The sequence below is a fragment of the Bidens hawaiensis genome, unplaced genomic scaffold, assembly GCF_021521415.1.
Source record: "Bidens hawaiensis isolate Kalapana, Puna unplaced genomic scaffold, B.hawaiensis_p1.1 tig00026617_1, whole genome shotgun sequence".
Classification (NCBI taxonomy): Eukaryota; Viridiplantae; Streptophyta; class Magnoliopsida; order Asterales; family Asteraceae; genus Bidens; species Bidens hawaiensis.
The window spans coordinates 102,736-246,914 of record NW_027494281.1 but is presented as its reverse complement, the minus strand read 5'-3'; the positions used below and the strand labels follow the sequence as shown (position 1 = coordinate 246,914).

Genomic DNA, 144,179 nt, shown 5'->3' with positions numbered 1-144,179 from the left:
TCGGGCGCGTGGCCGCGAAATTACTGGCATACGTCCTTTCAACAGCTGTTGCCAGCTTGGTTTTTGCCACGTGTCATAGTTTCATTGCACATTAGATTTCTCTCTCCTCCACATTAATTTCACCGCATTAATTGCGATTACTATATAAAGGGGGAGAGGGTTACTTTGCAATTCACACTTTTCACTCTTCTCTTCATCTTTAAGGCGATTTCCGGCGAATACTCCTTTATTCAATCGAGCATTCTCTCGAAATCGTTCTCTTCTTTCTCTGCAAGATGTCTTCTCGTGATGCTGAAGCTATAGCTGACGACAGGGGTACTGCTGGCGAGTGCCAGTGTGCTCTGCCCGGCGATCAGTACCGGTATGTTGTCAGGAAGTTCATGCTCGATCATCTCGAGCCTGAGTTTCCTGAATCCCACCAGACCGTGTATGATGCCCCCAGAGGCAAGATCGGGGTTTATGCTGCATTTTTTGTCTATGGGAATCTTAGATTCCCGTTGACAAAATTTGTTTACCGTGTCCTTGAGAGGCACGGTGTTCATTTGACCGAGCTGCACCCCATGGCGATCGCCAAGATTCGCCATTTTGAGTGGGTGTGCCGGATTTTGGGCATCGAGCCCCATGTGGACCGCCTGATGACCTTCTATACCTGGAGGTGCATCCAGGGGTGGTACACCTTGACGACCCGTATTAAGGGTCTGAAGATTTGCGACACCGGGCGCAGTCTTCGCGCGTGGAAGCAGGAATTCTTCTACATTTCTGCCCGCGCCATCCCCCTTGCCATGAAGTTTAAAAATGGCCAAGCGATACCGAGCCTTCACGCCCCCAACTACCAGGAGGCGGAATGGTTTTCGAAGATATCCCGGGTCCAATCTCCGGTTTACCGGTTTGCGGAGTCCGGGATGGTCATGTTAGGGATGAGCCGGGTGTGGAAGGATGCGTCTCAGGTTCCCATCCTTCTCGAATACGGTTTGAACTCTATTCCCTATGGTATGTCTTGTCTTTCTTTTTGATACAAGTTTGTCTTCTAACTGTTTCTTTTCTTTCAGAGGGAAATAATTTGGAGTCGCTTCTGTTCACGCGGGAAACCGACGGTCCCGCGCGGATGGGTACTCGTGCTCTGGACGAGGGCGAGTTGCCCATCCTGGAGCAAACGGCGGATCGTTTTGTGGAGGTCTATCCGCTGGGCCACGAGATCCTGAGCCACCGGCGGCCAGGTAAGGCGATATTCTTTCCTCAATCTCTCAATGCTGTACCCGCTGTTGGAATTCTTGACCTGTCTTCTTCTGAGGAATCCTCAGATGCTCCTCCATTGGTGCGGAAGAAGAAAGCTGCTGCCGGCGGGAAAGGGAAGGAGAAGGCCTCCACGGCTGGTCCGGTGGTTCTATCTGACTCGGAGTCAGATAGTGAAGAGGTGGCGGGGAAGCCCGGTGGTGAGAAGACCACTGTTCCGGAGGCTACGACCGTTACCTCCGGAGAACCAACGAAGACGACGGTGACCGGTACCAAGAGGCCGGCTCCATCGGGTTCCTCCCCGCCCGTCCGTACGTTCAGGGTCAAGAAAACCCGTAAGTACAATCATAATGTCTTTGCAGATTTATTACTTCATAAATTTATCTAACACTTTCTTCTTTGTGCAGGCGTGGATGTTGACGCATTCCGGGGTGAAGCGCAGCGGAGTACCTCCCCGCCAATGACGGTAGGCTCGGTCAGCCTTCCTGAGGCGTCGACCCAGGCGCCTGCGCCTGCATCCGCTGGTCCAGTTGCTCGTTCCTTTGAGCCAACTGTTCCGGCCGAGATGACGTCACCGCCGGCCGTGAGTGCGATTTTTACAGCATCCTTCACGGAGCCGGCGGTTACTGCTGCTGCTGAGGAGGCGGCGACCGCGGCGGCGACCACAACGGCGACCACGGCGGCTGCCACCATGCCCGCGCCACCGGCACCTACGGCCGGACCATCAGGTACGCGCAGGGCTTCCCGCCGATCTTTGCCCCCTTCCCGTCTGCCTGACCTGTTGGATGGATTTCCTTTAGGTTCAGGTGATGGGTTTGGTGGCTATCGGCCTGTCATTGACCCTACAGGTGCGTAGGGTTCCTTTCTTTTTCCCTTATGTTTTTTATCATCTTTTCCTTACTGCCTTTGTTTCTTTTGCAGTGTCGGATTCCAATGAAGTGTATGTTCCGCGATGGAACATACGCCGAGGAACAACCCTTCGTACCCCTGTGGAGTGCGTGGACTGGGCTCGCCACGCTGCTCCTCATGGTGCGTTGGGGGAAGCCATGGCTAGCTACCAGGAGGGTAGGCTAACCAATGAGCTTCGGGTTCTCCAAGCCCGGATGCAGCCGCGCGTCGAGCTGCTTTGTCGTGAAAACGACAAGTTGAAAGCAGCTCGCGCCAAGGACGTATCTGAGGCGCGTGCTCTCCGGGAGGAGAACCAACAGCTGGCGGCAGCTGCCGCCGACAAGGAGAAGGCCTTCAAGGCCCTCGAGGTTGAAGTTCAGGCGCGACTCGAGGCCCGCTCCAAGGCTGCCCAAGCTGTGAATGAACAGCTTCGGCTGGCCAGGGAGACTGCGCGAAACGCAACCGAGAGGGCTGCCAAGGCTGAAGCCGTTGCTGAGCCTTTGCGTGTGGAGAATGAGGAGCTCAAGGCCAAATTAGAGGCTCTCCAACGCGCTCATGATGCCTTGGCAATGGAAGATGCCAAGAAACTCCAGGAAATCCTGGACCAGAGGGGGGTGCTTGACCACACCGAGAGGAAACTTAAGGGCGTCGAAGAGGCTGCCGCAAAGGAAGTTTTACTTGCCAACCTTAACAAGAGCGAAGCCGAAAGCGCCCATAACGAAGCTCAAGCTGCCCTCCAATGGCTTCTTCGAGAAGCGTTGCCTCAGGTATGTTTAGTTTTATCTTCACGCTTTTCTTTTGTAAGAAAAGGTTCTAATTCTTGTGTTTTCTTTGTAGGTTGTGCGTCGGGTCTTTTCAGAGACCTCTTACGATGATGCTATGACCGCAGCCCTCAACGCTTCTCATGAGGATGGGGAAAAGGCCGGCTTCCTGCTTGGTCTAGGGTTTGTTGAGAAAGGCGTCCCGCCTTCCAACTTCCCTTTGTTCGATGTGGATACCGAAGCCATTTATGACCAAGCATTGAACCAATACGCCGCCTTCCCGCATCCAGTGGTGGAAAAGGTGGACGAAGTAGCTGCTGCTGATGATGGGTTAGCTGTCCTCAAAGCGTTCCTCGAACCACCCCGTTCTTCTGACGGAGCGGGTCCAAGTGGAAGCGGCCCTGAAGCTTGATCCTGAAGATCCCTTCCCTTTGCTAAGATAGACTTGTATAGTTTTTTTCTTTTAGGCGGGTAGTTACCCGGCCATTCTTGTAATATATTCTTGAAATATTAATCTTTTTGCGTATAAGATTGTTATTTCCTTCTTTGGGTTCCTTGCTTTATAAACTTATGACTTGCATACTTAGTTTAAATTAGCAATTTTCCAAGTGTTTAGAATAAGAACCTTTGAACGTGGTTGATAATGGGTTAAAGTTTCGCTTCCTCCTTCGTGATTGTGCGGGTAGAACCGTCACTTGCACTTGGTAGGATGGCTAAACTTTAACTTTTATCTGACCTGCGTGTAGGTTTTCCTTTTCGAAATTTCTAAGGCATTAAGATAAGTTAACCTTTGAACGTGGTTGATAACAGGAAGACTTGCTTCCTCTTTCGTGATTGTGCGGGTAGAACCGTCACTTGCACTTGGTAGGATGGCAAAACTTTACCCTTATCTGACCTGCGTGTAGGTTTTTCTCACCTTTTGAGGATAAGTTAACCTTTGAACGTGGTTGATAACAGGAAGTCTTGCTTCCTCTTTCGTGATTGTGCGGGTAGAACCGTCACTTGCACTTAGTAGGATGGCAAAACTTTACCCTTATCTGACCTGCGTGTAGGTTTTTCTCACCTTTTGAGGATAAGTTAACCTTTGAACGTGGTTGATAACAGGAAGTCTTGCTTCCTCTTTCGTGATTGTGCGGGTAGAACCGTCACTTGCACTTAGTAGGATGGCAAAACTTTACCCTTATCTGACCTGCGTGTAGGTTTTTCTCACCTTTTGAGGATAAGTTAACCTTTGAACGTGGTTGATAACAGGAAGTCTTGCTTCCTCTTTCGTGATTGTGCGGGTAGAACCGTCACTTGCACTTAGTAGGATGGCAAAACTTTACCCTTATCTGACCTGCGTGTAGGTTTTCCTTATCCTTTTTAAGAATTTTGTTTTGAACCGTTCGACGCGCGGTTGTCGATAGGTTAGTGTTCGGTTTCCTTTCATGATTCATGCGGATAGACTGGCACTTTCATTTAATAGGATAATTGAACTCTTCCCCTTCAACTGACCTGCGTGAAGGTTTGTCAAGTTATTGGGTTCGTGCGGGTAGGACCGCCTTCCCACGCAACGACTTCACGTAATGTGAACGCCGTCACCAGTGTTGCATAGTTTAACCGTTCGACGCGCGGTTGTTGATAGGTTATTATTCAGTTTCCTTTAATGATTCATGCGGATAGACCGGCACTTTCATTTTTGGGTGCTGAACTTTTTCCCAAACTGACCTGCGTGAAGGTTTGTCACGTTATTGGGTTCGTGCGGGTAGGACCGCCTTCCCATGCAATGACTTCACGTAATTATGCGGTGAAAACCGGCATATTAGTGTTCAGAAAAGTATGAATGTAAAATCATCAGCTTCGATGTTCTTAAAGAGAATCATTTCCATTAGAAGTGGCTCTTGGCCTTTTCTTTACAAATTGGAATTGATTTACATGCAGACTGTGTAAATGAGCTCCCTTCCATGTTGGGATGGGAGTGCCATCGAGCCGATACGCACCTGGTTCGGGATCTCGTTCTTTACGCAGCATGTAGTCTCAATTTTGAAGCTGGAATTGATTCGTGTCTTCCCCAGCTGAGGTTCTATACGCACCCGCCTGCTCAGCCTTTATTGTGCCACGAGGTGCGCGAGCGTCCCATCTCTGACAAATGCTTCGACCATGTCCTTTACGTCTATGCATTCTTCAGTGTTGTGGCCTTTTGTCTTGTGGAAGTCACAGTATTTGCTCCGATCAGCATCGTGACGATGTCGGATTATTGGAGGCTTTGGCCACGGGAGCTCTTCAGTAGCGAATATCTCAGTGACGCTCTTGGTGAGTGGCGTCCATCTGGAGTTCCGGTGCGGATGTACATTATCCCTTCCGCCCAATCGATGTTGCAAGCCGGATGAGGTGTCAAAGTTTACCCTTGACTGCCAAATGCCTAGCTTCCGCTTTTTATTTAATCGGGCGGTGAGGACGTTGTCTTCTCTCGTTTTCTGAGTGTAGAGGTTTGTGCTCTGGGGGAGATCTCTACCCAGTTGCTTCTCTGTTTCCGCATAGCGTTTTGCTGCTGTCATGATGCCATCCCATGTGGATGACATGCCATCTTTACCCGTTAGGGTGCGGATGAGCTCTGGGTCATGTGCGCCCTGGATGAAGGCAGCGCGAACAAGATCTTCGCTGATATTGCCCAAACTTAGCTTCTTTGAGTTGAAGCGAGTGATGAAGTTTGGCAGAGATTCATCTTCCTCTCGTATGCATTTGAGGATTGTCCATTGCTCCTCGGTATACTTCCGTTGCTGGCTGAAGTGTTGGCTAAACTTCTGCTGGAAGTCTGCCCAGTCGTAGATGTGGTTGACCGGTAGGCGATCAAACCAAGCTCTAGCAGCCCCCACCAGCGTCATTTGGATCATGTAACACCACGTGGGTTCCGTCCAATTGCTGACGGTTGCCCCCGCTATGAACCTGTTCAAATGATCGTCTGGATCAGATATACCGTCATATGTGCCTATGTTGGGCATTTGTTTGGCACTCTTTGGGGCGATTGCTTCAGCAATGTCCCTTGCAAATTTGGACGTTCCTGCATTTGCAACGTTTGGTCTGAACGTTTTAGAGAAGTCTCGTGGACTTCCACCTGTGCTTTTTGGTTTGAAGGCTTGTCCAAAATGCCTTTTCGGTTGGGATTCCGTTTCCTTACGCTTCCCTTTTGCCCTACGGCGAGGGTTCGCGTCGGAGTCGGATTCCTCCGAGTCATCCTCCCAGTATTCGAATTCGTCGGCCTGTTGCACGGAACGCAAGCGTTCGTTCAACTCAGCCTGGAATTCCTTTTGTCGTGCCTCCGCCCATGCCTTAACTTCATCGAGAGTCTGGCGGGGGAGTCTTCGTTTCTCAAACTGGATATCGGTGGATCCCAGTAGGTGATCATTTACTGCACTTGCCCCAGCTTTGGTAAGTGGGGTAGTGTTCGTAAAATTTACTTCACTTGCCCCGGCTTCGGTAGCCGGGGTAGTGTTTGTAAAAACTGTGTTGCCGGTATTCCCTCCAGTAGCTGGGGTTGTGGTTACCGGAATTTCTCTAACCATCTTTGTAAAAGTTTGAAAAAACTGGAGAAAATTGTAGTTCTAGCTTTATCCCACGGATGGCGCCAATGAAGAAACACTAACCGGACCCCGGACAGATTACTGGTAACCTGGGGGTTAGATAGATGTTTCCCACGAGGGGTTAGACCCTTGGAAGATGGTTCTTCTGATAACCTGCAAAACAGACACCGTGAGCTCGTCACTGAGAAGGGGGGGGTTCCTCCTTGTGACCACCCTCCGGCGTGAGAATCAGACTAGATTGCTCTTTAAATATAAAAGTATATTAAGAGATTGCTAGAGCAGATATCAGGTATATTATGATGATAATGTGATATGATATGATGTTGAGATGATCATACCATTTGGGGTATTTATAGCCGAAGGTAGGTTTCCAAGGAGGTATGGCCGGCTGCTACAGTGTTCCTGTTCATCAACAGTTGCCTACGCACGTGCCCCGTTGGTAGTTGGTGGGTAGGCAGCGGCTGATAGTGACCAGGCCTGCTGTGTACTATTCCCTTTCCACCAACTGCCGGCTACGCACGTGGTATGACAGTAGTTGGTGAGTAGGCAGCGGCTAATAGTGATACAGTACAGGAGCATGCTGCTCGCCATACTGTATCAGTGAGCTGTCGTATCTCTGATCAGATCTTTCGCCCATACCTCGTCAGGTACAGTAAAAGATCCTTCAGTATACGGACTGGCTTATTTGGGCGGGAGTATTCCCCCTCCCGCCTCTGTGCGGGATTGCTCCCGGCTTGGCTCATTCCTTCAGGTGACACTGAATGATCGAGAGCTAAGTGCCTTGTGCGTGTAGCCATGCTGCGCGGGTGGCCTTCCCTAATGGCTTGTATCCGAGGCTGCGGGGACAGGCGGAGTCCTTCACCATTGGGAGGCATTTCCTGCGGGACCAGCTTGCGTACTGCGCGTAAGGACGTCACGTCTCTGAGCATGGTTGGTCCTGCGGATCCAGTTGGTCTCTGCGCAGACGTCCCTGTTTAAGGTGAGTCTTGCGGGTCCAACTGGGCTCTGCTGGGACCTACCTCTTCAGTTCCTGGAACGATCAGTCGATAACCGATACAAAAATAAACATTTATTTTTCAAATAAACAAAGTAATTATATAAAAGAATAATATATTTAACTTGTGAATGACCAAAAAGCATGGAAAAAAAACCAACAAAATACAAAAAAATATGTTAAGACTTCTTTACTATTTATTTTAGTTTTTAATAACTTTGTCCTCAAGTTATTTTTGCTCGTTTGTTGGTTTTAGATTTTTCATTCATATAAATTTGTATCATGATATAGGCATGTTCAAAACGGTTTGGGACTAGGAACCGGAACCGGTTCCTAACCGGTTCATATATTCAAAACCCCCTTTTAAACCGGTTCCAGGCTCGAACCGGTTAGGGAACCAAACCGGTTCTCCCACCCTCGGACCCCTAACCTATCTAACCGGTTCTTACCGGTTCCTAACCCGGTTCCTGTACCGTAACCGGTTCCAACCGGTTACAGTGTAAAATTTTTTTTTTTTTTTCGTTTTTCGTTTGCGATTTGGATTCTAAACTACGATTCGTATTTGTATAACATGAAAAATAAAAAAAACAATTAACATAAAAATAAACAATTAACTGATGAAGAAAAGACAACTACTGAAGATGTTTGCCACTGAAGACAACTACTGAAGGTTGCCACTGAAGACAACTACTGAAGGTTGCCACCGATGAGGAATACTCATCAGTGGGAACATTCATCAGTTGCAGAGTTTGTTGTCACTGATGCAAAATATTAATCAGTGACACATCAGTTGCAGAGTTTCATCAGTTGGAACATCATCAGTTAAATATGTAACCATTGTACAATGTAAACTTGTTCATTGAATTTGCAATACAAGTGCATTTAGTTTTTTTTTTTCGTTTTTCGTTTGCGATTTGGATTCTAAACTACGATTCGTATTTGTATAGCATGAAAAATAAACAAAACAATTAACATAAAATGCTAGAACCGGTTAGGAACCGGTTCCGGATGGTTCGGTTCCAGAACCGGTTCCGGTTCGGTTCCGGTTCCTACCCGCCCCCACTCAGAAATGCAAGAACCGGTCACGGATCATCGGGTTGAATCAGATAGGGTCCGGTTCCTACAAAAAACGGGTAGGAACCGGTTCGGGTCCACCGGTTCGGTTCCAGGAACCGGTTTCGTTGAACATCTCTATCATGATATGTGTATGTATTGGGACTTTGGTGTTTAGATAACAATCAACTATTAAATGTTAGTTATTAGTTGCAAGTCAAAATCACGAATCAAAAATTAAATAAATAACGACAATATTTTGAGAAATGATTTACACATATTTATTGTATACAATTTAAATAAAAAATATTAGACATTGAGTTGTTGAGTTGGAGGGTCAATCAAGGCACCATTTAAATCTTCCAGTATCGAATTGTATTTAAGGCAAATAATTGTACCGTTCTTGTTTCTGTATCATACAGCCACAGTCTAGTTAAAGAGGGGAGAGAAGGTGCACATGCAGCATAACTGTATAAGAAACAAATCATTGTCTGACAATGTAACAAACTAACCAAAACCCATTTATGAAAAGTCAGTGAGGGTGTAAATTGTTAAAAACTGAATTACTAAATTACAAATTTTGTTTTAATCCTAAGTCATTTTATGGATCGGATTATTTAAAAAGTCCACTTTCTGCTTGTGGTGCGCGCATATAATGTATATATGTGTGGCCCTCGGGTGGGCAAATATGAAATTGCACTAATTTTAACGTTACTTTACTAACCTCGTGAAAATAACGCTAAAAGTGGCGGAAGGTTAATCAGGCATCACGTGGTGGCATTGATAGCCGAAAGACAAGGGTACATGCACCAATCGACGATGTCCCGATGGTTAAGTGTTATGTGCCTTATGTTCAATGCTTGATGCAAAACTACTATCGAGCCGGGGGTCTCACTGAAAACAATATCTCTATTCCTAAAGGGTAGAGGTAAGGCTGTACATTTCTCAGACCCTACCATAACTTTGCTATTGGTGAGATATACTGAGTACGATGATGATGATGATGATGACGACGACGACTTTTATATATTTTGAATGACAGTGTGTCATATTGTGTTTCCCTTTAAACTAACGGATATTAAGTTTTTCAGTTAAGTCATCACATATACAAAGCATTTTAGTCTTTCTTTTTGCCTATTGAAGGGGCTATTTGTGTAACAAAGTTAAAGATTGTGTTCCAACTCAAAAACTTATAAGGGCTATCTTTGTCAAAAAATAAATAAATAAATAAATAAATAAAAGCCCTCTTCCACCAAGCTAAAATCCATTTTCAACCTCCATCTAACTCACCGGCAACCCATCACCCATACCACCACCGCCTACCACCATCTACCACCACTCCACCAGACGATAAACAAATCATGTCCTCAAACGGAGCCCATGATTGACGGTCAACATTGACCCATCTATAGCAACCCTAATTGTGTACTCCGAACCTGTAACAAATATATCATCGTTTGTCAGAGATCCATCGTCGCATCGTTCATAATCCTTACGACCGATTAGGTCATTCAATCTCCATGTCGTAGCATCCTAGTACACTTAACAAACACACCTATAACGTGTAACATTATGCTCATAATGAGACTTTAACACTAATCATTAAAAAAAAAGAATTACTTGACTCTTCACTGATTAACCCAAGTCTTCCTACTGCTAAACCATAACCAATTGATACGAAGAGTACTTAATATTTTTGTTTTTCTTGTTCAGATGTGATATTTAAATTTGTTATTAAAAATATAGGAAATAATTAGGTGGAAGTTTTTTTGATTAAAATGATAATTTGCTTTAAAAAAACAATTATTGGACAATAGTTTCCCATATAAAAGGAATGCATTTCTAGGCCATACCTAATTCTTACATATTTATGTTCCACGATTGTATGACGGGGAGAGGGTCGTGGACCATGTAGTTATCACATATTGTCATGTGACACATGTTTAACCCTCCGTCTCGTTAAAAAGTCGAATTTAAAGAAGCTGTCACAAATCATTTAGCGTATTACACTTTTATATTTTCCATCAACCTTCCCTAATACTTAATACAATATAGCTATATATATGCATCCTTTTTTTTACATATGTTTAAAATGCATTAGGGTTACAAAACATGTAATTGATATCATAATAAATTACATTATTGGATATATATCTGGATGGATCATCCATTATAATCAAAATGACATTAAATTTTCATATTAAATGGAGCTAATTATCATGAATCTCTTAAGTTCATGGATGTCATAATCTTGTTGACGTGACTCGTCGATGTTGGTTTTCTCAATAAATTCTAAATCAGAACAACGTTTTCTAATAATTTTTTCAACTTTGCAGATGGATACATTAATCGTATGATACAGACTTGTGTAGTTTAAATGACTGGCGGGATTTATTCGTGAAATCTATGCCAACATATGTGTTACCACTTCAACAAGTATCTTGTTACACTATGAGGGAATACATGTAATTTTGAATTTATTGTTACAAGTTGGCCATTCAATTAAAAAAAGGTAATTATTGCATAAACAACAATAGCTCGACTAAATTGACATTTACAACTTACAAGTAGTTAAGGACTCATGACTAGGATCTAGTTGTACGATTTTTATTCCTCACAAAATCTGTGTGAGTTCAAAAGTTTGCAAATACAAAGTTCGGTGGCATTTAGAATTATCGTTAAAAAACTAGTTAAGGGGTATTTTCTTTATCAATAGATATACACATACATGAACTAGTATACCAGGTATAGTATTTACTTTTAAACAAACAAATATTGTGGGATTAAAACACTCAAGTTTGACCTTGAAGAGGTTGAACTAGCACTGGCACACACACAAAAGACGAGGATGATGAGCGTAATGTGGTGTTTGGATGACATAACATCATTGGTTAAAAAGAAAAAAAGTGTAAAAGTCAAACTTTAGTGTGTAGATGATCGTTTTACATGGAGCAAAATTGTAATTTAGAAAATGTCATGCTTATTAGTGTTGTACATCATGCTTGCAAAATACTAAAAAGTGAATCGTAATTTTCTCTCACAAAGGAAGTTTGTTAATTAGGTTTATAAATGACTGGTCAGCATTTATCCTAACACATTTACCAACGAAGCTGATACATAGTTGATTCTAGTATTAACATACTTTTACTTGAAACAACTAGATAACGCAAATGTGACAGAAAGGGACCAATTTCAAAAGATCACGCTCTTTGCCTACTTTATCCCGGCGTTTTTAAAATTAAAAAGTTCTTGATTTGTTTCTTATTTTATGTAAAACATGTGAATCATTGATTTGAATAATCCATGCGACTATAGGAAGACATATTTGTTTTTAACAAATACTTCTATAGTTCCATCGTGATTCAACTTGTCATATTTAGACTCGTCCTATAAAATAAGCTTTGATATATCAATTTAAGCATTACATTATCATTAATATTGAAATATATTTTCTTCCTTGAGTTTATTATCTGCTTCTTTACTTTAGCTCTATGTCAATTGATATCAGAGCTCGTTAGCATCATGATGACAAATGATGAAAACGTGCAACAAAGTCTCCCCAATGGATATAGGTGCGAGGTTGACAAAGTGTAATTAATAATATCACCACGATATTCGAAAAATACACCATAAAAATTGAAGAATTATGTGCCTCAATTGCACGTGGTCGTAATGGTTGTGAAAATGAGGCATAACTATGGCTTCACTCATCGCCGACCAAACAATGGCTACTTTGGTTGTAACAAAAACGACCAACCCCTTTTCAACCAATGAGTGGTCGTTCTTGACATACTTTTCATATGATGATCTGGATAAGACGACCAATATTAAAGATAGTTTGCAAAGGGACAAGAGCTTTAAGTCCCGTTGTTCCATCAGCGTTAAGGTACCTTTGTGATAAAATGGATCTAGCCAATCTTAAGTGTATGATCAAGAATCACATGTGCAAAGATGATGATGATGGTTGGAGTTGGAATAAGGAAACCTATGGATTTTTCACAATAAAATCTTTAAGAAAGGTATTACATGTTTAAGCTTTGTGTGATTCTTAGTTCAAGGATTTTGATTGGTTTAGTTGGTTCCAACTAAACAAAGATACCTTTTGTAACTAAACCAATCAAAATTTGTTTAAGCTATGTAAGATCATCTTGAATTTCTCTTACTCAATTACATTTAACTCTATAATTCTCTTCTCATCATCGGTTATTGCAAGTTAAATTTGTTATTGATGTTAAGATGAGACCTTTCTTATAGCTTGGACATAACAGAATTATGTGAAAATTGTTGGCATTACAATTTACAACACACAATTGGCTGAATTCTTTAATAAGATAAAACGTTAAATTGCTTTCAACTTATTAGCAAGATTACCCAAATAAATAATGACACTTTGACAAATTATATAACCATAGGGGGTAAAAGGAGATATTAGGATCCAAGACCTTTATATGCTTTTCCTATTTGCTTTCTTCGGTTGGATCTAATGATGTTTTTAACCTCGTAGCAATCATTTGTTGTATAACCAACTGGCATATATAAACCTAACAGTTATTCGAACATATAATAAAAAAAAGAAGTTATTAACTACCTTTAAAATTATAAATTTATATACTTACAATTACCCAAAAAAAAAAAATACTCAACTTTTCATTGACGGAATTTGAATGTTTCAGACTGAGACGTTCGATTCCCTATCTACTATTATATATAGTTAAAGCGTCTAACTTTCGTCCATCTCAAACTCTCAATTTCCGCAAGAGTTTTTGTGGGTTGAATAAACTTATCCATGCTATCATCCGATCCAGATATGTGATGACATTGATATTTTGTGATTAGGAGAAGCATTATTGTTTTTTCTTTGTAACATAATTTGATTTTGAATTCTATATAAAGTAGTTATATTATTTTTAAATGAAATTAAGAAAACAACAAAAGAATAAAATTGTGCGCCCATCCATTGAAACATCTTTTGTCAATTCCTAAAATGCCCAATGATTTAAATTAACTTATCTTAACTTTATTTATTTATTTATTTATTTTTGTATTTAGTAGTATCAATTTCAATTAATTTTAAAGGCCCAACAAAGTTGACATTTTGATATAACTCAAAATTAGATTGTTTGGTTTGGATAATGTGTTCACATCGCATCCTCTACCTTTAACTCTAAATTAACAATCATTTTTTTAAAATTTATATCTTATTTTCTAAAAAAAACTTTCATATTTCATTCTCTATTTTTATCTTACTTACAAAAATTTATTTTATTATTTTTCTATTCTTTTTACACTCACAATAATTTTACAAATGATGAATAACAGTTTTTTATATGTAAAAAGTTGTTGTAATATTTTTTTAAAAAAAATTTACGGTTGATATAGAGAAATGATGGATATAATGGTAAAAATTATTTTTATATTTTAAAGATGTGAGAGGATGATGAATAGGTTATGAATGCTTTACACAAATCCTTTTAGATTAGAGGGATATCCGACGATTTCATAATCTAAACCATTATAAAACTAGTTTATTAGTTGAATCGACTTTTAAACCTAAATTATATAATAATTTAAGTATGTATCCATGTATTTACATTATTAAACTACATTTTTTTGTTTGAAATTTCATTGTTATCAAAATATGGAGCACGTAATAAGAAAATTATGAAACCTAAACTGTACAAATGAGATGAAGCATGTAAATCAATCTGTAAATAAGATTTTAGAAAAAATAAATAAAAATCTATTCGAACTACTATACGGTTCATATATTCAACCAGTCTAATCCATAACCGTGCAAAACAAATGAAGGCAGTTCAATGGCACTACAAGATCGGTGTTGTAAATGGTAATCGGTTATAATCGTACATCGATAATTTAACTGTATTATTTGAGTTGTGTATAATTTTAGATTCACCATAACTTTTTGTTTAAGGCATGTATAAAATATAATCTATGATATCTTTATATTTGAATACAAACTTAGCTCCTAGCTTGCATCAAACGTTACAAATTAAATTAGCTAATGTCTAAGTTGATTTTTGTCTACTAAAACATAAATACACCTTCTAAATATCTGTCTCTATAATATGTTTATTATATTATACCAAAGCGAATTGGATTTTAATAATCTCAATTTAATGTCGTTGGCTGAAAATAATCTCAACTTAAAAAATAGTTGTCACCGGTCCCAACTTTCACACTGTTTGTTTTCATTGGACCTATGTTAAAAATAAACCTAACGATGTTAAGTTTTGTCCAAATTTCAAATTGATGTTGTAGGGTTTTCGATCGGAATGAGGATACAAATAGATTGATGTAAAACTTAACTCGAAACAGTGCTCCAAACAACTTGATTTTTGTTAATTAAAAGTTTACACACCCGGAATTGAAGCATCCTTTAGTCGTTTGGATCACTGTTTTGAGGTAAGTTTTACATCAATCGACTCGTGTCCTAATTCCTAACGAAAACCCTAAAACATCAATTTGAAATTTGAAAAAAACTTAACGCTGTTAAGTTTTTTTATTAATGGGGGGTCTAATAAAAACAAACAGTGTGAAAGTTGGGACCGGTGACAACTATTTTCTAAGTTGAGATTATTATCGGCCAACTTATTAAGTTGGGATTATTAAAATCTAATTCACCTTATACCAAACCAACTGGTTCAATGACAGCCTCATGGTTTTTCTTATGCGAAGTCGTGAGTTAGAGTCTCGTTTATAATAATGTTATGCGTGAGCCAGAGTTTTATCACAATAGGTCTTCGAGTGGTAGGTTTTCTTCGGAATTTGGGTGGGCTAGATCATCAGCACTGCCTACTATCACGGGAGTGGGTGGCGTTTTACCAACATGTGTACCTGATGACCGGGCTTTGTATTAAAATTAAAAAATAATATGTATATTATAATTGAATGCAATGGTGAGTGTGAGTGCCAGCAAGGGATTGAATTATATAAAGGAGGAGGAATGATCAAAGCTTGTTCCCCTGCTCTGATAAAAGGTAACTTTGATTTTAGGAGGGTGTGGGTTCCATCAATCTGACCCCAATACCTGGACTGATAAGGTTTGGGTCCCACTCCCATTCAAATATCTTTAATATAATATATAAAATAATTCTTAATTTGACCCATACAACAGGACATTGACGATTGTCACAAATCACCTATTTTATTTATTATTTATTCACATGCTCAATAATCATTTTATATCTTCACAATATACGTATGTATATTTAAAACTATGTGTATTTAATTTAAGAGTGTAAATAATGTGAGAAAATGACGTCATTGTAGATTTTCACCATTGGAAAATTAAGTAATATCACTTTCAAGCTTCATGGGATTGACTATAAATTAACGGAATTGTTTTCTTACACCCTTTCAAGATATTATTGAATCCATAACTTAGAATAATGTCAAAATAATAATTTAAATTGTTAAACACATAAAAGAATACCAAATGGGACCTTCTCTTTTTTCCTTCTAATGATTAAAACCAACAATACACCCTATTAAAAATTGTCTCTCCAAAACTTATAAATAATCACACAATTTAAAAAAAATCAGCATAATTATGGCGAAAATGATATATAATTTTTTCCAAAAAATTGGACTAAATCAAACCTTGTGTAGGTTTATACATCGGGTTTAACTGAAACCGGTTAAACCCCTTACGACTGGTGGCTCGTTGTATCATCCCCGCCTCCGTGATGCGACTGAGATCCACTTGCTTGCTGCTCAGAACCCCCGGGACCGAATATCGACCTATTATAAGGATTTAACCCAGCAAGCATGCTAAGTTGTCCCTCTGTAAACCCTCCAGACGCGCCGTTGCCACCAAGTCCAGCTGACAGTTGCTGACTGGGCAACAACGCGACTGGTGTTGGGAAATTCATGAAATGTAACCCAGTGGAAACAGTACTGCGATACAACGCGGTATTGTTGACTGTTGGGAAAGTCCAAATTGGGTCACCACTCATTCCTTGGTGTTGACTAGAATTCGCAACCATCCAAAAGTTCGGTGGTATTGATGCGTGATTTGCTGCTATTGAAGCTGAGCTTGATTGTAGCATATAGTTCCCTAGTGGTTGTTGATGTGGTGATGGTAATTCGGACTCCGAATCGCCTTGAACCCTTCGTTTTCTTCCGTTGTTCTCTTCCGGATCTGATAACTCGACCGAATTGTCCCGGTTTTCTTGTTTCGTTTGTAATAACTGATGAAGACTTGTTGATGACCCAAAATTTAATAGGTTTGATGAGTTGTTTTCTGTCGAAGATAACCCGATTCCTGGGAAAAGATTCCGGTTTTGTGGGATAGCGAAATTCGAGTTGTAGTAACTGGATCGGAGTTGTGAAGGGATCGACATGCTGGACCCGGAGCTCCGGAGTGAGATGTTAAGTGAAGTGAAGTTAGCCGGGATAGTCCCGGTGCCTGTGGCTGCTATCACGGCCGGTTCGGCCTGTTGTAGCAGCCACTCGATGGTTTCACCATCAGTTTTGTGTCCCAGCTCACGAGTGAGCTGGAACACGCGGGCGGCGCATAAAGCTGGCATGCGTATGCGACGCCCACGTCCGTCCACTTTCGTGTGACGGTCTTTTGTGGAGGTTCTCTTGGGGGCTAGTATTTTCGAGGGGTCCCCTGAAGAAGTAGTGGCCGCCATGGCCGTGGCGGCCACGGTAGTTATTTGGAGATTTGAACTGTTGGATCGAAACGGAGGGGTGGTGGTTGTGTCGGCGGATATTGGGTGGGATGGGTACCCAGACACGGAGCCTGTTCCTCCTGTTGTTCCAGAGGAGGAACAGGCTTCGTCGTCTTTTTTTTCGAGTAATTGGAAAGGGAAGTTGGGACGATGGTGGAAATGATCATCACCGGCATCCATGATCATATATAAGAGAATATAACTTGATTTAAACCTATATATATATAGATATAAAGAATTGAATCTATATCTATATAACTATATATTTGTTTCTCTTTCAAGACCATAAAAATTTAATAGTCACACTCTCTATCTTCAACTGCAAATTCTTGTAGCTTCAAGAGAGAGAGAAAGAGAGGATAATGAAGGAAGCTAAACTTTAAGCAACAAAGATAATGAGTGGGAATTATACGGGTGACCTTTAAAAAGCAAAATAATATTAAAAATATTATATAAAATCAATCTTCATATAATTCAAAATAAAGAAAAGGAAAAGGAATTATCATGTCCGTTCACCATCATCCAGTTCATAATATTTTCTATTAACAAATGCATATAATTTGGTATATAATCACTAGTTTCTTATAGTGATCATTGCTAATTAAGCGCTTTAGTTTAGTTTGTAAACAATTGTAAGGGCTTAATTAACCGTGTGCATATTATAATTCTTATGTCATGTTGTTAATTACCTTTTCATTATTCATAGTAAAAACTTTCATAGCTTTCATGTATAGTGATACCATAATTTTTTTAAAAAAAAATCTCATTCATGATGATTTATTTTTGAGGTGATAAATGGTCGGTAGGCTGATTAATTAGTGATTACTATCATTTACCTTATGTTTTGTAGAAATCAATATGTATAATTAACACGTGACCTTGTGGTCTAATGGTATATATAATATATGAGGTTTGCCTCTCAAAAAGTGAAATGACGAGTTCAACTTTGTAAGTATAACGTTATGGGATTTTAGGTGGAATAAAGTTTGTTCTTCAAGAAAAAAAATTAATGCATGGACGAGCTAGATAGCGCGCACACACACACATGTTTACTATATTACATTTGTCGCTAATTTTTCTTTTATTTCTTTTAACAGATGTAGTATGTTTTGCTTTGTTCTATCGTCTTGTTTTCTCAAATGTAATTTCATATTGTGCTATTGAACAGTTAAAAAGTAATTATTGCAAGTTTACTAATTACTGGAAAGTTAATTCTCAACTTTAATGAGTTACTATTGTTGAAAATTATTATATACCAATAATTCATAAGGCTGAGGGGTGTGGAGCGCGAGAAAGGGCGCGTGAGGCCATCCGCTCGCGCCCCGGGGCGCGAGCACCACACCACCGAGGCGCGAGAGGGGCGCGAGAGGGGCGCAAGCGCGGATTTCCAGGCGAGCGCAAGGGTGATCGCGGGAGAAGAGAGAGGAAAAGCTGGTGGGCCCACCCAAAAGAGCCGTTGAGCTCGGGTATTTTTTTAAAAAAACCTTTACAAAATCCTATATAATACCCCTAAATCAACCCATTTTAACCATATCAAACACAACTTCAATCTCCAAACTCATATATAATATCCCAAACTCCTTTATAAAACCCAAAATTTTTTTCCTATATATAACCCATTTCATATAAATCAATTACCACAACTTCAAAAAAAAATCCAAAAACAACCCATCGTCCCAATTTTTTTTTTAAAAATAATGTCGTCGTACTCGTCTGATTCCGACTCCTCCGAAGAGGATGATTTGCTTCTTCATGTAGGAGGAGTTTTGACCGCAACCGTGGTCAATCTCTTGCAAAATCAAGCCCATCAACCCCGACTCCCGAGGGTTAGAGCACCACCTCGTGATCGTGATCGATCGGGTGCTAACGAAACTTTGATGAGGCATTATTTTAGCCCTCAACCGGTATACACGGAGTCGGATTTTCGAACTCGTTTTCGAATGAGCAGGCAATTGTTCACGCGTATAGCGAGTGATTTAGAGGCACGGTATCCCTTTTTTCAACAAAGGGAGGATGCTAGGGGTCTTCCCGATTTTACCCCTCTTCAAAAATGCACGGCTGCTATCCGTCAATTAGCGTACGGCATCTCGTCGGACGCTTTGGATGAGTATTTACAGATGTCGAAAAGGGTTGCACGTGAATCCCTTCATTTTTTCTGCCAAGGTAAAAAACATTAATTTTACTTTTTATTAAATATTTATTACATTTTGTAATATATATTGTACGTAGGAGTCATATCGACTTACGCTCGGAGATATCTGCGTAAACCTACAACGTATGACATCCAACGCATATATGAGGTGCACGCAGAAAAACATGGTTTTCCTGGGATGCTAGGTAGCATCGATTGTACGCATGTTGGATGGGCTATGTGTCCAACGGCCTGGCGAGGTCAGTTCCACCGTGGTGATCATGAAGGGCCGACCCTCATACTTGAGGCGGCGGTGTCACAGGATCTTTGGTTTTGGCATGCTTTTTTTGGTGTTGCTGGGTCAAATAACGACCTTAATGTTATCGATCAGTCACATTTGATCAACGACCTTATCGACGGGGTTGAACCACCTCAATCTTTTCTTGCAAATGGAGAACTCTTCAAGTACGGGTACTATCTGGTCGATGGTATTTACAACGAATGGGCTATGTTAGTTCAAGCTTTTACAGATCCAATCGCCGACAAACGGAAGTATTTTACGAAGAAGCAAGAGTCTGCTAGAAAAGATATTGAAAGAGCTTTTGGAGCTATAAAAAACAATATTATGTTCTGGCGAACCCGATACGTTATTGGACTCGGGAGAGGATAATGGACGTCGTCTACACGTGTCTTATCCTACACAACATGACGTTAGAAGACGAGGGCAAAGCTATATGCCAAAACTACCAAGGTGACATTCCGCCACAACCGTCCACAATCAGTGATCAACAAAAACTTCATAACATAGCAAATATCAAGAGCCGTGAGATACACGGGGATCTTCGACATGAGTTGGTTGAACATTTGTGGGCGAGGCGACCAGATGATCTTGTATTAGATTAGTTTTATTATTAAATATTATTGTTTGTTTAATTTTTAGTATGTTTTTTTTTATTATGAATTTTCAAAAAAATGTGTGTTTTTTTAAATAATTTCTTGTTTTTTTAATAATACGTTTTTTTAATACATTTATAAAAAAATAAAAAAAAAACCGCTCGCGCCCCCTCTCGCGCCCCTCCACACCAGGGCCCGGGGCGCGAGCACCACAACCAACACCCATCTTATCAAGTTTCTCTCTCTGCCACACGTCACAATATTATTGGCTGGAGCCCCCACTCGCGCCCCCTCTCGCGCCCCCCACACCCCTCAGCCTAAGTACACTAATTATATGTGTTAATAGTCCAATATAAATTCTTTTACTAAAACTGGATTAAATAAAGTTGTTAAAAGGGTTCTTCTTAGGCTGGGTGGTGTGGAGCGCGAGAGGGGGGCGCGTGAGCCCATCCGGGGCGCGAGCACCACACCACCGAGGCGCGAGAGGGGCGCGAGCATGCAGACCAAGGCAGGCGCAAGAGGGCTAGCGGGTGAAAATGGGCGTAAAGTTGGCCTGGGAATGCGTGAAGAGCCGTTGGGGCTTAGAAATAGAGCCGTTGGCTCTTTATTTTTATTAAAAAAAAATTTTTTTTTTCTCTATAAAACCAATATCACATACCACCCAAAACCAATATCACATACCAATATCACATACCAATATCACATACCACACCCAAAACCCAAAATCACCCCATCTTCCAAACCTTTTTTTAAAAACATGGCTGGAAATTGGTACCCAAACCTAGATTCAGATTACAGTTACGACGATTTATGGTCGGCACCGGACCAACCGATGTTTTATTCGGGGACGCAACAATCATCCGGCTTTCAACCATCCAACATACAACCGTCTCCTAACTTTGTTGTTCCGGAGACACAAGAACCAGAAGGTGAAGCTGCGGGACAAAGAAGACGCGTCCACCGGAAAAAACAAGTTGCAACGGACGGGTCGGGTTCGGCTTCGACTGGAAGGACGAAACGGAAAACCACTCCGTGGTCATCGGATGAGAAGGAAGCCCTGTGTCGGGCTTGGATAGTCATTTGTGAGGATCGGCGTTGCGGTAATTGTTTTAACGTTTTTAAAAATGATTTTTAATAAAAAAGTTAAATAAAAAAGTTAAATGACTTACAAATTTATTTATGCATTTTGCAGCGGACTACCAAAAGAGCAAGGTCTTTTGGACAAAGGTTAGGGAGACGTTCTATTCGCTCGTTGGGAGTACAGAGCGGAACGCCGATATGATTTCGGGTCGGTGGACCGAAATCAGAAAATTTGTCGGCTTGTTTACTAATCTGTTCAACAGGAACGCCGGTCGTATGAGACCAAGTGGCAGTGACGATTTGGCGGTTTATAATTTCACTGTCGAAGAGTGGAAGCAGGAGTGCCTGCGGAGGTATGGGACGGTGAAGACGTGGGACGATGTAAAGGTGTGGGAGAGGTTGAGAAGGTGTTCTAAGTGGGTTGAGCTGGTGGCGCCGGACCTTGATGCGGAAGTAGGGCCGAAACGGACTAAAACTAGTTCGTCTGGAGCGTATAGCACTTCCGCCGGGTCGGATTGCCGAAAGGTGTACTTGGTCTATCATTAGTAACAACTTTTGGTTATTACAAATCAAAATCTAACTGTTCAAAATTTAAGTGAAGCAAACTAAAGTGTTACCAACACTCGTCTTTGTTAAGGTTAAAAAGTTTTAAGGCAGCCGTCTAAAACCTTTTTAAAAGTCGTCTGCAAAACTAAACCATTGGCCAGTTTGAATGGTTTCTTCCATTTTAACTACACGAAATTATAAAAACCCTAATGTGAACTGTGAAATATGGTTGTTCAAACAAGGACTAAACTAAAGTCTAGAAATTTAAAATATTAGGGACCATAAAAGTCATATCTTAAAAATATAGGGACTAAGGTCCAACATTTTTCAATAATGCAGGCTATTATTATAGACTAGTCGATAGTTAATGGACCAGAGTGTACTATCTCCGACACGAAGAAAATAAGTAGCAAATAGGCAAAAAGAAAAAGAAAAAGAAAAAGAAAATGACTGTTGGTTTTTTCTGTTGTCTTTAAAAGAAAAGGAATTTGTTTTCACTTTCTTTTTACATTTTCTAAATTTCAATATAGGTTATTAAATATTGTATCAATTACCAGGATAAAATTGACACTGAAAATATTTAAAGTAGGGTTTTATATTGATGATCCTTGTACCAAAAGATAGACACACAAGTCAGAAATATGAAACACGCCACAGTATTAATAAGTACATAAACTCCAAACCGCTAATTTGAAATTGATTGAATGGGTTTGTGAAGAAGACAACCTGGGATTCGTTAGACCGTTTACTTTTTAAAATTGTTTTCTGCAAGAATTTAAATATCATTGTCGAGACAAAATAAAAATGTCTGTGTGCCCTAACGAGAAACGGAATATATAAACAAAAATTTTAAACGACATTAATGTTATAATAATAAACATATAAATATAGTAATAAAATTAAATACCGTAATAGTTAACGGCTAACATGTGATTCGTGAAACTTTCCTAACATTCTTGATATTAAACTGGTTGATCACCTCTACACAATTTATATTATCTAAGATTTCGTTTTTAATAGCTATCAACGCCAATTCATTAACTCTTTTTTGGGACATTGTGAATTGCAAGTAAATTTCAATAACTTTAACTTTGAAAAACTTCTTTTTGTATATGCCACAGTGACCGGAATAGTCAATAATATTTTATATGCAATCCTTACATTGGGAAATTTTCTTAGGTCTAATTCAAATGTTTCAAAACTTCTATAGGGTTGCTAAATTCCATGCTATATAATGTTTCTAATGAGCTCAAATTCATATAAAGTTTCTCACCATCAATATCCGATCTTCCTTCATACAATCAGCCACACTATGTTTTTGTTTTTTTGTTTTAAATTTAGTTTGTGCCCAATAGCTTAAATGGATTATGGATAAAAAAAAGTATTGGCTCAATATATAATAAGATGATTAAGATCCATATCTATTTATATATATAAAAAATTCTATATATATAAATTTTGGATCCCAAAAATTACGTGTCTGCCCAACTTTTTAATGTTTAAAGTTTCTTTAGGGTAAACATTTATCCATTGGTGTAAAAGAGCTTAGTCAAGCTCGGGCTCGATTAGGTTCGAACTTGGCTTGTGAGTTGTTTTTCGAGCTAGGGCCCGACTTGTGTATTATCATGTTATTTAAGTTTTATACGTTTTTAATACATTTTTATTTTGAGAAAAACTTAAACGAGCCAAAGCTTGGCTTGAGCTCGTGTGGTGTCTTAAATGAGCCAAAGCTCGGTTCAAGATCATATGTGCAGTGTAAATTAATACATAGAAGTCCAAAAATGGTTAAACTTGAAAATACGTAAGGCTCGTTTAGGCTTGACGAGCCTAAACGAGCTTCCCACACAAGGCTCGGGCTCGATAACTAAACGAACTTTATTTGAGATTGGGCTAGGTTCAAACTCGGAAAACTCATCTCATTTCGAGCTTTCTATTGACCTGAAATCGAGTAGCTCGCCAGCAACTCGGTTCATCTGCACCTCTACAAAAAAAAATATCCAATTGATTATAGGCAAACATAATTATAATAATAATTTGAGTTTCAGATTTTGATAATACCAAAGATTTTTCTTTTATAAGAAAGATGATTTGGTTAATTTGTTAAACTATGTTAAAACTATGATTCTGACCTGAAAAATTCAAGCTCATTCTAGTTAAATAAATATGTGGATTTTTACTAGATGCTCCAACCAGATTGTTGAATTAAAAATCATGTCCCAAAGACAACTTATAAACAGATTTTTACAAGATGCTATCCGAGGGTATAAATACCTGGTAGCTTTATGAGACGAAGAAGGGTTCAAACTAGAGGTGGCAAATGGGTTGGGTTGGGTCGAACGAGTCATGGATTGAAATGAGTCATGGGTTGAAACGAGTATGGGTCATAATGAGTTTGTGTCAAAACGGGTCAATTAAAAAAAGGGTTGTTTTGGTCGAAATAGGTTAGGGTCGAACCGGGTTTTGAGGTTTTTTCTTTTTTTTTTTGTGAATGAGAATAACGGCGGAAACATTTTAGTTTTTTTAGATTTTTCGTTTTTTATTTATATTTTAAGTTATGATTTTTTTTATTAATTTTTTTGAAATTTTTTTGAGGGGTTTTCTATTAAGATCAAAAACTCTCAAAAAAATATTCAAAAATGATAATAAAAAAATTATAACTCAAAATATAAATCATAAACAAAAAAAATAAAAACACTAAAATGTTTCCTACGTTGTCCTCGTTCCATGAAAAAAAACCCCACCTAGAACGAACCGAAACCGAAAGAATCGACGAAAATGAAACAAAGAAACAAAAAGCCAAAACCGGACCACATCAATCGAAATCAAAAAAATCAATCAAAACGAAACTATAAAAATTCAAACCGAACAAAAACGAGGCCGGAATCGACCAGAAAGAAACAAAAGAAATCAAAACCCAACATGTCACGGGTGAAAACTCGTGTTGGCTTGAAATCTGAACCGAACCCGTTACAATCTGAAACCCGTTTTGTGCCGAAACCTGTCTTGTACGAAAACCCGTTCCGATCCGAAACCTATCACATTTCCTTATGACACTAACCCACATCGACCCATTTCTTTGAACTTGTCGACCCATTTTGACTAAAAAAAATAAAAGAATATAATTTCAAATGACTCATTTTGACCCATTTAGTTAAAACCTTTTACCCAAACCAACTCATTTAACTTTTAAAATAACTCAAATTAACTCATTTAAAATGGTTTGAGTCAATATTGCCACCCCTAGTTCAAACGAATCCCACTTATTAAACATAAGTTTCATGCATATTACAAAAATCATTGCATGTTATTTTATATCAATGATTATAAGCGGCCCGATTACCAAGTGTGCGATGTATATCATTATAAGACAAATGACAATGTCCCTACAATTTTTAAACTAAATGTCAAAAAATATGTCCAAATATATGACTTAGACATTATGATCAACAGAAAGACGTCCAAATTAACATTTTATGATCACTAGACCAAAACTTAGGGATGGCAAATGAATCTGAACACGACGGGTAAGCCTAAAGCCTGAAACACGAGATATGTGATATGGTATATATTAGCTTTGAAAAATTTCATGTGTACGGTGGGGTGTGGTATTAGGCGATACCTAATCTAATTATCCAAAATACACATATCCATAAGCATCTTTTTTTAATAATATTATTTACCTTTGTCCTTGGATAATATAATTAATAACATATTAATTCACCAAATTTTAGTTTTCGTATTTTAATTTCCTAGGATAATTAACTTATATAATATCTAAATAGTCAGAAATGTATTTGAAAATCCTAACAAATAATTATTAACAAATAACGAGCATATACATATATAACGTGACATAATGCATAACTTTATAGCATGACATGTAATTACCATATAGGCACTGGCCCAAGAATGGGGCATGACTTTATAACCGAGCATGGGACTATGATTACCGATATCCATTTAATTGTAAGAAGATTCTTCTCAATTCATCAACTTATGAAGGCATTCCATATCAATAAAGTTTAAAAGGGATTTAGGGTTCAAAATAACTCAAATTTGGGTCAAGAGAAGCGTCTTCTGGGCGGTCCAATACTAAAAGATCAACGTTCTTAATCCGTCACAATCTCAATTTCATGCGTATCGAGAAGAGAATGTATTTTTAGAGTCTTTTTATAATGTCGAGATAGGAAAAAGTAATTCTCAAGACCGAATTATATATATGCATTGCTACACGATTAATAACATACTATTGAGAGAACAACATATGAAAGATTTGTCTACGAATGGTTAAGGATGCTAAGATTTCCAAATGTGTATGCTTCAAATAATGGGAGTATTATTGAAGATAACAGCTTTAAGACTCATTGTCATGCGTTGAGCAATAACTGATCTCAGTTTCCTTATGGAAATGATTCTACCTTCGCGTATGATAGCGAGCTCAGGTTGTTCTCCTTTCATGTCATGTCTAAATCAGTTACACACAAAAGACTTGGAGACAATACACTAAAGTCTTGTTGAAACAGTTTGTAAGGAAATATGTAGGTTTATCATAGTGGAACACCTAGTGATACTTGTGATATGTGAAGCCATTTTTGATGTTCGATCAGGTCCAATATCGATGGATCTAACTCTACAAGAGGTAAAACCTTAGTTTCTTAAAAGTAATAGATCACATAGAACAATTGTTTAATAACTAACATGTACAAATGACAACAAATTGATTAGTAGGAAGTTTAATTTGGTTATTAAAAATAATGACTAGAAACGAAGCAATGGTTGGGTCTTATATGGTAAATTAACTGTCCATCGTATCGTAGGGAAATTATCTTCTGATATTGGTACATGTTTGAGCATTGACGATCTTTAAAGCATATTCGATGTATCGTCTCATTGGATTATAATTAAGGTAGTGTCTTGTAAGTTAAATATATGGTGAGTTAAATATCCAACCATTAGTCGACGTATTTTGATCCACATACAAAACAAAAAATATAATCATATGCTAGGGTATTTTGTTCTCAATATACCTATTTGTCCAGATAACAACGACTCGCTAAGCATATATAAGGTACCGTCTAGTAGATTATTTAACAAAAGCGAGAAATAAATGCTCACATAAATGAGGTGCTAAAGATCAAACATGAGATGTATATTGGTTCGATCAATCTTTCCTTTGTGTCTGTGTCAATTTAGAGGGGTCATGGAAAGAACAGGTTCAAAATCACGATCAATTCCTTTTTCAAATCCCGGGAAATGTTACACTAAGCAAATCCACAAACTAGTAGTGCTTAGGTGGGATACAAACAAAGAGGAAATGTTTAATGAATGGCTTGAGAAACACGTAAGTATGCCAATTAATACCCTAATCCATACATGTTTGTTTATTAAGCATCTTTTCTTTAATTCTATCTCAACAACTGGCCAGTAAACTTAAGTAAATAGCAGGAAAACTCGATCATTCTGTTTGGTCTCACAAAGGATATTATATAAATGGATACACATATCATACTTAAACACATGTTAATGTGTGGTTCACACATGATAGTGACATATGTGATATGTGTGAAGGGACTTCTTAAAGTAAGTTGAAGTATGAATACTATGGATTTCATAACGTCGTTCATTGGGTTTTTGTACTCTTAAAGCGTAGATGGTTTGATATTAGCAATCGAAACAAATCATGGTATTGTTGACGTAAAATTCAAATCAAGGCTAACATGTAACAAGATATTTGTTCTAGCATGTATCACAACTTGGAACAAGTGTATTACACATTATATCCTTCAACAACAAAGGATTTGAAACACTTAACGGATTTTTATCAAGAGGAATCCAAGGATAATGCATGAGCAACCACAATATGTAAATGAAGTCATTAACAAAATACTTTAGCTTTTTTTTGTAAAAGTTAATTTAATAAATGAAACAGACTACCATTCAACATCTGCGGTAGTGAATGAGGACATCCGATATATTTGTCTTATCACATGCGTGATCATCAAAATCGGTACTGATATGGTGAGGATGCTAGTAGAAAGGAATAAAAACTTATAGACACATATGATAACATCATAAGAGAAAATAAACATGTTTTGTCTAATCATTATTCTAAGGAGAAGAAATAATAATTATTCGTTTTTAGGTTTCTCTTTCGCTTACTATAGCAAAGTTCCTTCTCGCTACAATACGGGTTAACCGCCCCTAGTTACCGTAAAAGAAAAAAATAATTTTACAGAAAGTAGCCTTTTTACCAGGTTTATTCGAAGATAACCGTGGCTTAAAGTTTTTGTTAACCGAGTGTAGTTAGTAAAAAATAATGTGAAAGATGAGAATAATTAAATTCAAAAATATGCACGGAAAGAGAGGAGTATGTTCCTTAGGCAATTGGTTCAGAGTCCACGTGGGTGTATTTTATATCATTGAATTTCTAAAGACAAAGGTGGGTCACCTGCTTACAAGTCAAGAGATTTAGACAGCCAAGAGGATCATCAAAACTGTGGGTCCCATTTCTCATTCAGGTAATCATTTTTCTGATTTTTTTTCTTTAGTGAAAAATCATGTTTTAAAATGATTATTAACCATCACTCAAGGAGTCAAGGGTGGTGGTGTTGTTTATAATATTCTAAAGAGTTAGGTTATCGAATAATAATCTTTAACCTATAAAATCGTATACGAACTACGTTTAAGGTAAAAACAAAACGCTTAAGGTCAAAAAACAAAAACGCTCAAAGACCAAAATATAGAAAACGCTCAAGAATCCGTAATACGCTCAAAACGGGCTTTGTGAAGGAAAAGTAAAAAATTGATCGATTAACGATCCAAATCTATTTTTTTCGATGAATTGATGATTAATTGGGTATGTATTGAGATTTTGAGATCTTGTGACGTGATTTCATGGATCAATTTCGTAAATATAGGTATTTTTGTACATTAAGGATGATTGTATTATATCCTCCATCTATCCCTAAAATACCTGGCATTTCTATTGTTTTATAGCAACACCTATTTTTCTCTAATAGATTGTTGTGCGTTTAGCCGTTTACAAATGGGACGATAATTCATTAACAAATGTAAAACCTTTAAATTTTTTGAATTGGGAGAATTTGAGTTCAAGTTCTACAAGGATTATAGAAATTTACTGTTAAAAAATTGTTGTGCGTTTCAAGGTTACGCATTTACCGTTCAATAGCTACATTTGTGCGTCACTAATTTCTTCTAAGTCAATGGATGATTGAATATCATTTTCATTAATTATACTCATAGATAATATGATCTTCAACTTTGAATCCCCAATTTCAAAGAACGCATGCCAAAACATACATGTATATAGATATGACATGAAATTCAGCATATAGGATTACACTTTAATTCATTTAATTCATCTTTCTTTACAAATGAAATCAAACATATATTTTTGTCCGTGTATAATGATGATCCCTTTACAAAATTTGTGGACATGTTTAATTAAAGTCATCCATTGAGTCGAGTGTGGTACCATATGCTAGTTGATGAGGCAAGTTGGTAATTTAGTGTTCTACCTTAGGTAAAAAAAAAAGGCATCTCAAGTTCCATATCATTAGTTATATATCTATAGGAATATAATCATTTGTGGAATGCGTGTTTGAGATTAAAATTGAAACTATGTTTTTGTGTGTATTTATCTTTACATATATAAGTTTTGGTTTTGTGTGTGTATTTATCTTCATGTATATAAGTATGTTTATGTGTTTTCTTATTAATGTTTATATTGCAAATTAAAAATTATTTTAACTCATATGTGTGTATGTCTGTATGTATGGTACATGTATATATGGTATATTTATGTATGTGTGTGTATTTGATATGTTTATGCTAAATTGCTACTTAATTTTAATTTGTGTATGTTTATGTATGATACGTACGTGTATATGTATTTATATATATATATATGCATATGAATGTATAATAAATTAATAATTGTGTTTATTGGTTCTAATTAATATGACATGTGAGTCATGGCCTTTAATTCTCCTATAAAATTTGAATCACAAAACTTATGACATTTTTCTCTGTTTTATAACTGCCATGAACTACAGACATTTTTAGTTGGGTTATATATGATCATCTTTTCACAACACAAGAAGAAGATAGTAGGTGTATTATATTTCTTGAACGTTAACAACTTAACATTTTATCTAAGACCAAAAAGAATGGATGTGATCACCCGAGTTCATATACAATAATATAGTTGGCGGTAATTACAACAAAGTGATTCCAAATTATATATATGTCTTTTTGAAGAATTTAGTTTCTTGAGTCTGATTTGTGGGTAGTAATTCTAATCTGATAGGTTTAGTGTATTTTTATATGCAACATACACTCGCTATGCATTATGAGACATACATCCTCGATGGTTATTGCTATATTTAGATAATCAGAACCATGCTTTTACAAAACTAAGCAGATGCATAAACACTTCTCATGTCATTATGCCTATGCATAAGTGTGTGTGTGTGTGGTGGGGTGGGGGGGGGGGGTGGTGGGTTGTCCCGAAAAGTGTTTACGCTTAAATGTAAGGGCTCGAGTGAACATAACAACAACCATTGAATATACATATTGCCGATTACTTAAGCCCGTAAACCTCTTTTTTGATTAAATTAAAGTCAAAACGGATGAAATCGTGTTCGAAATAGAGGTAATTAGCATATAATTAGCATAATATGGTATGAGAATAGTGTTTGACTATTATGTATTAATTTATGTATCTTCATCTTTCCTATGAGTGTCACATGTTATGTTAGATACAGGTTTCCTAAAATGTCTATATTACCAACTTAAGTTAAGATTTTATCCATTTGATCAAAAACTTTTCAAAATATTCATTGTATATACGATTGGCTCCTTTCTTAAATCAAGTTAGACGCCAGTTTTCTGTTTTAAAATGATGGCCGACGGTATAAAAGTATGGCTGGCGGTATAAAAGTGTTGTCGAAGGTACAAAAGTACGGCCGACGGTATAAAAAGGTGAACCAGTTCCAATAAAATTAATTGAATTAAATTAAGTTTTATAATAAAATCTTATTAAATTTTCTTTTATAACTTTTAATACATAAGGTTCTAATTTTCGAATTTACCGTTGTGAATCACTTATTTTTATCTATGCGTGGGCATAAAATTTACTCAAAATCGAGCCGTGTCAAATTTAAATCGAACGTTTAGACATAATTTTGACCCGATTCAACTTTAATTAAAGTTTATGTGGTGATGGTCGGGTGGTAGTATGCCTCGACGGTTGTTCTTTTACCATCTCTCTTCTTTTACTCTTCTCTCTCATCTTTTATCAACTCCGACGTCTACAATATTGTATATATATGGTCGAACGATCTCCTTCTTCCTCCTTTTGTTGACAAACGACACCTGTCTTTGGTAATTGTTTCGAACTCTAAAAAAAAAGATTATATTGCCCAGGGGAAACGTTATTTTTTATATATCCTCAATTACATGATGTTGAGTGTTGTCTTCATCTTTTGATATTAGTTTCTTATGTGTTATGTTTTAAGTGGTTAAGAAAAAAGTATTCTCACAACATAGATAAATTAGTATCCGAACTTATTAATTTACAATGAACATTTAGAGAATTATAAAAGCTTATGGACAAAGCTTCGAACTTGAAGATGAAAATAAACATATTGATAATTTTCCCCTAGCTTAATCAAAAATAAATAAATAAATAAGGTAGTTTCGTAATTTTTTGAATTTATTTACTAAATTTTGTAAGCTGGGCTTTTGATTAGGTGAGGGAGAATAGAGTGAATCTTATCAGAAATCGTGTCTATTGGCATATAGCATGCTTACGTGGCCAATTTCTGTTAATTATTTGTGGATAATGTGGACTACAGGTCAGAAGTGGATGGTCGTTTTCGTCCTACTCACATTTATTATTTCATTTCTTTGTTGCATAAAAATGTATAAACAATGTGTTTTACACCCAAACTACCGACATCAAATACCTTATTATAGATCAAACTTATTTTCAAGTTTTCTTTAATTAAAGAGATTTAATAATCCCTTCAATTAAAATAAGGATTTTAGTACATTTTTAATAGACAGAATTACAAATTTTGTCCCTTAAAATAAGACGAATTACGGTTCGTGTCCTTTTCTAAGTTTCCTTGCAGGCGGTGTACTTTAAACTTTTTTTTCCTACAAGTTATGTCCTTTACGCTAACTGGGTTAGAAAAACTCTGTTAAATCCCATCACGTGAGAAGCATGTGAGGGTAGTTTTGTCTTTTTGCCTACCCTGCAACAACTTCTTCTTCTTCTGTTTCTGTACCTTCACTGACACCATCACCTGCCATCACCCTTCCTCAACCATCACCCAACCTTAACCACCTGCCACCATCGAATCTAGCACCACCATCCCTAACCGTTCGCCACCGTCGCATCAAGCACCACCTCTCCGATTTGCTTCTAAACTAAGAACATCAGAAGTTCCATTGAACCTCCGATTCACTTATTTCCCCGATTCACTGTTCACTCCGGAATTTATGGTGGCTGGAGTTAGGTTAAGTGGGCTAATATAACCAGATCTGTTAGGTTAACCCGGATCTCAGATTTGTTAGGTTAAGTGGGCTCGCCGGAAAATCGGGTTAGGTGACTGTAATAGGCGATGGTAGGGGTCGGGTGGAGACGGTAACAGGCGATGGTGGTCAGTGGAGGGTGATGGTGTGTTGAAGACGGGGTTCGGTGTCGTGGCGTTGTTAGGAAACGACCGGAAAAGGGTGAGCGAGGTTGTTGCCCAACTGTTGCCGGGTTTCTGTTTGGAAACCCTAGGTGACGGTGGTTGGTAGCGGCGGTGTTCTGGTGGCCGTGAAAACCCCAATAAGCTTAACTTGGCGGAGAGGTGGTGCTTGATGCGACAGTGGCGAACGGTTAGGGATGGTGGTGCTAGATTCGATGGTGGCAGGTGGTTAAGGTTGGGTGATGGTTGAGGAAGGGTGATGGCAGGTGATGGTGTTAGTGAAGGTACAGAAACAGAAGAAGAAGAAGTTGTTGTTGCAGGGTAGGCAAAAAGACAAAACTACCCTCACATGTTTCTCACGTGATGGGATTTAACAGAGTTTTTCTAACCCAGTTAGCGTAAAGGACATAACTTGTAGGAAAAAAAAGTTTAAAGTACACCGCCTGCAAGGAAACTTAGAAAAGGACACGAACCGTAATTCGTCTTATTTTAAAGGACAAAATTTGTAATTCTGTCTTTTTAATAACTACCTAATCAACATGTTAAGATGCACATTATAATGTGTTAGTTACAAACAGATTAAACTTATATGCAATTTATATTTGAGGACTTATTTTAATAACCGGAAATTATACATATATAAAAAGATTAAACTTTAATTAAATTTAAAATATATCAATTATATAAATTATATCATGATTATGAAAACCAATTTAGATTATAAAAGTCGCATCAATATAAGTCCTACTATGATTTTCAAATACGCTGGTATAATTACAGTACGTTGGTATAATTAATGCACTTGCAGTAGCAGTAGTTTGTAATATGGGTCTCAAGTAAAGCTAGCAAAACATGTTTGATCATGTTAACGGGTCAAACACGGCATGCTCAACACTAGTACGAAACACGAACATGGCATTTCATTTACTCAAACAAGAAAGCGGACCTGTTTATTTAACAGGTAACATGAACATGACATGTTTAGACACGAACTTGGGATTTGGCTAGTGTTAGACTGTTAGAGGATGTTTAAAGATATATATTATTTTTAAAAGGTTTAAACGGGTTAGGCATGTTTTAACAAGCTTAGACACTATTTGTATCATGTCATAAACGTATCGGCCTGTTTATATAACACGAAACCTATTTAGGTCAAACTCAAACTTGTTTAACTCCAAGTCATATGCTAATGTGTCGTGTTAGTAAATTTTAGCCTTTCAAACTTCTACCTCACATTTCTAGTTTTTTAAATTCAGTTCAACGATAAACAATCTCTTATAGAGCATTCTCATCCCATTCCCCATCCCCATCTCTATAATTATACAAAAAAAACACTACATTTCTCTCTATTGTTCAATTAAATAATATTTTTTATACATTTATCATTACAGTTTTATGTCTCCTCTACTCGCAACCAATCCAACAAATATTAAAAAATAAATAGGGGCAAACAATATTCCCCAAATGTTTCCACAAATTTACAAAAAAACAGTACATTTCTCTCTCCACCCTATAATTTACACTCACAATCACTCACAAACCCACCCCATAATTTACAAACTCCCTACACATAATTATATGGGATGGGATGTGAATGCTCCACATTACTTAAAAGTAAAGAGCTTTCATCCAGTTTCCTCGTCATAAATGGCCCAACCCACAAAACAAGTTTCGACCCGGTTCAACCGTAAAGTAAAAATCTTGAACCGGTTAACTTAATGGCGGTCCAATTCACGCAAATCGAACTAGAGGTGGGGAAATAAACCAGTTAACCGAACCGATCTGATAATCGAAGCGAAACCGAACCGGTTTGAAACCGATTATGTAGAAACTGATTTGGAACCAATTGAAACAGTATGTTCGGACTTGGTTTGTAATTTTCTTCATCAAAACCGGTTAATCGAATGGAAACCGGCAAAAACCGAACCGAGACCGATCAAAACCCAAATCGAATCCGATCGTATCCTGGTCAGGAAACCTGTTTCAACCCGAACCGAAAATAATCATAAACCAGTTTTGACTTTTGTTGCTCAAACCGAACCGGTTTCAACCCAAAACCAAACTGATAATTCATAGTATTTATTTGAACACATCAAAGCAATGAATCTTTTCCAAAACAAGAAACAAAACCATTAATTATAAATCAACAGTTTGTATCTTATACACCAATCACCATATATGGGAAGTAAAACATGACTTATATAGATATGATAAACATACATCAAGACTAAAAAAGCATATTATACCCCCACCTTATTATCCCAATATTAATCCCAAACAAGAAAACAACTAAAAAGAGCATATGATGATGCTTCCAACACTAACTTCATCAAAGACCAACTTTACCATCTTAACAACCCATCACAGCACAATTATAAACGAACCCGCCCGGCGACTTTCTCCCAATCAAGTTCCACTGAGTCGGGTTCTCATCGGGCGCCCAAGCATTCAACTCAACCATCCCACCACACGAAACAAGAGGCCCACCAAAAACCACAAGCTGATCACCACAAGCCCGAAACGCAAGCCCCCACCCGTTCATAGAACCTGCCCTTTCGGGCAGCCCACACACTCTGACCCAAACGTTTCGACCCTTATCATACTTTCTCACTTCCTGTATTTCATAACGAGCCGCATACAACTCGTTCTTCACAACTGCTAACAAAGGCGGTGCTTTGGCGCCTGCGAGTGATACACTAGCGTCTTGACCACCCGGACCGGTCAACACCGGAAACATATCTGGAATCTCGGTCCACTTCCCAGTTTCCATATCGTAAAACTCCGCGCTAGTCAGCTCGTTACTATTCCCTTCACCGATTCCACCAATAACGTAAAACTTAGATTCCATAAACACCCCCGAACACATCTTTCTCGGCTTGTTCATGTCGGGGAGAGTCATCCAAATCCCAGTTTCTGAATTGTAAAGCTCAGCTGACTTTAAAATTTTGCCAGACAGACCGCACCCACCGGCTACAATGGCGAGCTCGTTAAGACTCGCCGACCCAAACAGACATCTAGGTGCATTGGTGTTTGGCCCGGGTGACCATGAGTTAGTTAAGAGGCTATACTTAAACACCACATGTTTGTTTATTTCTTTACCGAACACCAGCAGCTCGGTCCCGACAGCTAACGATTCTTTGTCCGAACACAAGAAGCACCCGTTGGAGTCCAGAGTAGGCAGACGCATCCACCTACGACGGATCAGGTCAAACGCCTCCCATTCAAAAAGGTTACATGAGAAGTAAACCCAATGCTCAACAATACCCATAAGCCTTCTTAGCTTGTAAACCTCACCATTGCGGATTAGCGCGCGAAACGCGCGGTTTAGTGATGCGATCGCGCCGTAATCGGACCGCGAGCCGTGCGCCAGGCAGTTGATCGAGAGGTCTCGACCTAAAGGGCTGATTAGTGAGGTGGGGTCCGGTCGGTGTTCTTTATTCGGGTTATCTGATTGGTCGGTTTCAGAAAGTGAAATGACCGAATTGCCCTCATCAAGAGATTGCTTTCCTTTTGAAGCTTCAGTTACACGGGAGGCGTTATAAGCCCATTTGCTTTCTTCTTCACAAGCACTTGGTAGTTCCCTTGAGACGAGAAATTCAGGACCCTCGATCATGATTCCTGTTTGAAACAATGAAATATATTTTTATTAAACGAATCGGATTTATTAAGGATAAAAAGATGGTTAATGAGCGTTCATGCGTGCAAAGTAAACGAATCTAAACATGCATAATAAAGATCAAAACAGATAAACGTATACGACAAATTAATCAACGGTTTATTCGGAGTGTTATAAATAGATGGTTAATGACTGTTCACGTGTGCAGAATAAACGAATCTAAACGCGCAGAATAAAGAACAAAACAGATAAACGTATACGACAGAATAATCAATGGTATATTCGGAGTGTCATAAATAGATGGTTAATGACTGTTCATGTGTGCAAAATAAACGAATCTAAACGTGCAGAATAAAGAACAAACACAGATAAACGTATACAACAAATTAATCAACGGTATATTCGGAGTGTCATAAATAGATGGTTAATGACTGTTCATGTGTGCAAAATAAACGAATCTAAGTGTGCAGAATAAAGAACAAAACAGATAAACGTATACGACAAAATAATCAACGGTATATTCGGAGTGTTATAAATAGATAGTTAATGACTGTTCATGTGTGCAAAATAAACGAATCTAAACGAGCAGAATAAAGAACAAAACAGATAAACGTATACGACAAATTAATCAACGGTATATTCGGAGTGTCATAAAACATTATCACATCTTCTAATGTGCCCTAAAACATTAATAGGTTAAAATGCCGGTTTTGGATATATCATTATTAAGATCCACAACATGAATTACTCTAAAACATAATTAAATCCAATTCGAATGAATTAACACTTCTAAATGAGTAAATTCTAACCGAACGAGGCATATGAAAATATGAAAGATCAATTAGTGAATATATCTTTGATCACAATCCAATTTCCAAAAACATGAAAAAATGAAATCAAATTGACTTAAGATATCATAAAAACATAACAAAAATGATAACACATTTGCATAAAGCCGAAACTGTAAATCCCAATCTGAAATTCTTTTAATTTTCTTGAACAAGTAATGATCTTTCTACCATTGATACATTCATTCATATTCAATCATGCCTGAATAATTAAAATTAACATAATTTACATAAAAAAGATTAACATATATCCTTCAATTAAAAAAAAAAAAGCCCACATTGGGCATAACCTTAATTTCACCAAAAAAAACATAATCTTGCAACAATTTACCTTACAGCAAATTCAAGAAACAGCAAAAAAATCAAATTTTTATCATTTATATTTCAGGGTTATACTATACCCAATCAATTAAACAAAACCTAAGATTACAAATAAAAAATATAAAAAAGATATAAAAAGAAAACTTACAGATAGTTAAGGTATGTTGATTGTATGTGCAGAGATAGATGCATAGCATAGGTATATATATACAGAAGATATAACATGAAATTCAGCATAAGATTACACTTTAATTCAACATAATAAAATTACAAACTTTAAGTCATTCATCTTTTCTCTATCCTCTTTTCCGGAACTTAGGCCTCTTCAGCCCTTGTTCACTTCAGTTTTCATTCCACTTTTCTGTATATATAATTCTATTTTTGCAAATAATATTATGTTTTTTAATTAATTTTCTGTCATTTTACTGTGGAAAGTGGGGAGTATTTAATGTTTATAACTTATTAATATAATATTAATAATAATGATAATTAATAATAATAATTATAATAATATTTAGAACACGGTATTTTTTGGACAGTTTGTTAAAACTTAAAACCACCGGTTTTTAAGAAAAGACCGGTTTAAAACGGCAAATCGGTTTTTAAGAAAATATCAGTTTTCTCTCTCCTCTACTCACCCTCAATTCAACAAATATTAAAAAATAAATATGGGCAAACAAAGTTTCTCTAAATTTACAAAAAATCATTATTTTTCTCTCTGCACTCTATAATTTACACTTACAATCACTTTAGTTGAACCAATGTTTAAAACTCGGTACGTACCGACCGGTTGAACCAGTTATACTGGATTTTTGTAAGTCAACCTATATTTAAAACCCGATATTTTTGAACGGTTTGCTAAAAAATCGTACCACCGATTTTTCAAAAAAAATATACCGGTTTTAAATCCGAAAGATTTTTGATATTTTTTGCGGCTCATATTTTTTTAAAATGACTTTTAGCATATCGGATAAAAATTGAAACGAGTAAACATGATGAACGACGATTCGTCAATCAAACAATTTCGTATCATGCAAATCCAATGTTGATTTTTTTACATCTTTTGGTAATTGACTAATCTCGTATACGAAGTAGAAACTTTCTATCATACTTGAACATTGTTCATGTGTTATTTGGTTCAAATGTGATGTTTATTAATGTAGTTTTTGGTTATTTTTTAGTTGAAATTTTATTATATGAAATTACAAGGTAAATTATTCAACCGGGTTGAACCTCTCGGTACATTCCGGTTCACCGATTATACCATTTTTTGAATTAAATCCGTTACGAGTAAATTGCCGTTTTTTAAAACATTGAGCTGAACTATTTGGGCCGTAGATTGTAAGGTTACAAGTTTGAATTCAATCCTAACGGGGTTTTATCGTTTTATCACAAGAGGTCTACGGGTGACGGGTTTTTCTCAAAAACAGGAGTTGGGCTACCCAACGTCGTCTGCGATCACTGGCGTATAGGATCGCTGCTTGTTATTGGTTTATTAGAAATAACCTTGCTTTATTCGTTGGTAGTCAGAAAAAAAAAACAAGAAATTAAATAAAGGTAAAGATGAATAAATTAAAAAAGGACAAATAGGAGACGTGGCTTTAGACAACATGTGTATTGTGTAACGTTTGTTTATAATATTCATGTAATTTGCACGATACGAATTTTATTGTTATTATTATTATTATTTTAATAATTTGCATTTGGAATTTGGATGCAAACGGTTGTTAAAAAGTATAAAAAGATATTATACTTTGTAAGAATGAGTGCTTTGAACTTTATGTAAAAGTATAAATGTGGAGAAGTATTTGTATTTTAAATTATAGATTTTAATTTTAAATAAAAGAATTAAACATTTGGTCTTACAAACTTGACATGATAATGTGAAAAGTATGAATGTGAAAAAGTTAGCCTTTTGTAATTAGCAATCGATTACTTTATAAAAACATGTGTTTTTTTTTGAACGACCAACTAAGTAACGTCGGGTACTTCGTACGCGGCCCCCATTGGCTAAAGGTAGCCCGAGCCGGCGACTAGTTCAGACGTACAGAGCCCCTAGCGGTCCACCTATTGAGGGATTCACCGGATAAAACCCGACCCCACGCCCGCCAAATGGCACGACGGAGAGGAGCCGGTAAAACCGGGTAAGATCAGGACTCGAACCTCCTACCTCTCACTTGTAAAATAAGTGCTCTACCGTTGAACCACAACCAATTTATATTTATAAAAACATGTGTAACTTCAAGAATGTAAACGTCATGATAAAGAAAAAAAGGTACTAAACAGAATATATCAAGAAGGAAGGGATATACATCATCTGCAAAACACAATGATACATGACCCTTACTGTATTTCTTGTCCAAGACTCAAAAACTTTATAAAGTGTTTTATTTATTACGAGGTTAGGTACACGTGTATAACACGAGATAAAATATATAAATTATTTAAATAATAATACAATATGAAATATAAAAAATATGTTTAAGATATAAAAAATATAATATATGGGAGAATAAATTTCACAATACTTAATATGAAAATAAAAAATTGAAATTTCGTAAATATCTCTTTGTATAAAATATTTGTAATTTAATTTGTAACTTAATCTTTCATACTAAATATTAAAATTAATAGTTTCACTTTGATTTTGGCTTCAACTCTAGATAATGAGATACAGAACTGACCATGTGTTAAAACGGGTTGTCTAAAAAACAAACAAACTATCTAAAGCAATTGGCCTTAGCTTTTATACATCTTAATTGCTAAACAAACATAAAGTGAAAATTTATTTCTTTGATATTTGAAATTAGTTATTTTATCTAAATCAACGTGAAAACTCGTTACTTATAAAAGCTTAATACTAATAACTAATACAATATATTATATAAAACTAAATAAAATAATTATGTTGTTATTAATTTTTTTAAACCATGATATAATTATTAAAAATTGAAAATAATAGATTAAAAAGAAAAAAGAATAAAATATAAAACTATTAATAAGAAAAAGAAATGTATATTTCATATGAGAGAGAGGTATGATAATTTTGTAAGGATCACTCACGTGTAATGACATATGACATTAAGACCCGTGTAAAACACGGGTTATGAAAATAAATTTATTTTAAATAATAACACAACGTGAAATACAAAAAATATGTTCAAAAGATATAATATATGGTAAAATACATTACACATTAAACAATATGAAAATAAAAAGTTGCTGAAAATTCATAAATCTCTAAATATGTTTTTGTATATAATATTTGTAATTTAATTTGTAATTTTAACCTCCATTTTAAAATTAGTAGTTTCATTTTGGTTTTGGTTTTGTTTTCAAGTTAAGATAATGAAACACATGACTTATCATGTTTTAAAATATGTTATCTAAAAAACAAGACAACCATCTATAGTGATTGGCTTTAAATTTAATTAATTTCCATTGCAAAACAATTATAAAGTGAAATTTTTTTTCTTTGAATTTAAAATTAATTATTTTATATAAATGAATTTGAAAACTCGTTACTTATAAAAGCTTAATATTAATAACTAATACAATATATTATATAAAACTAAATAATATAATTATGTTGGTATTAATTTTTTTAAACCATGATATAATTATTAAAAACTGAAAATAATAGATTAAAAAGAAAAAAGAATAAAATATAAAACTTAAAGGTAATTAATTATATTGACTTGATCGTCGTTTCATCCTCATCAATAACCCTGACGTTAATTGAATCAACATTTAACGGATTAATCAATTTGATATTCTAGAGTTTATGTTCTTAATTGGTTGCTTTGTCTATATGTTTAAACATTATCGGACTTGCTATATAAACAACCAACACACCAGCGCGCATGGCTGATGTGTGTTTGTTTAAGACGTTGTGTGGCTGGGAGCGCGGGTTCGAGCCACCCCAGCCCTTTTGGGTTTTTATTTTTGTAAAGCATCATGTTTGTTAAATATTGTTAATCTAATTCATTAAAAACTCATTTTTAATATAATACATATAATTATTTGATATTTTATTAAAACCGACACATTAACTAGTTGTTTTCCGAACCTTAGTTAAACACCATATAACACCATATGTATGTATGTATGTATGTATGTATGTATGTGTGTGTGTATGTTGTAGATTATTAAAAATTAATATTTAAAAAGAATTATTAATCTAATATATATACTTAAAATTTACCATGCTAATTAACATATTAAAATATAGTATTTTATAAAAAGATCATAATTTATAAAATACTATTATTTATTATCTATTATTTATTATTTATAATATTTGTAAGGCCCCGTGACCGGTGACTCGCATTTGGGCGTTGGATTTACTCATAAACGCAGTTCTAAATATCAGAGTTAATTAAAACCTTACGCGGAACATAAAACTTTCATAAACGTTACATATCGAGTCATAAACATGTCTTAAAACATTCTTCTTGTCTTTCAAAATTTAAAACATAACTTATAAAACATAAAAGGTCTCCAGATGCCAGGCTTTTATTCTTCTGCCATGTGTCCCACTCACGCCAGTTGTCGCATCCTTCTCACCTGCGTGCATACTAAAGTCGCTACGCTGAGTGAGTTCTAGTTAATCATACATCATACAATACGTTCACTTACCTTCAATCATGCATCCGAAGATACATAATAATTACTTTACTAATTTACTTTTATTTCATACTTTCATACATTACATACTTTATTAAGTTCATACTTTATATTTACTGTCCATTTTATCTCAGATATTATTGGGGTCTGATCCCTTCCTTTTATATCTCAGATATTATTAGGGTCTGATCCCTCTTTCCTTTGTCTATCTTAGATATTATTAGGGTCTGATCCCTTTCTTGTCCATCTTAGATATTATTAGGGTCTGATCCCTTTTTACTTCTTTATCTCAGATATTATAAGGGTCTGATCCCGTCTTCTCTATCTAAGATATTATTAGGGTCTGATCCCTCTTTCTTCATCTTCGTTCGTACTATCTTTATATACTCATACATATACTTTCTTTATTCGTCATTACATACTCGTATATCGTACATATATTTGTATCATACACACTCAGCTTTCATATACATACCTCCCTTGTCAACACGTGCAATATCCGAATATCGTTCACGTATCAACAAGCTTTCATTCCCAATCTTAATCATACATGGCATACACTTACCATTTAAGGTAAGTGTATTAACTATCACATCGAGTATGCACACAGCCCCGAAAACATAACAAGGAAATGGGGCTAGAAACTCACCTGAATGCGGTTACGTTCACCGTTAATCGTAATCTCTTTCTTGAGCTGTGCACGACTAACTGTATAACAATTACACGTATCAATCATCTATCAATATCTGTCTTGTCTTCCTAGTTCAATTATTACCCACAACGAACGGGGGTCCGGGGGCAGCGCCCCTGGCAGCGGGGTTCTAGGGGCGGCAGTCCCTAGCGGGGTCCAAGGGACAGAGCCCCTGGCTAGGGTTAAGCTGTCAGGTCAGCTTGGAAAAATTTTATTTCCATTAACTGTCTTAACACATTTTCCACTAGGATTTTAATTTATTTCCTAATTCGTTAACTCATTCCTCATAACGATTTAAGTCTGATTCGTAATCCGATTCGTTACCGAGCTTAACTTAAGCGAGCTTAGGGTTCAGCGAACTTAAGGTTCAGCGCACTTAGGGTTCAGCGAACTTAAGGTTCAGCGCACTTAAGGTTCAGCGAACTTATGGCTCGGCGAACTTAGAGTCCAGCGAACATAGGGTTCAGCGAACTTAGAGTCCAGCGAACATAGGGTTCAGCGAACTTAGAGTCCAGCGAACATAGGGTTCAAGCGAACATAGGGTTCAGCGAACTTATGACTCGGCGAACTTGTCTAGCGAAGTTATCCGCAGCATCGACGGGATTTCATTTTCGACCCGCAATCATATCTGTTTCAATCATGCGAACCTTGAGGGGTCGTTAATCAATCCCGTAAACACTCCTAAGGTCATTTTCGGATAAGACTCGGCTCGAAAACATATAAAGTTTGGACCTTTATGATTAAAAACGTTTAATACTAGGTCTAAGGTTTATCTTTAAACGAGTCGCACCTATTTCAGGTCCTATAAGTTCGTTTTAGCCTCAAGTTTACAACTTTACGTTTCATTTACACCCGATCCATTCTCGTTCTAAGTTTCAAGGTTAAACGTTAATAAAAACTTAATATTTCAGGTAAAAGACGTACCTTTAGTGCTCGTTTGGATTTCTTTAAACTTGGTTATGAACTCTAGATCTTGTATGTAGCTCGTGTGATAAATATCTACCTGAACTAGCGTCCACTCGATCTCTAACTTCGCTCAAATCTCTCGGCCGTGTATAGTGGTGTAGGATGTGTGTGTTTTTTGAGTGTGTAGAGAAATGTGGAAAGATGGAATTGAGGATTAGGGTTTTAGGGTGGTTTAAGGGGATATTTATATCCCTTAAAGCCCATGAACCTAAGGCCCATTCCTTTTAATCCATCTTAATTAGTCCAAGTCCATGATCTTTTCCATATTAGATGCTAGTTAATATTATTTAACACACGACAATTTAACGCAACTTTCTTTATTTATTATTAGAATATTTTAGGATGTTACAATATAACTTTAAAAGAGATCTTTATTAATTATAATAATAAAATGTAGTTTCACAAAACCCGATTAACTTGAATAGTTTATTATATATATATATAATTATTACAACTTTAATATTTTTTTGCTAAAGGATTTATTTTACTTTATTTATAAAACTATCTTTTTAGATTTAAACTTTAAATAAATTATTTTAAATACAATACCCGTTTATTAATTCATATTAAATCTATAGAATCCATTTGTTAACCTTTAGTATCTCTCCTATCACTTTAGTACATTCTGTTGATTTATCTCGACGAGCGTGACACTTGTTGTCTTCTTACCACGCTTCACTCATTCGCTTATTGTTAAGGTGAGTATCTCACTCTCCTATTTTACTCATTTTAATCTTTTGGAGACATATGCGTATTTACAGTACTTTCATATTATTATTATCCACATTAGCAACTGTTATCCTTGTGTGTATATCAGTTTATGTCTAACTTGTTATTTGCTTACTTACTTTATTTGAACGTATTCGAAGAGGTTCAACATATTTTAGTATGATCATACGACCGCCGTAGTGGCCGGAGACCAGTCACATGACAATGGTTTCACCGACAACTCATTTTTGGTAACCAATGTCCGATTCGCATGGCAACGGTTTAACCCTTTCCTTTATATTTGTTTGAATTGTGTACATGCTATGGCTTAATTGTTATCTCACAGGAACAACTTGCGTTTTTTTCTATATTATATTGTATTCAAATTAACTGGTGTTTTACTCACTCAACATGTGTTGTTGACAATATTATTTCTATTTTATACGCATATGCAAGTTATTGTGTAACATTCGTTACTTTTCAAACCCGGATAATCCGACCCGTTTTAAATTTTCGGTTTTTCTTTATAAATATATGTATAAAAACATATTATAATATCAAACTCCATAATAAAATATGCATTCAACATTTCTAATCCCAGATGTGGCACCCGACATTTTCAGTTAAATCCTGTTGACTGTGTCAGTAAACCCAGTTAATTCTGTTAACTAATTTAATGAACTCCCTTACATATAGCGTCATGTATGCATACATTGAGTCAGTGGTGTCGTTGGTGACCTAAGTGAGAGTAACTAGTTATTGATAACTAGAATAATAAACTTGTCACACATGTTATATATATGATAGGTTATAATAAATTTGTCACACATGATATGTTACATGTATTATATGTGGTGGGTGAAATTGTGTTACATGCTACATGATTAGTTATTGTATACTTATATGCTGTAGGAGAAATGAATAATTAATAACATAACCTATGATATATTACATGACAAGTAACAAAAAGACTAGTACACAACATATGGTTACTAGAAAATGTTTATAACAGAATGTAGCATGTCACATGTAATAAAAAAAACTGGCATAACCTTAAGTTTAATAAAATTAATTATGTCTTAATGATTATGTTAATGATGAGTAAATAACAATTACGGTTATATCTTTTCTTTTTCTTCCTTTTGGCCGTCCATACCACATCACACACACATACATTTTATTTTTCTAAAACACTCTCAAAATATCATAATCAAGTTGAGTGATTCTTGGAACAAATAGTGATATAACATTGATTAAGCAAGTAAGTAAACATGGTTAATATATATTTTGTTTATGTTTTTTGATTTGGGATTGTGGGATTGAGTATCCAAACACATGTAATCATAAGAAATAAAAAGATGATCAAGTTGATGGTTTTAAAAGAAATTGTGTGTCTTGTCATAAAAGAAAATATGGAAACCTTTTGTACATAATATTATTTTATAAATCAGTAAAATAATGAAATACATGAGATTTTGTTATAGAAAATGATTCCTTGATGATTAAAGATCATAAGGATATAGGAATCATGATTTTTGTGACTTTTGGTTTAAATCTTCTTGTTGACAAATTCTGTGTTTTAGATTGTAGATTGTATAACTTGAAAATACGTTGGTGTTTCTGATTTATTTGTGATACTATGATTAAGTACTTTGAATCTAGTTTTCAAAAAGTCAAGAATCATAATTTTTAGACTTTGTTTGACTAGTTTTTATTAATTTACAAAATCGGATTGCAATCCTGATTGAAAGAGAAATTCTCTGAGCTGTGTTGTAAATTGTATAACTTGAGATTGAAAATAGATATGGGTGTTATTACACTTCTAGAATGTTATACATTGAAGTAGGAATCTAATACAATTGGTCTTGCATCAATTGGACAAATATATAATTTTTGGCAAATATTTGTGTACTGCTGTGTTAAAATAGAGACTGAAATCAGGTTGTTGTAGAGTGTGAATATTTTGTATATTTGTGTGAATTGAAAAATTATAAGAAAAATATGCTATACATAATACTTGAAAGAATATGTTTGAATTATTTGGTAATTTAATCACAAGTTTTAGTTGGTTGGAAAAATCAGTTTTGATGATTGAAAACTTGTTAAGGATGATCAACATATTGGTTAGTGAAAATAATTGTAATTTGTAATAGATTGATTGTGGTAAATTGAATTTTAAATTTATGGATCAACTTAGAACTATTTGACTAAGTGGTTAGTCTTACTTATGAGAAATGAAATTGGTTAAAGTGTGACTTAGTCATAGGGTTGCATGAAAAAAATGATTAACTGCAAATTACATGATCGATTATTAGGTTGCGACTATGAATATCTTATGACTATTTTAAGTCTAGATAACTGGTCAAAAGTCACCAACGGGTCGTCAGTCAATATTTTTAGTCAACGGTCAACAACTTGGACCTTTTGGTCAAAGTCAACGGGAAGTCAAACTTTGGTCAAACTTTTAATAATTCGTGGGATTGTTTGGATACTAAGGATTCTAGGAATCGCTTAGTAAATACTTATAGTTCTTGTATGAATATCTACTTTTTATGAGTCGTCAGTTAATATTAATTTTTATGCTTTTAATTCTAGTTCGTGACGTTCAATTGTTTCGATTTCATTTACGTACTTTCGGTTTTATTTCAAGTTTGTCTTCAACATCAAGGTGAGTTTCTCACACCCCCTTTTTACCCTTTTAACTATTTTGGGGGTAGCATATATATCATATCAACAATTCAATTTCGTTTATTTATTATCTACAAACTACAATTCGTTACATGGACTTGTGTGTTTACTTGCTCAAAGATTATGTGCTCATGGTTTCCTCATTAAGTATGATCATACGCCCCCCTATGCACTCAGGACCTCGATGTTATGAGTGGAATAGGGACCCCCGATCCGAGTATGTTGGTTTTTACCAACAGAAAAGACACTTACTTGCGCTATTATCCGAGTACGTTGGTGCACAATCCCAACTGGAAAGGACTTTATTTGCTTTTTATGAGTTTTCATGAAATTGTAGATTTTTATATAGTTATGTCCAAACTTGTGTGAACTCACCAACTATTCAATTAGTTGACTTTATTTTATATATATGCTATAGGTACTTTCACTAGAGGATGAAGTGACGAAGATACTAGAAGTTATGCTATTTAAATAATAAACAAGAAGATGTTTGTTTTGTTCATTCTTCTTTGTGTTTGTTCATTTGATAAACTTGTGTACTTGATGCTTTTGAATGAATTAATGATAATATTGTCACTTAATTGTGTCACATGTGTTTTGAGCAATCTGTACGTCACACTCCGGCGTTTTCGCTTTAGCTGGGGTGTTACATATTGTATGAATTGAATGCAAGTTAGTGAAGACTTAGTGATGAACTTATGTTAGAAGAATTTAAATCAAGATCATTAGAAATATAAATTTGTTTTTGTTGTATTTTTGGATTATGTACTTGTTTGTATTTGATTTATTTGAATATATAATTAAATTTAATAGATATTGTCACCTTTAATATTGCATGATAGTGCCTTAATAGTTGTGAGCAATTAGCTCACGCCCCGACATTTCCGCCTTAGGTTGGGGTGTGACCCAAGTTTCCGTTTTTACAATTTCCCATTCTTGAATGATAAAGTGAAACATATGTTGTTGGTGGGACTTGAACTCACTACTTTGCTTTTTAAAATGCCTGTGGCTTACCAACTTAACTATGATGAATTGATGTTGACCTTCTCTTTTCTTAATCGGTATGGATTCACAACATTTCGTTTTGATTTCTTTTAAAATACAAATTATTCTTTTTAATCTTTGTATTTTAGTAAATTATTTATATCTTATGAATCTATAAGATATGTTATTATGTATATTATTAAATTTAACTTATTTACTTTATTTATTTAACCACTCGTGTATCACACGAGCTCTATTTTATTTAACTAAATATAACATTTTACTTTTCTATAGATTTTGTTTATTCTATAACATCTCAATCTCCATCATTATGTCTATCTCACTCACAAACACATATTATATATATTTTTTTTCTTAATTAGACAGTCAGAGTATTTAAAAGAAATGATGAAAGCGGATCTCAATATTTAAAAAACCAGTATTCATAAAATTTTAATTTTTAGAGATAGAGATGTATATCCTAATAAAGATACACAATAAATGAATCTTGAAATTTTAAGATACAGATTATATTGTATATGTTTTAAGGCCTAACCACATACTTTTATCTTTATCTTTGTGCAACCATAAAAAGTAGTGGTTGATGTGAAAAGTATTACCTCCATCTTTTTATAAACATAGAAGGAAACAAGATTTAACGAAAAGAAGGCGCTTGATCTGGTAGCAAGCGCGATGCGTCTAAATATATGTGGTGCATGTTCGAATATCTAAAAGCCACTCCCCGATCGGTTCAAAACAAAATTTTCAAATGCTTGCCGCGCACCGCCCTAATGCTTACCGGTTACCACACACTCTATCTCATGTTTTATTTATTTATTTTTTCTTTAGTACCTTTCTAAGTATTATACATGTGTTTTGTTTTGTTTTTTTTCCCATTTTTGGCAGCTTAAGTGGTTTTGTTTTTGTTTTTATTTTAAGATTATTTTTTTATTTGTTGCCTGATTTTCTTTATTTGAATTTCTTTATATATGTCACCTTTTATTATTATTATTATTTTTTCTTTCTTCTTGATTTTTATTTTTATTTGAATTTGTTTAAAACATAGTCTTTTAAACATATGTTATATATGTGTATATGGAAATGAAATTTAACCAAGAATGCGTTGTATACGAACATATGTAGCGCGACTTTGATTATTTATAACTCTTCCTTCGGATAACTCAAAACATAATTATTTTAAATAAAGCCCTTGTCACACTTTTCCATTATTTTTTAAACTAATGATTGGCTTTTTCTTTATGTTTTTGTATGATTTACTTTTCTTTCTTTCTTTTTTCCCTTTTATATTTTGCAAAGTGTTTATAAAACCACGATGAACGGGTTATCATATTACATTCACATGTTTGAGCAAAATGATAATCACATTTTATGCACCACTAAATCGTGTAAAATATTCAAATTTGATATTTGTTAAAACTTATATGAATTCAAATTTGAATTAAACTTATCCATATGGTATAAAATTATTTCTTTCTATTTAATCAAAACTTTCATATATATATATTTTACTAATGTGGCTATGTACATACTGATAACATTTATTACACTAACAAAAACAACCATTTAATAGTAAGTTAGTCGTAATAAAATTATAATATTTCCGAAGTTAGTTGGCCATTTAATTCATCTTGTCATAATTAGAAAAGTAACCGAACATGATTATCAACTTGATGAAATTGCATGAAATCATCCAGCTTATAAATAGTAAATACTAAATACAATATGGTATACACCGACCGGGTTGACACCTGTACTTCATCAACACCATCTTTACCGTCAAAACCGAAAAGAGTGAGATAATGTTATTTCATCTCATTCACAATATAAACTCTCATTTTCTTCATATCATCATAACAATAGAGTTGAAGAAGAAGAAACCAAGTGCTTCAGGATCCATCTCTGATATTATTTGTTTGCATTTTGCTTAAATTGATCTCTTCAACTTTTTTTATTCAATGGGCAACTCATGTTTGAGAATTAAAAGATTTGATGCCAGTCATTGTCGCTATGCCCCACCTCAAAACCATGGTATAATTTCTCTTCCATATATATAAATGTACAATAACTTGAATCCTTACTATTTTTTTAATTATAATTTTTAAATCTGGTATTGATAATTTCGCTACGATTTTATGTGAGATCTTTCTTTGTATTTTCGGGCTTCTTACATTCTGTTGTCCCCTTTATTTCTTTTTAATATATTTGGCCTTAAAAATTAACAATAAAAACAAATAAATAAATAAATAAATAATAAAAATTAAAATAGTAAAGTGTTTAAAGAATATTAATACTTACTTTTTGTTTGATGGCTGTGATTAACGTCTTGGTGGTGGATCTTAGGTTAAAATAATTTATTTTAAATAATCCCTAAATTAAAACACCATTAGGGTTTGAAGTTTTGGGGATTGAACTTATTAAAATTATAAATTAAGTCTATAAATTTCATACATTATGTGAACAATTCAGTAGTCAAATGTGTAATCAAGCTGAATCAATAATTTTATTTTTTCTCGATCAAGGAATTTAGTGACAACATATCTGAGAAAGTTAAGGGCATTTTAATTAGGGTTTTAATGTTTTCATAAAAATATCAACACATTATGTTATTATTGGAATTCAAACAAACAATATACTTATCATTTCTGTTATAATGGAAACTGAGAAGTATTTTTTATTCAAAAGAATAAAGCAAGAAAAGGATAAATCGACTCGCACGATTGAATATGAATAAACGAAGAAATTAACAATCGAAATATCGGTTAAAATAATCGATTAAATTGGTGACGCATTCCTATATACCACCATTACGTGGTATATATACATGCATGTTTGACAATTATACAACCGAAAAACGGTTGTGATAAACCGCCAAACGTTAACAATAACTAATATATCGTAACGGTAATATTCTACCAACCTAACTTAATTACATAATCGTGCAAATTTGAATGAACTTAACGATAATAAGTAAACATACTAAATTAAAGTTAAGTTATTTTAAATAATCCCTAAATTAAAACACCATTAGGGTTTGAAGTTTTGGGGATTGAACTTATTAAAATTATAAATTAAGTCTATAAATTTCATACATTATGTGAACAATTCAGTAGTCAAATGTGTAATCAAGCTGAATCAATAATTTTATTTTTTCTCGATCAAGGAATTTAGTGACAACATATCTGAGAAAGTTAAGGGCATTTTAATTAGGGTTTTAATGTTTTCATAAAAATATCAACACATTATGTTATTATTGGAATTCAAACAAACAATATACTTATCATTTCTGTTATAATGGAAACTGAGAAGTATTTTTTATTCAAAAGAATAAAGCAAGAAAAGGATAAATCGACTCGCACGATTGAATATGAATAAACGAAGAAATTAACAATCGAAATATCGGTTAAAATAATCGATTAAATTGGTGACGCATTCCTATATACCACCATTACGTGGTATATATACATGCATGTTTGACAATTATACAACCGAAAAACGGTTGTGATAAACCGCCAAACGTTAACAATAACTAATATATCGTAACGGTAATATTCTACCAACCTAACTTAATTACATAATCGTGCAAATTTGAATGAACTTAACGATAATAAGTAAACATACTAAATTAAAGTTAAGTTATATAAACATGTCTAATAGACTTCCCTAAACTTAATGTTAGGGGTAGTCTTTGGCGGTGAAACAGTCGTCATTCAATTGAAGGAATCTCCACTAAAGAACCGTACATGAGATTTTATGTAGAGAAAGATACATAGAAATTAGATATGTATCGTGGTGACATAAATTCCTTCCTACAACTCATTAGCAGCCGCCTCAACAACTTTTCTATCATTCTTAACTCATTAGTTGCCTCCTCAACAGTTTCTGTATCATTCTCCAAATCAAAACGTCTTCTTTTTCCAAACTTGTTTTCTTCTAGCTGATCATTCCCCTTTTAAAGCGCAAAGCCATTAATTTTCAGTTTGTTTGTATAATTTCTTCATGCTCTTGGATCCACTAGGAGTTGGTGTGCCTTTAATGGCACCAACTTCATCAACCTCCTTATCGTTATTTGCTACTCGTTAAACCAGCTTGTAGTTCCAGATTAGAACATCCAAGTATTGGATGTACAAGATACGAATCATGATCCCGTCGTCAATTTCTAAACCATTGTTGATGTCGTATTCACACCCATAAGATAAACTAACTAACATGCTTATAATTAAGTTATAATTACCCCTTAAACCTTTACCGTGAGATACAAATCAAATAAATCAATGATCTTATCGTTTACCAAAGTTTAAGGGAATGGTCTAGAATCAGAAAGTTTCAAGTAAAAATACAAAAACCATTCTACCATTTTCATAAATTTTGTTTTCAACACAGTTCCTAAATGAAAGACATAGGCTGGATCTTCAAATGTTTTAATGAAATTAGCGCAGTCATTGAAGGTTTCGAAGGTGATAGAAGTCACCATGTTGTTAACAGATCAGCCCATATCTTCAGAAATACTAAAATCATGGGTATTGAAGTTATCCGCAAAATGTTTGTCTTTCTTATGCTCGGGTGTAGGAGAAGAAATTAACTAGATGTTCATTCGCAGATTGTTGTGCCCATCGCTCATAGTCATCAACTTCTATTATTCCCTTGTTTGATTTATCAAATTATACAACCAAAAAGCAGTAGTTGTGATAAACCACCAAACGTTAACAGTAACTTATCGTAACGATAATATCTAATTACTGACCTAACTTAATTAGATAATCGTACAAGTTTTAACGAATATAAAGCTAATACATAAACATACTAAATCAAAGTTAAGTTTATGAGTTCTCATTCATTAACAATAATCTTTTTTTATTAACAAAGGCCATTTGATTTCATTGAACTATAGAAAAGGAGGAATTTGTAATTATGGTTGTGAGATTATTGTGGTTGACAGCGATTTTGCGCATTCATAGACGTTTGTGTTTTAGTGTACATCCAAGATAGGTTCTAATTAATTGATCTGTTATATTATTGATTACAGATTAACACACACACACACTAGACCTATCGGAACCCTAAGGGGCCGATTGCAGTTATGCTAAGTCTGTTAGTATTAACCGACATATCCTAGTTAAATAAGTGATTAACAAAGAACTAGTTTATGTATGTGTCGTCTAATATACAAATGCATCGTGATGGATTGGATTAATTGAACTATAGAAAATATGCTTTCCCTATGACAACTTCAACTTATTTTAACGTTTTCGGGATTTATAATAATTTTAGGAGGGCCGAACGAGTCATACAGAAGCAGTGGCAAGACACTAGTTGCGTATCCTTTACCGCTTCCACCACAACATAGCTCTGCGTGCGCTCAACATATGCCAAGTCCGAGTCCAAGGAATGGGAATATGACATTGTCCGCACATTTGAAGGTGTTCACATTTTATGAGCTTTATATTGCTACAAGATATTTTTGTTCAGATGCTGTTCTAGGAGAAAGTGGTTTTGGCTATATATACAAAGGGTGGATCAACGAAGAAACCCTATCACCAGCAGAACCTGGTGAATCAAGAATGCCTGTTGCAATCAAGGCTCTTAATCCCATAGGTTTGCAGGGTGATAAAGAGTGGTTGGTAAGTGTTTGTTTTCATACTATATAATTATTCTTTTAGTTGTTATAGTTGTTCTAAGTTAAAGATGTATTTAATTTGCAGACAGAAGTTAATTATCTTGCTCAACTTGACCATCCAAATCTAGTAAACATCATCGGTTTCTGCTGTGAAGGGGAAAACAGTTTGTTGGTATCTGAATTCATGTCTCAAGGCAGCTTGGAGAATCGTCTTTTCAGTCATGCGTGTAAGTTTTCTTCTTGATGTATATGTTCCTAGTCATATGCGTTTTTTATTATTCGTATAATAATTACATGTTTACTTACATGTGTCCATGTATGCATAAATATATGTCCGATTTTAGGGAGTGAACAGCCTCTTTCATGGGAACTTAGGATGAAGTTGGCCGTGGAAGCTGCTCGAGGGCTCTCTTTCTTGCATGATTCAGCGTCAAGAGTTATATATCGCGGATTTAAATCTTCTAAAATCCTGCTAGACATGGTATGTATAGTTGTACACCCCATGATTAAATTGCCATTCACCAATATTGCTATTATGGTCTTGTTTCATATATACTCAGTTCACCTTTTGCCTTTTGGGTTTTTAGGACTACAATGTGAAGCTATCAGATTTTGGATTTGCAAAAGCTGGTCCAATAGGTGATGAGACTCAGTTGTATTTTACAACTCAAGTAATGGAAACAGAAGGTTATACCGCCCCGGAATATATAGCCTCAGGTTCATTTCAATTCATTTCCTCTTGATTTGTCCATTTTTTACATAAAAGGGTTCAAAAAAATAGTAACATAACACTTGTATGAAGTAATATCACCTATGTGTACAGGGAGACTTGCAAAACCATGTGATGTGTATAGCTTTGGAATAGTATTGTTGGAACTCATTACAGGGCGACGTGCCATTGATAATAAACGGTGCAGCGTAGAGCGTAACTTGCTAAATTGGGTAACGTCTCAACTGATAGAACCAAAGAAAATACACAGGATCATGGATGTTAAGTTAGAAGGCCGATACTCACGAAAGCAGGCCTTCATAGTTGCAAGTCTCGCCTGTGATTGTTGTCGTCTGGATGCCATGCGTCGCCCCTTTATGTCCGATGTACTATTCATTCTTGAAAAGTTACTCTTATCTACTAATGCAAAGCACCAATCAGAAATGTCAAGAATCAATGGAGATGGTCCCAGCAGGTGTTGATTAGTGAAGATATATATGATAATGCATATAGTTTAAAAAGGGTTTGTTGAGAGCTAGCAAAGTGAGCTGGAGAGAGTACTTTGACATGTTTGTTTTTTATGGCTTTTAAAATAGTGTTCTTGTGTTCTTCTTCCTTTTGCATCAGCTAGATCAAGTTTTGTGTATAAACAAGCCTCTCGAAGGTAAACAAGCTAGGATCACTGTGTCGAGGCTCCTTACATTTACGTACTTGTGAGATGAACTACGGACATAATTACAATCACAATCTTTTGAAAAACTATTGCACCGCAGGTAACATAAGGTACTTGAGTTAAAAAGGAGCATGAACACGCTATAATTGTTGGCCCTGCAGGCAATCCACTGCTCTTTTGGCGATCACATTTTTTTAGAACACAACTCAGACATGAAGCAAGCCGCAAAACGACCACATAATCTACAAGAGCATCATATGGAATCATAAGTTAATAGTAGATTACGAAACAAATTATATTCACACAGAACCAAATAATAACATTAACAGACCGTACATGCTTTTCATAAAATCTGAGAGAAGTATAAGGTGTGTTAATACTAGAAATTTGTATGAAGAGTAACTGAAAGAGAAGAAGTGAAAACCAATACTGAAGCAAATAAATCGGATCTCTATATTTAAAGAATCAGTATTCATAAAATTTTAATTTTTAGAGATAAAGATGGATATCCTAATAGAGATACATAATAAAAGAAATCTTGAAATTTTAACGATACAAATTCTATTACATATGCTAAAAGGTCTAAGCATATACTTTTATCTTTATACAACCATAAAAAGTGATGGTTTGTGTGAACAGTATTACCACCATCTTTTTATAAACATAGTAGGAAACAAGACGTAACGAAAAGAAGGCGTTTGATCTGATAGCAAGCGCGATGTGTCTATATATGTGACGCACGTTCGAATCTCTAGAAGCCACTCCCCGATCGGTTCAAAACAAAATTTTTAAATGCTTGCTACGCACCCACATAATGCTTGCCACACACTCGATCACATGTTTTATGTATTTAATTATTTATGTATTCTTTAGTATTTTTCTAAGTTTTATGCATGTTTTTTTTTCTTTTTTGGCTAGAATTTTTAGCTTAAGTGTTTTTGTTTTTGTTTTTTTTAAGATTGTTGTTTTTCTTTTATTTGTTGCCTGATTTTCTTTATTTGAATTTGTTTTTATGTGACACCTTTTTCTTTTTTCTTGATTTTTATTTGAATTGGAATTTGTTTAAAACATTGTCTTATATATTATTTTTATGATTTGCGAAGTGTTTACTGCCAACATCTATTATATATATGTGTTTGTATATATGGCAATGAAATTTAACCAAGAATGCATTGTATTTGAACATATATAGAGCGACTTTGTTTATCTATAACTCTTCCCTCGAACAACTCAAAACCTAATTATTTTAAACGTTTTGTCACACATTCACATTTTTTTTGGTTTTTATTATTAATTTCAATATTTTATATTTTTATATTTACAAATAAATTTTATACCTTTGTTTTGTTTTTCCTTTTTTTTACATTGAATTTTTAAATCTTTTTACATTGTTTTTTTTAATTAATGATTGGTTTCTTCTTTATGTTTTTGTATGATTTACTTTTCTTTCTTTCTTTTTTTCTTATATTTTGCAAAGTGTATCAAACCACGGCAAACAGTTTATCATATTACATTCACATGTTTGAGCAAATTGATAATCACATTTTATTCACCATTAAATCGTGTAAAATATTCAAATTTGATATTTGATAAAACTTTATATGAATTCAAATTTGAATTAAACTTATACATATGGTATTAAAATCAAAACTTTCATATAAGTATTTTACTTATGTGGCTATGTACATAGTGATACATTTATTACACAACAAAAACAATCATCATTTAATAGTAAGTAAGTCATAATAAAATTATAATATTTCCGAAGTTAGTTGGCCATTTAATTCATCTTCTCATAATTAGAAAAGTAACCGATTATGATTATCAATTTGATGAAATTGCATGAAATCATCCAGCTTATAAATAGTAAATACTAAATACATATATGGTTTACACCGACCGGGTTGACACATGTACTTCATCAACACCACCTTTATTGTCAAAACCGAAAAGAGTGGGATAATATTATTTCATCTCGTTCACAATATAAACTCTCATTTTCTTCATATCATCATAACAATAGAGTTGAAGAAGAAACCAAGTGCTTCAGGATCCATTTCTGATATTATTTGTTTGCATTTTGCTTAAGTTGATATCTTCAATTTTTTTTATTCAATGGGGAACTTATGTTTCAGAAGTAAAAGATTTGATGCCAGTCAATGTCGCTATGCCCCACCTCAAAACCATGGTATAATTTCTCTTCTTTATATATAAATGCACAATAACTTGAATCCTTCATATTTTTTTAATTATAATTTTTATATCTGGTATTGATAATTTCGCTACGATTTTATGTGAGATCTTTCTTTGTATTTTCGGGCTTCTTGCATTCTGTTGTCCCCTTTATTTCTTTTTAATATATTTGGCCTTAAAAATTAACAATAAAAACAAATAAATAAATAAATAAAAAGTAAAATAGTAAAGTGTTTAAAGAATAATAATACTTACTTTTTGTTTGATGGCTGTGATTAACATCTTGGTAGTGGATCTTTGGTTCTATTTAAAATAATTTATTTTTAAATAATCCCTAAAACACCATTAGGGTTTGAAGTTTTGGGGATTGAACTTATTAAAATTACAAATTAAGTCTATAATTTCATACATTTTGTGAACAATTCAGTAGTTAAATGTGTAATCAAGCTGAATCAATAATCATTTTTTTTTCTCGATCAAGGAATTTAGTGACTACATATCTGAGAAAGTTAAGGGCATTTTTATTAGGGTTTTAATGTTTTAATAAAGATATTAACACAGTAGGTTATTATTGGAAATCAAACAAATAATATACTTATAATAATTTTTGTTATAATTGATACTGAGAAGGATTTTTGATTCAAAAGAATAAATCAAGAAAAGGATAAATCGACTCGCACAATTGAATATGAATAAAACGAAGAAATTAACAATCGAAATATCGGTTAAAACAGTCGATTAAATTGGTGACGCATTCCTACCACCATTACGTGGTATATATACGTGCATGTTTGAGAACTATACAACCGAAAAACGGTTGTGATAAACCGCCAAACGTTAACAATAGCTAACATATCGTAACGGTAATATTTTACCAACCTAACTTAATTACATCAAATTTGAATGAACTTAACGATAATAAATAAACATACTAAATTAAAGTTAAGTTTATAAACATGTCTAATAGACTTCCCTAAACTTAATGTTACGGGTAGCCTTTGGCGGTGAAATTACAGTCGTCATTCAATTGAAGGAATCTCTATTACAGAACCGTACATGAGATTTTCTGTAGAGAAAGATACGTAGAAATTAGATATGTATTGTGGTGACATAAATTCCTTCCTACAACTCATTAGCAGCCGTCTCAACTGCTTTTCTATCATTCTTAATCATTAGTTGCCTCCTCAACAGTTTCTGTATCATTCTCCAAATCAAAACTTCTTCTTTTTCCAAACTTATTTTTTTCTAGCTGATCATTCCCCTTGTAAAGCGCAAAGCCATTTTCAGTTCGTTTGTATAATTTCTCCATGCTCTTGATCATCAACCTCCTTATCGTTATTTGCTACTCGTGAAACCTTGTAATTCCAGATTAGAACATCCAAGTATTGGATGTACAAGATACGAATCATGATCCCATCATCAATTTCTAAACCATTGTTGATGTCTCATTCACACCCATAAGATAAACTCGCTAACATGCTTATAAGTTATAAGTTTATAACCCTTAAACCTTTACCTTGAGATACAAATCAAATAACTCAATGATCTTCATGTTCATAAATTTTGTTTTCAACACAATTTGAATATATGTTGGATCTTCAAATGTTTTAAGGAAATCAGGGTAGTCATTGAAGGATTCAAAGGTGATAGGAGTCACCATGCTGTTAACCGATCAGCCCATATCTTCAGAAATACTAAAATCAAGGGTATTGAAGTAATCCACCAAATATTTGTCTTTCTTATGATCGGGTGTAGGAGAAGAAACTAGATGTTCATTCGCCGAATGTTGTACCCGTCCCTCATAGTCATCAAGTTTTATTATTCCCTTGTTTGATTTATATTTAGAATCATCAAATTATACAACCAAAAAAGTTGCTGTGATAAACCACCAAACGTTAACAGTAACTTATCGTAACGATAATATCTAATTACTGACCTAACTTAATTAGATAATCGTACAAGTTTTACGAATATAAAGCTAATACATAAACATACTAAATCAAAGTTAAGTTTATGAGTTCTCATTCATTAACAATAATCTTTTTTTATTAACAATGGCCATTTGATTTCATTGAACTATAGAAAAGTAGGAGTTTGTAATTATGGTTGTGAGATTATTGTGGTTGACAGAGATTTTGCGCATTCATAGACATCTGTGTTTAAGTGAACATCCAAGATAATTGCTAATTAATTGATCGGTTATAAATAATTGATTACAGATAGACACACACACACACTAGACCTAACGGAACCCTAAGGGGCCGATTGCAGTTATGCTAAGTCTGTTAGTATTAACCGACATATCCTAGTTAAATAAGTGATTAAGAAAGAAGATCTAGTTTATGTATGTGTCGTCTAATATACAAATGCATCGTGATGGTTCGGATTAATTGAACTATAGAAAACATGCTTTCCCTATGACAACTTCAACTTATTTTAACGTTTTCGGGATTTATAATAATTTTAGGAGGGCCGAACGAGTCATACAGAAGCAGTGGCAAGACACTAGTTGCGTATCCTTTACCACTTCCACCACAACATAGCTCTACGTGCGCTCAAAATACGCCAAGTCCGAGTCCAAGGAATGGGAATATGACATTGTCCGCACATATGAAGGTGTTCACATTTTATGAGCTTTATATTGCTACTACATATTTTTGTTCAGATGCTGTTCTAGGAGAAAGTGGTTTTGGCTATATATACAAAGGGTGGATCAACGAAGAAACCCTATCACCAGCAGAACCTGGTGAATCAAGAATGCCTGTTGCAATAAAGGCTCTTAATCCCATAGATTTTCAGGGTGATAAAGAATGGTTGGTAAGTGTTTGTTTTCATACTATATAATTATTCTTTTATTTGTTATAGTTGTTTTAAGTTAAAGATGTATTTAATTTGCAGACAGAAGTGAATTATCTTGGTCAACTTGACCATCCAAATCTGGTGAACCTAATTGGTTTTTGCTGCGAAGGCGAAAACAGGTTGTTGGTATATGAGTTCATGTCTCAAGGCAGCTTGGAGAATCGTCTTTTCAGTCGTGCGTGTAAGTTTTCTTCTTGATGTATATGTTCCTAGTCATATGCGTTTTTTATTATTCGTATAATTATTACATGTTTACTTACATGTGTCCATGTATGCATAAATATATGTCCGATTTTAGGGAGTGAACAGCCTCTTTCATGGGAACTTAGGATGAATTTGGCCGTGGAAGCTGCTCGAGGGCTCTCTTTCTTGCATGATTCAGCGTCAAGAGTTATATATCGCGGATTTAAATCTTCTAAAATCCTGCTAGACATGGTATGTATAGTTGTACACCCCATGATTAAATTGCCATTCACCAATATTGCTATTATGGTCTTGTTTCATATATACTCAGTTCACCTTTTGGGTTTTTAGGACTATAATGTAAAGCTATCAGATTTTGGTTTTGCAAAAGCTGGTCCAATAGGTGATGAGACTCAGTTGTATTTTACAACTCAAGTAATGGAAACAGAAGGTTATACCGCCCCGGAATATATAGCCTCAGGTTCATTTCAATTCATTTCCTCTTGATTTGTCCATTTTTAACATAAAAGGGTTCAAAAAAATAGTAACATAACACTTGTATGAAGTAATATCACCTATGTGTGTACAGGGAGACTTGCAAAACCATGTGATGTGTATAGCTTTGGAATAGTATTGTTGGAACTCATTACAGGGCGTTGTGCCATTGATAATAAACGGTGCAGCGTAGAGCGTAACTTGCTAAATTGGGTAACGTCTCAACTGATAGAACCAAAGAAAATACACAGGATCATGGATGTTAAGTTAGAAGGCCGATACTCACGAAAGCAGGCCTTCATAGTTGCAAGTCTCGCCTGTGATTGTTGTCGTCTGGATGCCATGCGTCGCCCCTTGATGTCCGATGTACTATTCATTCTTGAAAAGTTACTCTTATCTACTAATGCAAAGCACCAATCAGAAATGTCAAGAATCAATGGAGATGGTCCCAGCAGGTGTTGATTAGTGAAGATATATATGATAATGCATATAGTTTAAAAAGGGTTTGTTGAGAGTTAGCAAACTGAGCTGAAGAGAGTACTTTGACATGTTTGTTTGTTTTTATGTCTTTTAAAATAGTGTTCTTGTGTTCTTCTTCCTTTTGCATCAGCCAGATCAAGTTTTGTGTGTAGACGCTCTTGTTTGGCCAAGCTTCTCGTAGGTAAACAAGCTAGGATCATTGTGTCGAGGCTCCTTGTTTACGTACTTGTGAGATGAGCTACGGACAGAATTGCAAACGCTATCTTTTGAAAAACATAACGACATTAAAGACACTCATATTAGCTGCTTGAGTTGCCATAACATAAAACAGCAAAGCTAATTGACTAGTACACCGCAGGTAACATAAGGTACCCGAGTTATAAAGAAGCATGAACACGCTACAACACAGACATGAAGCAAGCCGCAAAACAACCACATAATCTACAAGAGCATCATTTGGAATCATAAGTTAATATATAGTAGATTACGAAACAAATTATATTCACACAAAATCTAGATAATAACATTAACAGATCGTACATGCTTTTCATAAAATCTGAGAGGGCGTGTTAATGCTAGAAATTTGTACGAAGAGTAACTGAAAGAGAAGAAGTGAAAACCAAAATTGAAGCAAATAAATCGAAGCTTAAAAATACTTATAAAACTATGACTGGTATCATAAAAGCAATGCAACATTTATTCAAATTAATATTGATGGTAAGAAAATAAAAACTTACAGATCACACATGAATTATAATCAATGCACAACCCCCATAAAACTTATTGGATATGGTGACATCATTGTGACCACCAAGATACTTAGTGGCAATTGGCAAAGTGCCAATAGTGTCATAGTGTTAACATCAACTGCACAGGCCTTTTTGGTTCAATGTGTGGCAAATGTTCCATTAATGCAAACCAAGGCTTCTTTATCATGACACAACTTTGAAGCTAACTCAATGTCAACACATCTTTGAAACGGGTTTTTTGGCGACTACGTAAAAAAGGACTAACCTATATATAATACCAGTTAAGAAATCGGTATCGGTACTGTTTTGCTCATCCCTTGTTACTCAACGCCTTGTTTTGATTAGGCCTAACGTGTCACTTTTATATAAATCAGAAATCAAATGTCATTCTATTAATGTTTAAAACCTATATTAGGTTCAAAGAATTTCAAGATAAAAATGTAAGCACATTTTTTTCAAAATAAGTCCAAATAAGTTCTACAATGCCTCGCTTTAATTCTTCAGCACTCTTATGTATCTTCGCAAAAGCCCTGATAATCTAGCGTGCAAAAACTACAAGTACGTCTAAGAAAATTTTACCTAAAGAATAGATAAAGTGTAATAACGTAGAAATATTTTCAAAAAGATTTTCAAGTGTATTGAGCAAAATAGAAAAAAAGCCATAATGTGTCATCATATGGAAGTCCATGAGGTTCAATTATGATGTAAGGTAGCTAGCCCATATACGTCTATGTGGAATTAAGCATGTGGGAAAATCGCACAAACTCGTTCCCCACGGTAACATGTTCATTTACGTTTGAGATGACGTTGTGAACTTAACTCACCGTCACAGATGATGCCACATTTTTATATGCCCCGCAATAAAGGGCGTGTGGTTATCCTCATAGGACATGCAAAGTTGTAATGTACATGTAAGTAGCTACACAAATTCCTATGTTACACATGCTTACAAAGTTTATAACTCATTTCTGGTTCCTTCATAAATAATCTATGACTTCATTATATTGATGTTTGTAAATAATTTTGAAGATACTTTAGCTTTAACCATATGTCCTATAGTTTTCAATACTATATGAACGAGCTTTAATACCAAAAGATCTTTCACCTAGCTAGCGGTATCAAAGACGATAAGACTTATTTTTTCAAGGGGTGTAGGTGATCAAGTTCCATTGTTGACTTGTTGTCAATAAAGATGTAATTTAGGATTATATTAAAGAGTGTGTCTATAAAGGAACGAGCTTTAATATCATAATAAAACCTCAAATAAATCACACCAAACACATCTCCCACAAAAGGAATCAAAACAACACCAAAAAGCATAATCAATCCATCCTGAACCAAATTATGGTTTCAATCTTGTAATCTCTGCAACCAGTCACCGCAACATCACCGGCGCCACTCAGCCCGGTTCACCTTCACTGGAAAACAAAAACACAATATCAGAATATGAACATACCAAATATCAAACACAATAGACGAATTACGCACCATTTCCATTGCCATCTCTTGACAATTGGAGAGATCTATCATTCTTAAGTTTCCCATTTGTTTTAGCCATTGGTGAAACTGGACAACTAATATCTGTCATCAAAGGCAGAGAATATCTTCTAGTTAAAGTATTAAAGCTTTCATACCCATCTTGGCCTTTCAGTTTAGCTTTAGCAGATACAGTTGCAGCCATGTAACCTGGAACCAACCGCTTTACCGGTAATGATTCATCATTCTCGATTAACTCCTGTTTTGCCGGAGCACAAACTACTCTTCTTGGTTTCCTTCTTTCTTTAGCATTCTCATCTTTTTCTTCGGTTTTCTTTATTATAACTGTTTCCGCTTCATTCGCCTTGAGTTTTTCTGGCTCTGATATCATGTTTTGGACAGTACTATCATTTGTGTTATGTAAAATAGAGCTGCTGACTTTTCTTAGATTGCGTTTGATCCTCTCGAGAATGAGTTCAGGATTCTCTTCGATGCAATTTATAGATTCGAGTGAAGAAACTTTCCTTACACTTCGTATGGATTTATCGAATTCAGAAGCAATCATTTCCACATTTGTTACTGAAGATCTACGGCCGTGTGGCTTCATGGGTTTAGATAGGTGATTGGATTTTGGTTTTGGAAGAAGCTGCCAACACCGGGATGTAGACCATCGCTCCAGCCAGCTTGTAATTGAATTTGCTTCCGTTGAATTGTAGTGGAAGTGAAGAGGCATTGGTGTAGGAGATGAAGCAAGAATCTGAAGCAACAAATGTGAGTTTATTACTATTACAGTAGATTAGTAGAAACAGTCGTACAGTATGAATCTAACGGACGTCTTGTGTGTCTAGAGACGGTTGTACCCTTTTTGACCATGTAAAAGTGACTGTCCGGTCTTATCATCCAACGGACATCTTATTTATGTTCAGTACATGACGCTAGCCCTAGTCTTTTGGGACGACCGTTTGTGTTTATTGGATGGTCGTTCACTCGTTTGTAGGTGGTGTGGAATTGGATTGCAGACGGTGTGAGTATAGTTGGTCCCATTATTATTTTTTATAAGTCTCTTTAAAGTTTATATATTGGTAATAGTTGTATCTCTAGTTTGAATATTAAGACGGTAATTGTCGTTTTATCATTATCCTTAACTGGTTAGAATTATCATTATCCTTTTCATCGTAATCTCTCGGTATAAAGAGATCTAGTTTTCAATTAGTTAACTTAGATAAACTATTATTCATCAATATCTACTACATCGATTACCTTTCGAGCAAAACCATTTGACGATAGCTTTAGTATTTGCATAGGTGTGCTTACTCCAACAGAACACATGACCTTCAAATCACACGTATTTCGAATATTTCTACCACGAACAAGTGCTTGGAACCTCACAATTCGGAACATACAGTAAAGAGTTGAAATAGCTTGTCGTCTAACCAAATGACCACGAATAAGCGCTTGCAGTCTTATAATGCCTTTTAGTGTCCGAAATGAGCGACGAGCCTAAAACAAAGAATATGTATCTTCAAGCAATTGCCACAAAAATGTAAAACCGGTTATTTAAGCGTGACCCGTTAATATAATTTAAGTTTATGCATGCTACAAATAGGGTCAAGATTACAGTTTAAGCTTAAGGAAATTACCAAACAACCCCTGAAAGCAGCCTGCAAGTGTATAGCAGCTTGTTCTTCTTTGATTCTATCAGATTCAGATTCACTTTGTGCATTTAGTTCTGTTGTTGCTGATATGCATATGTTGTCTTGTGAATTATCAGTCTGTAGTTTCTGTTCTATCTTTAACTCAGTTCTTTGATCTTGGGACACTGGTACTTGATTAACATATATTTTCTTCAATCACAACAAGAATATGAAGTTAAAACTCACCTAATTGTTAATATTCGGTAGTGTGTATTATGTGGCTTTTTAGTGGAGTATAGTAATATATTATTACCTGTTGTTTTGATCTTCTTGATTTCTTACCAAATATTATAGATTTGATCCATCTTCCTGCTGATTTGCCCATTGTTACAAGGTTTGGATTGACAACCAAAAACCAAGCTTAAGCTTCACCCCTATATATTTATTTCCTTCAATTAAAGCTGGTCAGCAATATATATATTAGCATTCCATTAATGGATGTTTATATGATCAAGAATCAAGAACTGAATGTTTGAGAAAACAAAATAAATTAAATTTCAAAATGAAATAGTGGTACAGGAAATTTGGTTGTTATCATTTCGGTTCGTGCAGTATAGTATGATAACCGGAAATATAAAAAAGTCGTAATATGCTCAAAAGGATATCTAAACATGTCTAAAAATTATTATTTAAAAACTTAACTAATTAAAATATTAATAAAACAACAAAAATATGCACTGTTCATACAGTATAATATAATTAATCTACCAACAAGAAGTTGAAAAATATATGGCTTACCTAATCCACTTGAAAACCCTGTGAATCCAGAACATGTTTTTTTCTTTTATCTTTTCTAGGGATATGAACTTACCATATGTGGAAAAAAGCATGGATATGAAGACAATGTTCCTGACACAATAAGAATGTGTTTTACTGAACAACACAAGAACTTAAGTTGGGAAACCGAATAATGAAGAGAGAGAGAGAGAGAGATAGTGGTGGGTGTTTTGTTAATAGCCGTTGATTTAAATAGATGGTGAAGATGGGAGATTGAGTGGAGTTGTGGGTAACCGTAGGGAATAGAGATAGAGAGTAGCTTAGCTTGGGAGTGAGTGAGAGTAAAGAGATAACAACTTTGAGTTGGTTGAAAATTGATATGAAACGCATGATCCTGCATCGTGGGAAGATGCAGAGAGCGTGATCTCTAATGTGGGCCTGCACCACTCTCAAGTGTACCTGACCCGCATGTACAAACCAGGTTTCAATTTCTTAGAGAAATCGTATCTAAACCAGACTCATCAAAACCGGTTCCATCTCTACCACGATCAAGCAAAACCAGATAAAAACCTAGCAAAACCGACCAAAAACACAACCATATCTAGAACCGGTTCCTATTATTTTAAGTTTAATTAATTTGATAATTGATGTATCATATTATACGATTTTTAAGGTTGTTAGACGTATTATTGGTTTTGAAATAAACTTGTATATATATTTGTGTTAGCAATTTGACACATGTCCCATACACAAAGATCTCACAAATCTTGACCCTCTCTAATCTACGTCATGCTGTTGTTGAAATGTATTGGAAAAGCTCAAAGCAGAGTTTGTCGGAGATATATAGCGAGTGCACCGGAAAAGAACACCATCATATCGCTACCATTGTTTAAGCACCCCATATGTGATAGGTTAGTGAAAATGACATTTGCAAAGTGCTTTCCCATGCACGAGGTCCCAAAGAATAACTATAATGGTTTAGTCTTTTCAAATAAATGATGTAAAATTCTAAAATGAACTTATGATGTTAAAATAAAAATATATATATTAATACATTATTATATATGATTAAGAACCTATGTAGCATAACTAAGCATTTCGTTTAATATATATATGAAAGGGATGCATTTGTTTAGAACAAAAAAAGGTTAGAAAGCTATAAAACTGCATAATGCACTATAACATATTGGGAGGCTCTTTACTTCAATTATTGAAGATAATTCAAGTAATTGAAGAGATAAAGTGTGGTGCTAAGTAGCCGTACTATATACTACATTCAAATATAATATACACGTGTATTATGTGGTTGTGAGATAATACTATAAAATGAGAGATAAATTTAGTAAATAAGGTGTTTAAGTTAAACTATAGAGATGAAGTTTAGAATGTTAATAAAATCAATATTGTGTATCTGAATCAATAATTTAATTAATGATATGTTGCAATGACATGGGATGGCACATGTGATAAGGAAAAACAAAAATTGGTTATGGTGGTGTTGAAGAGTGTAGAGAGTAGGACCTTTGTTGTCTTGTACATTAATAAAAGTTAGTAATGCGACACATTCAAAATTCAAAACCAAAATTAATAACCTTGTAGTATTTTTGAAAAGAGTCACGAGACGTGTGTGATATTTGTGTAATGACTAAAAGTTATTCAAAAGAAAGGAATGTACATAGTGTGTATTCAACATTTATAGTTCTATTAAATACGATCATTTACTTTTGAGATTGACGTTTATGATTCTTAGCTATTATGATGTTATAGTAGTTTAAATTTTGATTTAGTTAAAAAAAATTGAGCTAGACATCGAAGATGATGAATAATAGTTTGAGACAAGGCCGACCCCAAGCATGGGTAAGTCATACATCTAGCTGGCGTACGGTCTTTTAGCGGGCAAATATATATCTACATATCTATATATATTAATGTTTATTTAATTATAAATCGAGAAATTATTAAACAAAATTTTTATTGGACCATCTTTTATAAAAAAATAAAACCTCATATTTATTGATTGTGGCCCAATTTGTTTCATTAGCCTTAAATAAATAACAACAACAACAACAATAATAATAATCAAACATATTTAAAAAAACGTTGCATTGATCGGGTTACCACAGTGACACAACCTTCAATCCTCCACCAAGATACGCAGACCAACAACCACTGATCACAATGTCGATCACCAGGCATCGCCACACTCACCACCACCACGGTATGCTTCCTTTATTTATTTTATTCTTGCACTTCCGTGAATTCTACAATTTAGCTCTAATTGATAATTGGTAATAGTTAGAATTGGATGTTTTTTTTAGTCATAATTTAGTGTTTTGTTTAATATTGAGCCCAAGTTGATTGATACTTCTTTGTTATAAATGATTACTTGTTAGTGGTTGTTGTTTAGATGTCAAGTCGAATAGGTGGAAAATGTTGTCGGTGTAATCTTTGGTGGTTGTTTTTTGCCTGCCTTCTTGTTAGTTAAGGTTTTTGGTTTTTGTTAAATGGAAAGTGGCAATTCAAAAAAATAACAAATAAAAAAAATGTTAACGGTTTGACTTTCGAGTTAAATAATTTTCATTTCAAATAAAATGATCCAATCACAATAAAGAGGCAGGTAAACGGGTAACAAGCTGCGCTGGCACCTCCTTTCGAGTTTGGACTTGATTTTCATAAATTATGTTTCCTAAACATTTATACGATGCTTAAAAAACGTAAAAGACTAAACAAGATGAAGAAATAAAAAGCCTCAAGCTATAGCTTAACATAACTACACGCATAAACCACATGTTGAAGAGCAATAGCACGTAGAAGTAGAACTAGAAGAAACAAAAAAGCAAGAACATGTTGAAAAGCAAAATCACGTGGAAGTAGAACCAAAAAAGGCGGATGAGCTAGGTGAGCTTTACGAACCATAAGTTAGCTATTACGGTAGATCATTTGAATACTTTGAATTTCCTATATATATTACTATAACATTTAGGCCTAATTTTCGACTCGTATGGGGTACTTGAATTAACTCCAAACTAACCATAGTACTTAAGGGTATCTCCAATGGTATTAGGTGGCAAGTGTTTGTATTCCAAACAAAACCCAAAAAGTGACTTCACCATTGGAGGTTGTCGGCTTAGAAGAGAGAGATAACAAAGAGTATGTGAATCCAAAGTGGTTTGTAGGAGTATGACTCACATGGTACATCTTAACAAGATATAAAATTTCAAGCAAGGAAAAAACAAACCAAATACACATTCACACACCTCTAAATTAATTTCCATCTTTTTAAGTCATCCTACTTAATTCATAATGGTATATATTATCATTGTTTTCAAATTTATATCTAAATAATCAAAGACAAAGAAATGGAATATTTAAAAATTATCAATAGTAAAATAATCACTTTTTAAAATAATAACTAGAAGATGATAAAATTAATTTAATAGAGTAATTAAATTTATGTGTTTTTTTTTATCTATTTAATATATACGAAATATAAAACTCTTAGTAATCAAATATATAAATTATAGATTAAATAAAAAAAAAATAGGTGATGAGATACATAGTGAGCTGACAGTGTGAAACAAGGACGAACAAATATACAAACAATCCGAGGACTAAATATGTAACTTCCACTCCCTTTCAAAAGATTCAAACCGACGAGCGTCTAATTCTAATTTAAGTTTCAAAACCCAACATTTCCCGCCCATTTCACCCACTCCCTTATATAATAATAATTACAAACCCTAATATTCGTCCCCAATTATTCAATTCACCACTTCCTCTCAGCAATTAACTAAATATTTGTCATGGAAGACACTCTTAAGGATCAATCATCAGTTTCCGGTAATCAATTTTACTCTTATGGCTGTTCAATTATACATTTATACCCACTGGGTTTGCTTAATAAACCCTAATTTGGTCTTGTTGTTGCAGGAAACAAAGGGGCAAAATCGTCAAAGCTGCTTAGGTATCCACTAAGATCGGCGTCTAAGCCTAAGGAAGATAAGATTCAAGCTTCTTCTCCGGCGATTGCTTCTGCTTCTAGAAGGTTGTGCTTTTAATTGCTTTTTATTAGTTAATTGTGTATAAAATTTGTTAAATTGTTTGTAAAAATATGTTTTTGTGAGGCTTAAGTGGGTTTATATGAAATGGGTTTTGTGTATTGGGCTAAAAGTATGCATGTTACTGTGAAAAACAGAGGTTTTTTGTTTGATTTTGCTGAAAATGTTTTATAAGATGTAATTAATGTAGAAAAAATATATATTAATTAATGTTGTGAAACTTGTCAGGTGCTAGTCGGGCTGTGGGGGTACTGGGTTAACTGACTATTTAAATAAGTATACTTTTTTCAAATACTTCAATGGTTTTAACTGACTTTGACCAAATTTGACTGATTTTGATCAATTTTGACTGCCTTTTATCGCCTACCAATTTTAGGGGTCGATTAGTTGAAATGGCATTGGCAGCCCAGCGGTTATCGAATAATCGGTGATTAATTGTCACCTAGAAATGTTTTTTTACAACACTGAAATTAGTACATATAATATATTTTTTTTATTAAAAGTGTAGTAAAATAGGAGTAACTAATAATATTTCATTTGTATAGGGGAAAGCCGAAAGCAAGTGTGAGTCAAAGTGTCGATGTCCTTGAATTATCCACCAAAGAGAACTCCGCTAAACCTCCTAGGAGACTGTCCATTCCTAGCAAGTCAATTGTCAGTCCTGCCGCTAAATCAGTTGGCTACATCACTCCAATATCAGAAGCTAGATCAAGAAGGACTAGCAACATCAAGGGTAAAATCGTCACACCGGGTTCAGATGTCTCAAGATCATTAACTCAAAGAAAGTTCACTGTTTTGTCTTCACCGTCATACTGGCTGTCTCACATTAAACTGTCTGAAGCTGCCGGAAAACATCAGTTGTCGCTCGGGTTCTTTAAGCTTGCCCTTGAAGCTGGATGTGAGGTAGCAAGTAACAGCAGTACGGCACATTGTTTCTATTAAGAAAGTTATGTTTCTTTTTTATTTATATTGAAATATTGTATTGTAGAATGTTCAGCTGTTGAAAGATGAGCTAAAGTCTTATGCTTGCCGCCATAATCTTGGAGAATCTGTCATAGAAGTGTTTGAGAAGTATGACATAAAAGAAAACGTTGAACAGCTGCAAGTTTCTGTTTCTTATACGCACGTGCCGGAAGATGAAGATGCACAAAGCTTGTCTTCTGCTACCGGAGCTTCAAAGCTAAAGCCCAAATCATTAAACAACAGTGCCAGTTCAGCAGCAAAAGAGTCGGTTGTTACACAAAAGAGTAATCTTGTTTCAAAAACTAAAAGTCAAGTGAACAAGAAGATGGAAAAGAATATCAAGAAGCCGATCAAACAAGAATCTAACAAAGAGAAAAAGATTGTTAAGACCCCTGTTGCTGCTGACGAAAAAGGTATCTGAACCATTGATGCAAGTAGAGTTATATCTAGGGGTGTGCACAAAATTGAAAAAACTGAACCGAAACCGATAAAACCAAAAAACCGAACCGATAAAACTAAATAGAATTAGAAACTGACGGTTTGGTTTTGAACTTTAGCAAAAACCGAAATATTGGTTTTGGTTCGGTTTTGTATTTTGTTAAGAACCGAAAAAACCGAACCGAATCAAACCGACATAACAAAAAAAGTAAAAAAAATCATAGTATCTTAAGCGTAACCATTAAAACAAAATCTACCGACGACCATTTGTTTAGTTTTAAAATATGGTTAATAACAAGTATATCTAGTTGCTACATATGGTTAATAAATAATAATACAAGTACTTTTAGTTTTTAATTTTAATTTTGATTTTAAATGTATCTTTTCTTAGCTTTTAATATTTGAAGCTCAAATATTCAATATTCTATTAATCATTAGTTTAAAGAAAAAAAAATACCATGCCCAATTTCAATATATTGGGTCAAGTGTTTTTTTTGCTCAAAATGTTTTGGCTCGATTAGCATAACTGAAAAAACCGCATCCAAAACCGAACCATACCCAAAAACCAAAAACCGAAACCGAACGGTTTAAAAAAATCATAAAACCAAAAGTTTTGTTTTTGGTTCGGTTTTAGTCAATAACCGCACCACGCACACCTCCTAGTTATATCATTAATTGATTATTATTAATTTTGTATGTTTTGAAACTTATGTGTATTTCATTTTCAGCTCAATTGGATGTGGATGTCTCTACTACTGAGGAAGTGATAGAAGAAAACAAAGAGAACATGGTAAGGAATAATTGATTGTGTTTCGAAATAAGAAATTACATTATATTGTTGTTTGATATTGTAGGATGATCCCATTCAGTTGGAAGAGATGAACTCGGTGGAAGCTTGAAGATCGGTTTAAAATATGAACATGAAGCTTGTTTGAAGATATTTTGAGTTTTTATTTTGTTTGGTCATGTCTTCAATGTTTTACTGGAGGCTTTTCCTTTGTATAGATTGGTAGTGTGGTGTGCAAACTTATGACTATGGATTTCTTGTTTTATTTGCTTGGTTTTATTGCTTGTTGGTTGATTAATCAGTGGTATGTTGCAAATCAAATATGCTACTTGTCAAGATTTGTTATTTGGAAACCAAAATTTTTAATCGGGTAGGGTTAGTCGGGTTTCCTGCAACCCAATCCTATTTGGGTTAACCATGTTACTTTATACTGTTAAATTTTTTTTTTGTTTGTAACTTGTAGGTTGTAAAATTTATCATTCCACTCAAGTTTCAATTTCTTTTACAAGTAAATTTATAATTACATAATATGCTTGTAAACAAAACGAACATACATGAATAAAGGCATGTCAGTGTTCGTTCATTTAACTTTTAATGAACACGAACAAATATTTGTGTTCATGTTCGTTAGTTAAAAACTAAACATGTTCGTGTTCGTTTATGTTTGTTCATTTATAATCTAAACAAACAATGCATGAATATAAATGAACATAATTAAACAAAGATAAACGAACATGAAGGAAGATACATGTACTCAAACGGACGTAAACAAACTTAAATGAACGATCGCAAACGAGTGTTTACAAACATAGATGAACTAGTGAAACATGTGTTCATGTTTGTTCGTTTAATTAAATGAACACGACATAAATGAACTTAATAGAATCGGGTTACTCGGGTTCGGGTATTTTGGACACCCCTACTCACAACTAGATTGAAAATGCTCCTTCAAAATTAATAACTCATAAATTTATGACTCAAATGGTCTGTTTAAACATCTGCCCGAGAACCACTACTAGGTCCTTAAGTTGGCTCAACTACATAAATAAGATCAAACACCAACTGTCACCATACATCGCGCAGCTTAAGTTGAATAACATAATTTTGGAGAACTAGTTTAAAGACACCATATATCGCGCAGCTTAAGTTGAAGGCGGGATTTTCCAGTTGTGTGAGACCGGACCAATATCATAGATAACTTCTCTATGACAAGACCACACCAGTTTTATTGCTTCAGGAGTCCCTATTCCCGCTCCTCTTGGATCTCCAGCGGGTCCAAACCTGAAAAAAACGACTTCGAACGTAAATAAACAAAAAACAAATTAAAAGAAAAATTAAAACATGTTCATACTGACCAATGATTCTGTGGTGCTCCGGTAGTTCTTGCTCTAAGTCCAGCATAAGTAGTTCCATTAACAGTTTTCCCCAAAATATCCTGAAAATAAGTTGCACCCGCATAATAAATATTAAACTAGGATTTAAGACCATGCGTTTCGCGACGGGACCGTTAAATCGAACAAAAAACATAAGTAAAAACGTTAAACCATAAACTCGTTGCAAGTCGACACGAAGTCAGTCTGTATCAAGTTACGACATCGAAACTAAGCAAAAGAAATAAACCCGTCAATGCCAATATACAACAAATTATCATATGTAGAACCAAAAAAATGGCGCGTTACAGCTGCGAGCCAAAAAAAAATATTTTAAAGGCGAGGTATTAAACGTTGAAACGAGGATATAAAACCATGCGACGACGGGATATTTTTAAATCATGAAAAAAGTTTCGGTAATTGTAAAGACGAACTATAAAAAAAAATATGAAAGCAAAGTTTATGAAAATCGGTTAACCGACAAATAAAACATGTAAACCGACCCATGTCCAATTTTAGTGTTTAAAAATAATGTAGTTTGTCAAATATTTTAATTAGTTGAAAAAAAGTAAAATAAAGAAATTAAAAACTATTATTTTTATTTATGAAATTATGGCTAGTGATCTAGTGATTATAATAACTAATAAAATATTAAAAATTTAAATAGTAAATTTGTGTGGAGAATTCAATCTCCTTTTTAATATATATAGTAATAACATAATGCATTATTATATCATAACAAGTTTAATAAATATACCTGAATAAACAAGGGATCATTAGAGACAACAGCAGCAGTTAAATGTGCATGCATCTTTTCAAGCGCCTTCAACACCATCGGGATTTGACTGTCTTTGTACTCGGTAATAATCTAAACAACAACCAAAAAATTAAATAAATTATACAATGTAATATAATATTACAATAGTAGTAAATTTAATGTTGATCACCTGAAAAGGCCCGAATATTTCTTTGGTAACAAGCTCATAATGTTCAGGTTTTAGTATTTCATCAAGCGGGACGAAAACAGCAGTCGGTTTAATAGCACCGTATATTTTCGGAATCGAATGATTTTCCAACTCTTCACCGCCCCATAGTAGTTTTGATCCCGGTATTTTAAGCAAACTATTCTTGTGGTCTAGCATTGTTTCAGTTGTAAGCTAATAAAACAAGATGGAATGTAACAAATAATCAGTTGGATATAATAGTAACCTTTTTAAGTCCCGGTATTTAATAATAACTTACTGTAAGAACCGGGCCGATTGTTAAATTGTCAAGATTCCTTCTCCCAGCAAGGTAACTTAGGTGGCTCATCAGTGAGGTGTTGTTCCAATTCTGCATATAATATACGAAAAGGTTAAAAAATTAATTAAATAATAATAATATGGTCTTAAGTCTTAACTCTTAATAAGGAATGAACCTCGTGAACGAATAATAATGACTGCGCTGAGCATTTCTGGCCACTACATGCATAAGCATCTTGATCACAGACCCATGACACATAATCCACCTGTCAATAATGACAACTCAGCATTATAAATTTATAACTCATCTTGCAAATTTATAAATTTTCAAAATTTTATAGTAAAACCTCGTGAACATCAGGCCCGAGAATTTTCCAGTCAAATCCTGCGTCTTCTAATTTGACTCGACCGTTTAGATCATACGCCAACTTATCTGCTATTCTTGAGCTACCCGTAAAAAGGGTCATTCGTGGATTCGCCTAATTATGAAATCAAATATTTAAAGCATATATATATATATATATTGTTCTAAAAAGTGTTAATGTGAAGAAACCAACCTCTAGAAGCAGCTTGTTCATTGTCATTCCATCAGAATTAATAAAGTCAACATCCTCAACCGGCATCCCACAAGCGTGAAGTAACCGAAGCATTTGTTCCATAACAATACAAACCTATAAAAATGTTATTTTTTTTAAATAATCAATGTCTATAAATATAAGTTATTTATGTGGCTAAAAGACTCACTTTGCTGTCAACTTTAAGGACGGGTTTGTTTCCCATGTAAAGAGCTCCCATCAGTTGGAGTAAAGGGATCTCGAGAGGAAAATTAAACGGTGTAATTAACGCCACCTGTAATTACAAGTATAATAAGCATAAAGACAATAAATTAATATAGTTAATAAATAACGAAATGAATGAAAATAATAATATGTGAAGGGCATCTTACAGGGCCATAAGGCCATCGGAAACCATGACTTTGTTGCCCGAGATGATTCCCAGGTACTCCAAACGACCTTGCCAAAAACCGCACCTATCAGACATTTAAAAAAACAAAAACAAAAAAAATAAACAAAATTAGCAATTAAATAATAGCAAAAATAAACCAAATTTTCAAGAATACCTGATCACCAGAAAAGTTTTCTAAAAACTTTCCGGTAACATAAACTTCAGCAAGAGCCTGCTGGTAACTCTTCGGCGAGACCCGTTGTATTAACTTTGCAAAGAAATCAGAAACCTGAAATAATAATAAAAAAGATTAAAACAAGTAAAATGTAAAAAAAAATCACCCAAGCTCACACAAGCAAATTAATACCTCAGGCTGGGAAAGCATATGGCCTGCTTTTGAAGATACATCTCCATATAAAAGGTACCTATAAATAATAATCAGTTACATTAATTAGTACCAGTAACACACTTAACACTACAAGTATCAGTACATGAAAATATACCTCTCGGGTGATTTAAATGGATTGTGCAGGCCATGCTTCGGGCACTTTGATAAGCTTTCAACAAAAGGCTGATCAAGGTTTAATGTCAAAACATACGATAAAAGTTAATAAACTTTCACTCAGAAAGATGTTATATTATATGTACCTTGATTCCATTTTCATCTACTTCTGAAACTTTAATGAATGGTTCACCGTTCAGAGGGTCGGGAATCGTGTTCCAATGCCCGGATTCCATCCATTTCCCCTGGACTGTATAAGTTGAAAAACCAATTAATTAAATAGGCATTTTATAAATTTTATATAATTTTATAACTCCTAATCTGTATTTGAATGTAAGAATATTGTTTACCCAAGTTGAGTACTTCCGCCGGCCTAGAGGCTGATATCTCTTCGGCTTTAACAGTTGCAAATTGTAGCGAACAAATGAGCCTGCATATCAACATCCATCCATAATTAAATATTTTCAAGATACATATAAATAGAGAATCAAATTTTGACGTTTCAAAAACCGGTTTATACTGGTTGCCGCTCACTAGCCCGGTACGTTTTAGCTAGGGGTGCAAACAAGCCGAGCCGAGCCGAGCCGAGCACAACCAGGCTCGAGCTCGGCTCAGTGAGTAGTTTTTCAAGCTCGAGCTTGGCTCATTAACTATTTATTAATTAATTTTTATATGCTTTTAGTTAATTATATATTTTTTTCAATTAAAACTTAATATATAAAATAATATATATATATTATTTAGTAATTTTGTTAATTTATTAATTATTATATACATGTAGATATATATGTCTATATATTATAAAAATTATACAAATGTCAGCTCACGAGCCGGATCAAACTCGATAAGTGAAGCTCGGCTCGAGTTTGTTTATAATTTGAGCTCGTTTAGCTTACACATAGTTAGCTCGAGCTTGGCTCGTTTCAATCTTTATTTGTAAAGCTCGAGCTTGGCTCATTTACTTATTATTATTATTATTATTACTTATTATTATTATTATTATTATTATTATTATTATTTAATTTCCAATTAAAAAATTGGCCATGCATTTGTTTTAATAAAACCAGAAAGGTCCGATTAAGAGATGGAAACCATAATAACGTAGGATAATGAAAGTACGAAACATATATACCTTGAGAATGTTAAAGAAGAAGAAGAAGATGAGATGTTGTGCTTAATTCGATTGCAGAGTCGGAGCATGGACATTGTCAAGTGTGAAGATTGAATTGAATTGAATTGATTTGTTTTGTTTGCTCAGATTTGAAAGTTGAAACGAAACCCTCGGTTTTGTTGTGTGTGTTTAATACTTTTGTTTTAGAGAGTTGAACAGGTGAGGCTGAAAATGACTGAAAATACCATGCTTCCAATTTCATGAAAGTTGTTCAACAACTTCTTGTTTATTGATTTCGTTTTTGTGAAAGACATGCATATGTCTTCAATTTTATGAAAGTTGTTCAACAACTTCTCGTTTATTAGTTTCATTATATGCATAAGACATGTGCCTATGTCTGAAAGACATGAAGTCTTTATTTGTTTACTAAGTTTCCAATTAGAAATCATTTAGTTTCGATAAAGATTAATCGAGTTTTGAAGTAATTTAACAATTATAACTTTTTTTAAAGTAAAAAAGAACAAGAAAAATATACTTTGTTTTTTTTTAAGATATTCATATATCTTTTATTTAAAGACAAACGAAGATATCCATTAATAAAAAAACTGACCATACACTTTGAACCTACACCAATCCTCCCACGACATTAATGTTTCACCCGATCTATGTTTTATCCAAAGGTAACCAAGAGTCTTGACTTCACCCACTATGTTTTCCACCATAATCGGTTTGCCGTTGAACATCGACACATCGTATCATTTCTTGCATTACAAAGACACCAAATCGAGCCTAAACAAATGGCATGAAAAATCTTCGCTTTAAGCTTTGGAAAATTAGTAAGTTTGTACGAATCCAAAAGATCATGAATGTTGAGAGTGAATTCTTTAGTTTTATAAAATACAATTATTGATTTGTCCCCAATAACCCGTACTTGATTCTATCCATGACGGTATTAACACCCGTGAATTTATTAACAATACCCTTTTTAGAGAATGCTAATAAATTCAAAATTTCATGAAATAATTGGAATTAGTAATGCATGCATTGTTTTGTTTTATTAGCTTAAAATATGAAAATCTGGGGGTAGAAGAAGGCACAAGATATTTGGGAGATTTAATATTATAAATTCATATCATCATACTCATTTATTGACTTCTTACTCTATGGTTGAGGAGGTACTATAATAGACAATGATGTATATTTGAGTATTATTTGAAAATATTTTATATTAAGTGATAAATATGAAAAAGCAATCGTGATTAAACATGTGAAAAAAATCAAATCCATACAAGGAAAATAGATATGTATTTAACTCAAAACATCTTGTAAAATTTTACAGTCCAAGTTCTTCATGTAAAGTAACACTTGATGCATGAAAGGCAGAGCAAGTCTTCCGATTCCACCTCATTTTCATCCTATTTAACAGAAGAATGCAGCATCAACCATCCTAAAAGCCCTCTGTAAGTGCAAAAACTCGGCCAGCCAATGGTGGGCACAGTGCAGAAACAGCTTCTTCAATAACCTGATTCATGCAGAATCATGATTATAACTAGCTCAAATCCGATGAAATGGTAACAAAAGATGTTAAAACTTACATTCAACTGATACCGCGCTGAAAAGTGGATTAATACAATGGCTTTATTCTCAAATCTGCTAGCATAATTAACTATCTGAATTACCAAAACAAAAGATCAGAAATATGTCGTCTGCAGACTCTGCACTAACATAAAAAAACAAAATTTGACCATTTGACCTCGGATAAATGCGTGTGTCCATAGTCTCGTGCATTCTCCACTGTCATTGTATTCTCCACATACGTGCTCTGCATGACCCGAAAAAAAAACATGTAATTCTAAAATTCTAATACTAAAACAAAAGACAAACATCAAACACACGTTACCTCCATAATGAGAACCTTTGCTTTCAACACATCAGCATTATTGTCATCAACAATAAAGTCAGATGTAGTATCTCCTGTAAAAGCTACTTCAGGTGACGTTGTCGTGTATGTTATCTGCCAACAATATAAACTCATTAACTAAAATTTGTATATTTTGTTGAATATAATATTATTTAATAGCAGAAATTGGCAAAACAGACCTCCACACCTGAGAACTTCAACTTCTTAATTTCGTCCCCCGGAAGACCAACATACTCGGGCTTAAGCTTTTGTTTCACTGAGTAAATTACATATCCCTGTTACAATCCAAACAAAAGTTATTTAATAATTATGTATACTTATGCTGAATATTAGTTAAACCACGCAACAGTGACGAGTGAAGACAACTAGCCTGACTTGGTATGACGTGATACGTTTTAAAAGCTTTAACTTTCAAATCTTTTCTCAAGTAAAATTCTTCACCTGCAGATTTACTGGTATAAATTATCAAATAGAAATAACAATGATAACAATAAAAATATTGGAATTGAATTTATTTGTACCAAAATCCAATCCAATCAAAGTATGCTTGAGTTCTGATTGGTCCATTGCGCGTTGTGCTTCAAAGATCTTTTCAACATTTTCTTTGATAACTTTTGGTACAATGATTGTTGGTGGAGACATTCTGTATAAACCACGAGTTGCAACATACATAGGTAATCCTCCCTAGAACAATGTTAATGTTTTAATGCTATCGAAATGAAGTAGAATTTAATACTAAAAGTAAAGGAAAAAGACTAATGAGGGAGAATGAGAGACTTACAATGTGATCCATGTGACCGTGAGAAATGAAGAGAAATTGTTGAGAAATGGCTCGTTGAGGGCACTTTCCAATGTCAAAAGCTAAGTTGAGACTCGGAAGAATCACACAAGTTTCATGTCCTGCTATTGACAGCCCTTCAATCGGGTAATCTTCAACAACCAAACCCTTTTTCTTCTTTGTTTCCATTATTAACCAGATGCAGATTCTTTAAATTAAATAAGCTTGCACCTGCAAGTATGTGAAAACAAATAGTTGCTCAGTAATATTGTTTCAAAATTGTAAGTAAATCCAATCATAGTTAACCGTAATTTAACGTCTAGGGCTATCTGTCTAACGTTCATGCGATTTCAAGTTAGAAATTTCAGTCTACATGATATTTGATAAAGCCTCTGAGCTAGGGCTGTTCCCGAGCTGATCCAGGGCAAGCTCGAGCTTGGCTCGGTTTTGAAACCGAGCTGCAAATTTGAACTCGAGTTCAGCTCGGCTTGGTTTGGCAGTTCTCCTCAGTTTTAAAAAAGAAAAATTAAATAAATTTCAACTAACTTTTATATATTAGGAATTGGGATCGGATTTGAGCGGGATTCGGGAGGGATATATCATACATTCCCCCTCATACATTATATGTATATAAAAATAAAATATATTAAGAGAAAAATAATCTGAGCCAAACCAAGCCGAACTGACAAGCGAGCCAGACCGAGCCGAGCTAAGCTCGCTTTCTAACCAAGCTGGGTCGGTTCGGCTCAGTTTCAAACCGAGCCACATCGAGCGAGCTTTTCCGAGCAAGCCGCGAACTTTTTGAACAGCCCTAGAGTTTGAGCACTAATATCCACATCCCACATTGGCATTTCATCGAACACCTAGCGGGCAATCACTAAGTCACCAAACAGCTGACAATAAACGCCAACATCGCACATTGGCATTTCATCGAACACCTGGTGGGCAGTCACTAAGGCACCAAACAACCGGGCAAATTACTAAAACTACTAAACACAGTACACTATCTATTGATCTTACAGAACCCAACTACAAAAAATAACCCAATAACTGTATATGTATTGTGCCTCTATTTGATCACATCAATAAATGAGAGATAGAAAGGTACCGAAAATCAAGGAGATCACCGGAAAGACGAAGATGAAATTGATTACCGGCAACTGATAACAGTACACCGGGTTGGTTTTCCAAGAAATTTTGTTCGATTAGTTAAATAAGCAAGTGCACTTATGTTCGTTAAGTTTCGGTAATAAGTTCATGGACGTTTTGTTAATGTTTGGTTGTATATGTGGTTCATGAGATTTTTTTAAATTTTATTTATTTTATCTAAACGTTTTATATTATTTAATTTATTACCCGTGACATACTATAGGAAATCAAATTCTTACGATCGTTCTCAATCTTTAGGTTTTGTCGATTTTATTTGTGTTCGTTTGTGTCAATGAACCATTCGTGAACACATTCATTTCCTTAATGAACGAACATGAATGTGAAATCTCATTCGGTAAGTGCTCGTCGTAAACCGTTCGTGAACACATTATTTCCTTAACAAACGGACATAAACTAATGTTCGTGTTCATTCGATTCGTTTGCAGCCCTATTTACTTACCATTTAGTTTTGTTTTTTTTGTTTCTCAATTTTCACATTTTAACCCTCTTAATACCTAAATCATCAATAATCATTCATCTTTGACCCGAATCGACATGTGCCAACCCAAAGACTTTTGATGCTGGATAAAATAAATTCAAGCATAGAAAAACCCCAAATTCATTAGAAAAAAAAGTTTGACTGTGTAATTGGAAGCTCGTATCTCATGAAACACTTGATTGTTTGTGAAACTTACAATTTAAGACATTATTTTGATATATTATGTTTCTGATATACGAACGCGAACGAGTAAAAAAGAAACAAACAACTTCAATTCCCTACGAACGAACGTGGATATGAAACTTTGTTCGGTTATGTGTTCGTAAACAGTCCTCTTTGTCAGCAAAAACTTTAACGAACAAACACAAACAAGGTCTTATTTAATTCGGTTCGTTTAAAGCCCTGCATCCGATGTTATGCTATGTGAGAAGTTATTTAATTTTAGTTTGCTACACATGCGAATACGTCAAACACAAAGTAGTCAATATTTCAATAACAAATAGCAACCATAACCCATTTTGAGCACTTTTTATGATTTTCCATATTCAAAAAATAGAAATTATAAATAAAAGTATATTGTATTCTTTTTAGAGAAAATTATGATTTGTGTCTTTGGGCTATTTGGGTGGGGCACAATGTAGGTCTGATTTTTAAATTTAAAGATCAGTGCCCTCGTAGTTCTCGGGCGCACACAAGTGTGCCCTTTCGTCAGTTAACTATTTGTTTAAAAATCAGACATGCATTGTGTCCCCGCCCATATAGCCAGGAGCACAAATCATAATTTTCTCGTTCTTTTATTACTTGATTGTTTTTAATTTTTTTTTTAATTCCTACATGCCAGTATTAACCTTTACCATTTCGTAAACTGGAATCTTATTCTATTCTTGAACAAAACCTTCTGCCAAAATGGTTATTTGCCTAGATGGCCTTGAACCCACGAAACTTGGGCCCAAAGGGACATACAAAACAAAACAAAACAAAGACAATAGATAAGATGAAGCAGGCTAAACCAATGTCCAAACACTAAAGTTTAGAACAAAAATTGGTAAGTTTGCAAGAAAAGGTGTCTCAATATATCCTTACCATCTCTTGAAATCAAAGTAACAAATACAAATTATGATCATGCCCTATATAAAACTTGTTCCTTTTCCCAATTATGTAATAAACTAAACATCCATTATTAATATCTTCACTTATATACTTCCAAAACATACCCTAAAAATTACTTGTCCTTTATTATCGATGGCAAACGTCCAAGGAAGATCGCCTTTTGATAACAAACCAAGCTCAAGTAGTTTGGTATTTGAAGAGTTCGTGCCTCCAGCGGCATGGACCGAAGACTCAACGGGTCATTACCTCCTTGTTGGTCTTCCGGGTACATCAAACTCCTCATCTTATTGTTATATTCATATTTTAGAGAATTAGATAAAATGACGGGTAAGCCGTATTGAGTAACAAGTCAATAATGGTCACTTTATCCGGTTGAAATATACTTGGTTGGACTAGATTAGTTACCTGCAAACACTTTATTATTCGTCTTTTTAGAGCTTTATTATAAACAGTCAACACTTTAATCATAAGAAAATAAATAGTATTAACACACTACTAATTAAGTTTTTAAATAGAATGATTAAAACATATGAAACATATATAGACTTTGGATGATTTTCAACGTGTTAAACGAGTCACCTTTTAATGTTTTTTTTAGACATCACACATGATCCAGATCCATATATAAGAGATTGTACAAAATATTTGATAGAATATATATATGGCACATGTTAGACAAGAAACAAGAAGAAAAGAAACGAATACGAAAACAGATAGCTTGATCAAGAATTCATGACAATGAGCAACTCTTTTTATGAATATGAACCGAATACCATTAAATAGAAGACTAATAAACCGTTTAAATAAGAGGGGTTTAGATCAAATAAAAATGATTTTTATCATGAGAAGTATATAAATAACTAGAGAAATTATGTTAACAGAATAATGGTTACTCTTGTACTGTAGATTTCAAGAGGCAAGAGCTTAAGCTTCAAGTCGATAACAAAACTCACTTAATAGTTAGTGGAGAAAGGCAGGTAAGAGAGAATAAATACAAGCGATTCGCACAACGTTTTAGATTGCCAAAAAACGCAGACACAGAAAACATAACAGGGAAGCTTGACGGTGAAATACTATATATTTCAGTCCCAAAGAAAGTTGAACATGAACACCAAGAGATGAAACATGACAACATTCCATCACCAGCACCGGTAACAGATGAAAGTAAGTCAGATTCGGATGAAAGTGATCACAAAGACGATGAAAGTAAATCGGATACAGAAGAAAATGAAGATGGAAGTGATAACAAAGACGGTGAAAAAAATCAAAAAGAGAAGCATGGAATGTATATTGATGAGAAATGGAGGCAAGAGGCTGGTTTATATTTAAAACTTGCAATGGAGAAATTAAAAAATAATAAAGGGATTGTTGTGATTGCAATCTTTGCATTTTCATTAGGTGTGCTGGTAACTCAAAAGGTTCAGTCAAATGAAAATTGATGGAAGGAGTTATTGTAATCAACATTTGTACATTATACATTATATTAAAATGTACATTTGGTAATAACATGTAGCATAATTGCATAAACTGCATATATTAAATATTGTTATGTATTTGCAAATGGCCATTACTAAGTGTTATGATTTCTAATGTTAAAATTGAATGAGAAAGAAATTAAGAACAACATATAAGACACTAAATGTGGTAATTAATCAGCCTTATGAAGGTGATAGCTCGCGATTTGCTTATTAAATAAAAATCAAGAAAAATCTTCAGAATCATGTTGAAATTAATTAATTGTCGTTTTCTTTGTTATTCTTAACATTCCGATCCTCATTTGAATCCATTAATTAGGTTATGTGGCCATCATAATTCTCCGTAGCATGTAAAGAACTCGCCTCGAGTTCATGGAGCATAAAGTTTTTAGTCTCTGTGTTGTTTTATTCTTCACATCCATAAGGTCATGTGTAGTAGGGCTACAAATGTGGGCGACGAGGGTGAGAACACCGACCCCGGCCTTGAGCGATAAAAGGGGCGGGGCGATACAAACATGTCGCATGCTTGTGTTATGGTGATGATGACGTGGCTATCAATTATTGGTGGGAGGGGCGATTTTTAGGCTACAACACCTCCCCCGGGGCTACACATCGCCCATTTTTGCCACGTGTCAAAAATCGTCCCATTTTGTAGCTTCTCCACTACACATAACCTAAATCCCACCCACACCCCAACCCAATCTTTTTGATCTTTTGAACTTTTGAACTTTTGGTTCAAACTGTGTGATTTGTGGCATTTAAAAGTTGTATAAACATTGTAGTTTGTCATATTCTCCCATGGAATTTTAAGCGAAAAATATGTGTTTATTACGAGCTTGTAATAATCTCAAGACTTCAAAAAATTACTAAACGCTGAGATTTCGTAATTCCAAGACATATGTTTCTATTACTTTGTTTATTATCCAAACTTCCAAAGTTAGTCAAACAGATGATTTTGATTTAAAAGCTTGAAATCACACTTTTAACACACTAGCATATATTTCTTGGGCATTCTACAACACTTTGCTGACGAGTTTGCTAGTCATTAAAAGTGTTGTAAATCTAAAAGTCACAATTCAAGTTTCTCAATGGTAATTTCTGCACCATCTTCTGGTTTTGGATTCGAGAGATACTTCACTTTCGAATCCGGATTTACCAATTCCCACCTGCACAATATCCATTTTAATTAGAAAACAATAAACAATTGTATCCAATATATGAAATAGTACAATATTCAAATGACTACTTACTTGTATCCTGTGGACAAATGATAGAGAGATAGCAACTTGTAAACGAGCAAGCATATTTCCTGCACAGATTCTTGATCCACCATCAAACACATGGTATGTTCCAGGTGTCATTGATACCTTAGGATCATACATTAAGATATAATATATATATATATATAATATAAGTCCAAAATAAGGATTACAATCTTGATAACCTAGATACTTACATCCCATCTATCAGGGTTGAAACACAATGGATCATTAAAGTTCTCAGGATCCGTATGGAGATACCTAATCCAGAGCATTACATTCCATCCTTTCGGTATTGTATGTCCTACACGACAAACAATATTTAACAAGAACACGATAAATAAGTGAACGTAATAAACATCGACCACAAACCTTTATAGGTAACATCTTTTGTTGTCGTGCGAAAGAGAAATGGAGCGATATTCGCCATTCTGATAGTCTCATCAACAACTTTCATGGTGTATTTCATCTTTAAAATCTCATCGCTCGTAACAAATTGATCATCCTTGCTACTTTTAAGAGACATATTTTCATCCTAAACAATTAAAACTTTAGAATTGGAGAAGATGAGCATTTAGAACATGAATAAGGCGTAACGTACCCGAAGCTTTTGTAGAACCTTTGGGTATTTAGCAAGATAATAAACAGCCCACATCATGGTAGAGTAGTTGATTCATAGCCACCGATAAGAATGCTAACGGTATTGTCAAGAATCTCAATGTCACTTAATCCGGCCCCCTCTTCGTCTTTCAACCTCATCAAACCATCCATTAAATCCTTCACAGATTCATTACTTTCATTCTCAAAGTTGTTCTTCCTTTGCCTTAACTCTTCCTTGAAAATCGCAATGGCCTTCCTCCGACACTACCAAAATATTTACTCGTCACAAAGTTATAACATGCACACAAAGAATATTATTATCAAAAACTGAAGAATCGATCATAAATGAGAAGAAAACGCACCCGAAGGCCGTGATAATAAAAAAACCCTGGTATTCAGTGGGTAGGATCTGACCCCCCCTAACTAATCCAGCAAAACATTCACCAAGCATATCAAGAGTAGGTCCCGGTTGAAAACTAGCAAAATACATGCCAATGTTTTCGAATGTAACCTTCTTGATCTCTTTTTATGAGGTAATTGTACGACGTTCAGCCCAAGAATCAAGGGCCGATATGATTCTAGGTTGAACGATGCTAGCAATCCTACGAAGAGCGTCTGGCTGGTTAACGCTTCTAATAACAAAACTTCTGAGCCTAGCATGTGTTTTCCCACGAACCGCAGCTACTGAAGTTTTCCCAACAAGTTCAACATTTGGCCATTCCAATACGAAGCTTTCCTCAGCTCGAAATACAAATCTTGTCGCTGTTGGTGAAAACACGATCACTGATGGTCGACCAAATAAGTGTGTTTTATACATTCCAATCCCATCACCAAACCTATTCATTTGTATAATCAATGATCGTATAAGCATAAGATGAAAGCTTATATAAAAGGCGGTATAGCAAAAACTGAAAACCAAAAACAATATTAACATATAATTACTTGTTACGCTTGGAATTGATGTAATCGTCGGGGCGACGAAGGAATTTGAAGTACCAAAGAAATGTGAACGTTTCACCAATGATCGGAAGACCCATGTAGCCAGGAGGCAGATTCATGCCGCCTTCAGATGATCGCAAAGTAGCCGTAACTAGTCCATACCATACATCGTTCCACCAACACAAAAGCCATAATAGTACCGGCACCAATCCTGAAACCACTGCCAACCACATCGTTAAAAGTAAGCGTTTTTCTCTCTCTTTGGTTAGTGAAACTATGGAATGCAACTCGAAGTATTTGCAAAGTTGTTAAAAAGATGCTATAAAATGGTTCACTTATTCCATAGACACTAGAAGACAACCATATACCATTAATTGGATGATGTTACCAACATTTTCAACTTATATAATGCTATTATATCATGTGATACAATTAAACAAGGCATACATGCTTGTCCACTAGCTCCTACCAGTTAAAATAGATGATACTCTTAATATGTTCCCACATATTCGAACAACACTACTATACAAGCCTTACAAGGTTATAAATTTTATATATTAATTTCCGGGTATATCACGAACTTATTAGACCCAGATACCACCTTCTGCAATGAGTAATATATACCATTTCAATCCAACTATTATAATTATAAATTATTAATTATATTAAATATGATTACTAAAGAAAAGTCAAATATATATATATAATATTCCATTTGCACGTGTTAGGCAATCGGCATATTCAAGAACACTAGTTGAATATGCTTTTTGTTAAATAACATTTTTATAAAATATATAAGTTCTTTATAATTAATACAAGATTAAGATTTTCGATAATTAAGTTCTATCCGACATACTTTGTCATCAGACTCTGACATTAAGAAGTTTTGATGACTAAACACTAGTGAAATAAATAAAATTTATGTCTCAGCTTTTAAGTCGTATAAAAGTACTGTGACGGATTTAGGAGTATCGAGGTTAATAATTTCTTTTTTTTATATGAATAATGAAATTAAAGAAAAAACGAAGAGGCTACCACGTAGGTGGTAGGTAACCTCAAAAAAGGCACCACAACAGCCCATTTTTTAGGGGATTTGTTTTCATACACCCATTCTAGTTAACATACATCTCTTTTTTCCTGTAAATTGTTTGTAATTTTTTGTGTTTTTATTCTTAAGTTATGTGAAAACCAGGATCCTTTTAAAACCCTTATGTCAAGATTGCTAGGCTAATCATTGTCGATTTGTCCATCGGAATCATTTAAAGATTCTGGTATCATTCCTTCCGCATGTCATTGTAATGTTTGAGCTTATATATTACTTATATTTTGTTCTAACCTTTTCGCTAAATAAATAAGTAGACTTTTGTGATAAATGTGATTGTCCTTAGAAGATCAATGGAGGCCACTTGTGAGGCGTTCACATTTTTAAAAGCTTGAAGTCACACTTTAAAACATCGTCAATTTCAACTTGAATTATTGTTTGACATTTTGATATTAATGTTATAGCAGTCAAGACTAAAAGAAGTTTATACATTAATACATGTGTAATCACAAACGTTTCTAGCAATACTTGTAAGTTGTAACGACAAATATCTTGTCTTTATTTCAATAGTTATTGTTGACGGTTTTTCCCTAGCTAAAACTAGTTGAAATCTTAAAATTAAATTTCAAAGTTTCTTAATGGTAATTTCGGCACCATCTTCAGGTTTGGGATGTGAGAGATACCTCACTTTTGCGTCCGGATTCACCAATTCCCACCTGCATAATATTGAAATCTATCTTAGAACCGAATTCATGAAATGAAACAAAACTTAAATGATTGCGTACGTGTATCCTGTGGACAAATGATAGAGAAAGATGGCAAGTTGTAAGCGAGCGAGCATATTTCCCACACAATTCCTTGCTCCACCGCCAAACACTTGGTATGTTCCAGGCGCCATCGATGCCTTTAAGATACATTGAGATATAGTATATGAGGAAACCAGAAATAAAAAACAAACACTATAATTTCGCAAGGGACTTACATCCCATCTCTCTGGGTTGAAACACAATGGATCGTTGAAGTTTTCAGGATTCGTGTGGAGATACCTAATCCACAACATTACATTCCATCCTTTCGGTATAGTATATCCTACAGTATAAAAATTATTTTAGAACGTACAAGCTGAATAGCGAACTTAAAACAACATCACACACCTTTATAGTTAACATCTTTTGTTGTTGTGCGAAACACAAACGCAGCGACATTTGCCATTCTGATTGTTTCATCAACAACTTTCATGGTGTATTTCATCTTTAAAATCTCATCACTTGTAACAAATTGCTCATTTTTGCTACTTTTGATAAACATACTTTCGTCCTAACGTAGTTAAGCAAGACTTTCATAAGAATTAAAGTTCATGAACATGACTATAATAATTAAGAAAGCAATTAGGTTTAGACATACCCTAAGCTTTAGTAAAACTTTTGGGTATTTTGCAAGATAATAAACAGCCCACATTGTGGAAAGAGTAGTTGATTCATAGCCAGCAAGAAGAATGCTAACAATATTGTCAAGAATTTCAATGTCACTTAACCGGCCCCCTTCTTCGTCTTTCAACTTCATCAAACCGTCCATTAAATCGTTCATAGACTCACTGTTCCCGTTCTTCCTCCGTTTCTCCAACTCATCCTTAAAAATCGCCACAGTTTTTTTCCGACACTATCAAATTAATTTGTCACAAAGTTATAACATGCCCGCAAAGTATATTATTAACTAAGTTACTATAAAAAAAAATATAATGAGATTAATAGAACCTGAAGGCCGTGATGATAAGCAAATCCTGGTATATTCATTGGGTAGGATCTTATCCCACTAACCAATCCAATAAAGTATTCATCAAGCATATCAAGAGTGTGTCCCGGTTTGAAACTAGCAAAAAACATGCCAATGTTCTCAAATGTAACCTTCTTGATCTCATTGTACGCGGTAATTGTACCACGTTTGGCCCAAGAATCAAGGGCCGATATCATGCTAGGTTGCATTACACTAGCGATCCTACGAAGAGCTTCTGGTTGGTTAATACTTCTAGAAACAAAACTTCTTAGCCTGGCGTGTGTTTTCCCATGAACCGCAACTAGTGAACTCTTACCTACAAGTTCAACGTTTGGCCATTCCAATATGAAGCTTTCCTCATCTCGAAACACAAATCTGGCCGCTGTTGGTGAAAACACGATCACTGATGGTCTACCGAATAGATGTGTCTTGTACATCCCGATCCCATCCCCAAACCTATTCATTTGCATAATAAATGACCATATAAATATAAATGGAAAATTTAAATACAATATGATAGCAAGAACCGAAAGGGAACAATTATAATATGTAATTACTTGCTCCTCTTGGAGTTAATGTAATCGTCAGGACGACGAAGGAACTTGAAGTACCAAAGAAACGTGAACATTTCACCGATGATTGGAAGACCCATGTAGCCCGGAGGCAGATGGGTGCCGCCTTCAGATGAACGCAGAGTTTTCGTAACTAGTCCATACCATAAGTCATTCCACCAACACAAGAGCCATATTAGTAGCGGCACCACTCCTAACACCACCGCCAACCACATCGTTACAAGAAGCAAACGGTTTTGGTTAGTGAAAGTGTGTAATGCATCTCCCAAGTATTTATAGAGTCATACTAAAAGATGCTATACAATGCTTCACTTATTCCATCGACATTAGTAGACAATTATATGAATAATATTAACTTGTCACTTTGTTCACAGACCATTAATTGGACGTTGATAACAACATTAATCTCAACTCATTTATTCTATTATATTCATCATTGCATGTGAATATGTGATATAATCAAACAAGGTATATGTTGAACTTAGAAGTGGGTATCGAGAACAACAAAACACGCACATACAGACTCACGGTTTGCTTCTCGAAGAGCTTTTCTTATTAATCGACTTACGAAAAAGAAAACTAGATACAAAATAACAAAGGAAAGAAGGGTTTATATACGTAGAGTTTGGATCAAATACAAATGAAATTAACGTGTTCTCACGTTTAGCACGTTAATCTCATTTGTAAGTTAACTTTCCCCTATATACATAATACTCATTGAAAGATAAACTTAATGATTAATGACAAACAAATACTAAACCGTGCGATAACAAATCTCAACGGAAAAATAATTAAGATAAAACTAATTTAACTTAAAGCTATTTTCCTACCGTCCCTAAGAGATCAAACCGTACCACCCTTAAACGAAAAGAAAATATTAGCTTAATAGTATACTAGTTTTATTTATATACGTAGTTTCAAATGTATAACATGGTTGACTTCCATGTGACTTTAAGTTAATTATATTCACGTTTGATTAAACTGAGGTGCATAAAGCTGGTCTAACTCTTTTGAAGGCCTAAAAAGAAACGGGAATGTGAGGTCTTTTTCGAATTTTATTGTTACAAAGTAAAAACAATTAATCACAAATATTTTTGTCTTTTCAAATAATTTAAGAGTCATTTTTTTATCATTTAGTATGTTTTTCTATTTTAGTCTAACTTTAGTTTAGACTGAAGGCCCTATCTAAGTGGGAGCGCCTAAAGCTTTACTCCCTAGACATGCACCTGACCAACGTTCCTTATTAATTCAAGTTGAAATTTTGAGACGCGGGTTAAAACATAATTAACAAGATTATCGTTTAAATAAGTTGAATTATAAACAACGCACAAAGATATGTGACTGAAAATCTATAAATAGTAAATGAATGTAGTAGATGAGTTATATTATTTTGTACTTAATAACAAACCATTTTAATTGATACGTTGTGCCCTTTTGCCAATTGTTTAATGAAGTATTGTATGCGACGACATGTAACTTGTAGGAATGCAGGAAAGATACTGTTAAGATATTCCACATATTCGAACAACACTAGTAGACAAAGTTATATTTTATATATTATTTTCCAGGTATGATCACGAACTTGGTAGACCTAACAAGTACCAAGTACCACCTTCTACAATGAGTAATATATACCATTTCAATCCAACTATTATAACTATAAAATATCAAATATGGTTACAGGAGGACGTCGATGTTCCAAAGGATGGGCGGACACCCAACTAGGCCCCATCGAGTATTTGTGAAGTTGTGGGTTCAAGTCCAATAAAATCAAATATAATAAAATTTTATCAAACATAAATATAGTTTATCAAATACTAGCTTTTATCTCATATATTACGGAGTTATTTTATATTGTTCGTTTTCAATATTTATATCTTTTTATGGATTTTAAGACAAAATTACAAATTTTGTCCTTTAAACAAATCCAATTTATGAATCGTGTCCCATTCTTAGTTTGTTTACAGGCTGTATACATTAAACATTTTTTCCTACATGTTATGTTATTTACGTTAAATGGATTAGAAAAACCCACTTAAATGACAACATGTGCATGGCATGTGATGGGTAAAATGGTCATTACACTTTTACTCTTATACTACCAATAAAACAAAAACAAAAACACTGAGTTACAGTGAGTCAACACTCATCTTCATCCCATCAAATTATCTTCTATCTCCCTCCAACCTTACCTGGTAACCACTCAGGCCAACCACCATACCACCACCACTCCGGCCACCATACCCCCACCCACCCCGTTGTAGAGAAACTTTCACAACGCCCAAACCCCCTAACCTAACCTAACCTTACCCTCATCCTTACCCCAGATATTCCCCAAATTGGCATCAAACATAGGGTTTGTAATCCAAAATGCAGGTTGAGAATTAACGAATGTTTCTGGAATTTGATCAATCCAACGACAAGGTACGCACAGGACCACATACTCCTGCTGCCACTCACCATTGCCAACGTCTTTCGACCGGACGGATGAATCTGACGTTTGTGGTGGCGAGAAAGACGAGGAGAATCAGATGTCGATCTTAGACGGATCTGGAGGATGGAAAAGTATCGATTGATTGGGGATGAATTTTGAGGTGAATCAAACGTTGGCGGGGTGTCATTAATTGGGTTTTTTTGGTGATGTTGTGGTGTTGCGACGGTGATGGAGTGGTGGTCCAATGTTGCGATGATGATGGTGATGGTGTGGTTATGGTGGTGGCGTAGAGAGAGAAAGAAGAGAGAAGTGACGAAGTTACATGTTAGAGAGAAAGAGAGAAAATTTATTGACGGTGAAGGGGGGGGGGGGTGTTATAAATTTGCAGGTATGGATGAAAAGACCAAAAAGCCCTCACATGCGACTCACGTGACGATATTTAACTGAGTTTTTCCAACCCAGTTAGTGTAAAGGACATAACGTGTAGGAAAAAAATGTTTAAAGGATGTCGCCTGTAAACAAACTAAAAAGGGACACGATCCATAAATTGGCTTTGTTTAAAGAACAAAATTTGTAATTATGTCGGATTTTAATTTTATTTATTATAGGAAAGTTACTAATATACTTAGGATTTGATAAGATAAGGTTTCACAAATAAATGATATGTTATAATACAGTTTAAAAGTTATTTGGGTTTGACGAGACCCATAATCCACTTATTTTTTTACTATAAAACTGTTTCTTAATAATTATAAATAATATTTTTTTTACTATACATAGCAAAATGAGTTTTCTAAAAAATAGTGTAGGTGATCGAAAGTTCAAAACGATACAAATGAAAGGAAAAGACAAAATCGCGATCAATGTCATAGTTTATTTTAAGTATTTTAGTTTTAGTTATCTTCTTTTCTTTTAATTAATGATAATAAAAATGTGTTTATATTTAGTTAATTATCATTTACTAATATGCTGTTTGGTAGCCTCTTAACAGTCATTAAGAGACTACCTCTTAATGGGCCATAACCTCTGAATGGTTAAGAGACAACCTCAAGTCTGAATGGTTACCATTCAGACTTGAGGTTGTCTCTGAATGGTTAAGAGACAACCTCAAGTCTGAATGGTTACCATTCAGACTTGAGGTTGTCTCTTAACCATTCAGAGGTTAGCTTATATCCTAAGCACATCGTTACACTATAAATACACCATTCATACCATTCAGACTTAAGGTTGTCTCTTAACCATTCAGAGGTTATGGCCCATTAAGAGGTAGCCTCTTAATGACTGTTAAGAGGCTACCAAACAGCCCCTAACTACATTTATATTCATGTACTGCTCAATGGCCTTCTTACAAAAGCAAACCGAATCCAACTGAACAATATGGTGTGTTTAAATATTATATTTTCTTGACACTCTAAAATAAACTTTATTGAAAACCGAGTTACAATTTATATTATACTTTTAGTATCGTTAGCTATACAATGTTAATACCGTACTGATACCGTGACAGACCAAACAGATTCCCACCGAACAACATCGTTGCCTGTATCGATATTATTAGAACCAGTATTTGTTTAACTACTGTTGAAAACATAATTATATTCAAAATAGAGTATTATATGAACACGATTCCAACCGAACAACATCGATACCGGTATCGCCATTATCAGCACTTACACCGGTATTTGTTTTAAGAACAAGCACCGATTTAACAAACTAAACCGATACCAACCAAACTGAAGCAGCTTCATGTCATGGAAATCCCACAGCTTGGTCGGTGTCTTCATGGCCATTAATATACAAGGGGTAAAGTAGTAATTTCAGCTTGGGTAATTGTAGGAGGTAGATAGGGCTATCAACATTTGATTGGCTAACAAATGATTGTTAACATTATGGGCCCACACACCGAACATCGTGAGGCCAATAGCAAACTAAGACCTTAGTGGAAGTTGTCTTCGAGAAAACTGAAAAAAATGGCGGTTGCAACCACTGCTACTGCTTTTCTCAAGACCGTTGACCATCGTATCTCACCAGTCAACTCTCCGCCAACCCGTCCACTGTTACCCACCAAAAAATCATCCAGGATATTAGCCATGGCTCCGAAAAAGAAGGTAATTTCAACTCAATTTCAGTTGCACTTTATTGTAATCGTTTTCCAGTAGTTGAATGTTAATTATTAAGTTTAAAAAAAATATATTTCAGTTTCAGTTACTGAAAGTAGGAATGAGATTCTTTTCGTGAATACTAGTACCGAAACCTACGATATTCGTTACCCACTTTTTCAAATTCGGTATTATCGGTATCTCCGTACCGGTATATGTTTTCTTTAGTACTGATTGAGTAAATGTAGAGTTTTAGTTGGATATTAGGTACCGGTTTCATATATTAAGTAATGGCGTTTGTACATGGTTTTTGGACATTTTGTATGTTTCGATTTTGGTATTATGGTTTCTTGATCACGAATGAATTTGATGAGTTTTAATTTCTTGATTACTATCGGTAGAGATTGAGAAATAAAAATACTAAGGCGGATTGCGTACCGAAATGCTGGTACGAAACAATGCATTCGGTGGTATTTGGTACACATTTTGTTTAAAATTTGGTATTAGAATTATGGTTCATAGTTGTGTTTTTTAGTTTGAAGTTATATGTTTTTCTAACGTTTGTTAATGTTCGGTTAGTTTGCGAGTTTATTTTGGGGGAACACTTTTGTTTAGTTTGTATGTTAGAAACATGGCCTTCCCGAGAATACAAAAAAGATAATGGGCCTGGGACATAGAAGACAAAAGGCTTATAATACAAACTCAAAAACTCTTATATAATTTAGACAAATATGATAATAATAATAATAGTAATAATAATAATAACAAAATAATAAGTTGTTTTTAGCAAACTGATCTGACTAAAATACTTAAACAAATCGTGATGCTCTTCTAGCATTTTTAAAAGCAAAGCCTTTGATCAACTATTTGTATTCTATGGTCTCTAACACATCATTCTCAAGTTGTGCCTTTCTTAACTAGTTTTCTATTTTCCTCTTTACGTTCTTGACTATCGGATAAGCATTTAGGCTTAGACGGCATAATATCTTAAAAATAAATTAAACTTAGCATAAAAATTGATTAATTGAAAATTTGATTAAACATTATTGACGATGACTGTTGCAATACTAATTTATAGAATCAAAGTATCGATTAAAGTCATTAAATATCAATAGTTTACTAACATGTTAAATTGTTAATGCTAAAACTAACATTATTAATTTTGCATACCTGGAATGGGACGGGTATAAAACTAGTTAAGTACGATTGCAGGTGAACAAGTATGACAGCAAATGGAAAAAGGAGTGGTTTGGGGCAGGGTTGTTCTTCGAAGGAAGCGAAGAAGTAGAAGTGGACGTATTCAAAAAGCTGGAGAAGCGTAAAGTATTGAGCAACGTCGAGAAGGCAGGGTTGTTATCGAAAGCTGAAGAGCTTGGGTTTACTCTATCTTCCATTGAGAAATTGGGGATTCTGTCAAAAGCTGAGGAGTTAGGGCTCCTCAGCTTGCTTGAATCTGCGGCTGGATATTCTCCGGCCGCTTAGCATCAGCTGCGCTGCCAGTTCTGGTGGCGGCAATACTAGCAGTTGTGTTTATACCGGATGATTCTACTGTCTTGGTGGCGGTGCAAGCAGTAGTATCGGGTACGCTTGTTGCCACGGCAGGTGGATTGTTTGTTGGTTCGATTGTGTTAGATGGATTACAGGAAGCGGATTAGATTGCATTGGATTGTGAATAATGTATGTTTGTTGTGATTTAAATTTGTTGTGATTATATATTTGCTGTGAGGTTAATATTATGTGGAGGAAATGGTTAGGAAAATTAATCAACTTAATTTCTTTACTACAACAACTTAGCAAATCATATAGTTGAACTCAGTGACTAAAGATAATCTGTCACAGATAGAATGGCTCTTGTACTCTTTAAACCCAAATCGATTTGAATGACTAAAATTCGATCAATGAAACCTTTGAAAAAAAACAGCCGGGAAACAGATAAGCATTTGTCAATGATCTGTTTACACTGTTTCACCTGTTTAAACCGAACAATAAGGCTTTGTCAATGATCGTTTAAGGTGTTGGCCATGCAAACGAGCCTAATGAACATGATCAAAGCATGCTCGTTTTCATTTGTTTAACTTTAATAAAAAAACAATCTAACACAAATAGTTACACGAACGCGGTTTTCTTGAAGAAAAGATGAATGTTTTTTAAATAATTGAAAATTATTTATGACAACTGTTCATGGGAATTACAACGGGTTGGGTTTGGGATGGGAGTATAGGTAATCCCAACCCTATACACGATTATAAAACATATCCCATACCAGGCCCAAAACCCATATGGTAACTATCTTGCAGGTAATGGGAATACATGTGGGGTTCAAGCATATAATTGTATACCGCGTATATTGATTTCATGTACCCACAAAATACTTTAATCTAAAAGTGATTGAACGACTCAAAAAGCTTTCCAGGACATCTGATTGCAACACAAAACCTACAATAGTTAGAGCTCCAGCTAGATGATAGAATGTTAAGAGAGTCCACAAATTGCTTGTGTTTGTTTGTCACAACATCCGTCATGTTACACCATTGCCCGTACATATTTAAAGAGCCAGAGTTCGTTTTAAGTTGGATTTCTTTCTATCTAAGATGTATAGGAATTTGCTCCACCATGCTCCGTATCACTCTATTGAACTTGATTTCCGATTTCCATTGATGTATAGGAATTTGCTCCACCATGCTCCGTATCACTCTATTGAACTTGATTTCCGATTTCCATTCATAGACCGTAAGTAGTTGATTGAAAAACGAAGTTCATCATTTAAAAAGGAGATGCTTTTGCTTAAATGTTAATGTACGTTTGATTGCTTTCCGTTGTTATATGTAACTTCTTGTAAGATCTGCATTCTTAACTCGTCCGCTCAATATTACGATCTAGGATATATATATACACACACACACACACACATAGAAATCAACTGAATTTGTTTTAGAAAAGTAATCATATTCTTATTGTATGCCAATTCAATCATTTATATGAGGAACTGTGGATTGATGATGACTCTTTAGACTCCTTTGAGTATTCACCACACTTTTTATCTGTCATTATATTCTAGGCATGAATCAATCAATTTAATGTAAGCTGTCTAAGATTCATTGCATGGTAGTTTAGTGGGATATGATATTGATGCTTATACTTTTTTGCTTTAATTGGGAATTTATTCTTCTTAGTTATCCAATTATTCTTTCCCTTTTTGGAAATAATTCAAATGCATCTTTGCAGATAATCACACTTTGAAAGATTATCATATGCTTCAAGTGCTTTCGCTTACCCTACCATTTCGGAACCACTTATTTTACTCGATTAGACATTATTATTTTATGTGAAGATAGTTTTCTGGATAAGTATGTGTCTATGTGAATGGATCTCACAACAGATTTATACTTGAAGGAATTGGACAAAGGCAAATGAGTATGAAAAGAATCCTTTATAAAACTGGCTCCAGATTCTTTCTGTTTGGAGTTTCATGGCTTAAGAGCAATGGACATGAACATCTTATAAGGTCGGATCATGTGACAAACGAACATCTGAAGGCCTAATTTCGAATCTCAAGTTTTTCCCCGACTTCTTTAACTTTTTATTATTCCGTTTTAGTTATAAAAATGCGCAAATCACTGAACACATTACTTTACATGTTTACTTAATTATGTAACTTCAGTTAGTAGTTATCAATTCTGAATTTCGAGATTTGACAATACCTATGAAAATTTAGAATTTTTTATGTAAAAGATGTTGGACATAATTTCGGACTCCAAGACAGAAATTGGTGAACTTGAGGACCAATATTGACAATTATGTCATAGTTTGTTACGTTTTTCTAATTACAACATGTTTCCTAATTTTTTTTGTTATTAGAACAGGTAATGTTTTGAGTAGCAAGCTAGGGTTAGTTTATATAAACCAAGTTATGGTTAGACATTATAAAACAACCTAGTTAAGGTTCATCTAGAGAACATGAGATACAACCGAGTTAGGGTTCATCAAGGGTCAAACCGAGTTAGAGTTTGAGAGTTATAATCAATTTTTTGAGTTATATTTTCTGATTAATATAAACGAAAGTTAGTCGTTCGTGTTTGTTTATCAATCGGGACTTGAAAAGAAAGTTCGATGAATTTGTTTAAATCTATAGTATTAACAACACCGTATCAATAATAAATCATGATAAATGTTTGCAACAATATTAATTGGCTTCACTCTAAGTATACAAAGGAACATACATGATCACTAATTGCAAAATAGAAAATACCTGAATAAGTTACATATCTCACTAACATACAAACACATACAATACAATTACTGCCTAAGAATATCAAACTTCTGTTGACTTGCAAAGCATTTGTGTATCATTTGAACCATTGGTGCTTTTTGGTCCATATTTATAGGATCTAGCCCACATCAAATAAGCAAGGAAGTTAAGACCACTAAGTACACACATTAGCCAGTAAAATCTTTCAAGATGATAATGATTTAAGTTACTTCCATAGAGCCATGGCGTGTGACGGAAAGTCCCAGTAACATGGTTCACTATAGACACAAGCACTGAGCTAAGATAGTAACCCATTGCTAATGAAGCCCAAGAAAGAGATGTAGCCAATGATCTCATGCTAAATGGCGCCTCGGTGAAAAAGAAGTCCATCATGCCAGCTAAGCTAAAAAGATCAGCTGATCCAAGAAACAAATATTGCAAAGAAACCCAAAGGAAAGTAATTGGAAGTGGTTCAGTAGAGTTCATTAGATTTTCCCGATGAGCGACTTGTTTTCGTTTGATTTCAACTAAAGCTGCAACCGTCATCGCCATGATGGATAGAAACAACCCGATTCCTATTCGTTGTAAATGGGTTATACCCATTTCTGTTTTGGTTATCTTTCTTGCAAATGGGATTATAACATGGTCATACATTGGTGCAAGTATCATGATGAAAATGACTGGGAATACAGGAAGAGAAGCTGGTGGGACACGTAACGAGCCGATTCTAGTGTTCATGGTTGCGGCTTGTTGGACAGAAAAGGTTGAGAGTTGAGCAAGGCAGCAGTTAAGCATTATGGTTGACATGAACACTGGGAAGATTTTGAGGACAACCTTAACCTCTTCCACTTGTTTAATATTGACCTTAAGAAAAGTAGACTCATTTGTAACTGCTCAGTCCAGGAAACCGAGTTCTTGTGATATGCTTTCGTCTGCTTTGCGGTTCTCTTCCTGGTTCGATGTGGATGATGAGTTTGTGCTAACTACAGCAGTTCTTGCCTTACTTGAAAATGTGTTCAAAATTGCTGCTGCAAGTACCTGGTGTAAACAAATTTGCACTTGAGTTTCTGTTAGCCGAGTTTAATAATCTATCTGTTATAGTTATTGTCATTTATGTTTGTAGGGGAAGGTTAGCGTACAAATGAAATTAACATGCTAAACATGAGAATCAAGTAGAGTAATTATATGTACAAGTAGAGTAATTATATGTACAAGTAGAGTAATTATCATAGAGTAATTATGTATTACTCTATTTGTATATATAATTACAAAAAAAACGCGTCTCCGTCAGAGAAATCAAGTTTCAGTTCGAAATGATAGAGTTCAATTTATACCTTACTTAAAAAAATGAAGATATATGTCCGCCCGAAAAAACCTTCAGACTGTATGGCCCTAACGATAGAAGTGGAGATACCAAAACGGAAATGTTTGGTGGATTCGGCGTCGAAACAGTAGCCAAAGAGAAGACGGCAACTCGAGACAGCAAAGGTGGTGGTGATGTTTAACAAGAAAGAGAAAGAAATAAAAGGAGCAACATAATCAACCAAATAATAAACACTTGTAGTACCAATGGTTGACGTGATGATTGGTGGTTTGCCGCCATCGTCCACCGTCGATGCTTCCCGCCATTTATCTCGTCCGTCGACGCAGCCGCCGTTGAATCCTATCCACATTTGTTGCCGTTAATCTCAGGTAATATTACAAAATCCAAATTATCTAATTCAGATTGTTGCATTCTTGTCGGGTAAACTTTTTGGACTTCAGGAGAGCAAGCATAATCCCGAAAAACTTCCTGCCACCACCTCCATTTCCCACCACCCTAACCCACCACCTCCATCTCCGCCTCACAGCTCCACCGTAACCCTCCCTTTCCGTCTCCGCTTCTCACCCACCACCGCCACTGCCGTTAACCCCCCCCCCCCCCCATCTCCACCTCACTGCTCCACCCTTATTTTGCCACCGTCATCACCCATTCTCGGTTTTTGCTTATTTGGTCTTCTAGCATTTCATTTTCTAGGCGATTTGTTTTGAATGACATTAGTTTGGAGGTTTCGCTAGTAATGCCCGCCAGGTGTTTGATTAAATGCCAACATCAAATTTTATTTTAATTTCCTTTGTTTCCAAAAACAAAAAAAGTTTTAATTTCTTAAGTGATTTATGAGGGCCTGTGGTGGAGAGCCCGGTCCTAGCTCGGGCACGGGGATTTGGCGTTGCCCCTTTAAAAAATTTCATGTTTGCAAAGATGGTATCCCGGGATACAAGGGGTACTCTAGGTTACTCATGCATTTTCAGTGGGATCACTTCAATGTAAAGGAAAGGAGAGATCAGTTAAAGGAGCGTCTTGCTTCGGACTTGGAACTCTACAATGACGTTGTCGAAACCTTGCGCTTTCTTAAGAACTGGTTATGCGGGGAGTGCATGGCCCTGCATGCCTTGAATAGGCCTTGTCTGCACGGAAAAGAAGTTGTTAAATGCACCCCACGTGCAGGAGGCGACTTTGATTTTATTGTGGGGATCCCTCAACCCCGCGATTCGCAGGTGGAACTTGGGAGTGGTCAGTCTGAGACGTTTGTGGTAGATGTCGCTCTCCTTGAGCGCGTCCTCGCCATTCCTATTGCCACTGTCAAGAGTATCCGCCCGCGTGTCGCATGGCTTTTGCCCAGGCTTTGTCAGGGGGGCTCCGTAAAGTGGTGGATGCCCCGAGGTCTATTGAGGTTTGGGTTAAACTTTTGTTGTTGCCTCGTTGCACGTTACGTGTTGTCAAACCGGCTACTAGGCAAGAACAAAGGTCCGGTAACAGGAAATCGCTTCAATGTAGCTCCATTATGCGGGCTTTGGCTGTTTGGAAAGATGGGGCAGATTTAGAAGAGTTGGTGCTACCGCTCCTTGAACTTCCAGTGATGTGGGATTGCCAACATAAAGAAGAGGGAAGGGGCAATATCAAGCAGTTCCTCCAGAAGGTAGCGGACGACCATTACACAGCGGCGATCAAAGTCCTGTGTTCATCCGGGGTCGCGCCTGCCGGGGGGATACTTTGAGAGCATTGATTGATAAACATCCTGTGGTGGACCCCCCGACCATGCCCTCCGTCGTGCCATCGGAACCAGCCTTGCAGGTGGACGGTGATTGTGTGTTGGAATGTATTAAAACCTTCCCGAAAGGTACATCTTGTGGGAGCGATGGTTTACGGGCCCAACATATTTTAGACGCTTTCTGTGGCCAGGGGTCTCTGACCGCCTCTGGGCTCTTAAAGGCCATCATTGATGTTGTCAACTTGTGGCTTGGGGGGCTTTGTCCAAAAGTTCTAGCGGAGTTCATTGCTTCGGCACCGTTGACCCCCCTGTTGAAGCCTGACAATGGAATTAGACCCATCGCAGTGGGGGCCATTTGGAGAAGATTGGTGTCGAAAGTCGCTATGCGTAAAATAGGGAAAAAAGTGGCTGCTTATCTAGGGGATTTCCAATTCGGGGTTGGGATCCCTAATGGGGCAGAAGCGGTATTGCATAGTGCTAACAGATTTTTGAGCGCGTTTCATTCTGACGGGTCCCTGGCTATGCTCACTGTTGATTTTTCTAACGCATTCAACGAGGTGGATCGGACGACCCTTCTCAGGGAAGTTAGCTGCATATGTCCATCCATCTTCCCATGGGTCCAGTTTTTATATGCCCGCCCCGCCCATTTATATGTGGGGGATACTCATATCGGGGCTTTTACTGGGGTGCAGCAAGGGGACCCCCTTGGCCCTCTTCTTTTTGCGTTGGTCCTTCATCCGCTCATCCTTGGGGTGCAGGGGACCTGTTCCTTGCCTTTCCATGCTTGGTATTTAGACGATGGCACTATTATTGGTAAGGCTGAGGAGGTCGCTAGAGTGTTGGGCATTTTTCGCTCAGAGGGGGCGTCTCTAGGGCTTAGGCTTAATATTCGAAAACAGAGGTTTTTTGGCCGTCATGTGATGATTCGAAGAAAGTGTCGGGTTTATTCCCTGGAGAGATTAGCAGGCCTGCGATGGGAGTTAAACTCTTGGGGGGAGCGGTTAGTCGGGATGTAGGGTTTATTCGGTCTTTGGCAACTAAAAGAGCTTTGAGGGCGGTTGAACTTATGAAACGCCTGCCGGACCTGAGGGACCCCCAAAGTGAGCTCCTTTTGTTACGCTCATGCATGGGGGGTGCTAAGTTAGTGTTTGGGCTCCGGACCTGTCAACCTGAACATGTCAAAGAGGCTGTGTCCATCTTTGATGCGGGCCTGCGGGGGGCAATTGAAGATATTGTTGTGTGTGGAGGACCGCATTTTGGGGACCTCTAGTGGAGGTTGGCTTCCTTCCCTATGCGTTGCGGAGGCTTAGGAATTTTCTCGGCTGAGGATGTCTCCGCATATGCATTTGTGGCTTCCAGGTCTCAGTCGTGGAAATTGCAGGACCACGTCCTGCGAAACGCTGGTGTTACGGGGGTAGATCCTGACTACTCTTTTGCACTTGGTAATATTGGAACAACTCTCCCGAACCTTGATATAGACGGTTTTACTGATAAGGAGACTGCCACCAAGAAACCTCAACAAACCTTGGCGAGTGCTCTTTATGGTAAACACGTACATGATTTGGAGGAGCGATTCGATATGACCCCGAGACAAAAGGCAGTTTTAGCTTGTCTCAAGGGGGCTCATGCCCAGGATTTTTTGACTGTTGTGCCCATTGAAGGTCTTGGGCAACGGATGTCGGCAGTTGAATACAAAGCCATCCTTAAATACCGGCTTATGATTCCCCTTTTCCCTCTAGATGAATTATGCCGTATTTGTAAAAAAGCTTGTTTGGATAGATTCGGTGAGCATGCCCTCCACTGTAAGGAATTGCCGGGATTCAAGTATCGTAATGACTGGGTTAGAGATGTGTTATGGGATGTGCTTAGACGTGCCGAGATCTCAGCCAAGAAAGAGGCACCTGTTAACTTTTTGACTGATCCGCGTGAGGGAAGATCTACCCTGCGTCCTGCGGATGTTCTTGTGTTTGGCTGGGCAGGGGGTAAGCATGCGTGTGTTGACCTCACTGGGGTGTCCCCGTTGGTGGGGCTGAGAGACAGTGGCTTCGTACCGGGACAGGCGGTTTTGAGAGCGGAGTCTAGGAAGGTTGCTAAGCATGAGACATCGTGTTTGGAGAATCAGCACGTGTTCATTCCATTTGTCTTCGACACTTTTGGATCCCTAGCTCCCGAGGCGGTTCGCTTCTTGGAGCGGGTGCAGAAGGTGGTCCACAGTGACTCGCAGAGCCCGAGGAACCAAGAATTTATATTTAGTAGAATAGGCTTTGCGATTCAAAAGGGGATAGCGGCGCAGCTTGTTGCTCGCTTACCTATTATCCCGATGTAGTTCGGTTTGTGTTATATATAAAAGGATCAATATTTTCTTGAATATATATATATATATATATATAATTACTCTACTTGATTCTCACGTTTAGCACGTTAAATTCATTTGTATTTGATCCAAACCCTATGTTTGTAAGGGATTACTGTTTTTATCGTCATCACTATTTCGTTAACTTTTCCATCGTAAGTTTTCATTTATTCAATAGCATTTCTTAGCGATATTCCATCTTTAGCTTAAAAACTAGGATATCTATTACGAGTATTATTCTTTTTGAATTTTTAACTTCTAGAGTCGGGGTTTCACTGGAAGCAACATCTCTATCTCTTAAGATAGAGGTATGGTTGTTATCGTATTCTCTTTATATATATAAAGAGATCTAGTTAATTTCAGTTATTCAATACACAAAAAATATTATTCACTAATTCTTTTAGTTTCTGTTATCAATTTAAGGTAACCGACTTTAAAAAGGTTTGATTTTAGGAGATGCATGTGATCTGATTATATAAATATAACCTGACCAGCTAACGTGTCGCGACGTTTTTGTGACACGACATGTGAAAAATAGTTGTACAAAAATATATGAAAATGGTACCTTACAAATGGTTGTAATAGGGCTTCCTGTAGGAAGTTTGATCCTATAGAAAGTGGAACCAAGTAGAAATATAGGGATAGAGATGAGAATAGCCATGGTGGAAACACCAAAGCCCCACTGCCATCCTTTATTATCCTCAATCCACACTCCAAATGTCACTGCAATAAGTGCACCACAAGCAAGGCAGAATACATAATAATTAAAAAAGGATGATCTTTGTTTTCTTCCTTGAGCTGTTTCTTCATCAAACTGTTCAGCTCCATGAGGTGGAAGGGAACCTTTTATTCCACCAACACCTAATGCCACCTGAAGAGGTAGGTCCCAGCAGAGCCCAATTGGACCCGCAAGACTCACCTTGAAGAGAGACGTCTGCGCAGAAACCAACTGGATCCGCAGGACCCACCATGCTCAGAGACGTGACGTCCTTACGCGCAGTACGCAAGCTGTTCCCGCATGAAATGCCTCCCAATGGTGAAGTACTCTGCCTGTTCCCGCAGCTGCAGATACAAGCCATCAGGGAAGGCCACCCGCGCAGCAAGGCTACACGCACAAGGCACTTAGCTCTCAATAACTCAGCAGTCACCTGAGGGGATGAGCAAAGCCGGGAACAATCCCGCACAAAGGCGGGAGGGGGAATACTCGCGCCCAAATAAGCCAGTCCGTACGATACGGGAAGATCTTTTGTACTGTACCTGACGAGGTATGGGCAAAAGATCTGACCAAAGATACGACAGCTCATTGACAACAGTATGGCGCGCAGCATGCTCTTGTACTGTATGTCACTATTAGCCGCTGCCTACTCACCAACTCCTGTCATACCACGTGCATAGCCGGCAGTTGGTGGAAAAGGAATAGTACACAGCAGGCCTGGTCACTGTCAGCCGCTGCCTACCCACCAACTACCAGCATGGCACGTGCGTAGGCCACAGTTGGTGGAACAGGAATACTATTCAGCCGGCAACACCTTCTTGGAAACCTACCTTCGGCTTTAAATACTCCAAATGGTATGATCATCTTATCATCATATACTATCTCGTATTACATATTATACCTGATATCTGCTCTAGCAATCTCTTAATATACATTTATATTCAAGAGCAATCTAGTCTGATTCTCACGCCGGAGGGTGGTCACAAGGAGGAACCCCCCCCCCCTTCTCAGTGACGAGCTCACGGTGTCTGTTTTGCAGGTTATCAGAAGAACCATCTTTGCCGGGTCTAACCCCTCGTGGGAAACATCTAACCCCCAGGTTATCCGTAATCTGCCCGGGGTCGATTAGTGTTTCTTCATTGGCGCCATCCGTGCATAAAAGCTAGAACTTCATTTCTTTTCAGTTTTTTCAAACTTCTGGAAAGATGGTTAAAGAAACCCCGGTAACCACAACCCCAGCTACTGGGGGGAATGCCGGCGACTACACAGTTTTTACGAACACTACCCCGGTTATCCAAGCCGGGGCAAGTGCAGTAAATTTTACGAATACTACCCCAGTTACCCAAGCTGGGTCAAGTGCAGTAAATAATCGCTCACTGGGATTCACCGATACCCGGTTAGAGAGAGAACGAACGAGGCTCCCTCGCCAAACACTCGATGAAATTAAAGCGTGGGCGGAAGCACGTCAAAAAGAATTCCAAGCTGAGTTGGATGAACGCTTACGTTTACTCCAACATGCTGATGAATTTGTATACTTTGACGATGATTCGGAGGAATCCGATAGTGACGCAAACCCTCGTCATAGGACGAAAGGGAAGCGTAAGGAAACGGACTCCGAACCGAGAAGGCGTTTTGAAGAAACCTTCAAACCAAAAAACACAGGTGGAAATCCACGTGACTTCTCGAAAGCATTTACACCAAATGCTGCAAAGGCGGGAACGTCCAAATTTGCAAAGGACATTGCGGAAGCAATCGTCCCGAAAAGTGCCAAACAGATGTCCAACATCGGCACTTACGATGGTATATCTGATCCAGACGATCATTTGAACAGGTTCATAGCGGGGGCAACCGTCAGTAGTTGGACGGAACCTACGTGGTGTTACATGTTTCAAATGACGCTTGTTGGGCCAGCTAGAGCGTGGTTCGATCGTCTACCGGTCCACCACATCTACGGTTGGGAAGACTTCCAGCAAAAATTTAGCCAACACTTCAGCCAACAAAGAAAGTATACCGAAGAGCAATGGACAATCCTCAAATGCATTCGAGAGGAAGATGAATCTTTGCCAGACTTCATCACTCGCTTCAACTCAAAGAAGCTAAGTTTGGGTAATATTAGCGAAGATCTTGTTCGCGCTGCTTTCATCCAGGGCGCGAACGACCCAGAGCTCATCCGCACCTTAACGGGTAAAGATGGCATGCCATCCACATGGGATGCCATCATGACAGCAGCTAAACGCTTTGCGGAAACGGAGAAGCAACTGGGTAGAGATCTCCCCCAGAGCACAAACCTCTACACCCAGAAAACAAGAGAAGACAACGTCCTTACCGCCCGATTAAACAAAAAGCGGAAGCTAGGCATTTGGCAGTCAAGGGTAAACTTTGACACCTCATCCGGCTTGCAACATCGGTTAGGCGGAAGGGATAACGTACAGTCGAACCAGAACTCCAGATGGACGCCACTCACCAAAAGCGTCACCGAGATATTCGCCACTGAGAAGCTCCCATGGCCAAAGGCTCCAATAATCCGACATCGTCACAATGCTGATCGGAGCAAATACTGTGACTTTCACAGGACAAAAGGCCACAACACTGAAGAATGCACAGACGTAAAGGACATGGTCGAAGCATTTGTCAGAGATGGGACGCTCGCGCACCTCGTGGCGCAATGAACGCCGAGTAGGCTGATGCGTGTAGAACCCCAGTTGGGGAAAACACGAATAAAATTACAGCTTCAATGTTGGAGACTACATACCGCGTAAACAACGAGATCCCGAACCAGGTGCATATCGGCTCGATGGCACTCCCATCCCAACAACATGGAAGGGAGCTCAATTACACAGTTTGCATGTAGATCAATTACAAATTTGTAAAGAAAAGGCCCAGAGCCACTTCTAATGGAAATGATTCTCCTTAGAACATCGACGCTGATGATTTTACATTTATACTTTAATGAACTTTCAACACTAATGCCGGTTTTCACCGCATACATAAGTGTGAAAGTCGTTGCGTGGGGAAGGCGGCAAAACCCGCATAAACCCAAAAAACGGCAAACCTTCACGCAGGTCAGTTAAAGGTAAAGTTCAGTCATCCCACTAAATGAAAGTGCCGGTCTATCCGCATGAATCATGAGAGGAAACTGAACACTAACCTATTAACAACCGCGCGTCGAACGGTTAATTTATTCAACACGGATATGCCGGTTTTCACCGCATAATTACGTGGAAAGTCGTTGCGTGGGGAAGGCGGCAAAACCCGCATAAACCCAAAAAACGGCAAACCTTCACGCAGGTCAGTTAAAGGTAAAGTTCAGTCATCCCACTAAATGAAAGTGCCGGTCTATCCGCATGAATCATGATAGAGGAAACTGAACACTAACCTATTAACAACCGCGCGTCGAACGGTTAATTTATTCAACACTGATATGCCGGTTTTCACCGCATAATTACGTGGAAAGTCGTTGCGTGGGGAAGGCGGCAAAACCCGCATAAACCCAAAAAACGGCAAACCTTCACGCAGGTCAGTCATAGGTAAACTTTGGTCATCCAACTAAATGAAAGTGCCGGTCCTAACCGCACAAATCATGAGAGGAAACCGAACCTATTGACAACCGCGCGTCGAACGGTTAACTTATTCAAAATACTTTAGAAAATTTCTAACAGAAGGATGAGGAAAACCTCCACGCAGGTCAGATGTAGGTAAAGTTTAGCCATCCTACTAAGTGCAAGTGACGGTCCTACCCGCACAATAACGAAAGAGGAAGCAAAACTTCAACCTATTATCTACCACGTTCAAAGGTTAACTTATCCTAAACACTTAGAAATTTCTAAAAAGATGAGGAAAACCTCCACGCAGGTCAGATATAGGTAAAGTTTAGCCATCCTACTAAGTGCAAGTGACGGTCCTACCCGCACAATCACGAAAGAGGAAGCAAAACTTCAACCTATTATCTACCACGTTCAAAGGTTAACTTATTCTAAACACTTGGAAAATTGCTAATTTAAACTTAAGTATGCAAGTCATATAACGTTTATAAAGCAAGTAATCCAGTGAAAATAGCGGTCTTACCCGCACAAAGATTTATATTTCATAATATTCATTACAAGAATGGCCGGGTAACTACCCGCCTACAAGAATATAAATCTATACAAGCTAAACCTATCCTAACAGTGGGAAGGGATCTTCAGGATCAAGCTTCAGGGCCACTTCTACATGGACCAGCACCATCAGTAGAGCGTGGCGGTTCAAGGAAAGCTTTAAGGATAGCTAGCCCATCATCAGCAGCAGCAGCTTCGTTCACCTTCTCCACCACCGGATGCGGGAAGGCGGCATACTGATTCACTGCTTGGTCGTATACAGCTTCAGTATCCACATCAAATAAAGGGAAGTTGGAAGGCGGGATGTCTTTCTCAACGAACCCTAGACCAAGCAGGAAGCCGGCCTTTTCCCCATCCTCATGAGAAGCGTTGAGGGCTGCGCTCATGGCATCGTCGTATGATGTGTCCGTGAAGACTCGATGCACAACCTACAAAAAAAAAATGTACAAGTATCAAAACCTTTTCTATTTACAAAGAAAAGCGTGAAGACATTATGAAGCTAAACATACCTGAGACAACGCTTCTCGAAGAAGCCATTCCTTGGCAACCAGAGCCTCCTGGAGGGCAGCTTGAGCTTCGTTACGGGCGCGTTCGGCTTCACTTTTGTTGAGGTTGGCAAGCAACACTTCTTTAGCTGCAGCCTCTTCGACGCCCTTTAGCTTCCGCTCAGTGTGGTCAAGCACCCCCCTCTGGTCCAAGATCTCTTGGAGCTTTTTGGCGTCTTCCATCGCCAAGGCATCATGAGCCTGCTGGAGAGCCTCTAATTTGGCTTTAAGCTCCTCATTCTCCACGCGTAGAGGCTCAGCAACAGCTTCAGCCTTGGTGGCCCTCTCGGTTGCGTTCCGTGCAGTTTCCTTAGCCAGCCGAAGCTGTTCGTTAACAGCTTGGGCAGCCTTGGAACGGGCCTCGAGCCGGGCCTGAACTTCAACCTCGAGGGCCTTGAAGGCCTTCTCCTTTTCCGCAGCCACTGCGGTAAGCCTCCTATTCTCCTCCCGGACAGCCCGCGCCTGAGCTACTTCTTGGAGGCGAGCTGCTTTTAACTTGTCGTTTTCACGACAAAGCAGCTCGACGCGCGGCTGTATCCGGGCCAGGAGAACCCGAAGCTCATTGGTTAGCCTACCCTCCTGGTAGCTAGCCATGGCTTCCCCCAACGCACCACTGGGAGCTGCGTGACGAGCCCACTCCACGCACTCCACAGGTGTGCGAAGGGTTGTTCCTCGGCGGATGTTCCATCGTGGAACATACACTTCATTGGAATCCGACACTGCAAAAAACAAAAAGCAGTTAGGAAAAGATGATATATAAAAAAAAAAAAGGCCAAAAGAACCCTACGCACCTGTAGGGTCAACAACAGGCCGATAGCCGCCAAACCCATCACCTGAACCCAAGGGAAATCCATCCAAGAGGTCAGGCAGATGGGAAGGAGGCAGAGGTTGGCGATAAGCCCCAAGCATACCTGAAGGATCGGCTGTAGCTGCCGACGTCGGAGGCATGGAGGCCGCCGCGGTAGAAACCAACGGAGGTGAACTCACCGGAGGTGAACTCACAACCGTGGTCGCCGCTGCGGAATGCGCAGAAAAAATAACCGCCGGCTCAGTGAAAGATGCGGTAAATATGGCACTGACAGCCGGCGGTGATGTCATCACAGCTGGAACAGTTGGCTCAACGGAGTGAGCAACTGAACCAGCGGAAGCAGGCGCAGGCGCAGCCGCCTGGGTCGTCGCCTCAGGTAGGCTGACCAAGCCTACCGTCATGGGTCCGGAGGTACTCCTCCCCGCTCCACCCTGGAATGCGTCAACATCCACGCCTGCACAAAGAAGATAAGTATTAATAATGGAAAGCTACGAAGTTAAAAAAGGAAGTTTGTACTTACGGGTTTTCTTGAGCCTAAAAGTGCGGACAGGCGGGGACGAACCCGATGGAGCCGGCCTCTTTATGCCGCTCACCGTCGTCCTGGGCTCTCCGGAGGTGACAGTCGCAGCCTCCGGAGCAGTGGTCCTATCACCACCCGGGTTCCCCGCCACCTCCTCGCTCTCGGTCTCTGAATCAGACCGAGGCACCGGATCGGCAGTGGAGGCCTTCGCCTTTCCCTTCCCGCCGGCAGCCTTCTTCTTCCGCACCAACGGAGGACCATCTGCGGATTCCTCATCAGAACACAAGATTAGAGGAATTCCAGCAGAGGTTTCAGCATTGAGGGGTCGAGGGTTGAATAACGCCTTACCTGGCCGCCTGGCGCTCAGGATCTCGTGGCCTGGCGGGTAGACCTCCACGAACCGATCCGCCGTCTGTTCTAGGATGGGCAACTCGTTCTCATCTAGAGCGCGAGTACCCATCCGAGCGGGACTGTCAGCCTCCCGCGGATACACGAGCGACTGCAAGTCGTTCTCCTCTGAAATAAAAGAAAAACAGTTAGAAGACAAACCTATACAAACAAAGTAAACAGAGCATACCGTAAGGAACAAAGTTCAAACCGTATTCGAGGACGATCGGGATCTTTTGCGCCTCCGCATCCTTCCACACCCGGCTCATCCCGAGCATCACCATCCCGGACTCCGCAAAGCGGTAAACCGGAGATTGGAATCGGGATATCTTCGAGAACCATTCCGCCTCCTGGTAGTTGGAGGCGTGAAGGCTGGGGAGTGCTTGCCCATTCTTGAACTTCATGGCAAGGGGGATGGCGCGAGCGGAGATAAAAAAGAACTCCCGCTTCCATGAGCGAAGACTGCGCTCGGTTGCGCAAATCTTCAAACCCTTGATCCGGGTTATCAGGGTATACCACCCCTGGATGCACCTCCAAGAGTAGAAGGTCATCAGGCGGTCGACGAAGGGCTCAATGCCCAGAATCCGGCACACCCACTCGAAGTGGCGAATCTTCGCGATCGCCATCGGGTGCACCTCGGTCAGGTGTACACCGTGCCTCTCTAGGACACGGTACACAAACTTTGTCAACGGGAACCTAAGATTCCCATAGACAAAGAATGCAGCATATACCCCGATCTTGCCTCTGGGGGCATCATACACCGTCTGATGGGGTTCAGGAAACTCAGGCGCGAGAGGCTCGAGCATGAACTTCCTGACGATGTACTGATATAGATCGACAGGCAGAGCACACTGGCACTCGCCAGCAGTACTCTTGTCATCGGCGTACACCCCAGCCTCCTGGGCTATAGCCTCAAGATCACGAGAAGACATCTTGCAGGTAGGAAAGAAGAGAACGATTTCAAGAGAATGCTCGACTGAAAAGGTGAGTATTCGCCGGAAATCGTTTTGAAGATGAAGAGAAGTGAAAGTGTGGATTACAAAGAACCCTCTCCCCCTTTATATACTAATCGCAATTAATGCGATGAATTTAATGCGGAAGAGAGAGAAATCGAAGGTGCAATGAAACTATGACACGTGGCAAAAAACAAGCTGGCAACAGCTGTTGAAAGGACGCGTACCATTAATTTCGCGGCCACGCGCCCGAAAAATCGCGCCCACGCGCCTGAAAAAGCGTCTGGAATGACCATGTACTGTCACGTCACCATAACTTCCTGCACGTCCTGACACAGTCAGAAGAAACCGTCGCACGACGTTTCAGCATTTTGGACTGTTCTTATCCTTTCACCAACTCTACAAATTTCAAAAAATTCAAAAAGATTCAAAAGTAAGCGGGAAAATACCCCTTACCTTGGCAACCAAGTAACTGTAAGACAGGTGCGGGTACAGTGTTAAGGCAAAACCCTTCACATACTTAGCACCTGCAGGGAATTGAAGCCAAGAATACCTCGGCAACCAAGTAACTATAAGACGGGTGCGGGTACAGTGTTAAGGCAAAACCCTTCACATACTTAGCACCCGCAGGGAATTGACGCCAGGAATACCTTGGAAGTAAAGTAACCGTAAGACGAGCGCGGGTACAGTGTTAAGGCAAAACCCTTCACATACCTAGCGCTCCGCAGGGAATTGAAACCAAGAAGGATCTTCTGGGCAATGCTTGCGGAAACGGGAATAACATCCCCGCATAGCGGGAACGTCGAGAACTACATTGTTTGAAGCTCCAGGATGGAATTGGTGGTTTTAACATAATTGATCACTATGTTCAAAACTACCAAAACCTCAGGGAGAATCCACACAAGTGGGACTCAACGCTCCTGACTTGCGAGGAGGTTACAGACCTACCCGCATCATACCCAAAGATCAAGCAGGAAAGTCGGGAATTTCTGCAAGTGACATAAGGACTTCCGCGGGAAGAATCCCCATGGAAAACCTTAAAACTAAACCCTTTTCAAAACCCTTTGCTTAAGTCCAAAAGTTCACCTCACTTTATTAAACATTCATGAGAAGAACATTGGACTGGGGGGACTTGAAGAGGTAGGTCCCAGCAGAGCCCAGTTGGACCCGCAAGACTCACCTTGAAGAGAGACGTCTGCGCAGAAACCAACTGGATCCGCAGGACCCACCATGCTCAGAGACGTGACGTCCTTACGCGCAGTACGCAAGCTGTTCCCGCAGGAAATGCCTCCCAATGTACTCTGCCTGTTCCCGCAGCTGCGGATACAAGCCATCAGGGAAGGCCACCCGCGCAGCAAGGCTACACGCACAAGGCACTTAGCTCTCAATAACTCAGCAGTCACCTGAGGGGATGAGCAAAGCCGGGAACAATCCCGCACAAAGGCGGGAGGGGGAATACTCGCGCCCAAATAAGCCAGTCCGTACGATACGGGAAGATCTTTTGTACTGTACCTGACGAGGTATGGGCAAAAGATCTGACCAAAGATACGACAGCTCATTGACAACAGTATGGCGAGCAGCATGCTCTTGTACTGTATGTCACTATTAGCCGCTGCCTACTCACCAACTCCTGTCATACCACGTGCATAGCCGGCAGTTGGTGGAAAAGGAATAGTACACAGCAGGCCTGGTCACTGTCAGCCGCTGCCTACCCACCAACTACCAGCATGGCACGTGCGTAGGCCACAGTTGGTGGAACAGGAATACTATTCAGCCGGCTACACCTTCTTGGAAACCTACCTTCGGCTATAAATACCCCAAATGGTATGATCATCTTATCATCATATAGTATCTCGTATTACATATTATACCTGATATCTGCTCTAGCAATCTCTTAATATACATTTATATTCAAGAGCAATCTAGTCTGATTCTCACGCCGGAGGGTGGTCACAAGGAGGAACCCCCCCCCTTCTCAGTGACGAGCTCACGGTGTCTGTTTTGCAGGTTATCAGAAGAACCATCTTTGCCGGGTCTAACCCCTCGTGGGAAACATCTAACTCCCAGGTTATCCGTAATCTGCCCGGGGTCGATTAGTGTTTCTTCACCACCAGATATAATCCGATGAACAAAACCGCTTCTTTACCGCCTCCAACTTGTTGGCACTTATCATTCCTGTTGCTTGATAAACAGCTTTCGGGGTTCAATGATCGCGTGTGGGCTTGCAGTGTGAGTATTACAAGACCCTGCAGTGACAAAAAGTCTTAATCTATTAATTCAACATAGATGCATTTTTATTTCTTTTGACTTTTAGTTTTCTTCTATTTTGTTTTTTTTTATATATGTGATTTTGTTTTCTTAGGCCACAATGCATGGACAAGTAGATTTTGAGACAATAACTCAATAAGTGCTTAGGCCATAAATCTTGTTGACTTAATATTTCTATTTCTTGGACCACACATGTGCGACGGCCATATCCGAAAACAAAACATTTAAACAAAACCGATCGATTTTGTTAGATTTTAATTTATCATGCTCAGCCATGATCTTAAGATGTAGTATTCCCACTTCTTGGTTGCCTTTTATCCAGGGAACTGAATATATATGTCTATACACACATATATATATATATATATATATATATATATATATATATATATATATATAGATATATATACACATACGCGGTTAAAAGTTCTTACGTACCGTGAGTTCAATTGTAGCACTTATGAGATAAATGCAATAGGTGGTGAAGAAAGCATCAGCTAAGAAGCCACCAAGGAGAGCAAGGAGGAAAGCTGTGCCCATGAAATTGCTAACAATGTTTGAGCATCTTGATGGAGAAAAGTGCATGAATTTCGATAAATAGAGCACTAGGTTGCTCGCATTCGCCAAATATGCCAAATTCTCCAACACCTCCACAACTATATATATGTTTCACACAATTAAAAGAATAAATTAGTTAAATATATATATGCATAATCCTAATCATAACCTCGTTAACGTCACCTGATCCAGTTGGTTAGCATGGTATTGATAAATAGGTCCGTTAATACTAAAATTAATTAAGATGACTCTTTTAACGATAACCTGCTTACCTAAAACAAAAGATGCAGCACGTATGCCACCGTGTTGGCCTTCCATAGCTGGTTTGTTTCTCCAACTGGCATACCTGCTGGATTTGCTTATTTGGCATTCTTCATCCTACATTAAAACCATCACAAATCAAAATATTATCATGAGAGCTAGAATGTGGTAGTAATGAAAAGGCAAAAAGAATAATTAGTCATACCATAATATTAATGTTCTGCAAACAAGATGATCTTTACCTGCAAAAGAATATATATTATGCTACAATCTTTATTTGTGGTTAGAGAATGATGATGCATGGCATATTATATATATAGGGGCCAGTGTCGAACCCACCTGGAATGGTCTAGACATTTTGAAAGTGATGGCATCCTCTAATGCTTTCAACCGAACATACCACTAATCTCTTCATAAGTATTGTTTTTACAAAAAGAAAACTTGGTCTGATCCTTTAAGTTGGTTTGGTGGTTTCTAAAATGAATTTTAAAATTGAGGCTTTTTACAATAAAAAAATAAGTATGTAAAATTAATTAGTTAAAAAAACGACTGTGGACTGTGATTTTCATAATGACCTTTATTATGTGAAGTTCATATAAAGATGTATTTTATAGCCACACTAATTAGTTTAACCTATGGATTTTTACTAACACATAATGTATATTGTATTCACAAGTGCTTCTGTTGACTTAGTGTTTCCTTGGCGTATATAGGTTGACTAGTTTTAATCTCCTGTATTACGGGGTTGTTTTATATTATTTGTTTATAATATTTATTTATTTTTTAAACTTTTATTTTTTTATTGTATGAAAGTTAATAATATATTTATATTTTGATGATAAATTGTTTCATAAATAAATGAGATATTATAACATGGTTTAAAAACTATATGGGTTTGATGAGACCCAAGACCCATTTATTTTTTTACTATAAAATTGGTTTTTACATTATAAATAATATATATATATATATATATATTGAATAAATCATATATTAATTTTAAGTATATCCCTACTTTATAGGATTTTTATATCAAATATTTGGTGAGCTTGATTTTTAATTTAATGAGATGGTATAACCCGTTTAAGAAATATATGGGTTTGATAAGACCCATACCCGTGAATTCGGGTCAAATGCATGATAAACATTTACTTAAAAATCAATCAAATCTATTGACTACAAAAAAGGGGGAGCGACCACATCGCTACACGTAAGATTTTTATGGTTTCGTTTATATATATTATAGATAGGGGAGCATATAGCTAGTTACTCACAAGGGCGTTCGTGTTTCTTTTCTAGTTTCTTTGTTATTTACTCGTTTAGTTGTCACCTACAGTTTTCACACCACCTTTATATGTGACACATGTTGTGGTAGTTTGTGGGCATTTTATGTTGTGGTAGTTTGTAGGCATTTTATGTTGTGGATACTCTAAAAATAGACCTACAAAAGTGGCACGTAAGCTTATGCGCTTATGCCCATGATACATGAGACGACTTTGCCTATCTCACACTCAAAAAACGCTATGTTATCTCTCTCCTCCCCCTCTCAAACCCCTTTTGTATATTCTTGCACAAGAACGTACATCTTCTCTCGCTCTTTTCACATTATTCTTTTATCTCTTCTAAAACTGTAAAAAAACAGCCTATCATCATATATGCATTTACATAAGAAAAAAATAGGTGTCTCGTATTGAAAACGTATTAAATATATATAGTCATTCATGTTATAAGTTGATATAATTTGATGGTACTAAATAGTAAATACCGTCATATCGTTGATAAGTTGATACTTTAAAATCAGTTAAAATATTTGTGAGCACAAAACGTTTGTCATGCTCTAAAGTATGTGATTAAAATTTCCTTTTTGTCACTAACCATAATGTTTCAAGCCTATTATATTGAAAAAAATGAAATAAAACAAATAGATGAATATTCTCACCACCACTAGCTAGAACCATGTCATGTAATCTCCATCGATCCTGATTGTTCACACTTGTACCCCTTTCCTTACACCGTCATAATTACGCCGATCTCCTTGCCGTGAGGGGAATTTGTGGGCCATTGATATCGATGCTTAATGGGATGTTACCATATTACATCAAATCATGGTGTGCGTTTTCTTCGTTACCAAACAATTCATGGAACTATGCCAAACATGACTATGAAACCGTCCAAACAGGGAGGACGGGAGAGGCTCGATCATATTGTGGTCGATCGATCTATCTCTATCTTGTGAATAATCTTATTATCAACTCGTGTTAGTTCAGCAGAATGTACACCGAACCAGAATCGACTTACTGATGTTACGTCTTCTAAATAATGACAAATTTCCAGTGATCATCATAGGCGGATTTACTTGCATGGCAGGGGGTAATGACCCCCACTCAACTTGTTAATTACTTTGTAAATTTCATATAATAATTGATCCTAATTCAATATGCTCCCATTCAATGTCTTTCACACGTCTGGAGTCTTTTATATTCTTTCCCTCCAAAAGATAATGTGATAAAAGAAGACCGGTACTAAAGGTTGTCTTACTAGTTACTACGAATCTAGTTTTTGTTTATTTAGATAATCTTCATTATTGGTCATGACTTTCTAGAAGAAAGATAGGTACTAAAGAGCGTGTTTCAGCCCCACTTTGTTTATTAAATATATGGTAATGAGTTCGACTACAGTGTAAAAACCGATCCATTTTACCGATTACGTTTTACTCCCACTGAACATAATTTCTGGATCCGCTACCGGTGATCATATGTGTATCTTTGAATACTAATTACAACTTTTACAAGTAAATTGGTAAATTTCTTTATCAATGTCCTTGTCACCAGAAAATTCTAGTGTTGGTGTTACTGTTGTACCTTCCAAACGTTTTTTGGACCAGTAGTTTCCTGTTCCTAGCCAACCCATGGGTTTGGTCCATGGACCACTTGCAGTACAACATTAATTATGAAGGGTCATTAGCTAGATAAAAGGTATTTATTGATTTTTTTCACATAATATAACTATCATACCATATCATTACATATCTGAGTTATGATTTATGAACTAACAAATATGTTACATGTGACTTGAAAATGCATCCATCTTAGAATGATGGTGTCTAATCACAAACTAACGTTTGTAATCGGCAAACCTACATGTTTCTTGAGCGTTCGATTACGTTCAGACGTTCAGTTGTTTTCACTAAGAGGGTGCGTGTTTGGATTGCTTAAGCAAATTGAGTTGTCTCATTTTATAATCAAAACTAATTAATCAGTTTTGAGCTGTGGTTTATCCGGACTGGATATTCCAATTCTTCCCAAGCACCACTTATAATCCTAAACACCCTCTTTACCATCTCTAGTTTAATTTAGAAGTGTTATAGTTCATATAATTGTTTGATTATTACTATAACCCCATACCTATTACCTTCTATATATATAGGGACATTTTACAAAGTGATAAACATGGAAAGGATACAATGAGATAAAAATATTTACTAAAGATAATGCTATCATCTAATATTCCCACGCAGTTTGAGCGGGAGTCTGTTGGACACTCAAACTGGATCGAAACTCTTGATATAGTTGTTGTGGCAATCCTTTCATGATAATATCAGAATATTGATAGACGAACGGGGTGTGTAGAATATGAGCATGCCCGAGACGAACTTTCTCCCGTACATAGTGTATATCAGTCTCCATGTGCTTTGTGCATTGATGTTGAACCTAATTTTATGATAGGTATAGCTGAGATAACGTTACAGGAGACGATAGTGGCCTTTTGCAATAGCATATGTATCTCAAATAAAAGGTATATATCATAACCATGTAGTTTTGGCCATCACAGCCACACCTCGATACTCTGCTTTGGCACTGGAGCGGTAAATAGTTGGTTGTCGTTTAGTCAGTTTAGATAACCATGAAATCAAATTATTAATTTCCCATGAAAGTTTACACATCTTTAATTGAGTTACTTGTGATGGAAAAACATCCATCAAGTTGTTAAATGCATACCAGATTCCATGTCAGTGGTTTTCGTTTTGCATCATCGATGATATCATTGATATAACGTAACGATATTGAGAGATTAGGGGTATGTTTGATGATGGTTACGTTTTTGTTGAAGATACCTAATTGTCAGTATCATATTTTGATAGATATTTTAGTGTAATAAGTTGATTTGTTTGACCAATGTGAATCATAATATCATCAAACAAGTCATGAGGCGTGGGGAGAACACTTGCTTGAGTTTATGATGGTTCTTGGGAGCGAAGTCCCAAAGCATGGGGATTCTACGGGGGTCTGAAGGCAGTGCCCCTGATAGCAAGATCTAAAAAATGGGCAGATCCTTGGCTGGTTTATTGTCATCCGGATCTTCTTTCATTGTTGATCCCTAAAAACACACTAGTAGAATTTCCAGATGATAATTGTTGATCCGTGTAAATTAAACTTCAAGATGACAGTGAAAGAAGATACAAATAACTATGAGTAATACAAACTTGAACTTCCAGATGACTAAACTAGAAGTTATCGATGATAACATGTATAGATGTTGGCGGACCTACACTTAAAGTATGGGGCACCATAAAGTTTTAGTTAAGCACTCCGGTCACCCTCCTCAATGAAAAAAAAATCTTGGATCCGGCATTATAAAATCAATTTACAATATAGAACCATTTAAAACATTATAATGCACTAGTGTATAGTGTTGTCAAGATATAATATGAGTGATAATTAGAGTTGATTATAAGCTGGTAGCGGTTCGTTCGATTCTCTATTTAAAACTAGATTCGTGTTTAACAATCGTTTGCGTTTATAAACGCTTATACATGGATTTCTAAAGATATGCAATAGCATGTAATAAGAAGATTCCAGATCAATTTTGCATTTTCGAAACTGGAGGGTGTCAACATCAATAACAAAGAAAATTGGATTCATATGCAAGTGGATACTTTGGACGGCTCCTGTGACAAGAGTAGAGAGGTTAAATTAATACAAGGAGCCAGCCAGGTTGTGGACCAACCTGCATATGAACTAAAACCATACAAGCTAGTCAAAAGATCATGATGAAAAAGATTGAGAAAGTAAAATATCATTTAGTATTAGACTATTAGTTAAGGGTGCATGTTGTAAACTGGGTTAGAGCATTCTCAACCCGTTTTCCATCCCTATCTCTATAATTACACTAAAAATACCTACATTTCTCTCTTCTGTTCAATTAAATAATATTTTTATACTTTTATCATTATAGTTTCTCTCTCATCTACTCACAACCAATCCAACAAATATTAAAAAATAAATAGGGGCAAACAATGTTCCCCAAATTTACAAAAAATCACTACATTTCTCTCTCCACTCTATAATTTACACTCACAATAGCTCACAACCTCACCCTATAATTTGCAAACTTTTCTCACATAATTATAAGGAATGAGATGAGAATGCTCTTAGTGGTTGTTAATTAAGTTAGGTAATCAAGCTTTCTAGTTAATGTTAAGTTGTTAACTCAATGTTCACGTGCGTTCATCTTTCGTTGTTCATTATTGCACAACAGAAAAAAATAATAATAAAATAAAAAAAAGCGATATACACCATACCGCTGGCTAGACCAATAGATCATGGGTATTAAAATTTTCTAGTTATCTATTAGTTGTATGCAGGTTGTTTTCACAAATTTAAATAAAGTAGTATTTATGACTGCATTACAGGGAGCTCTTAAAAATAAATACATATTTTACACGTTAAACTGTGCAAATGTTTAACATGTTCGAAAGTTTATATAAAAAAACAAATCTTTTATGTAAACCCACGTGTTACAGCAAGGACGTTGATGATACCTGAACGCTTATGTAAAAAATCAAGTGTGTTGTGGCAGAATCTGAGCAAAACGTACGTAAAAACGTTGAAATGCGATTCATGTATAATTGCTTTAAAATAAATAGGAAGTTCGCACAAACATCATTTTGATGAGTTATAAGTCGAGTGCCATATGATTAAACAAAATGCCGCTTTCCACTATTTGGGCCAACAACAAAAGTTGAGCAGCCCACCCAAACTACCTTCTGCAAAGGGCAACTACATGACATCGGGCCCCACCCCAAGAAGCACATGTGAATATGTGATAAGTCATGGGCGTTCCTAAGAAATAAGAATTTTTAAAAAAACAAACAAATTAGGTTGAATGCGAAAGAAACTTTAGATAGTGGAAAATTTTTTTATTGGGTTTAAACAATTAAATATATAAATGATAGGGTTGTCTTCGAGAACCTTTTAATATTGTGAGGCCTAGAACGAGTAAAAGAACGGGCTTCTAAAATCGCGTTTTCAATTGCGTAATAGATAATTTGACAATTTTACTAATAAGGTTGTCTTTCAAAAGTCTGAATTAAACTGATAATAATAAACATGTTACTAAAATACTCATATAAAACATAAATAATTTTTTTTTCTATAAAAATAAGAAAATTAATAGTGGGATTTGAACTCATAAACTTTGTTTTCATAGTACACTTTCCATTCAACCAAAGAGTCATTTTGTAGGCTTTTGTGAAACAATATTATATATCAAATATATATTTTCCTTTTAAGTTTTAACAATTGTGGGCATCTCGGGTAAGTGGGTCTGGGTCCGTCACCTTTCCCTTGGGCCGAACCTGATAAATGGGTTTATTGGGTTATGGATTGAGTCATATAATTTTATTTTTTTAATGTAAAAATGGGTTTAAAAAATTGGGCAATTGGGTTAAAACATATACTCTATATAATTGACTACTAAAAAATTCTATGTGCCGCTATCTGGTCCCCCTCTCCAATGGTACCATAGATTGCTTTAATTCTAAATGGTTATATTCTATGCATTTTAGCCGCTTAAATTAAAAAAAATATATAATAAGTGAATCATAAGTCTCACTAAACCCAGACAACCTTTAAACGAGTTATAACATCTCATTTATTTGTGAAACTCTTTCATCAACAAACTATAGTTTTCGCGGGCTATGGGTCTCACTGAACCTCAATAGCCCTTAAACGCGTTATAACATCTAATTTTTTGTGAAAATCTGTCATCTCTATTGTCAATTTATCCTCTCCATCACCGGTTAACTTTCGATTACTGCCCACCATCATCAACCTCCCTTCTCATGCATCAACCATCATCGTCACCTACATCAACCGCATATTCTTAATCGGATTTCTCTTGATTCACATAATGGACATTAGTTAATCGGCCACCGGTTCAGATCGGTTGCCCCTTACCTTCTCTTTTATTTATGAAACCTATCTAGGTCAACCCATTTTCATCTTCATCAATCACACCACCACCGCACCAACCTTGATTTCAAGCCTACATCGATTGTTAACAGGAGCAGATTACTAGCTACTATGATATCTTAAATTTATAAAAGCATCTTTGATTAAGTTTTTGATCTTAATGCTCTCTTATATAAACCCAGGTTAAATGTCTGATTATTTAAAATTTAAATGAACAATTCATGGACATAAACGAACATAATTGAACAAAGGTAAACGAATATAAATAAACATGTATGAAGAAATGTAAAAAAACACAAACAAAAATAAAAGAATATAAACAAACACACTTAAATGAACATAAAACATTAAGTGGATGGGGTCAAGTTATTCTACAAAGGATAATAAAAATGAGAAGTGTGAGAAGCCATAAATAATTGACATGTGTCAAGTGAGGACCAAAGGAAAAAAGGTATAAAGGTAATTGTACACATTTTCTCTCCTCACACGCAAGGCACATGTTAATACCCCCGTCATTTTAGAACGTTTATAACTATTTCGTATGATTTTTTTTTAAAAAAAATCATCATAATAACAAGCGTTTTTTTATCTTTAATATGAGTATGATTTTTGTTATATAAAATTTAAAACAAAAATCACGTCATTGTGTCTTTTCGCTTATCATTGTGCATTTTTTCGTCATTGTGTCTTTTCGCACACCATTGTGTCTTTTCGCTTATCATTGTGTATTTTTTCGTCATTGTGTCTTTTCACACACCATTGTGTCTTTTCGCACACCATTGTGCCTTTTCGCTTATCATTGTGTCTTTTTTCGTCATTGTGTCTTTTCGCACACCATTGTGTCTTTTCGCACACCATTGTGCCTTTTTTAGTCATTGTGTCTTTTCGCACACCATTGTGTCTTTTCGCTTATTATTGTGTCTTTTTTCGTCATTGTGTCTTTTCGCACACTATTGTGTCTTTTTCGTCATTGTGTCTTTTCGCACACCATTGTGTCTTTTTTCGCCATTAATACATGTTATACAATAACTTGAAACGTAAAATACAATAGTGAATACGTATAAAACAATGACCTAAAACGTAAGACACAATGGCGAATACATATAACACAATGGCCTAAAACGTAACACACAATGGTGAATACATATAACACAATGACTTGAAATGTAAAACACAATGGAAACAACATATTACACAATGACACAATGAACAACAAAAAAAACACAATTAAAAAACCCATTAATTTTTTTTATTTTTATATAACAATATGATACTCATATTAAAGATAAAAAACGCTTATTATTATGGTGATTTTTTTTTAAAAAAATAATGTCGTATGAAAAAGTTATGGACATTTTAAAATGATGGGGGAATTGGCATGTGTCTTGCATGTGGAGAGAGAAAGTCAACAAATGTGGGTTATTACATTAATGCCTTTTTCGTCAATTTTTATTTATTAAATTAATCTCAGTCATTCAAATCTAAGATCAATGGACTAGATTCCTTCTCACCCTTCTCATTTTTGTTGTCATTTGCATTTTAACTTTACCCTAAGTGGATGACCTATTCAATGTTTCATCCAAAAATAAACATAAATGAATCAAAATATGTCCAAGTGTATTATAATAAATTAAATTAAAATCCAAAAAACTATATTCACAGTATTAGAAACGAGAAATGTAAAAAACAAAAAAAAACCCGTAATATGGAGGCTAAAAGCTAGTATATATATGTATATGTGCGTATATATATATTTTAAAACATTTGGGCATGCCAAGGTGATCGGTCCGAGAGTCGTCCACCCCCAACCCCCCCCCCCACCCCACACACCACACACACACAAAATTTTAAATTTTCCGGGCCTCTATGATCAGTTTTGATCCATTTTATTCGGCAATTGCATGTGTAAAGAACCACATGGTGATTTCGATCTGATTTGGCCCAAAATCCGGTTTCTGCACCTCTATATTCAATTATAACTTGGATTTCAATTTGAATATTATGTTAATCACATTATTAATCTTGGTTTAGTTGTTACTTGAAAACCTGAAATCCATTTGAATAACGAGTATGAATTCAGGTTTCGTAATTTTGTAACCGATATAACCTGAATATTATATTTCGATTTATATTACTAGTTTTCTTAATATTTCAAGTTATTCGAGTTAACTAATATTCGAAGCGAGTACAAATTGGTTGCAAATGCAATTCTAGATTTTAATCAAATAACCCGAAAACGTACATACAAGAACCCCACTACGGACTATGGAGTATAGAGTAAACTTCAATCTTTATATTGGACCTAATGACATCAACTATAACGGCCCATTAACGGATCCTGGTAATATGAACCTAACTTTTATTTGGGGCCAAATTGGTCCACAAATTTGGGTGTTAGGTTCAAACTCTCTAGATTCAGTTCGTTATTTTCATATTTTTTTACTAGACGGGTGCCCGCGCGATGCAGCGGGTGTTTGAACATAGACATTGTTAATCACGTAACAAATATGAGTGTTTATGGTTCAGTTAAAACCTTGAAATCGTTTAAACCGGTCATTGGTTTGGCTTCTTTTTTCTATTTCTTTTTTACTTTCGGTTAGTTGGTCGGTTTCAAAATTTTCAAAACGTAGTGAACGATTGGTTTGCGGTTTATACTGGAAACCGGCCATATGAAACCCCACCAGACTGTAAATGTTGAATGCGTTTTAATGTTTTTTATTATTAATTATTAGATATGTTTTGTTATATATATTAGATATAGTTAAAATGTAATTGAACATAATCTTTTTGATACATATAACTTGGCTATTACAACTTTAAATTAACTTAATTGCAGTATAATTCTTATTGTAATTCTTGTTATTATTTCGCGTCGTAGGTCTTCCATTAATGTTTATCATTTATGTAGCTAAAACTATAATTCTTTATTATGATCCTTTCAAATATCATATTATGTTGGTGTTTAGTTAAAATTGATGGTACAGTAAAATTAATAATTATTTTAAACTAAATTTATTATTAAAGTTTAAACTATGAAACCGAACTGGAATCAGGCCGTAGGTAACGATTCAATTTCAACTTTCAATGGTTCATTTTGGTTTTGGACAACAAAAAATCGGTATTAACGGTTGGTCTCACAAGCTTAACTTAAAAACCATCAAAACCGACACTGGACAAACTTACTTGATATATTAATTTATTTAAATTGAAAAAAATTATAACAATATCATATTCAAATTAAAGAGAATAAAATGTCCGTTTTTATGGTATATTTTTTTATAAAAATATTAACGTATGAAAATGTTATAGTCGTTTAAAATTATGGATGAGAAGTTAGTTACTTCACTACTAGAAAAAAGGGCTTCCATGACATGCGCATAATGACACGCGTCGATTTAAGACGCGCAATTATGCGAGTCATTAAAAAGCTGTCATAAATTTTGTAAAATAAAAGATTTATGACACTCGTTTTTAGTGTCATTAAACAACTGTCATGAATTACAAAAAAAAAGTCTGCATGTTATAATTTTTCACTCAAAATTAAAAACTTAACCCTCCCACCATAGATGCGTGTCAACAAACCTTGACCAATTTTGACCTATGTTATAATAAAATACCACCACACCACCAGTCACCAGACGATACCACGAACATCCTCTCAAATTACCACCACCAGTCACCAGACACATCACCACCACGAACGCCGGCCATAACCACCACGACCTTCTTCCAGCACCACCAGTCACGAACGCATCACCACCACGACCTTCAGCCTGATTTTTTGAAGAATTGAAGCAAAAGTTTGAGTTTATTGAAAGAATTATTGAACTATTTCATCTTCTTTGAGGTAGATGTTTTCAATTTTACCTTATTTTACCATTAATTGGCTAGGGTTTAATAATAGAGTGTCAATTACCTTCAAATTTGATTTGATCTCTTTGCTTTGTTTAGCAATCAATCAATTAACTTAAATCGTGAAAATGCCAGTGAGAATGGTGGAATCATCGCCAGCACCTTCAACCTCTTCAGGTATCTATTCTTCATCACTACTTTTATTATTATTATTATTCGTCTGTTGATTGGTTCAACCGATGTCTCGAATTCTACTTCTGGTTCAATTGATGCCATAATCTCACTCCTCATACTCTTATTATGCTTACTGTTTGCTTAATTTCACGAATTAGATGCCAATTGGAGTGTGCATATTTACGATTGGCTGAAACAATTTTTAACCTAATTCTTAAATTAATTACTGTTTAAGGTTCTTTGAATTAATATTATTAGTATACAATTTAGATATTTCACAAATATTTTGCACTAAAGATTCTTTGCATTTAGTTCATTACTGTTTTGATAAAAGATATAGAATTTTAATATTTCTGATAATAATAATAATAATAATAATAATAATCAAGTTTTCTTTTTTGTTTCTTTTGTATTGAACATATTTATTCATATCATGTGACATATAAAGTTGTAGTTTGTTCTCTCAGTAACTGTATTGTATTGTATTTAATGCAGAATGAGGTAAGGTATTATTAACTTATATAAACTTTGTCAAGTATTTATCTCATTGTGATATTGTAGGGAACTGCATTGTTTTTTGCCTTAATGTTTTGCATATGTTACTTGTAAGACAGTGCATAGAAATGCTATTGAAATCTAACTTGTTGATATCCTTAGTTTTGTATATTAGTCACTTTTAATTTTTTATGCTCCTTTTTGCCAATTCTGTTTTAACTTATTGTTTCAATGTGGTCTAATTATAAAAATGTTTTTTTAACGTCATTTTTCAGGTGCAAATCCTGGACAAACTTGTCTACAACCTTGTTCACTTCTTAGTGTTGGACAGGAAATATATTTTTTTTAGTCCAGTTATCCTGATTTGTCCTTTTGTGGACACACGTGTAATGAGGTATTTAATGTTTTGATGATATTCTGAATCCGTAGCATAATCAATGTTTATGGTAATTGATATTTTTGACTGTATCTGCCATTTTAGCATTTGCTAATGAAGGTGAATGATTTTTGTAGCCATTTTAAGAAGTTGGATAGATTTTATAATGGTCTCTCGTTATAATTTGGTGATCTGGTCATTTGATACTTTTTTTCTAAAGCGGCATGTTTTAACCGGAACTTATCTTAGTTGTATCATGTTTTGATCCAAGCTAGATGACCCATTATTCGACCTGACCTGAACGTAGTTTGGTAATTTTGAAACGTATATTATATTGTACTGAATAAATATAGTATAAGGTTAGAGCTTAGAGATACAAAGCTTATTTACTTATCGAGCCCGAGCTAAATGGGAAGCTCGTCGAGCCTTAATGAGCCATGTGTTTTAAAATTAATAAAAAATGTATATAAGTTAATTACTAAATAATAAATGACACAAGCCCGAGCTTGAAAAAATAACCCATGAGTCGAGCTCGAGCTTTAGTAAAATAGCTCGAGCCTAGTCGAGCTAGAGCTCTATTAACAATTCTGCATATGTTTATTTAATTCTGCAAGTTTAAAAACAGCAGCACCGCCTTCGCTCGCACCTGGAAGTATGCTTTTGATGTCATGATATATTGTTTTTTTCTCATGTACCCCTATGGCTGAATTTTAAGATTGTGTTATATAACATGATGCATAGTAATATGTCTAACGAAATCACATGCTTTTATGTGTTTGTAGCAACCTTATGACAACATTATTAAAACTCGCAAACTAACTTTTGATGTCTGTCTGTTTTGATTATTGTTTTATGGTTTCAATTCTAAAAGGTGTTCAATTTCTAATAATGTTTGTTTGATTTTTTCTAATTCATATATATATATATATATATATATATTGCAGATGTTGACTTTAGTTTAGATGTTGGTAAGCGATTGTATTAGCTAACTACTTTTATACATTTTTATGTTATTTTTTGTGTAAATGCTAACATAGTTGTTTGCTTTATTTCCATATTGTAATTGTGATTGGTTAAACATCGAATTACAGCCCAGATAACCCTTTTAACAGAGAAGTTATAAGCACAGAGGCAACTTTTTTAACCATCATCAAGAGGGATATAATGTTCGATATATGCACAAGACGCAAAGTAAAACCAAGCCAGCTTTTGGAACCATCATCAACAACGAATGCTCATATTTTGTATGTGTAATGTAAATATAAATGCTGCTGTAATGACCTGAATTTTTGTTAAAAAAATATCTAACAACTGCACCTATAATGCAAGTCCATAGCTTTGGTAAATTGTCAAAAACCGCACATGTTAGAAAGCCACGGCGCAATGTGCCGGAGCATCTACTAGTAATAATAATACCACATTTGCTTGCAGGTTGAAGTACATGTCAAGAACATTAATTGTGTAAACAGGGCTGAATCGGTACTTCCTATAACTCTTGAGGATGCTGCTAGGAGTGAGATTGAAATTGCCAAGGCCTTAGAGGTGTGTATATATATATATGTTGTATTTGATAACTAGACGTTACGTGGATCAGTTTGTCCCAATTTTATGTGACTATTCTTGTTATGCAGGCTGGAGACCAACTGGTTCGCGTGAATCAGGACACACGGTTAGACCACAGGGTTATCGACTTGCGCACTCCAGCAAATCAAGGGATTATTCGTCTCAAGTCCCGCATATAAAATGTAATTAGCATTTCCTATTGCTTTTTAATACTTTGAATATGAATTTCAGTTTGCTTACTGTATGGAGAAACAAACTACATTATTACATTCATAGTTTGTCAAGCAGCATATATAACCAAAGCTGCTGATATTGTTTTCTGCAGTTGTTTGCACAGATTCTGCTGGATCTAGATTTTGTCCAGACTCACACCTCAAAGAGATACTTCCAGGTGCGAGCGAAGGCGGTGCTGCTGTTGTTATTAGATGAAGTCATTTTTAGTATTTGCTGCAAGTGTCTATTATATTCTTAGGTATTTCTAAATACTCAATATTAACAGTGGGTTATTTGTAATGGTTATCTTCACTCAAAGGGGTGTTCGACCATGACTTTTGACCTAACGTATTTTTGGTTTAATTTTCATCTTAGGTTGGGGGAGGCAAACACGAATACACGGAGGCAGATTTCGATGCAGTTCGAGAAGATTGGTCGTCGTATACGACACAATTTATATTTCGTTAGTGATATGTATTATACAAAATATTAACCGATACTTGGGATTATATTTAATCTTTTGATTTAGAATGCTTATTTTGAAAATGGAATGTATAGTTTTGCTGCTATAGTTTAAGTTATTAATTTAAATATTATTAATTATGCAAAACAAAAAAAAATTAAAAATTAAAAGTTATAAGATGACATGCATTCATGCATGTCGTTAATTGTTGTCGTAAACACCAGTATCGAAAGTGTGTCATAAATGAATGTCAAAAATATGTGTCATAAATGCGTGTCATTAAATATGACACGCAGGAAGCGTGTCATACCCAATTTATGACAGGGGCTTCAATGACACCCATTTGCGTGTCATAAGGGTCCTTTAATGACGCGCAATGCATGTCATTGAAGGTCTTTTTTCTAGTAGTGCTTAGTTTAAAAGTTAAATTAAAAACATAATATGGTTAAAAATAAGGGACCAAACTTGTAAGTTGAATGAATTGTGTTTAAAAGACAAGTTTACCCCTACTAATACATGTACATTATGCATTAGCATTTGTAAAACTCTTAAAATCAAGTGTCTTAATTTGCCCTTGTTTGGTGTATTATATATAGTATAAATTATACTAGACGCAATGAAACTTTAAGTTTGTTATAAAAATATCACCTACTGATAAAAAAATATGACCAATAATTTACCTTTAAATGAGACGGGGATAGCACCCGATATGCATATAGCTTATATATAGCTTATATTTAATAATAGGTTAGGCTAAATGTACCCCCCTGGTTGCTTGTCATATCCCCCCCCCCTCCCCTGGAAAAACCTGTTGGAATTACGTATGCCCGAGACACATACTTAAACTAATGTGGCTAACTGTGTTTGATCCAAGTCGGGTCATACCCAATAACAAGCTAGACAACACCAAATGTATTCTTTTAACGATTTGATCATTTAAATGAATACCGAACACTACGTGTTTAGAAAATTGGTTTTCTAAACAAACACACTTGAGGATTCAAATAAATTATTTGGATAATTTGTTTATATAAACTAATTATTTAATTGGTTAAATAATTAAATAGATGTATGCACATTTTATGAAAATGAGTTTTATAAAATGAATGGAGAAGTTTTAAATGTTAAAACACAAAACAAAAAAAAAAAAAAAAAAACAAAACAAAACCGGCCACCCATGTGGGGGTGGTGGTTTTACCCAATCAAACTCTTGGCTTTTGTCATAACTTCTCCTTTTGATCCTCCATTCAATTTACATGCATTAGTGATCTTATTTTGTATTTTCAAGTGCAAGAAACTCTCTCTCCCACTCTCTAAAACTCACGGCCACTTTGGGCAAGTTTTTGAGAGTTTTTGTGAGCTTCATAAAGTGTTAAAAATCCTAGCAAGAATATTGGTGTTGTTGCTAAAAGCTTGGGGTATCACACTCTTGAGGTCTTCTTCTTTGGAGGCTTGTTATTCATCCACCATCACCTTCAACAACCCACTTGTTCTTCTAAAGGTAGAAGAAGGTACAATTTACATATTGTGAGCATCTTGTTCTTGTAATTTTGATCCTTGGCTTTGGGTTTTAGATTTAACATAATGGTATGTTCATTAACAAGTTTTAAAATCTAAGCTTCCGTTGTGTTTTCTAGTTAAATATGATTAACTTGAACTTTGATAAACTTGTATAAAACCCTACAATGGCATCAAGAGCCGGTTACAAGGACTTATGCTTCTTACATGTTCATAGATTTCGGGTTTTTCATGGGTGAAAAAGGGGTCCGAAATTTGGGTGGATTTTACCCCTCATGGATTTGTAAGATCTTGACATGCATGAAAGATCTTAGGAAACCATTAATAACATTTGGATGTTGAAAATAAAAAAAAATAATAATAATAATTTGGGCCGTAGCCTCTTGGGGGGGGGGGGCCGATTTTATTTGGTGATTTTGGGCATTGGTTACTTAGGTTGCATGCTTAGAACATTTGGTATGTTTGGATGTGTCATAACCGAAACCTAGACCTTGGATGTGTTGATTGTTGTTTGTGTATGTTGATTATGTTTATTATTCAATATGGTTGTAATAATTCATAATCTTAGGCTTGTGTAATTTATTTATTCATAAGTTGGTTTGTAATAAATAGATTAGTTGCATTTTTTTTTAGAAAAATATGTATTAGGATACATTTTGTAAAAATTGAAGATGCAAGAATTGGTGGATTTGGGCCTTGGACCGAAATTATGGGCTTGTTGGGCCTCACCGGCCCATCATGGGATTCAAGCCCATTAGGCCCATAAATTTCACTCTTGGGCCCAAGAAGACTTTTGGAAGTTTGGAGCCCATTAACAAGCCCAACAAGAACACAACAACTTGGAAAGGATACTTGAAGCATTTGGATGCAAGGTCAAGTGGGAGTCAACATTCCATCCTTGTGTCATGTTTTGTCCCTTAGGTGTGACTTATGACCTATACTTGTTTCGGCTAACAAGTATGGTCAAACTTAGCGGTTCTCGGTTATGACTATATTTTGCATGTGTTTGCTTGGTTGTTTGTTTTACTTATTGTAATGTGTGGTTGATAGATATTAGGATATCCAAACCGTCACATAGGAACGACAACAAGCATAAAACGGGTTCTAATATATATTTGGTAATATCGCGTCAATTAGTTTAATTAAATGGGTTTATTAAAACTAAGCGATTACTCACATATAATAAAATTGGTTTTATTATAACTTGAACCTTGAAAATTGGTTTTCAAAATCGCCATATTACTAAATGCATGTTAGGATATGGCATAATGTTTTTCAAACTAGAATATTGGAAAACTTAAAATCCCTTTTTCATAATTACCAAGGAAACAAGTCTTACACCATCCTTTTGTATGACACTTAACGTATTAGGGAACTTTAAATGGGATAAAGGTCACCTAACCATTTTGAGCAAACTAATATACTTAGGGTAATATTAACATATTTGTGGGATAAAGGTCACCTAACCACTTGTATGTTAATCTTACATGTTTATACAAGTAGGACGACTTGAATTGGAAACCATGTGATAAAGGTCACCTAAGCATGGGGATCCAATGGTGTTGATGGGATAAACATGCCAACACGAAATAAGGATTTCGAATGGTCCCATACCTCTAGAAGTTGCAAAGGGTTGCAATTGTCAAGGTTGACTACCTTGTTAAATCAAATAACGGGATAAAGGTCACCTAACCGAAATTTGATTTATCGTTAGATTCTAGAATTTAATTATTATTTTAAAATTTGGAATAAAAGGATATTAATAATTAAATTATTTATAATACTAAAATAGAACTTTGTTAAATTTTGTAGATGGCCGCTAACAATGCAAACACCTCTACCCATAACACCCGTAACCTATCCTTAAGAACCATCCTTGAAAAGGATCGTCTAAACCATAATAACTTTATGGATTGGTATCGCAACTTGAGAATAGTTCTCAAGCAAGAAGAGATATCATATGTCTTAGACGATCCCATTCCCGACGAGCCTAACGTGGAAGATGAGGAGGCTTATAACGATTGGGTCAACTACACCAAAGATTCGGTGCAAGCCTCTTGCCTCATGTTAGCGACTATGATTCCCGAAATTCAAAAGGATTTCGAGCATCATGGGGCATACGACATGATAACTCAATTGAAGGAAATGTTCCTTCAACAAGCTAGAGCGGAACGTTTCGAAACGGTTCGAGCGTTTCATGCATGTCGTATGGAGGAAACCCAAAGCGTCTCATCTTATGTCCTAAAGATGAAAAGCTACATCGAAAAGCTTCGTAGGTTGAATTGTCCCGTGTCTAATGAGTTGGCTACGGATTTGATCCTCAACTCATTGACGAAAAGGTTTGAAACCTTTGTCATGAATTATAACATGAATGGATGGGACAAAAGCATTGGTGAGCTTCACGCAATGCTAAGAACGGCCGAAGCGGGAATGGGTAAAAAGGTTTTACCCGTTCTAACAATCGATGAAGGGAAAAGGGGACATAACTCCAAACCCAAAGCAAGTGTTGCTAAGGGCAAGGGCCACGTCCAAGGAAAGGGAAAGAGGAAAAGCCATCATGCCCTACAAACCGAAGGAAAAGAGGCAAAAGGTTGCGACGCAAGATCCATGCTTTGAGTGTGGAGAGATAGGTCATTGGAAAAGAAATTGTCCGACCTATCTCAAAGCGTTAAAAGATAAGAGGGATGCGGGGCATACCTCAGGTATTATCTTTACTATACATATTGAACTAAATGTTATTTCTTCAAATACATGGGTACTTGATACCGGATGTGGAACTCACATTTGCAATTTGTTGCAGGGGTTCAAAAGAAGTAAACAACTCAACAAAGGGGACATTAGTCTCTTTATGGGCAATGGAGCAAGAGTTGAAGTCCAAGCCCAAGGAGACTACTTGTTAAAGCTTCCAAGTGGTTTGGAAGTAATTTTGAAGAATGTTTTGTATGCTCCTAAGTTAAGGAGAAACATTATTTCCGTGTCCCTTTTAAAACAATGTGGCTTTGATCTTAAATTTATAAATTGTGATATTCATGTTTTGATGAATGGCATGTTTTATTTTAAAGCTATACCCATGAATGGTATATATGAAATAGATCAAAGTGGTATGTCACATAGTAGTTCAATGTACAATGTCAACACCAAGAAACTCAAGAAGGACTTGGGTGATTCCTATCTTTGGCATTGTCGCCTTGGACATATAAGCAAGAATCGCATGCAAACTCTTCGCAAGAGTGGTATTCTAGAAACAAATGAGTATGATTCATTTGATGTATGTGAATCTTGTTTACAAGGCAAAATGACAAAGCAACCCTTTAATAAAACTTTTGAAAGGTCAAAAGAATTATTGGGTATCATACATTCGGATGTATGTGGTCCTTTTAGACCAATGACTAGGAATGGTGAAAGATACTTCATTACCTTTATTGACGATTATAGTCGATATGGTTATGTGTACTTAATGAAACACAAAGATGAAGCTTTTGAAATGTTCAAAGACTTCAAAACTGAAGTAGAAAGACAACTCAAGACCACAATCAAAGTACTTCGTAGTGATAGAGGAGGTGAATACCTAAGTGGTGTTTTTCAAGATCATCTTAAGAGTTGTGGAATTATTTCACAACTTACTCCACCTGGAACACCACAACATAATGGTGTGTCTGAAAGGAGAAATCGTACCCTATTAGATATGGTTCGATCGATGATGGCTAGAAGCACTTTACCTCTATCATTTTGGGGCTATGCTTTACTTTCCGCTGTTCGCATATTGAATATGGCTCCAACCAAGAAAGTGGAGAAGACACCTTTTGAAGTATGGCATGGAAAGGCTCCATCGCTATCATTCTTAAGAGTTTGGGGTTGTGAAGCTTATGTAAAGCAATACACCCCAAACAAATTAGAAGTCCGATCCACTAAGTGTATCTTTATAGGTTATCCTAAAGATGATTTAGGATATTACTTTTACGATCCTAGTGAGCAAAATGTCATTATTGCTCGAAAGGGTAAGTTCTTGGAAACTAAGTTCCTTGAGGAAGGAACTAATAGTAGAACAGTGAAATTTGATGAGGATCAAGAATCACAAGATGATACACAATTGGTTGATACTAGCACTCAATAAGAGGTTGTTGAAAGTGATCAAGTGGTTGATCAAAACACACAAAACGTTCGCAAATCTGGTAGAGTTAGCAATCCACCCGAAAGATATGGATTTTTTGTAGAAGGTTGCTACGTGGTAGATTCGGATGAACCAACCACATACCGTGATGCAATGTCCAAGAATGATTGTGACAAATGGCTTGAAGCCATGAACGTTGAGATGCAATCCATGTATGACAACCAAGTTTGGGAATTGGTTGAACCACCACTTAACACCAAAGCTGTTGGAAGTAAGTGGGTTTTCAAAAGAAAAACTGATATGCATGGAAACTTGGATACTTATAAAGCAAGACTTGTAGCTAAGGGTTTCACTCAAACTCAAGGGGTTGATTATGATGAAACTTTTTCGCCTGTGGCAATGCTTAAGTCTATTAGGATATTATTTGCCATAGCTGCACATTATGATTATGAAATTTGGCAAATGGATGTCAAGACCGCTTTCCTTAATGGATATCTTGAGGAAGATGTCTATATGGTTCAGCCTGAAGGTTTTGTCGATCCAAAACATCCTAATAAAGTATGCAAGTTAAAGAAATCAATCTATGGATTGAAACAAGCATCTAGAACTTGGAATCATCGTTTTGATGAAGAAATCAAAAATTTTGGATTCATCAAGAATGCTGATGAAGCTTGTGTGTGTATAAGAAAGCTAGTGGGAGTGTAATTACCTTCTTAGTATTGTATGTCGATGACATTCTACTATTTGGAAATGACATTCCAACCATGGAAAGTGTTAAGGCTTGGCTTGGAAGTAGATTTTCCATCAAGGATCTTGGTGAAGCTGCCTATATTTTGGGAATAAAGATCTATAGGGATAGGTCAAGGCGCTTGATAGGTTTGAACCAAAGTACATACATTGATAAAATCTTGAAAAGGTTCAAGATGGAAAACTCCAAGAAAGGTTTTGTACCTATTCAAAGAGGGACCATATTGAGTTCAGCTCAATGTCCAAGCTCAAAGGGTGAGCAAGAGATGATGAAACAAATCCCATATGCTTCTGCTATAGGATCCATCATGTATGCGATGATATGTACTAGACCGGATGTGTCATGCGCTTTGAGCATGACAAGCAGATACCAACAGAATCCAGGAAACAGTCATTGGATGGCTGTTAAGAGCATATTGAAATACCTTAGGAGGACTAAGGATATGTTTCTGATATATGGATCTGGTGAGGAGGAACTCGCTATAAAAGGTTACACGGATGCGAGCTTCCAAACTGATCGAGATGATTCTCGATCACAATCTGGGTATGTGTTCACTCTTAATGGAGGAGCTGTCTCTTGGAAGAGCTCAAAACAGGAAGTGGTAGCATTGTCCACTACAGAATCAGAATACATCGCCGCTTCATTGGCAGCTCAGGAAGCTGCATGGTTGAAGAAATTCATTACTGATCTAGGGGTGGTCTCTTCCATTCAAGACCCCCTAGAAATCTTTTGTGACAACGAGGGTGCGATTGCACAAATCAAGGAACCTCGTTCGCACCAAAAGACAAGGCACATAGAGCGGAGATTCAACTACATAAGGGATGAAGTTGAAAAGGGAAAGATATGTATTCGCAAAGTTGGAACTGATCAAAATCTTGCGGATCCATTCACGAAGCTCCTAGAAAGACCGAAACATGAGCGTCATGCGAGTGGCTTAGGACTTCGATATTCTAGTAATTGGATTTGATCTATTTTGTATTACGTTTAAAAGACTTTTGTAATTTAACTCTTTTATATGATTATGGAATCTTGAGTTAAATTCTAATTTTGCATGTTTAATCCATGAATAAGTTATCTTATTCTAAAAGTCCGTAGTCGATCACATTTGTGGGAACAAATATGAAGCAAGACTATTATGAACTAGGATTGGTGGATATTCATAAGGAATGAATATGGAGCATAGGTTTGCTGCCAAAGTTCATAGATATTTGTGGGATACAAATATTGGACTGACCCGCTCTCAATATTACTACATGGAGTCGATTGACCTGATCATTAGTAATTTTGAGTAAAGGAGAATTTCATATTATCCTTAGACCTGAGATGTATACTGGGTCTTGATTTTCACCAAGTATTACACTTTGACTCTCCCCTTCGCTATTCGTAAAAGATGGTACATAAGGATGAGCTCGGGTGGAGTATAAAGTGATAGTGAGAGGCGTATACAGTCAAGAAGGAATTTGTTCCTCTTATGTGTTGAGAGTTTAGATGTCTAAGGCCTGATAAAGTTGAATTGTAAAGAGAATGATCACCTATGTCTCTTAGATCCAACATGACATCTAGTAACAAAGGGATATAATGATAAATTCACCTAAATCATATCAAGTAAGGGACTTGAAGGGATGATGTTATTGAATGGCACTTCGTCAAACACATTAGGGGTGGTGAACTGTTGTTAGGCGGTATTCACCACTTGCATTAATTTTCTATGTATCTCGTGCAAGTGGGAGATTGTTGGAATTACGTATGCCCGAGACACATACTTAAACTAATGTGGCTAACTGTGTTTGATCCAAGTCGGGTCATACCCAATAACAAGCTAGACAACACCAAATGTATTCTTTTAACGATTTGATCATTTAAATGAATACCGAACACTACGTGTTTAGAAAATTGGTTTTCTAAACAAACACACTTGAGGATTCAAATAAATTATTTGGATAATTTGTTTATATAAACTAATTATTTAATTGGTTAAATAATTAAATAGATGTATGCACATTTTATGAAAATGAGTTTTATAAAATGAATGGAGAAGTTTTAAATGTTAAAACACAAAAAAAAAAAAAAAAAAAAAAACAAAACAAAACCGGCCACCCATGTGGGGGTGGTGGTTTTACCCAATCAAACTCTTGGCTTTTGTCATAACTTCTCTTTTTGATCCTCCATTCAATTTACATGCATTAGTGATCTTATTTTGTATTTTCAAGTGCAAGAAACTCTCTCTCCCACTCTCTAAAACTCACGGCCACTTTGGGCAAGTTTTTGAGAGTTTTTGTGAGCTTCATAAAGTGTTAAAAATCCTAGCAAGAATATTGGTGTTGTTGCTAAAAGCTTGGGGTATCACACTCTTGAGGTCTTCTTCTTTGGAGGCTTGTTATTCATCCACCATCACCTTCAACAACCCACTTGTTCTTCTAAAGGTAGAAGAAGGTACAATTTACATATTGTGAGCATCTTGTTCTTGTAATTTTGATCCTTGGCTTTGGGTTTTAGATTTAACATAATGGTATGTTCATTAACAAGTTTTAAAATCTAAGCTTCCGTTGTGTTTTCTAGTTAAATATGATTAACTTGAACTTTGATAAACTTGTATAAAACCCTACAAAACCAACTTTCATATTAACCCTTGAAATCATATAATTACCAAATTAGCACAAAAGTAAGGATTTAATATTATTTTTTTTACAAGTTGCGTTTTCTTTTTATGATTTCGAGTTTAGGGTTTTGGGTTTCGGTTTTAGGGTTTATGGTTTAGGGTTCGGTTTCGGGTTTATGGTTTAGGGTTCGGTTTCGGGTTTAGGGTTTCGGTTTTAGGGTTTAGGGTTCGGTTTCGGGTTTTGGGTTTAGGGTTTAGGGTTCGGTTTCGGGTTTAGGTTCGGTTTCGGGTTTCAGGTTCGGTTTCGGATTTAGGGTTTCGGTTTTAGGGTTTAGGGTTCGGTTTCGGGTTTAGGGTTTAGGGTTCGATTTCGGGTTTAGGGTTCGGTTTCAGGTTTCGGGTTTAGGGTTTTTGATTTAGGGTTTAGAGTTTTTGGTTTAGGGTTTCGGGTTTAGGGTTTAGGGTTTTTGGTTTATTTTGTAAAAGATAAAGTGGTAAAATAAGGATATTATAAATATATATACTATTAAAATTAAAAAAGATATTATAAATATTTATAATATTAATATTAAAAAAATAAATTAATAGTAATACTTGATAGTTTTTAATTTGATATATGTAGTGGAGATTATCAAATGAATATAATGTTGTAGGGACTAATATGTATATAAATAATGTCAAGAGCTAATTGTAATTTATGTAACAAGTTCAGGGGGAGAGTATATTTAGTAAAAATGGAGTAAGGGGGGTACGTTTAGCAGCACCCTTTAATAATTAGTGGATATATACAACATTCAGCCAGCAGTAACCCTTTTATATCATCATATTTCAATAACAAGTGTAAAATTAACAGCTTTAAATATTCGGTATCTCATGACTCATCAATAGATCTGGGTTGTGGTTAGGGGTGTTAATCGGGTCAACCCGATCGGGTTTCGGGTTAATCGGGTCGGGTTAGTCGGGTTTTCCTTAAAAAATATTTAACCCGCAACCCGACCCTATTAAGGTTCGGGTTAGTCGGGTTCGGGTTATTCGGGTTTCGGGTTAGTTGGGTCGGGTTAGTCGGGTTAACCATGTTACTTTATAATTTTAAGTTGTTTTTTGTGTTTGTAACTTATAGGTTGCGAAATTTCTCATTCCACTTGATTTCCAAATTATTTTACAAGTAATTGTCTTATAAATCATATATAGACCTGTAAACGAATCGAATCGACATGAATAAAGGCATGTCCGTGTTCGTTCATTTTACTTTTAACAAACATGACACTTAATCGAACAAATATTTGTGTTCGTGTTCGTTAGTTAAAAACTAAACATGTTCTTGTTCGTTTATTTAAAATCTCAACGAATAGTTCACAACCATAATTAAACAAAGATAAATGAACATGAAGGAACATATATGTACATACATTAACGAACACAAATATACATAAACAAACATAAATGAACGCAATTAAATAAACACAAACAAACAAATATAAAACATATCATGGTGATATAATTTCTAAATGCAAATAATATTTAATAATTTTCTCTTAATATGCATATGAACATGAATGAACTTAAATAAACGATTATAAACGAACGTTCACAAACATAAATGAACGAGTGAAACATGTGTTCATGTTCGTTCGTTTAATTAAATGAACACAACATAAATGAACTTTTCGCTTAACGTGTCATGAACAAGCCAAATAATTAACTCATCCATAAGGCTTACAATATTGCCTTTATAGTGCTTATTTCACCATTTCATTATTGTATTTAAAGTTAAGTATCACCACTAATCGGGTTATTCGGGTTAACCCGAAACCCGACTTTTTTCCAAAAATAAACCCGAACCCGACCCTATTAATAATTCGGGTTATTCGGGTTAACCCGAATAACCCGACTAATACTTTTTGACCCTATTTAACCCGATCCGAATTAGTTTATTCGGGTCGGGTCGGGTTAATCGGGTTCGGGTATTTTGCCCGAATAACCCGACTAATACTTTTTGACCCTATTTAACCCGACCCGAATTAGCTTATTCGGGTCGGGTCGGGTTAATCGGGTTCGGGTATTTTGAACACCCCTAGTTGTGGTTTTCGCATATTATACGTCTGGAAAACTGCCATATACACGTCACATCAATTTTCCACACAAAACCACATAGGGGGGTGTTTCGACTTTCCATACGATAATAACCTAGTTCACATTAGTCCACACCTAGTTTTCATGACACCATACTACATGATCTTAGTATTTCACAATCGAACTTAGTTTATCCGTGTTGAACATCATCAAAGAAGATTAACTATTGGAAGATTGTTTAATAGTCATCTATTAACAAAGCTAACGTTTATTAAGTTCAACCCGACTCAACATGTCCATGAGCCGTTAGATAACATAAGGGTAGCTTTTACACGCATTGATATTATTTTAGACTTTTAGCAAATCAAACTGTATTCTCTTTAACTCTTTGATTTATGTCACTCTTTGAGTTACATATTATAACATGTAAGGCCCCGTTACCGGTAGCCCTACTTTGTTGTTGGATTTACTCATAAACACAGTTCTTACAAATCAGAGTTCATTAAAACTTTTCGCGGAATATAAAACATCATCCATTCGTTACAAAACATTAAATATTTTCTTTGATACCATAACCCAAAACATTATATTTAAACCTCTTTTCTTTATATCTTCATATGCCAGCCGTTCAATCCATGCCATGTGCCAACCTCATGTCAACTATTTAATCAAATCACCTGCGTGCATACTAAAAGTCAGCTACGCTGAGTAAGTTCTAGTTAATCAAGCAACTCATCATACAACCACTTCATACATCATATATGTATCCGAATACACATAATCCACTGTCTAACCTGTTCACCTTACCACTTAACCACTTAACTGCCCCTAACCACTTAACCACTTGTTTACGGAAGCACATTGAGGCTTGCCCTCCCACGCACTCACGTTATGCCACTTAATAACGAGGACACGTATAAGCTTACCCTACCACGCACTCACGTTATGCCACTTAATAACGAGGACACGTATAGGCTTACTGTGACATCTGCCCCGTCCGACCCGACCCAGGTACCCGTTTTCTGATCCGATTCTTTTTATGATTTAAAATTTAATTATTTTCTTTTAAAACTTGACATTTAAAATATATATATTACTAATAATATTTTCCTTCCCGCCTCTTCCTCTCTCTTCCTTTCCGCCTTCTTTTCCCTCTTGTTGCCGTCCCGCCTCTTTTTCTCTCTTGTCGTCGTTCCGCCCTTAAGCCTTGAATCCCCCCCCCCCTTCTCTCTTTGTTTGTCCTTTGTTTCTTCCCGCCTAAGGTTGTCTGCGCAGCTCCAAGCGCCAGACTCCTTACAAGGAAGCCTGCGTGAAGACCATCTGTTGCTGCGATACGCGAGGCGAACTGTCCCCGCAGCGCGCTAAGGATTATAGTTCTTCCCGCGACGCGCTTAGAATTGTAGTTCTTCCCGCAGTGCGCTAAGGTTTGTTCTGTCTGCCTTCGCGCTCACGCGCTCGAGCCTTCTCGCGCTAAACCCTTTGAGTCTTCTGTTTAATCTAGCCGTTTACTTTTGTGATGTCTTATCTTCTGTGCTGTTGACCTGACCTATCTTATGTCTGAAAAGTTACTTTCGGCGCAGCATGCGCACCAACCCCATTAGTTGGCAGAAAAAGTGACTGACATTATCTTTTGAGATCTGCTTTTCCATGCTTGACCAGTACCTTTATCTGACCCTCCCATGCCTGTTTACTGTTACCTGTCAGCTTTTCCTTGTCCCCTGCAGCTGCCATATCTTTTGATATCTTTTGCTTTTGGATTCTTATGCTTTTTGATATCTTTTGCTTTTGGATTCTTATGCTTTTTGATATCTTTTGCTTGATCCTGTTGAAGATCTTTTCCCCTTTTCTAGGGATTGTGTTCCCTAGGGTTTCCCTATAAATAATAATGCTATTTTCTTAACACTACACACACAAATACTTATTATCTTTCTCTTCCTTGCTCTCTGCCGTTGATCCTCTGTCGCCTCCTCTCTCTGCCTTCTTCTCTCCTGTTCTGCCCTGTTTCCCGGTAATCTATAATATATAATAATTTGTTTAAGTTACTTATTAATTATGCTAACTTATAATCAAGACTTAAAACCAATCGTTAAAACTATAATCTTTAATTATAGGTTAACTTGTGCTTGTTTAAAGTTGGTTCTTGCTTTATCTTTCACCGCATCGTTTATCAAGTGAGTAATCTCGTACCTAATCCCTTTTTATTTTTAATGTTTTGGGATGTTCATGTGTTCATACAAACTTAGAGTCTTAAACTTGTTTATGAACTTTAGTCGCGCAGTATCCCATGTGTTGAGGACGTAGACTTGGCTGTTTATTTGTATGTGTGGATCATTAACCGTCTTGTCGGTCTATTCCGCAGTTCTCATGGTACCATTAGATGAACACGGGAGAACAATCGTTTATGATTTTCTCTTTTGTTTACACTTGCACAGTTTTCTTGTTTTTATGCTCAATTGGGAGCACGGATTGACTATGAGCTATGAATCTTAGACTTGGTCCCGATCTGATTACACCCTTGTTGAAAACCAGACATACACATGTTGCGCGCAGATTTATTGTTATCTATGTATGGTATTAAACTTGATTTCTCACCAACACGCAAGTGTTTGACGTTTTATTTTAACACATGTTCAGGTTTGCTGTAGCTACATTTGGAGCTTGTGGACACGTAGGACGTTTTTACTTTTGGACCTAGATTAAAATGTATCAAGACAAGTTTATTATTGTTCGAATATTTTGTCTTATAATATATTGATTTATGTTAATTTATGTTATCTTGTGTTTACGTTGCGCGTGCGCGATTGAATGTATTTATTAAATATTGACACCCAATAGTGTCACGAGTAATGAAACAATATGTGGCGCCCCGATGTATAATCCGCCTTTGGTCGGGGTGTTACAGATTGGTATCAGAGCTCGTTGACTTTAGGATAGGTGGTTAGACGTAACGGCCTAGAATAACTAAGAGTCCCTTCTCGCGCATGAGAGAAATCTCATGTTTGCGCGCTTATTGTTAATTACTCGTTATTTATAAATATGCTTGCGCAGACGCAGCGTATGGTTTT

The 144,179-nt window shown here is 36.0% G+C and overlaps 10 protein-coding genes, 2 long non-coding RNA genes and 4 pseudogenes across 20 annotated transcripts; 7 read left to right on the top strand and 9 right to left on the bottom strand.

Moving 5' to 3' along the window:
* Positions 1-15,952: 15,952 nt before the first annotated feature.
* On the bottom strand, positions 15,953-17,616 carry LOC143573737 (transcription factor TCP15-like). Its single transcript, XM_077058537.1, has one exon. It carries the CDS (start codon positions 17,369-17,371, stop codon positions 16,157-16,159), a length of 1,215 nt encoding a protein of 404 aa, XP_076914652.1. The 5' UTR covers positions 17,372-17,616; the 3' UTR covers positions 15,953-16,156.
* Positions 17,617-34,907: 17,291 nt separating this feature from the next.
* On the bottom strand, positions 34,908-37,639 carry LOC143573736 (F-box/kelch-repeat protein At1g74510 pseudogene; annotated as a pseudogene). Its single transcript, XR_013142484.1, has 2 exons — positions 37,491-37,639; positions 34,908-36,175 (listed from the first exon to the last, which is right to left on the bottom strand). The product of XR_013142484.1 is annotated as an F-box/kelch-repeat protein At1g74510 pseudogene (transcript).
* Positions 37,640-53,389: 15,750 nt separating this feature from the next.
* Positions 53,390-54,844, top strand: LOC143573723 (putative serine/threonine-protein kinase PBL3). The gene is made up of 5 exons (XM_077058524.1): positions 53,390-53,644; positions 53,726-53,865; positions 53,989-54,121; positions 54,228-54,357; positions 54,464-54,844. The coding sequence occupies exons 1-5, from the start codon at positions 53,390-53,392 to the stop codon at positions 54,829-54,831; spliced, it is 1,026 nt and encodes a 341-aa protein (XP_076914639.1). The 3' UTR covers positions 54,832-54,844.
* Positions 54,845-59,581: 4,737 nt separating this feature from the next.
* On the top strand, positions 59,582-61,449 carry LOC143573721 (putative serine/threonine-protein kinase PBL3). Its single transcript, XM_077058523.1, has 6 exons — positions 59,582-59,594; positions 59,683-60,032; positions 60,114-60,249; positions 60,373-60,509; positions 60,609-60,738; positions 60,847-61,449. The coding sequence occupies exons 1-6, from the start codon at positions 59,582-59,584 to the stop codon at positions 61,212-61,214; spliced, it is 1,134 nt and encodes a 377-aa protein (XP_076914638.1). The 3' UTR covers positions 61,215-61,449.
* Positions 61,450-63,211: 1,762 nt separating this feature from the next.
* Positions 63,212-66,230, bottom strand: LOC143573735 (uncharacterized). 3 transcript variants are annotated; one of them, XM_077058533.1, is made up of 4 exons: positions 65,963-66,230; positions 65,098-65,552; positions 64,718-64,957; positions 63,212-64,214 (listed from the first exon to the last, which is right to left on the bottom strand). In XM_077058533.1, the coding sequence occupies exons 3-4, from the start codon at positions 64,856-64,858 to the stop codon at positions 63,462-63,464; spliced, it is 894 nt and encodes a 297-aa protein (XP_076914648.1). In that variant the 5' UTR covers positions 64,859-64,957; positions 65,098-65,552; positions 65,963-66,230; the 3' UTR covers positions 63,212-63,461. The 3 variants fall into 3 exon arrangements, with proteins under 3 accessions (XP_076914648.1, XP_076914649.1, XP_076914651.1); XM_077058534.1 differs by having other exon boundaries at positions 65,098-65,525; XM_077058536.1 differs by lacking the exons at positions 65,098-65,552; positions 65,963-66,230 and having other exon boundaries at positions 64,718-65,038.
* A 3,441-nt stretch (positions 66,231-69,671) lies between these two features.
* On the top strand, positions 69,672-71,310 carry LOC143573720 (uncharacterized). The gene is made up of 4 exons (XM_077058522.1): positions 69,672-69,708; positions 69,799-69,913; positions 70,472-70,829; positions 70,915-71,310. The coding sequence occupies exons 1-4, from the start codon at positions 69,672-69,674 to the stop codon at positions 71,308-71,310; spliced, it is 906 nt and encodes a 301-aa protein (XP_076914637.1).
* A 757-nt stretch (positions 71,311-72,067) lies between these two features.
* On the top strand, positions 72,068-72,435 carry LOC143573734 (uncharacterized). Its single transcript, XR_013142483.1, has 2 exons — positions 72,068-72,117; positions 72,182-72,435. It is a non-coding gene; the product is annotated as an uncharacterized LOC143573734 (long non-coding RNA).
* Positions 72,436-73,209: 774 nt separating this feature from the next.
* On the bottom strand, positions 73,210-77,391 carry LOC143573733 (putative aldehyde dehydrogenase). The gene is made up of 16 exons (XM_077058532.1): positions 77,305-77,391; positions 76,523-76,602; positions 76,319-76,422; positions 76,174-76,241; positions 76,038-76,095; positions 75,846-75,959; positions 75,672-75,755; positions 75,470-75,574; positions 75,283-75,396; positions 75,073-75,204; positions 74,902-74,991; positions 74,727-74,816; positions 74,432-74,641; positions 74,242-74,352; positions 73,470-73,549; positions 73,210-73,395 (listed from the first exon to the last, which is right to left on the bottom strand). The coding sequence occupies exons 1-16, from the start codon at positions 77,376-77,378 to the stop codon at positions 73,257-73,259; spliced, it is 1,653 nt and encodes a 550-aa protein (XP_076914647.1). The 5' UTR covers positions 77,379-77,391; the 3' UTR covers positions 73,210-73,256.
* Positions 77,392-78,586: 1,195 nt separating this feature from the next.
* LOC143573731 (tRNase Z TRZ1-like) lies at positions 78,587-81,266 on the bottom strand. 3 transcript variants are annotated; one of them, XM_077058531.1, is made up of 9 exons: positions 81,091-81,266; positions 79,986-80,213; positions 79,726-79,888; positions 79,575-79,645; positions 79,384-79,479; positions 79,184-79,297; positions 79,037-79,105; positions 78,879-78,953; positions 78,587-78,805 (listed from the first exon to the last, which is right to left on the bottom strand). In XM_077058531.1, the coding sequence occupies exons 2-9, from the start codon at positions 80,169-80,171 to the stop codon at positions 78,731-78,733; spliced, it is 849 nt and encodes a 282-aa protein (XP_076914646.1). In that variant the 5' UTR covers positions 80,172-80,213; positions 81,091-81,266; the 3' UTR covers positions 78,587-78,730. The 3 variants fall into 3 exon arrangements, with proteins under 3 accessions (XP_076914646.1, XP_076914645.1, XP_076914644.1); XM_077058530.1 differs by lacking the exon at positions 81,091-81,266 and adding an exon at positions 81,026-81,057 and having other exon boundaries at positions 78,588-78,953; XM_077058529.1 differs by having other exon boundaries at positions 78,589-78,953.
* Positions 81,267-82,575: 1,309 nt separating this feature from the next.
* LOC143573730 (18.1 kDa class I heat shock protein-like) lies at positions 82,576-84,202 on the top strand. Its single transcript, XM_077058528.1, has 3 exons — positions 82,576-83,005; positions 83,647-83,904; positions 83,974-84,202. The coding sequence occupies exons 1-3, from the start codon at positions 82,873-82,875 to the stop codon at positions 84,177-84,179; spliced, it is 597 nt and encodes a 198-aa protein (XP_076914643.1). The 5' UTR covers positions 82,576-82,872; the 3' UTR covers positions 84,180-84,202.
* Positions 84,203-85,284: 1,082 nt separating this feature from the next.
* Positions 85,285-86,132, bottom strand: LOC143573719 (7,8-epoxymelianol synthase CYP88A154-like). Its single transcript, XM_077058521.1, has 5 exons — positions 86,076-86,132; positions 85,847-86,009; positions 85,672-85,778; positions 85,466-85,524; positions 85,285-85,381 (listed from the first exon to the last, which is right to left on the bottom strand). Exons 1-5 carry the CDS (start codon positions 86,130-86,132, stop codon positions 85,285-85,287), a joined length of 483 nt encoding a protein of 160 aa, XP_076914636.1.
* LOC143573718 (ent-kaurenoic acid oxidase 2-like) lies at positions 86,129-87,538 on the bottom strand (annotated as a pseudogene). Its single transcript, XR_013142478.1, has 3 exons — positions 87,017-87,538; positions 86,499-86,910; positions 86,129-86,338 (listed from the first exon to the last, which is right to left on the bottom strand). The product of XR_013142478.1 is annotated as an ent-kaurenoic acid oxidase 2-like (transcript).
* Positions 87,539-88,637: 1,099 nt separating this feature from the next.
* LOC143573729 (ent-kaurenoic acid oxidase 2-like) lies at positions 88,638-90,666 on the bottom strand. Its single transcript, XM_077058527.1, has 7 exons — positions 90,386-90,666; positions 89,810-90,284; positions 89,460-89,714; positions 89,210-89,372; positions 89,038-89,144; positions 88,841-88,959; positions 88,638-88,771 (listed from the first exon to the last, which is right to left on the bottom strand). The coding sequence occupies exons 1-7, from the start codon at positions 90,613-90,615 to the stop codon at positions 88,681-88,683; spliced, it is 1,440 nt and encodes a 479-aa protein (XP_076914642.1). The 5' UTR covers positions 90,616-90,666; the 3' UTR covers positions 88,638-88,680.
* Positions 90,667-94,680: 4,014 nt separating this feature from the next.
* LOC143573728 (uncharacterized) lies at positions 94,681-96,637 on the top strand (annotated as a pseudogene). The gene is made up of 2 exons (XR_013142482.1): positions 94,681-94,942; positions 96,146-96,637. The product of XR_013142482.1 is annotated as an uncharacterized LOC143573728 (transcript).
* A 2,556-nt stretch (positions 96,638-99,193) lies between these two features.
* Positions 99,194-116,044, bottom strand: LOC143573727 (protein NRT1/ PTR FAMILY 4.6-like; annotated as a pseudogene). Its single transcript, XR_013142481.1, has 6 exons — positions 115,882-116,044; positions 115,688-115,793; positions 115,296-115,513; positions 114,701-114,835; positions 105,133-105,438; positions 99,194-100,220 (listed from the first exon to the last, which is right to left on the bottom strand). The product of XR_013142481.1 is annotated as a protein NRT1/ PTR FAMILY 4.6-like (transcript).
* Positions 116,045-129,246: 13,202 nt separating this feature from the next.
* Positions 129,247-129,796, top strand: LOC143573726 (uncharacterized). Its single transcript, XR_013142480.1, has 3 exons — positions 129,247-129,368; positions 129,458-129,571; positions 129,715-129,796. It is a non-coding gene; the product is annotated as an uncharacterized LOC143573726 (long non-coding RNA).
* Positions 129,797-144,179: the final 14,383 nt, after the last annotated feature.

What these genes read in the sequence shown, in the direction of transcription:
- LOC143573737 (XM_077058537.1), bottom strand. Translation starts at nt 17,371, where the DNA reads ATGATCATGGATGCCGGTGATGATCATTTCCACCATCGTCCCAACTTC.
- LOC143573723 (XM_077058524.1), top strand. Translation starts at nt 53,390, where the DNA reads ATGCCAAGTCCGAGTCCAAGGAATGGGAATATGACATTGTCCGCACAT. An exon ending in AGGGTGATAAAGAGTGGTTG is followed by an intron (nt 53,645 to 53,725) that starts GTAAGTGTTTGT and finishes TTTAATTTGCAG; the next exon opens with ACAGAAGTTAATTATCTTGC. An exon ending in AATCGTCTTTTCAGTCATGC is followed by an intron (nt 53,866 to 53,988) that starts GTGTAAGTTTTC and finishes GATTTTAGGGAG; the next exon opens with TGAACAGCCTCTTTCATGGG.
- LOC143573721 (XM_077058523.1), top strand. An exon ending in AGGGTGATAAAGAATGGTTG is followed by an intron (nt 60,033 to 60,113) that starts GTAAGTGTTTGT and finishes TTTAATTTGCAG; the next exon opens with ACAGAAGTGAATTATCTTGG. An exon ending in CTAAAATCCTGCTAGACATG is followed by an intron (nt 60,510 to 60,608) that starts GTATGTATAGTT and finishes TTGGGTTTTTAG; the next exon opens with GACTATAATGTAAAGCTATC.
- LOC143573735 (XM_077058533.1), bottom strand. Translation starts at nt 64,858, where the DNA reads ATGTTCCGAATTGTGAGGTTCCAAGCACTTGTTCGTGGTAGAAATATT. An exon ending in CAAATGGTTTTGCTCGAAAG is followed by an intron (nt 64,215 to 64,717) that starts GTAATCGATGTA and finishes TTGTTGCTTCAG; the next exon opens with ATTCTTGCTTCATCTCCTAC.
- LOC143573720 (XM_077058522.1), top strand. Translation starts at nt 69,672, where the DNA reads ATGGAAGACACTCTTAAGGATCAATCATCAGTTTCCG. An exon ending in ATTGCTTCTGCTTCTAGAAG is followed by an intron (nt 69,914 to 70,471) that starts GTTGTGCTTTTA and finishes TCATTTGTATAG; the next exon opens with GGGAAAGCCGAAAGCAAGTG. An exon ending in CCCTTGAAGCTGGATGTGAG is followed by an intron (nt 70,830 to 70,914) that starts GTAGCAAGTAAC and finishes ATTGTATTGTAG; the next exon opens with AATGTTCAGCTGTTGAAAGA.
- LOC143573733 (XM_077058532.1), bottom strand. Translation starts at nt 77,378, where the DNA reads ATGTCCATGCTCCGACTCTGCAATCGAATTAAGCACAACATCTCATCT. An exon ending in AAAACTTTTCTGGTGATCAG is followed by an intron (nt 75,756 to 75,845) that starts GTATTCTTGAAA and finishes AATGTCTGATAG; the next exon opens with GTGCGGTTTTTGGCAAGGTC. An exon ending in TGAACAAGCTGCTTCTAGAG is followed by an intron (nt 75,205 to 75,282) that starts GTTGGTTTCTTC and finishes TTTCATAATTAG; the next exon opens with GCGAATCCACGAATGACCCT.
- LOC143573731 (XM_077058529.1), bottom strand. Translation starts at nt 80,171, where the DNA reads ATGGAAACAAAGAAGAAAAAGGGTTTGGTTGTTGAAGATTACCCGATT. An exon ending in TGAAGTTCTCAGGTGTGGAG is followed by an intron (nt 79,298 to 79,383) that starts GTCTGTTTTGCC and finishes TATTGTTGGCAG; the next exon opens with ATAACATACACGACAACGTC. An exon ending in GACACACGCATTTATCCGAG is followed by an intron (nt 78,954 to 79,036) that starts GTCAAATGGTCA and finishes TTGGTAATTCAG; the next exon opens with ATAGTTAATTATGCTAGCAG.
- LOC143573730 (XM_077058528.1), top strand. Translation starts at nt 82,873, where the DNA reads ATGGCAAACGTCCAAGGAAGATCGCCTTTTGATAACAAACCAAGCTCA. An exon ending in CCTCCTTGTTGGTCTTCCGG is followed by an intron (nt 83,006 to 83,646) that starts GTACATCAAACT and finishes CTTGTACTGTAG; the next exon opens with ATTTCAAGAGGCAAGAGCTT. An exon ending in AGCACCGGTAACAGATGAAA is followed by an intron (nt 83,905 to 83,973) that starts GTAAGTCAGATT and finishes AAGAAAATGAAG; the next exon opens with ATGGAAGTGATAACAAAGAC.
- LOC143573719 (XM_077058521.1), bottom strand. Translation starts at nt 86,132, where the DNA reads ATGATGTGGGCTGTTTATTATCTTGCTAAATACCCAAAGGTTCTACAA. An exon ending in AGGTTCTACAAAAGCTTCGG is followed by an intron (nt 86,010 to 86,075) that starts GTACGTTACGCC and finishes TTAATTGTTTAG; the next exon opens with GATGAAAATATGTCTCTTAA. An exon ending in AAAAGATGTTACCTATAAAG is followed by an intron (nt 85,779 to 85,846) that starts GTTTGTGGTCGA and finishes TTTGTCGTGTAG; the next exon opens with GACATACAATACCGAAAGGA.
- LOC143573729 (XM_077058527.1), bottom strand. Translation starts at nt 90,615, where the DNA reads ATGTGGTTGGCGGTGGTGTTAGGAGTGGTGCCGCTACTAATATGGCTC. An exon ending in ATTAACTCCAAGAGGAGCAA is followed by an intron (nt 90,285 to 90,385) that starts GTAATTACATAT and finishes GCAAATGAATAG; the next exon opens with GTTTGGGGATGGGATCGGGA. An exon ending in CTTATCATCACGGCCTTCAG is followed by an intron (nt 89,715 to 89,809) that starts GTTCTATTAATC and finishes TTAATTTGATAG; the next exon opens with TGTCGGAAAAAAACTGTGGC.